Source organism: Pistacia vera, unplaced genomic scaffold (genome assembly GCF_008641045.1).
Source record: "Pistacia vera cultivar Batoury unplaced genomic scaffold, PisVer_v2 Contig204, whole genome shotgun sequence".
NCBI lineage: Eukaryota > Viridiplantae > Streptophyta > Magnoliopsida > Sapindales > Anacardiaceae > Pistacia > Pistacia vera.
In genome coordinates, this window is record NW_022196007.1 from 1,631,384 (window position 1) to 1,772,407 (window position 141,024).

The window sequence follows — 141,024 nt, forward strand, 5'->3', positions numbered from 1 at the left end:
AAGTAACATTACCACTGAAAGTTACATATTTGCACAAGTTTTCTGATTAGTGAAGTCGCTATCCTTCATTTGAGTAATCTTTAATTAATCTTGGATAGTTAAAATAATATTTAAGTGAATTAGAGAAGATGAAATGCATGATCCTTGATTGATGTGTGGAATAATCGAAGTTATAAGAGCACGTTTGTGATTATATACATATTGATCATGTGCATAATTAAAAGTCTTAAGTAAGATTAATTACCCTTTAATCCTTCAATAATTTTTGAAGTCATTTCGAGGTAAATAAGCCTACGTCAGTTGGAGAACGTCGCCTGACAGCTGGGCTTTAATTTTGTAATTAACTCATAACAGAAGTTATTCAAGTGTATATACATAAATGATAACCAGTTTTGATCCTTAAGCTTTGAGGTTCAGATCTTATCAACACTCTCAAAGATGGCGGAGGTTTGCAAACTAATCTCACCTTCCTTAACTCTCCTCTCTTGACATTTAATTTTCTTCTTAAGTACTTAAATTTTCTGATTAATAATCGCAGGCCACGATAATGGTGATCAAAGTTGATCTAAATTGCAGCAAATGCTACAAGAAAGTTAAGAAAATACTTTGTAAAATCCCCTGTGAGTCTGTCTGTGTGTTTATATTTGTGCATGAATATGTAAGCTATTGTTTTCCATTAATTCTCTTGAACTTTGATATATAGAAATACAAGATCAAGTTTACGATGAGAAGAAAAACACAGTTACGATTAAAGTGGTGTGTAGCTGCGGCCCTGAAAAAATAATGCAAAAGACCCGCTGCAACAGTTTTTGTTGGCTTTTGCGCGGAAATATTGTAAACCTAATATAGTGAATGGTGCAACATGTTATTGGTTTCTGCGTGGAAAATTGCAACCCTAATATAGTAAACTTTAATTTTTTCGTTGCTAAAGACCCTTTTCGTTGTTGTGTTTACTATTGGCTTTTGCGTGAATATATATATATATATATATATATATATAATATATAATATAATATATATATATTATATATATATCATAAGGTGCCATTTTTTATTGGCTTCCTTTTCTCATCATTGTCCTCCTTTTTCAATGCATGAAGACAGAGACTTCTCCTTTGCCTAATTACATTTAATGAGTAGCCTTACACTTACAAGTTACAAAGTCTTCTTACTGAGAGTAATACAAAATAATGTGATATTACTCTTTAAATGAGATAACAATAGTGTTTTGAAAACTGAACTAGACTAGTAAGTCGGATTAGGAAATGGTAGCCTCTCTGGTACGATTCAGGTTCTAGGGGGGGTTGTTATATTTTAGACCTATAGGGATAATTCATAATTTTTCAAGAGTGTTTGCAGTATTTAAAAAACCTTAGGAAATAATTATGATTTTTGGGCACTTTTTAAAATATTTTAAACTTTTAGGGATAATTTACAATTTTTAGAGGCATTTTGCAATATACTAAAATTTAAAGGACTTATTTATAATTTTTTTTTAAATTTGGTTGGTGATGTCATCGGTCCGACCGATCAAACCGTGAATTGGTCTCTTGATTGGGTCAAGGCCCGATCCAATCTTTAGAGCATTGCATAATAATTAATGAGTTGATTTAAATTTATAGACATTGTTAGTTAGAGGTTCACATTTGTAAAAAATACTAATTCATAATTCCACATTGTTATAAGAACTGGGATTGAAAATTTTGCAGTATCATATTGTAAACAGTAACAGTATATTAACATTGAATTCTTATTTAACCATATAAATATGCTACATTTTAGACTTAAAATGCAAGGAAAATGAATGTCGGTGAGAAAAATTTCAAAACTTCTCAAAGTGTTATAATCTCACTTCTTAGTTCTTAGTGGTGTAATTGTGATAAAATAAACTAACAGGGACTGAAATAGAAAAGTAGAATAAAGAGGGCAGAAAGGAGAACCTTTTATTAACTTTTTCTCATAATTGAGTTTAGAAACAAAATGAAGGAGATGAGCTCAATTTATAGTCTTTTCTCACCAATCCACCTCTTATAAGGCTAATTATCTAATAACAAATCATAATTCATCTGTCTTCGATTGGACTTGCATAGGCCATTTGCCAAATTGGTGAAAGTTTACCACTTACAACACTAAGAAACTTACATTCAACCAAGTTTAAATTATCTTATAGGCAATATTTAATTTTCTTTTTTTAACTGAAAGAAGAAAAACAGTTTGCTTGAACTCATTCCTCCTCTGTATCGATCCCTCATAAATGCATATTATATTAATCCATATATCACATGGACAAACTTAATTTGTCATCATATGATAATTACTTAATTAACATACTTAACCCACAAAATATGGGCTCTGCCTAAACTAAAAGTCAAGGGGTCTGGTACAAAATCTGTTGAATATTAATAATACTCCAAACAAAGGTGGGTAAGGGTAGCATTTTCCACATCAACCGACGAAACCTAACAAAAGCAAAACATTAATTCATGAAAATAACTTGGATTGGTGATTAGAAATATAGGTAAATATTGGAAAGTCACTAGTTCTCTTTGTTAATGAATTTGAAGTATGTGTGTAATTAATGTAGAAGGAATGTTTGATTTTTGTGAAAAAGATCAGAAATACAAGACCAGGTGTATGACGACAAGCAGAACACAGTGACGATCAAAGTGGTATGCTGTAGTCCTGAGAAGATCAAGCAAAATATTAACTGCAAAGGTGGTGATTCAATCAAGAGTACTGAAATTCTACCTCCACCCAAGCCTAAAGAACCCGCCTTGCCGGAAGAATCTGAAAAGCCTAAAGAACCCAAGAAACCAAAAGAACCTCCAAAGCCGAAAGAGAAACCACCCGCCGCCAAAACAAGACAAGCCAGTAAGGTTACTTTTGTTGACCACCGGCTTATCCGAACCCAACGTGTTGCAGGGAATGCTACGAGGAGCGTGAGGAGGGGGGGACCGTCAATATGTTATGACGGATATTACGGGAGGCCGGTTTACGATAGCTGGGGTGGGAGTGGCGGTGGCGGTTGTTACAGAGTTAATAGATGTGATTACTTTTGCGAAGAGAATCCTAATGCAGCTTGCAGAATCATGTAAAGCAAAGGTGGTGCATGCATCATTTGTCGTTGTCTCCCTGGACATATTCTATTTTGAAATCTTATCCATATGTGACACAAGANCTTACATTCAACCAAGTTTAAATTATCTTATAGGCAATATTTAATTTTCTTTTTTTAACTGAAAGAAGAAAAACAGTTTGCTTGAACTCATTCCTCCTCTGTATCGATCCCTCATAAATGCATATTATATTAATCCATATATCACATGGACAAACTTAATTTGTCATCATATGATAATTACTTAATTAACATACTTAACCCACAAAATATGGGCTCTGCCTAAACTAAAAGTCAAGGGGTCTGGTACAAAATCTGTTGAATATTAATAATACTCCAAACAAAGGTGGGTAAGGGTAGCATTTTCCACATCAACCGACGAAACCTAACAAAAGCAAAACATTAATTCATGAAAATAACTTGGATTGGTGATTAGAAATATAGGTAAATATTGGAAAGTCACTAGTTCTCTTTGTTAATGAATTTGAAGTATGTGTGTAATTAATGTAGAAGGAATGTTTGATTTTTGTGAAAAAGATCAGAAATACAAGACCAGGTGTATGACGAGAAGCAGAACACAGTGACGATCAAAGTGGTATGCTGTAGTCCTGAGAAGATCAAGCAAAAGATTAACTGCAAAGGTGGTGATTCAATCAAGAGTATTGAAATTCTACCTCCACCCAAGCCTAAAGAACCCGCCTTGCCGGAAGAATCTGAAAAGCCTAAAGAACCCAAGAAGCCAAAAGAACCTCCAAAGCGGAAAGAGAAACCACCCGCCGGCAAAACAAGACAAGCCAGTAAGGTTACTTTTGTTGACCACCGGCTTATTCGAACCCAACGTGTTGCAGGGAATGCTACGAGGAGCGTGAGGAGGGGGGGACCGTCAATATGTTATGACGGATATTACGGGAGGCCGGTTTACGATAGCTGGGGTGGGAGTGGCGGTGGCGGTTGTTACAGAGTTAATATATGTGATTACTTTTGCGAAGAGAATCCTAATGCAGCTTGCAGAATCATCTAAAGCAAAGGTGGTGCATGCATCATTTGTCGTTGTCTCCCTGGACATATTCTATTTTGAAATCTTATCCATATGTGACACAAGACAACATATTTTTAAAGGTGGGTGTCAAGTCTTTTCATCAGTATCTACTTTGTTAGAAGGGTTTCGACGCATCCTACGTTGAAATATTATCCATATTTTTATTGGTCGGTATGTATCTTTTCAATCAGTATCTACTTCGTTAGTTTCACAAAGGGTTTTTGGATTGTTAAAATATAAAAAAAAAAAATGACTATAACATTTCACTTCATAAATCATTTTTTAAATTTTAATTTGCGTCCAAAGGATATGGATTAAGATAGTCGGTACAACTTACTGTTCTCCATTAATACTTTTCCATAGTGCATTTCCTTTTCCTCCTCTTTCTAAATATTTTGATGTCTACTAATTCAAAGAGATATATCCTTTCTAGGTATAGGTAATAAAGATGTATCGAAAACAAATCATTGAGAAAACATGAAGAAGGAAGAAGGATTGAACCAGACACAATTCTCCTCTCACCATGCGGAAAAGGAAGATAGGGATCGATTATTTTGATTTGGTTGATTCATCAAATAACAGAAAGTGATGTGTTTGGTTGCTATCAGGATTGATTGGTAAAGGCTCAATGCACTACAATCAGCAAATATGTATCCGAATTTAAAAGAAAATAAATAAATAAATGTAACCCAATAATTTCCATACTAGCTATAAGTGTTATCTTCCCTTTCTTACCTAATTGACAATTTGACATAAATGTTAAAGTAATTGTATGGAGTTGGATGGATATAGACTTGGAGAATAAATAGACGGTGGGAAGAGGCCAGAGAGAAGCGAAGTCGATTGAAATGAATATTTTTTATATAATTTCTTGACGAAAATTTCAACAAGTTGACGCCATTAATAAAGTAACATTATCACAACCAGCAGCCTGACTGCAAAGTTATAATTCTTTTTTGCAGGTCCATCGACCATGTCCACTTCTGATTAGTGAAGTCGCTATCCTTCATTTGAATATCGGTTGACTGAGGTCATCGATTACATCTCTATGCTTCAATTTTGCCAATTTTTGGTTGAATTAGAGAAGATGATGGAGAAGAGTTGATGTGAAGAGTGAAGACTAACGGAGAAATTGAAATGCATGATGCTGATTGATGTGTGGAATAATCAAAGGTATGAGAGCAGGATTGTGAATATATATACATATAGGGTCAGTAAGCCTACGTCAGTTGGAGAACGTCACCAGACAGTCGGGCTTTAATTTTGTAATTAACTCTCCTTCAAATGCAATTTGGCTTAATTAATTATTACTTAAGACAACCTATTCAAGTCTATATATAACTAATAACCAGTCTTGCTCTTTATGCTTTGAGGTTCAGATCCTATCAACACTCTCAAATATGGCGGAGGTTACGACAATGGTGATCAAAGTTGACCTGAAATGCTGCAAGTGCTACAAGAAAGTCAAGAAAGTACTGTGTAAAATCCCACGTGAGTCTGTGTGTGTGTGTGTTTATATTTGTGCATGAATATGTAAGCTATTGGGTTTGATTAATTCTCTTTAACTTTGATATATAGAAATAAAAGATCAAGTTTACGACGAGAAGNTTATGATTAGTGAAGTCGCTATCCTTCATTTGAATATCGGTTGACTGAGGTCATCGATTACATCTCTATGCTTCAATTTTGCCAATTTTTAGTTGAATTAGAGAAGATGATGGAGAAGAGTTGATGGGAAGAGTGAAGACTAACGGAGAAATTGAAATGCATGATGCTGATTGACGTGTGGAATAATCAAAGGTATGAGAGCAGGATTGTGAATATATACATATAGGGTCAATAAGCCTACGTCAGTTGGAGAACGTCACCAGACAGTCGGGCTTTAATTTTGTAATTAACTGTCCTTCAAATGCAATTTGGCTTAATTAATTATTACTTAAGAGAACCTATTCAAGTCTATATATAACTAATAACCAGTCTTGATCCTTATGCTTTGAGGTTCAGATCCTATCAACACTCTCAAAGATGGCGGAGGTTACGACAATGGTGATCAAAGTTGACCTGAAATGCTGCAAGTGCTACAAGAAAGTCAAGAAAGTACTGTGTAAAATCCCACGTGAGTCTCTGTGTGTGTGTGTTTATATTTGTGCATGAATATGTAAGCTATTGGATTTGATTAATTCTCTTTAACTTTGATATATAGAAATAAAAGATCAAGTATACGATGAGAAGCAAAACACAGTTACTATAAAAGTGGCGTGTTGCTACAGCCCTGAAAAAATATTGCAAAAGATCCGCTGCAAGGGCGGTAAGTCAATCCTAAGTATAGAAATCAAACCGCCGCCTAAGAAGCCAGAAGAGCCTAAGAAGCCACAAGAGAAACCGAAGGAACCAACGAAACCACATCCGTGTGGGGGATCGTGTGAACAGATTGTTTGTGGGAGAACTCCATGTTCTGGAAGGCCAGTTTGTGATAGTTGGGTTAGTGGTTGTAATTGTGGTTGCAACAGGGGTTATTATTGCAGGAATCGTTGTGGTTATTACAATTATTGTGAAGAACCTTGCTCGATTATGTAATCACATTATGTTTGATCGATGCATATGGTTATCGATCAATATTCTAGTTTGATTTTCTTTCATGATGGTTTGTTAATTACGTGGAATATTCATAGATAAGTTTTTGTGGGTGTGGGCATGTGTCTTTCTCTTTTTTAATAAGTTTTTGTGGTTGTGGGTGTGAGCGTGTGTCTTTCTCTTCTTTGATAAGTTTTTGTGAGGGTGGAAATATTGTAATTCAATAATTTTGTAAAAGGTACCGTTTCTTGTTGGCTTCCTTTTTTTCTCCCTTATCTTCCTATAGGAAAATTGTGTTTTTCTACACAAGGAACGCGTGGGAAAATATCAGCACGATCGATGCAGGAACCGACTTTGCAAACTAGTGCATAAAGTTTGTGACTATAGGAGATAAAGATACTAACATGAATGTTTATTTCGATGTATAAAAAATCCTTGTTTTTGATGCAATATCTGAGCAGGCAGACAGGAACTTCTTCTTTGGCAGAACACATGATGAAAAAGGTCTGGTAAAGGCTGTACAAGGGAACAAGAAAGGGGTTTGATAAGAAAGAGTTTGGGAATGTCCCACTTAGTCAACGTTAACAAACATCGAGTTTAGAGTCGAGGTAGCATGGATACGAGACTATTGAAGTGAAGTTTGAAATCATTATGGTTTTCTATCTTCAAGGCCTTTCAGCGATTTGATGCTATATTTACATTTTAGAAAGAGTAACACTAATACAAAGTCTCTTATTAATATTTATAAATGAATACAAAGTGACGTGAAATTACTATTTAAATGAAATATCAATTAATGAATTGATATAAATATAGGTAAAGATACACGGTTTTTTTTTTTTTTTTTTTTTTTTATGCAAAAAAGGTAACATGTAATCAAGATTTGTCTAACTTTTCAAACTTATATCTACACAGTGTTAGAATCTAATTAAACTTTAATTGAATGAAGATTTTTAGAGTAATTTGGAGAGCCCAAATATGTCTACGTAATATGGGAGACCCTCACCTCACAAATGTACCTTGTTTATTCGTCAAGGTTTCTCCAATCATCATCAATCACCTACAAATTTGATCTGAATATTGTATTGTTTATTAAGAAATGATGTAGTGTTTTAACTTCTTCTTCTTAACAGGCAATTTGGCTTAATTAATTCATGTACAGAAGATTCTTGAACTCTCTCTCTTATCATTCCACTCCATAATAAATAATAATCTATCACTCTTCTTTGTGCTCCGAGGTTCAGATCTGAGCACTCACAGAAATGGCAGAGGTTTGTATTCTTCTTTCTTATATTTCTGATTAAGCATAGTTTATCATTCTTACACTGTCATCACCATTAAACTGTTTTCTTATCTGTACAAATGATACTACTTCGAATTTGGAACGAGCACCAAGGAATTAACGAAATCGGCAATCTTTGCAGGTTACGATAATGCTGCTGAAAGTTGACCTCCAGTGCTCAAAGTGTTACAAGAAAGTGAAGAAAGTGCTTTGTAAATTTCCAGGTAAGTTTCTCTCCTTTGTTTCTTTCTTTGTGTTTACTTGTGCGTTTGATTCTGAACTTTAGGGACGTGCTATTGGCAGAGATACGAGACCAAGTTTACGACGAGAAGCAAAACACGGTGACGATAAAAGTGGTTACCTGCTGTCCTGATAGATTGATGCAAAAGATATGCTGCAAAGGCGGTAAAGCAGTCAAGAGTATCGAAATCAAGCCACCTGCAAAGCCTAAAGAACCCGAGAAGAAGAAAGAACCAGAGAAGGAAAAGCCCAAGGAGCCCGAGAAGAAGAAAGAACCCGAAAAGGAAAAACCTAAAGAGCCCGAGAAGAAGAAAGAGGCAGAGAAGCCAGAAGATCCCAAACCAACAAAACCAAAAGTTGTTATTGTCGACCCACCACCGAAACAGAAGCCACAACCACCCAAGGCGTCTGATCCAGCACCAACTNAAATTTCAGAAATTGATTGTTTTTGAAATGTATGCTTTGTACTTGTTTGTATATTGTATGGTGCCCGGTACATGAGCCTTAGACCTAAGGGTGAATGTTTTAATTATTTTTGGGTATGTATGGTTGTATTTTATTAAATAGGGCCTGCGTGTCCTGCCTTTCTCCTCTTCTCGATGTACATTCTCTTCTCATCTAATTCCCCTCGAATGTAAATCGAGGCTAGATGCCTGGCTCTAGACGAAGCTGCGGGAGTTACCACCATATCCTCTCTCGATAGACTCGAAGCTCTTCATAGTCATGCGGGGTAGAAAATCTTCTTTCAAAAAGAGAGAGACCAGAGATGACAGAGGAAGGTATTCGATTCAAAAAATATACGGCAGTCAGAACTGCTTCAGCCAAAAATTGATTGGGGACAGAAGTTGAGAGCAAGAGAGAGCGAGCTGTCTCCAATATATGGCGTCCGCTCGACAACTCCATTTTGCTGAGGAGTGTAGAGGCAGGATCGTTGGGAAAGTGCTTTGTAAGTGAAGTGAGTTTAAGCAAGCAGAGTTCGGAAGGCAGCGAAGATATATTCACCTCAAGAATCAGAACGGAAAACCTTGATTTTAGTCAAATTTTTCATTGTTCTGTCAAAAATGACATATACGGATGATCTCCTTTTGATAACAGAGAGGCAGGATTGGCTTCGGACACAAGATCAAAAGGAGAAGTAGAAAGAGAGTTTTAAAAATAGGAAGGGTAGGGCCGACTTTTTTCCCAGCTTGCAACCCATATAAGTAGAAATCTCAATGTTAGGTACAGACCCCAACATTCCAGTAGAAATAAAATATCTAAGTCTTGGGCTGGAGACATGTCCTAATCTATGATGCCACAACAAAAAAATGGGAGTAGAGGAAACAACACCAGACACAGCAAAAAAGGCAAAAGACTGAGGTAAACGAAGTTTCTCCAAAAAAGAGAGCTTGCCAACTCTACGGTCCTTCCCAATCCCCTTATAAAAGACCTCTCGGATGATCCTCTATAAGACAGGAGGTAGGAGAGAATTGAATATAAGCATTTTTTTTTCAAGCCGGAAAGAAGATTCACGGAGAGCAGGAAGATGAAAAAGAGCAGAACATATTCGATGATAACGAGACAGAGTACCAAGACTTGTTAGAGGGAATTGTTCGGAGTTTGCAGTTTAAACAATAAGGAACTTAGATGGAGAACGAAGAGAAGAAAGAAGTGAAGAATCACCAGTCATCTTCTTCGATGCACCCGAAGAAAGTAAGCAGCCCCCTATGTTGTAAGTGTAAGGGGGAGCCAATACCTGTAGAAGGAAAAGATATGACAAGATGGATTTAACCTCTAAATCTGCTTCCGCTGTCATGGGGTCAAACTATCTGTGTCGGGCGTGGGAGTGCTCCTAAGATCATAGAAGTAATGCTTCAGAGGCCCTATGGAGTAACGGGATTGGTAAGTTTCTGATTCAGTAGGCATCTCCGGGGGAGTAGCAAGATGAGCTGTGTCTGACTGTCGACAAGAGTTTGCATTATGTCGCTTGCGAGAGTCTGCAATCATGTGACCTGGCTTCTTGCAATAGTAGCATCTTGGACATGTCTCGTTGGCCTAATGCACTAGCAAAGCTTCCAGATTGAAGATTCTGACCATAGGGTCGATGTCTCGAAGCATGTTCAGCTGAATCTATTTAGTTATTCAGGATCTGAATTCCCACTAGAGAAGACGGTCACTTTATAAGCAAACCTAGTTGTAGCTTTCTTTTCTGCCAAAGACTCAAGTAGAAGGATTGGTTGAAGCAAGGTGTGATGTGAACCGAGATCCAGTGGGAATTGCTTGAAATGCTCAAGTTCCCCTCTTTGTATGTCCTTTCCAACAGCTACCTGAGACTGAGGTCTGAGCTAGATCTAATGCTTTATTTTATGGCCTTTTTATGTCTCAGTCTGACTGACATTCTTCCTTCTGGGACATTAAGTACTTCTCTATCAACTTGATACCGAAATGCTTTTCCATTTCTGAGGGGAATGAATCACGATATTAATGAATGGCAGGAACGAGAGCTCTCTGTGCTTAACAAACATTCTGCCTGTCTCAAGATTTAGCCCTAGAGTCATGGAGAATAGAGGCTTATCGGATTGGAACAACCGTCACACTAGCGGTTCTATTCTTGCACCAAAATGCAATCTTTGACACTTTCGACATTCACTTCGGAAGAGCATTAGACTGCAGCTCTCATTACTCCTACATTCATTTCTTTCGTCAAAGCAACGGTGATTGTTTGATGCAAGGGAAATTGATTGATTGAAGAAAGAAAAGAGACTGGAGGCGAATTGGAAAGATATCTCTACGGCAAGTGCCATTGTCTGTTCTGCGAGTAGGGCGACGCGAGTAGCAGAAGTTTCGCTTTTGCTCGGCTACGATTGATTGCAGGCAGGAGGAAGATTACTCGAGGATATTACCTTGATCCCGCTCCCGCCTTCTGCTTAGTGGACCTGAGAACCTGAAGATCCATCATCCAAAGCAAAGATCATCCCGCTAAGTAGGTTTCCCTTAGGATGAGATTAAGGATCGAAGAGAATCTCTTATTGGCTATGGAAGAACTTAATTGCACATTCATATCTCTTCGGTATGCTCGTCCGATAGAAGAAGACTTGGAGAAAGAGACCTCCGAAGTAAGCAGAGAGCCTCTTTCTGTCCTAGACTCGTGGTAACGATCTAGGTGAGACCCGATATGGATCAACCCAATCATAATATCTTAGCTAACTAAGATATTATGATTGGGTTCCGAATTCTTAAGAACAAATGGTCATCCATCGATCCATTCTCATTCTTTTCTTCTCTTCTGAGAATAAGGGGGAATTAACACTTTCATCTGATTTAAGTCTTTGGAACAACTTCTTTCAAGAAGCTCCTATATGGAGCTATATTCCTATGGTTACGGGAAGATATTTCTTTACTTACATTCCTCTTCCTTTCCTCTACTGAACCATATCACTAATCAAAGCAAAGAATAAAGACTTTGTCCGAGCTAAAAGAATGTGCTAATTCGCCTAGCTTTCTGGTCCCACTTGACAATGATCTGGGCAATGTTCCTTCTTCAGCAACCTATCTACGATGCCGAATGACTAGTATAAGAGGTCAGACACCTGGCGTGAAGGTAGGAAAGAAGAGCGTGATACTAACACATTCCCAGAGGAAGGAGTTGCTCCTCCCCGGTGAACTGGCCAAAACCAACTTTTCGAAGAAGGAGCTCAAAAGATAGAAAATTCCATTTCTCGCTTACAGGACCACTAGCAAGGCTTTTAAGGCATCTTCTCCAGTTAGGGATCAAATCACACTCGCAGCTGGGTCCAAAGACGAATGCTTTCCACTGGGTTTAGACCAGCAAGGCGACGAGTTTCCTTTCATTTCAAAGCGACATGAAGGTATTCCATTAAGAATTCCATACCATTCATATCATAGAGCTTACGGGGAGAAAGAAGGGAATTGAGCTGCTTCTGGGCTTGCAGAGATAGTTCGAGCTACTTCTGAAGAAGAAAAAAAGAGGAAGAATGCCGCTAGAAGCAGCTTCGTTTACAATCACTTTGCCAGAAGATGTATTCGTTTAGCCAGCCCTTAATGCTACCTCGCTGTGCCGAGGAATGGGCAAGGTTCGTTCTTTGATCTTTGGCAGAAGATGAACAACTCGAAAGGCGACTCAAGAAACCCCTCGATCCTAGAACTGAGTCATTTCGTTATTAGTTCATTCCCTGGTCAACTGAAGGAACTGCCTTAGCGGAGGTGTTCATTCATTCGTTGACCAAGGACCAAGCTTTGGAATTGGAAGCCGGCCTTAATGCTCTACTGACAATGCCATTTTCTGTAACAAATCGTCTCATCTCTCTATGTGGTACAAGTCATTTAGTGAGAAGTACTACCTTTCGTACCTATTTAAGTGGTTGACCATTGGTCTGTCAGCAGGTACTAAGATGAAGACTTCACATGCTGGAAGACTTGATTGAAGGGAGATGTAACGCCCTACTTGAGATACGTAGCCATTGTTTATGGTATTGCATAAAGGGTTACTGAATTACCCCTAAATGAGGTTGTATATTGTTTATGTTTTGGGTTTGGTTGAGTGTTTACCTTGGAATTGATCAAGACTTAGCGGATTTTGGAGTTGCAGTCTTTGCCGAGGCGAGGGAGAAGCTTCACTGCGATGACGTTGGTTCTGTGTTGGCGGTGTCGGTTCTGGATTGTTTCGTCGGGGCGACAAAAAGTTCTTGAGGTTTCTAGAGAATTCTCCATAGGGGTAAAATGACCATTCTACCCCTAATTAGCAAGAAAAGTGGGGAGTAAAATGCAAGGAAATTTCATGGAGAATAGTGTAAAATGGGGGTGAGTTTGTAAAGAATCAAAGGATAAAGGTGGAAATTTCAAGAAAGAGTAAGGGTAAAATGGGAAAGAGTGTATATTATATGAGCTAATAAGGGTTGAGTTTTCTAAACCCATTCATTTCACCCATTTCCACCGCCTCTTTATCCCTCATTTTCTCTCAATTCCTCACTCAATCTTCCAAGGGATTTTTGAGAGTTTTGAGTTGGGATTTGACAAAGAGTTGATCCTTAGCAAGAAGAGGAAATAAGTGAAAGCTATGTTCCAACAAGAGTAGAGAGCTTTAGTGGAGACTACTCAAGTATGAGGTAAGTAAATCCAACTCAAGCTAAAGTTTAAGAAATTCTTAAGTAGAGATTTATTTATGCATGTATATATGATGCTTGTTGAGAAATTGAGTATAGATATATGTCTACTTGTTGAGAAATTGAGTAGAGATATATGTCTACTTGTTGAGAAATTGAGTTGAGAAGAGTAATTATGTTATGTTTGTTGGGTATTTCCTTTATGGGAAGTGTTTATGAGTAATAGTTTGAGATGAAGTTGAAGGAGATTGAGTAGATATTTTGGGAGTGTTCTTCTATCATAGGAACCATGCCCATAGAAGGGAGTTTCCTCCCATATTGGATGGTTAAAAAGAGAAGGAGAGTTGTAGTTAGAGAAGAGTTTTTGTATGCACCTGAGTTGCTTGATGAAATGCCTAAGTGAAAAAATGTTACCAAACTGCCCTGTCACAGCCGTGACTTTCTGAGTGGTGTTTGGGCATTTTTCGGATTTAACTGGGTTTAGACCAAAACATCAAAGTTGTAGCCCTGTCTCTAAGCTTTAAAACGAGACTGAAACCGTAGCAATCTGATATGTATAACGCAAGTTATGCCCTTTTTAGTATGACCTGTGCCGAATGACGATTTTGGAGTAACATTGCATTTGGCATTTCAAAAGTGCATTAATGAGTATGAACCATCCATATGCATTAATTGTGCATTGAGAAGTAGCTTGAGAAAGAATAGAGAATGTTAAGCATGAGCTACATTATGAGTACTAGCTTAAGAGTAGAGAATTTTGAGTATCAGCTATACTATGAGTAATAGTTTGAGTGAGAAAGAGTAGAGAATGTTGAGAATAGCAACTCTTAAGAGTAAAGAGAATGAGAACACTCTGATAGTAAAGAGAAAGAGATATTGAGCACTAGAAGTACCCTACAAATCGTCGAAGGAAGAAAAGGAGAAAGATGTAGTTGTAGACACAACGTTCCTAACGACGATGGTGTTCATAAGCGTAAGTTTCCGCCCTGTCCAACTAAACCGGTACCACCTTTTCCTCAAGCTTTGGCAGAATCTAGAAAAGATGAGCAGAACAGAGATATATATGAGACTTTTCGTAGATGCGAGGTAAATATTCCACTCTTAGATGCTATTAAACAAGTACCTCGCTATGCTAATTCTTGAAGGAATTGTGTACACTTAAGAGGAAAACAGAAACTTAAGGGGTGTGAAAAGGTGAGAGTGGGAAAAAATGTTTTTGCAGTGATTCAGAGAAAACTTCCAGCAAAGTGCAAGGATCCAGGTATGTTTACTATCCCTTGTACGATAGGTACCACTATGTTTGAGAAGGCCTGTTAGATTTAGGAGCTTCTATCAATGTCATGCCATATTGCATATATGCTTCTTTGAAACTTGGACCTTTGAATAAAACTGGTGTTGTGATTCAATTGCTGATGGTCTAATGCCTATCCTAAGGGTGTAGTTGAGGCTGTTTGGTACAAGTTATGACTTAGTTTTCCCCACTGATTTTTATGTGCTTGATATGGAAAATGGTGATCAAACTGCTCCTATTTTATTAGGAAGACCTTTCTTAAAAAACCAAGACTAAGATAGATGTTCATATTGACATCTTACCATGGAATTTGATGGTGAACTTGTCAAGTTTATATTTATGATGCCAATAATATCCTGATGATGATGTAGATCATGTTTATTCTATTGATGTGGTTGATTCTTTAGCACAAGAAGTTTTTGAACTCAATGAAAAGATGGATTGGGAGTTGCCATTAGTAAGCATCTTGAGGAAGAGAATGAGGAGTTAGCTTTTAGTACTGATTTGCAGGAAACGGTTGCAGCATGGAATGATTCTCCAAAGTTACAGTAGCAGTCGTAACGTTCCTTGTATTGCATTACCAATTTCTAACAGAGGCCTTTACCTTCTGTTTTGCAGGCCCCCATTCCAGATTTGAAGCCTCTCCCTAGTTACCTCAACGTGTTCCTGGGAGATGGTAGAAATGTTACTTAGTGCATCGCAAGAACAAAGCCTGTAGTCGAGCCAACGCAATAAACAAAGGCGCTCTTAGGAGGCAACCCAAGGGGAGTTTGTTTTCTTTTCTCGCGTTTTGAATTTTGGTTATTTTTTGCCTTTTCTTTGCATTTCATCTTACATTGGGGACAATGTAAGCTTTAAGTGTGGGGGAGGGGATTTAGGTTGATTTAGGTTGTGTTTTAAGTTTAGTGTTCCAAAAAAAAAAAAAAACAAAAGAATCTGCCTAGTTTAAGGGTAACTGGCTGGAAACTAGAACTCGCTTAAAAACTGCCTAGTAGTACTTGGCAACCTCTGGTATAACAACGCCACGTACACCTTAAACGAAATACCCCCGCATTTGTTTTTAGAAGGTTTATGCTTTAAGCATGTCTTTGAACGTCTAGTGATGCATGAAATAGAACTTGACTTTGTTGTTGAGCATATTCCTTGACTTAGGATGTTGCAATCTTTCATAAAATAAGTTAATCATATTTGAATCTTTGCAGTTTGAAATAATATGTCTTGAGAAGTTGTGTAGACTTGGTGACGAAGTATGATTGAGGAGTGTATAACACCCTTAAAAGAAAAAAAAAAAAAATTGTTTCTCTAAGCTAGTCCTAAATTTGGTTTAAGCAAATAGGAAAAAGAAAAGAAAGGTATGTGGTGAGTCGAGATGGAGGGTAAAACGCACTCACTCATAAACACAACCATGAAATGAGATGGAGCATAAAATGCACTCATTCTTTTCAAAACAGAAAAAAAAAGAGAAAAAAATGTATCCTTAGTTTGCTACCCAGTTTGTAGTAGTAAAGAAAACAGTTGAAGAAATTGAGAGGGGAGTTGTACATGAATTGGTTGTGATAAGTTCCCTTGTTTGCATTGACTGATTAAGAGTAATTGTGGAAGATGATAAAGAGAGATAGATGAATCTTAACTCTGTTTTATTTTATTTTGCTGCTTCCTAAGTTAGGTATGAATATGCATGGATTAAATATTGTTGCTTATCATCATGCTGATGTTCTTGAGATGACTTGAGATGATGGTTTTCCTGATATGCTTAAGTGTAGGGTTTGTTTGAATTAGTTTGCCCGAGGACTGCAAAAGCTAAGTGTGGGGGAATTTGATGGAATGCAAAATGTCATATTTAACCCCCTTAATGTTATTCTTTATACTGATTGTTTCCTAATTGTACTCATTATTACTTTTATTTGGTTTAGGAAGCAAATGGAGGTGTTAATTGAAAAATGGAATAATTAGGGGAATTCGGACAGTTTCGCCACTGCTTCGTATTCTGGGCATAATTCTCTCATCCGAGCTCCGATCGAGATGATTCAAAATGCTGTGGAACGATAAGAAGAGATCTACAACTTTTATGTTTTGAGTTTTTAGAGATACTGGCTTAATAAAGGTTGTAATCGAGCTTGAAGTTGACGCACCTGCATTGCCGACGTCCTGGAGCTTTCTGACTTGTTTGCAAGTCGTCTATTATTGCACGTTTGAAGACATACATGCTGCACGAAAATACAGCTGGAAACACCACTTTCCTATTTATTAGACTTTATTTTATTTTATTTCCATTAGAATTAATTAGGATTATTTTATTTTAGGATAGGAGAATATTTCTTTTAGGAGATTGAGTGGGATTCGAATCAAAATTAATTTTAAAGGGAGATTAGATTAGGTATTATGGACCATGCCTCTCTCTCTTTTTTTGTTCTCTGGAATTTTCTTCTTTTGAGTTTTTTTGTGTGATGGCCATGAGCGGCTAGAACTTTTGTAACTTGGTCAAAGGAAATGGAAACCTTGGAATCAAATAAACTGTGAGATTGATGGGAATGCAAAATGTCATATTTAACCCCCTTAATATTTAGTCTTTTATGTATTTGTTTCCTAATTGTACTCATTATTACTTTATTTTGGTTTAGGAAGCAAATGGAGGTGTTAATGAAAAACGGAATTAATTGGGGAATTCGGACAGTTTCGCCGCTGCTTCGTATTCTGGCATAATTCTCTCATCCGAGCTCCGATTGAGATGATTCAAATGCTGTGGAACGGTAAAAATAGATCTACAACTTTCATGTTTTGATTTTTTAGAGATACTTGCTGAATAAAGGTTTTAATCGAGCTTGAAGTTGACACACCTGCATTGTCGCCGTCCTGGAGCGTTCTACTTGTTATGCACAGTCTATTATTATTGCACATTTTGAAGACTACATGCTGCACGAAAATTACAGCTGGAAACACCACTTTCCTATTTATTAGAACTCTATTTTATTTTATTTCCAATTAGAATAAATTAGGATTAAGGTTATTTTAGGATAGGAGATATTTCTTTTAGGAGATTGAGTGGGATTCGAATTCTAGAAAATTGGATTTTAAAAGGGAGATCAGATTAGGTTTTAAGGACCACGCCTCTCTCTCTTTACTTCTCTGGAATTTTCTTTCTCTTGAGTTTTTTTTGTGATGGCCATGAGCGGCTAAACTTTTGTAACTTGGTCGTCAAAAACGGAGACCTCGAGAATCAATAAACTGTGAGATCTTTCTGTTTTTAGTGTTAAATTCATGTTTGAGTATTGAATGTTATTCTGTGCATATTTTCATGATTGATGCATTTAATTACTAGGAAGCCTACTAGTGTATTATTTGTTGAAATCTACAGCTAAGTTTGATATCAAATCTGTAATTGTTTGATCCCCCAACTTGTGAAGCAATTAGGGTTAGTAATTTGCTGCGTCAGAATTAGTAACCTTAAGAAGAACATTCAACTAATTAAATACACCCGCTTGTGTTTGTGTTGTTTACTTCATCGATTTCTCTAATTCTTAAGGCTGCCATTAGATTAAATCTTGAGCGCTTGTCTAGGGTTGTTTAGTGGTAAGATTAATTAGATCGCTTGTTTCCTAATTAATTACGATTAAGGAGAGATAGGAAAATAGTTCCAACGGTGAATATTCAAAGTAAGAATTGATTTACTTTGCATCATGATCAGTTGTAAGATTCCGATGGTCGATGTTGACGAAGACCAAGTTTCGTTATTTGATTGATTTTCGTTTTAAATTGCCTTTGTTTCCTGAGATTGTTTTATGTTTTTACTCAAAACCCCCAGCCTTGTCACATCATTGAAAATCGCTAACACTCTTCGTGGGATCGACCCTTGCTTGCCCTGTTTACAGTTCAGTAGTTAGGTTAGAAGGTTTTTAATCTTGGTTGCCTACGACAGTACACCAGATTTGGCGTCGTTGTCGGGGAGTGATTCTAGTTGATTTTTTTTTTTTTTTTTTTTTTTTTTGTGATTTTGTGATTTTATTGCGTTTGTGTTTTTTTTTTTTTTTTGCAGAAAAAAAAAAAGAACTGTGAACAGTAGCACTGTTTCGGGGTGAACAGTAGTACTATTCATAAGGAAATTTTGGTTGAGTTAGGAGTGCTGCGAGTACCCGTTTCGAAGAAAACGACGTTTCGACAAAACTGAAAAGTTTCTAGCCCCACCCTCTTGAGGCCAAATTCAATGTTTTGATAGGTTTTTGCCGTTTTAGTGTTTCTGGCAAATTTAATTTAATTTAATTTTTTTTTAAATTTTCTAGTTAGTTCAATTTTTGTCATTCATTCTATTCTTTTATTAGATTTTTTTGTTGTATGACCAGGTCCTCTAACCTTGGTGATTATCATTCGTCCAGAAATTGAAAGCACTTTGCGTAGGTTAAAGAAGAAGTTCGGAGAAATTCTGAGGAAAGCATTTGGCTTTTGATTCCCAATTTGTTAGAGTAGATACCCTAGAGCCAATCAATTATTGTAGAATTGACTCTTTGTAATAATGTTCATTAATCAATAAAAGGCATTTTATTCTATATCGCGTAAATCATTATTATTGCAATGTATTGATATATGTCCTTAGAATGGTAAAGCCATGACGAGGGTATCAAGTGTTTCAAATCTTGATAGTGAGAACCCTATAGCCCATATGGTGGCCATTCTAGAAACGTCCGTAGCCCCAGTATATCTGAACTAGGGCACAGATAATACGGTAAGGCTATCATAGTGTTGAACGACCCTGTCGAAAGCAGTGACTGATCTCACTTGTCAAGGTTGTTTGGTGACACCTGGTGCAACATATAGGTGTTTGTTGTAGGCGATTACACCACAGCAAGTTCACTGGACTGACCCACCAGAGGATTCCATATGGATGGTAACCCCAGTGTCTATGGAACAAATCCTCTAACGAATGGTGGTGCATGTGATCCTTAGACTTGAGACACCGGAGCGCCTTGTGCACCGATTGGTGTAGTTTGACACTAGCCTAACGCAGTTCTTTCAGAGCTGTCAATACGGTGGTGATTGGCTGCATCAAGGAGTGTATCAGACTATGGTGTTACAGAGGATTCATCACTCCCGGTACGGGAGAAGTTATCTCACGGCGTAATTCAGTATATGGTAATGACACTAAAACTGTGGCCACAGTGGGATTGAGTTGTTGCTCTATCCAGTTTATAATACGGTCATTGTCCAGAAACTGATAAATAATATCGAGAGTAACCGAAGTTGACACTATTTCTATGCCTTCGTCTCGTCGAGATAACTATGATGAAAGGATCGAATTGCACGGTAACCATATCGTGACAGGTAGCTACTTTGCTGATCCGAATCTATCGGGTGGCCATGATGCCTTGCTAGCCAATCTTGTCTGTGTTTAGTGAGACAATTAATTGGTGTTAATCGCAATACTATACACTGCCGATATGATGAGGAGCCTAAGGGTCCACACATAGAAGACAATTTAAGATGTAAGAAAGAAGAAGGGCGTTTTCGTCTTTTAAGGAGAAAGGGTATTTTGGTAATTTCACAGTGCAATTAAATTTGTTGAGGTCGTAGCCTTTATTAATTTGTTAGAAAAATTAAATAAGTGAAATTACGTTAAATATGTGTTCACACATATTTAATATATTATCATTATTGTTAAATGTTAATATATATATATATATATATATATATATATATATATATATATATTTAAATATATATATATTAATTGATTTTAATTGAGATAATGATGGAAATTAAAATAAATCAAATTGGGAGTGTTTGGCAACATGGGGCGTTTGGGTTGGAGCTCAAACCTATTCCGTATGGGATTAGGGCAAATTGTTTTTAATATAAAAGGAAAGTGTGTGTCATTTTAATTAATGATTTTCTTTGTAAAACCAAACACACAGCAGCTTTTTTTTTGCTTCTCCCACGGCAGTAACACTAAGTGCCTAAAATCAAATCAATTGATTTTGTTTTCTTCTTAACTTGAAGCCAAAGAGGATCTAGCAAATCCCCTTTGGTTTTTTGAGATTGTCTTCGTGTGGACTACCAGGTTCGATCCTACACTTGGATCGGTAGCAAAACGTTCGTCGACAAATTTGGAGGGCCTTCAACGTGCGTTTGTTTCTCTTAACTCATGTTGAATATTTATGCAGATTTTATTTATATAAATTGTAAAATCATACCCTTGATCTTGGCTCATGTAAACGATCCTGTTATATTATATTTTTCGTTTCCGCTGCGTATACGGGACCGTTTACTAACAGTGGTATCAGAGCCATGTACTGAATTTTACAATTTTTATGTGTATGGTGATAACATGTATTTGATGATAATATGTTGCCATATTGAATCTGTGTAAATCTGTCTGAAATATGTTTTTAAGAAACTGATTAATCGATTAATTTAATTTGTTGTGATCTGCTGTTTGTTTAATGCATGATGGTTTTGTTGAGATCAATGTGTTTGATTGATTGCAAAATCCGGTTAGAGTGTTTTTGGTTGCTGTATGAACAGATCCGGAGCTACAGATCTGTGTACGCTCGCCGCGGCGATATATCCATCATCGTCGCCGCGGCATATAACTCATCGCCGCGCGATCGTCCTTTGGACGAGCGCTATATGAAAACAGCGCTCGCCGCGGCATATAACCCATCGCCGCGGCGATCGTCCTTGGACGTATGCTGTACCAAAACCAATGCATGCCGCGAGATCTAACTCATCGCTGCAGCGAGCGCACTTCCAAGTGTGTAGGGGGTAAAATGCAAAGTTTCAAAACTTTTGGACCAAACAAAATCTACAATTATCAGGGGTAAATTGTAATTAACCCATAATTTTCAGAAATTGATTGTTTTTGAAATGTATGCTTTGTACTTGTTTGTATATTGTATGGTGCCCGGTACATGAGCCTTAGACCTAAGGTGAATGTTTTAATTATTTTTGGGTATGTATGGTTGTATTTTTATAAATAGGGCCTGCGTGTCCTGCCTTTCTCCTCTTCTCGATGTACATTCTCTTCTCATCTAATTCCCCTCGAATGTAAATCGAGGCTAGATGCCTGGCTCTAGACGAAGCTGCGGAGTTACCACCATATCCTCTCTCGATAGACTCGAAGCTCTTCATAGTCAAGCGGGGTAGAAAATCTTCTTTCAAAAAGAGAGAGACCAGAGATGACAGAGGAAGGTATTCGATTCAAAAAATATATGGAGTCAGAACTGCTTCAGCCAAAAATTGATTGGGGACAAAGTTGAGAGCAAAGAGAGACGAGCTGTCTCCAATATATGGCGTCCGCTCGACAACTCCATTTTGCTGAGGAGTGTAGAGGCAGGATCGTTGGGAAGTGCTTTGTAAGTGAAGTGAGTTAAAGCAAGCAGAGTTCGGAAGGCAGCGAAGATATATTCACCTCAAGAATCAGAACGAAAAACCTTGATTTAGTTCATTTTTCATTCTGTTCTGTCAAAAATGACATATACGGATGATCTCCTTTTGAACAGAGAGGCAGGATTGGCTTCGGACACAAGATCAAAGGAAGTAGAAAGAGAGTTTTAAAAATAGGAAGGGTAGGGCCGACTTTTTTCCCAGCTTGCAACCCATATAAGTAGAAATCTCAATGTTAGGTACAGACCCCAACATTCCAGTAGAAATAAAATATCTAAGTCTTGGGCTGGAGACATGTCCTAATCTAAGATGCCACAACAAAAAAAGGAGTAGAGGAAACAACACCAGACACAGCAAAAAAGGCAAAGACTGAGGTAAACGAAGTTTCTCTTAAAAAAAGAGCTTGCCAACTCTACGGTCCTTCCCATCCCCTTAAAGACCTCTCGGATGATCCTCTATAAGACAGGAGGTAGAGAGAAATGAATATACATTTTTTTTTCAAGCCGAAAGAAGATTCACGGAGAGCAGGAAGATGAAAAAGAGCAAACATATTCGATGATAACGAGACAGAGTACCAGACTTGTTAGAGGGAATGTTTGAAGTTTGCAGTTTAAACATTAAGGAACTTAGATGGAGAACGAAGAGAGAAAGAAGTGAAATCACCAGTCATCTTCTTCGGCACCCGAAGAAAGTAAGCAGCCCCCTATGTTGTAAGTGTAAGGGAGCCAATACCTGTAGAAGGAAAAGATAGACAAGATGGATTTAACCCTAAATCTGCTTCCGCTGTCATGGGGTCAAACTATCTGTGTCGGGCGTGGAGTGCTCCTAGATCATAGAGTAATGCTTCAGAGGCTATGGAGTAACGGGATTGTAAGTTTCTATTCAGTAGGCATCTCCGGGGGAGTAGCAAGATGAGCTGTGTCTGACTGTCGACAAGAGTTTGCATTATGTCGCTTGCGAGAGTCTGCAATCATGTGACCTAGTTGCTTGCAATAGTAGCATCTTGGACATGTCTCGTTGGCCTAATGCACTAGCAAACTTCCAGATTGAAGATTCTGACCATAGGGTCGATGTCTCGAAGCATGTTTCAGCTGAATCTATTTAGTATTCAGGATCTGAATTCCCACTAGAGAAGACGGTCACTTTATAAGCAAACCTAGTTGTAGCTTTCTTTTCTGCCAAAGACTCAGTAGAAGGATTGGTTGAAGCAAGGTGTGATGTGCCGAGATCCAGTGGGAATTGCTTGAAATGCTCAAGTTCCCCTCTTTGTAGGTCCTTTCCAACAGCTACTGAGACTGAGGTCTGAGCTAGATCTAATGCTTTATTTTATGGCCTTTTTATGTCTCAGTCTACTGACATTCTTCCTTCTGGGACATTAAGTCTTCTCATCAACTTGATACCGAAATGCTTTTCCATTTCTGAGGGGAATGAATCACGATATTAATGATGGCAGGAACGAGAGCTCTCTGTGCTTAACAAACATTCTGCCTGTCTCAAGATTTAGCCTCTGAGTCCATGGAGAATAGAGGCTTATCGGATTGGAACAACCACACACTAGCGGTTCTATTCTTGCACCAAAATGCAATCTTTGACACTTTCACATTCACTTCGGAAGAGCATTAGACTGCAGCTCTCATTACTCCTACATTCATTTCTTCGTCAAAGCAACGGGATTGGTTGATGCAAGGGAAATTGATTGATTGAAGAAAGAAAAGAGACTGGAGGCGAATTGGAAAGATATCTCTACGGCAAGTGCCATTGTCTTTTCTGCGAGTAGGGGCACGCGGTAGCAGAAGTTTCGCTTTTGCTCGGCTACGATTGATTGCAGGCAGGAGGAGATACTCGAGGATATTACCTTGATCCCGATCCCGCTCCCCCTTCTGCTTAGTGGACCTGAAACCTGAAGATCCATCATCCAAAGCAAAGATCATCCCGCTAAGTAGGTTTCCCTTAGAGAGATTAAGGATCGAAGAGAATCTCTTATTGGCTATGGAAGAACTTAATTGCACATTCATATCTCTTCGGTATGCTCGTCCGATAGAAGAAGACTTGGAGAAAGAGACCTCCGAAGTAAGCAGAGAGCCTCTTTCTGTCCTAGACTCGTGGTAACGATCTAGGTGAGACCCGATATGGACAACCCAATCATAATATCTTAGCTAACTAAGATATTATGTTGGTGTCCGAATTCTTAGAACAAATGGTCATCCATCGATCCATTCTCATTCTTTTCTTCTCTTCTGAGAATAAGGGGGAATTAACACTTTCATCTGATTTAAGTCTTTGGAACAACTTCTTTCAAGAAGCTCCTATATGGACTATATTCCTATGGTTACGGGAAGATATTTCTTTACTAACATTCCTCTTCCTTTCCTCTACTGAACCATATCCAAATCAAGCAAAGAAAAAGACTTTGTCCGAGCTAAAAGAATGTGCTAATTCGCCTAGCTTTCTGGTCCCACTTGCAATGCTTTGGCTTTTGATTCCCAATTTGCTAGCAACTCTGATATAGAAGAGGAGGACGTCATGGCTGGAAATTGGAATTTGAAAGAGCTTGCTGCCCCTGATTTGAATCAAGCACCTTTATGCATAATGTTTCCTGTTTTAGATGCTGTTGCTACTACTTTTGAGTTAAAATCTGGACTAATACATCTCTTGCCCACTTTTCATGGTCTTGCAGGTGAAGATCCTCATAAGCATTTAAAGGAGCTTCATGTGGTTTGCACAAGTATGAAACCTACGGGGGTGACCGAGGAGCAAATTAAATTAAGAGCTTTCCCATTTTCTTTGAAGGATGCAGCTAAGGATTGGCTATATTATCTACCCTCCGGAACTATAACCACATGGAACGAGATGAAAAGATTATTTTTGGAGAAATATTTCCCAGCTTCGAGGGTAGCCAACATTCGAAAAGAAATTTGTGGTGTAAGGCAGCACAACGGAGAGTCCCTACATGAATATTGGGAACGCTTTAAGAAATTATGTGCAAGCTGCCCCCATCATCAGATTAGTGAGCAGTTACTGATCTAGTACTTCTACAAGGGCCTTACATACACTGATAGGAGCATGATTGATGCTGCAAGTGATGGAGCTTTGGTGGATAAGACCCTTGAGGCCGCGAGGAACTTGATTGCAAATATGGCGGCCAATTCTCAACAGTTTGGCAGTAGGCTTGACCTTCCATCTAGGCGTGATAATGAGGTAAATATTTCTTCCCTAGAACAACAAATCTCTAGTCTAACTTCTCTTGTTCGTCAAATGGTTGTAGGTAATATGCAAATGGTGAAGGCTTGTGGAATTTGTTCGGTAGTAGGGCATCCAACTGATATATGCCCAACTCTTCAAGAGGAGCCCATTGAGGAAGTGAATGCAACAGGTGGTTTTCCTGGACAACCGCAAAGGAAGTATGATCCTTATTCAAGCACATATAACCTTGGATGGAGGGATCACCCTAATCTTGGCTATGGGAATCCACAAGTGAATCAGCCTCACCATCAAAATTGCTCAAATTACCAGTAGTACCAGCAGCCATACCCCCCTAGACAACAACCGAGCCAAACTTCTAATTCTGGTATGTCTTTAGAAGATATTGTTAAGTCTCTTGCAACTAATACTTTGTAATTTCAACAGGAGACGAGAGCTAGTGTTCAAAGTTTAGAGAATCAAATGGGGCAGATGGCAACCACAATCAGTAAGCTGGAGGCACAAAGTTCGGGGAAATTACCCTCTCAAACGGTGGTCAATCCAAGAGAGAATGTNGTTCATAATTCATCAGTTTACAACGGATCCAAAGTTTTTTCCAAAGGGTTTACTTCGCTTTGCTTTAAAGGATAGGGGGGAGAGAAGCGTACAAGAAAGCCCCTACTCCTAACAAGTTGCGGAGTTCTACCAATTGTTTATTCGCAATGGCTTGAACGAATCCGACGAGGAATCCCTTGCTTGATAGGGCGAATATAGCCCTTAGCAGCAATTGAACGACGATTGAACTCGACAAGGAGATATGAAACCGAAAGACTTTCTATCTCATATACCGAGGAAGTATTTACATTTATTAAAAAGGCTCAGTAAATGACAAAAATGGGACCAGGGTGAAACGAGCTTTAAGTTTAAAGATCCCACATAAGTCATATATAAATCCCACTAATTAATTAAACTGATTGCGAATATTGATAGTGTAATATGCCTCTGTTTTTAATGTCGAATATCGTTCTCAGAGAAAGGCGCTCCATTAAAATTCCATCACTTTCCCTACACATGATCTAAGATTAAAAAACACCACAAAATAACCACATCTTTTGAAGAAAACATTATTTACATCAAATTCCTTCGCATGTATAAATTTTGGAATACAAAGTACAAACAGAATTTTTAAGTACAAATTACTTTGAAAACCAACTACATCTCATGATTGACAACTATATCACAAATGAAACTAAGAAAATTAATTATGGCGGTCATTTTGGGGGTCTAAAAACTAAGCTGCTTCAGGCATGCGATTCTCTGATTCCTTGTTTCTGAATGGTTCCACAGAAGCTTGAATTGCTGATGCTGACGCTGACGCCCTAGTAGGACCATCCCCAAGCCCAAGACTTGAAAATGCAACACTCAATGATTCGGCAGATTCTGAAGATAATGTTTCTCTTTCTGCTTCATTAACCCCATTTTTAAGGATCATAACTTGAGAATTTTCACTTTCAACTTCCAACTCTAATTTCTTGAACTCCTCTTCAATGTCTTCATCGTCAATTCCTTTGTCCGATGAAGCTGATTCTGCAATAGCCAAAGATACTTGATTGAATCAACAAAATCATCTAAATCACAAAACCTTGGTCTAAATACAATTGCATTGGCCACAACTCACATAAACATAAACTAAAGGAAAAAACAAATACCTAGCACTTTCTCAACTTGCTTTTGCATATCAATGCTGTGCTCAAGTTCTTCTAAACAGATTTGAACTTCCTCCACATTGATCTTATTTTTCTTTATTGCTTGTGCTCCAATTTGGATTGCCTCAGAGACCTGCCATCAGGAGACAAGCAATCCGATATTTAGAGAATGTCTACACTGAAATACATTTTGTTAATAATCTATTGTGACTGATGAGACAAATTATTAGTGGCTCAAATAAGTTTTATTTACAATCAAGGAAACCTAGACATACAGCCAAAGCCAGCCAGAAAGATTTCTCCATGGCTAAAATACCTTTTTTGTAGATTCAGCATTTTCAATAACACTTAGCACTTCCTCCACTCTGTTCAAAAGTGACGTACATTTCTCTCTACTCTCTTTGGCCAACTTTAACTGCCTTGCATGTCTCAGGGCCACTGTCTTGTTTCCAGATTGCAATGAAGATAATGCTGATTTTCTAGACCTGCACAACAAAAGAAGTCTCTGCATCAGACTTTAGGCCAACCAAAAATCTTCCAAATATCCATACTTGAAAAAAGAAGCTGGTAACATTTTCTCAACCAGCTGGCATAGTGCTTGACATCCCATCAATCACTGACATAAGCAAGAGAAATTATACAATTTACCCATGACCTACAATTTAATGTCAGTAAAACTTTGCATAAGCATAGTCCTTCACATTATTTTGCACTATATTGAGAACCATAACCTACAACAAGGGATTCTACAATCCCTCTGATGATTAAGTTCGCTCTGATATAGGACCTAGTTAGAATCCACATGGGTTGCCTGTGGAACCCACAATCTAAAGGCAATAAGATTACCTAGAATGTCTAGAATAAGTCAAAGCTGTATGCTCTCCCACACGTCTTTATCTAAAATCAATCACAATCATGCTTACATGGGGCTGAGACCATCAACCAAAAAAAAAAAAAAAAAAAATCAGTATATTGAACAAGTATCAGGAGGACCAAATAATTACATCTCATAGTGTCTGTCAGTAACATCAAGCTGTTGCTGAAGCTTTTCCATTGTCCAAACCAGGTGCAAAACGTCACAATCTAAACTTGAGATACTGGAAACTGCTGCCAGTGAAAGGGAGACTTTTAGACCCTGTAACCATAATCCAATAACACACCTTGAAATAAGAATGCAACAAGGCACTTTAAGTACAACATGATAAGAGAGGTCAATTTTGGCATCTAGAAATGCATGTAACAACTCAAGGAAGAGACAGCTGGTTCTAAGCTCACTTGATTTCACCATTCAATTAAGTAATTTGGTACCTAAGACAATAGAATATGATTTATAAAAATAAAAGGATCAATATTCAGTACCTCTATAAAGTCTTTCTTACAGATTGACAAATACTGTGCTTTCCCACATCCTGACAAGTAACTCAAGACTGCAGATGCTTCATCTTTTCCTCCACACAAGTCCTGGAACTTCTTCATCGTAATAATGCACAAAGAAGTCCAATGACTTTCAGATAAACGTTTGATAACTTCAGCAGCTTTATCCTAATCATCCAGAAAATAAAATTTATCACAACTTAAAGAGACATTAACCATGCCATCTCACCTTTTCAAAACTATAGGCATACAAATGCAAGATCCAACTCAACTCAACTCAGCAGAGCATTTGTCCCAACAACTTGGGCCCTCAGTAAAAATAGAAATAAGCTCATGAAACAAAAAGATTAAACATTTCCAAAATATATACCTTCATAAGTGTGGCAAAAATAACATGATCTTTGAGCAAAACTTCTGGAGGAATCATTGTTCCAGCCATTAAACTTCTAACTTTCCTACACAGCTGGGAGAGTCGCCCACTAGTTGGATCCACAAGGTCCGCACTTCGAATAATATCACCTTCATTATACATTACAAACTGGAAAATGAAAAAACAAAATAAAATATACACAACCTAAAAAAGAGATGTCATTTGAGATGCAAACATCTGCTGCCAACAAACTCATAAAACGCTACCCTCAATACGGATAACAGAGCTTCCGTTTAAATATTAGCATCCAATGTTGAACTTAATAAGGTTTAAGAACCACTTTGGACGTGTCCAGCCACTTGGCATGACAAATTATGTAAAGAACCTACAACACTGAAAATTTTATTTGCTTCATATATTATTATTAATTAAGTTGATCATCAAAAGTAACCATTAAGTAGCAAGAAGCTCACCAGTACATGGTCAAGACATAAAGGTGTCAGCCCCCCTCGATTAAACCACTCGTGCTTTATCTTCAATTAAGCAAACAAACAACCGAGTCTTTCCATTAATTTCTAATCAGTAAATAATAGACAATCAAGAAATGAAAATCTTTAACACAAAAAATAAAGCAAAACCTTGGAAGGATGAATGATTAGAAGGTCGAAATGGCGAGCGATTTTGAGGATCAAATCTCTCCAAAAGTGGAATTTGGGTTCCCAATCAGATCTTTGTCCGCTAAACGCTTTGAATCTGGCAGAGGTTACTACGTCGTCGCTCCAATCAGGGACTTCATTCGTTATGAATTCTGTCACTGAACTGGAGCTCATTATTAAGATTTTAGGGCAAAGGATTTTGAAGTTCAGGGAAATTATTTGGCTTCTGATTTCTTATATGATGAGTTGGAATGAATGTTCAATGTTTTTGGATTCTCACGAACCAGGAAACGACGGGTCTGGATTTTGGAGTGGACCGGATAGTACATTACTTTAAAGTTTAAACAAACCCGTCAGCCCAAGTTATGCGACGTCGTATCATTCCAGCCAAGAAAAATTGATACATATAATAAGTGAATTCTCACTTTGAAGACTACAACAAATAATAATTAACTACAATTTTAAATTTAACCTTTAAAATTGATTCTGTAAATGACAACTACATTGCCATATTTTATACAATCTAATTGAGAAAATTGAGTTATAAATATATGTCATAGCACATGTTAAAAAAATATTAAAATGGAAAATAATATATTTATAACATTATTCATTATTTGGCATTTAAACTTTACATTAATGATATGTGAATAAAATGTTGTGCACATATTATTTATGTAATAACTCTTTCTTAAAATGGATATATATATTATGCCTAAAAAGCCAGGGCTGATATGGACCCTTGTCAGCAAGAGTCAATCAGAATTCAGGGACGCTTTGTGCCGTCTAGACGCTTCCACGTCGCACAATGACAAAAGAGGTATGGTTCTCGTCAGTGCAGTAGGTGAATGTCAGGCTTACGAGTGGTTAGGAATCGTCCATCTGCCCAAGCCCTACGAATTTAAGGATGTCTCTCATGCAAACAATCAATGAGAAGCGGGTTAGGAATTGTACCACACATGTTAGACTGTAGACTCATGATTATTACCTTGAATCCTCCCACTATAAATAGAGGGCTCATCTCTCATTTACGGGATTGACTTATCTTTAGTCTTAAACATCATACACACACACACACACACTCTCTCTCTCTCTAGATTGTAACTCAGCTCGCTGCATGTGACTTAACTGTAACCATCTATTAATACAACTACAGTTGACGTATGATTCGTTTTTTAACATCCGAACCACTTTAAAAACCGTTTTTTATTTATTCTCTTGCTACATATTTTCATATCACGTGTTAGCACTTTATATGTGTGAGTCGTTGGTGTCAAAATCAAGCATCAACGAGATATATGGTAATTAATTTTTTCATTAATTAGTATCTGCATGCTTATCCCAACCAACTTACTGTACAAAATCTGATCATTAATGACTTGCCATATGGTATGAGATTACAAGAAGAAGAGAAAGTAAATTGTAACGCCACAGTTCGATGAACTGGAGGCCAAACTTCCGTTCTTTTGCCTCAGCAATGACCTCATCCACGGGCATGCATGCATAAATACCCCCATCATATCTTCCTAATTTGTATAGCAAAGCTGCATACTTTCAGTTTCAGTTATAAACCCCAGAAACACAGCACAAGTAGAGATATATAAAATGGATTATCTTGGTATGATACTAGTCACTTTCATAGTTATTGTTATGACTAAAATTTTTCAAGCATGGACGATGATCGTCTGGAGGCCTTATTTGGTGACCAAAAGATTTCGACAACAAGGAGTTATGGGACCTCGTTATTCGCTTCTTTCAGGCTCTCTTGATGAAATCAAGAAGCTGAGAAAGGTTGCACTGGAAACAGTTTTAGATGTCAAATCACACGATATTACCGAGAGGATTGTCCCGCACTGTAACATTTGGTCGTCATCATATGGTCAGTTTCATAGTTTCAGCAACTTTCAATTTATCGATAGAATGAAAGGACTAATAATTATAAATTTTCTTGTTCATTATTATGTTGATGCTTTGGTTTGCTTTTTATGCCCCAGGAGAGACGTTTCTATATTGGTATGGAATCCAGCCAAGGCTTTTCATTTCAGACCCCAGAGTGGCCAAACATGTACTATCAGACAAGCTGGGTTTCTATGAGAAACCAAGAGCAAGGCCTTCCGCAGAAAAACTAGCCGGCCGGAGAGGACTGGCTTTAATCAATGGATTAGATTGGGTCAGGCACAGAAAGATAGTCAATCCTGCCTTCACCATTGACAAGCTCAAGGTCTCAAACTTCTTTTTAATTTGTTTATATTTTGTTAGTTATTCAAATATATATATATATATATATATAGCTGTTTAATATTTATGATACTATCAGTTTCAGACTCTCAGTTTTGGAAAAATAAAATAATAAATATTTTCACTTTATCAGCTCATGATAAAGGGAATGGCATCATGTACCATATCCATGCTTGACAATTGGAAAAATCAGACTACCAAAACTAGTCAAAAGATTGAGATATATGAGGAGCTCAAAAGGTTACTTGCTGATATAATTGCCCACACGGCCTTTGGAAGTAGCTTTGCGGAAGGGCAGGAGGCCTTCAAGGCTCAAATTGAGCTTCAACAGTTCTGTGCGGCTTCAAGTGCTGACATTTTCATTCCTGGCAGCCAGTAATTACTTCCATCTTAACTTGTAAAATTTTGTAGTTGTAGAATTTTTTACTTGGGAAGCCCCCTTAATTGGTTAACAAGAATTTTCTGTCCGTTTTAGATATCTGCCCACCCCGTTCAATATTCAGGTATGGAAGCTTGATAAGAAGGTGAAAAGCACACTAAGAAACATCATAGAGAGTAGATTGAATACTCCTAAAGATACCAAAACTTCAGGTGGATACGGAGATGATCTAATTGGTGTGATGATTGAAAACTCAGAAATGGTTGATCAAAGTGGATCTGGTCCCAAATTAAACATGGATGAGATTGTGGAGGAATGCAAAACATTCTTCTTCGCAGGCCACGAAACCACAGCCAATTGCTTAACTTGGACCGTCTTCTTGTTGAGTGTACATCAAGAATGGCAGACAAAACTCAGAGAAGAAATATTAAATGAATGCGGGATGGAGATCCCTGATGCGGATATGTTAGCCAAGTTAAAATTGGTAGGTTTTCTTTTTCGTTTCTCGTTCTGTTAGTTTAGTACTGCTTATTATTCTTCAATGGACTAAAGAGGACACTTGACTTGATAGGTGAACATGGTTTTGCTGGAGTCTTTGAGGCTTTATTGCCCAGTAATAAGGGTGTTCAGACAGGCAACAAAGGATACGAAGATTGGGAATTTAATGATTCCAAAAGATACATGTATTGAAATACCTATGGTGAAGATTCACAGGAGTAAAAAATATTGGGGAGAAGATGCAAATGAATTCAATCCACTCAGATTTATTAATGGGATCTCCAAAGCTACAGAATACCCAAATGCTATGCTTGCTTTTGGAATGGGTCCAAGAGTTTGTATTGGTCAGAACTTCGCAATGCTGGCAACGAAAACGGCAATTGCATTGATACTCCAAAAGTTTTCCTTTTCGCTCTCCCCAGAGTATAAACACACACCGATGGACGGCCTTATTCTTCAACCACAATATGGCCTACCCGTTATTGTAAAACCTTTGTGCTAATTGTATGTCACACACAAGATGCTTATGTTGTGGACACTCGGTTATTGGCTGGAGATAGCCAAATCTCTGCCGTTAGTTGTTGATTAAGAATTGCTCTGATTGTTAGTCTTGCTCTTACAATGGACTTTGCAATGTTGCTTATTATGTAAATAAAGGACAATTGTTGCTCTTATGGCAACAAGTAAATAAAACTGAAGGAACATTATTTGTTTTCTTATACAGAATATAATTTGGAACGAATATCTGTTCTAATAAATCTAGAATTCCCTATATAATATAACATGAGCAATTATTTTGCAAAACCAACTAATGAAACTTCTTCTTGGATCTCCATGGAATCTTATTACATGAAATTTGATGAAGCCCTGGCATTGGATCGTTATCAGAGAAGACAAACAACTTGTCAACCTTCTTGGACTTCTTGTTGGAGACATTCTTGATACTCAAGAAAGAAGCTTTTCGCTTCCGGGGTGCTGGAGGACACGTCACCACATCTGGAATTCTATGCTCTTTAGCAGTTGGAGTTGTACAGGTTTCCGCTTCTTCACCTACCGTCAAATTTACTTCTTCTTCAAACTTATCAACAAGTACTTTTCCCGATGGTGTAGATAAACCTGAAGTTTTATCTTCATGATCTTCTCGCTTGTAGAGAGTCACCATCCGCCTCCGCTTAATCAGAAACAAAATAAATCTTGAACAAATACTAAAATTATTCGTCAAAATTTAGATCTAACAAATCGGCAAGCCAGCCTGAGCTGAAGAGTGGAGAATTTGAATTTAGAAGAAGATAACTAGAATGGTTGATGAACTGGAATAAAATGTTAATGGGAAGAAAAGAGGAAGGAGTGGAGTGGGGTCAAGTCGGTGGGGGTGAGACTGACTGAGTGGAGAATTTGGCCCATTTCCATTTGAATTCAATTCATAGGCGGGCCGACGTGTAGAATGGGGTACCACTCGCCGGCCGCCTTTGCTACCGTAACCTCTCCTTTTATGTTTTTTAATTCTTATAACGGCAACTTGGACTTGGACGTTTTCGAAATTTTATTGACACCCCAGTTTAACAACAAACTACAACCCATAGATTTCTAAAGAAACACTTACACCCCTGTAATGATTTCAACTTTCAACCCCTGTAATGGTTGGATAAAAAGACCAAATAGCCACCCTCGATTTTGTTCTGAGCCAACCAAAATCCAATTCTTTAAAATAAAAATAAAAAAAAAAAAAAAAAAAAAATGATATGTAAAACCAACTATTACTCTAAATTTTAAAAAAGAAACACAAAAAATTGCATGATAAGGTTAAAATTTAAAATCATCTACGACATCTTTTCTGCCGAAAGTCGCAGTCAAACAATTATATAGAGTTCAACAGCGCTAAGTTCAGAGACATGTCAGCATCAAGCCAATTTTTTAAGACTTACCCTTGCAATTTCTAAGGTTTAAGGAGGAAGTGATTGATATTTTATCCTTTTCCTCCTTAGCAGTTTTGAGTTTCTATTGCACGCAAGTTGAATTCAATGTAATTGTGCAGTCTTCCCGGAAACTATATGATTTTTCGGTTGTAAGTCACTTTGCCTTATTGTCAGAATAAATTATTCTATTTAATACATTTAATTATTTATTATATTGCTACCTATCCAAATTACCTATAAAAATTGTATGACACAATGACTTTGAATGAGTGGAATTAATAATAAATTGAAACCATTACTTTGTAATATTACTTCAATTTGTATGAATAATTTCAATTTTTAAGTATATATTTAATAATTGTACGAGATTAAATGTAAAAACTAAATATACAAATAGATGACACATATTTCTTTGGTTAACATATCATTTATTGATTGATTTTTTATATATACTCATCCATTTATTTTGTATACCATGTTTATGTAAGTGTGTTGTATAAAATTAATTAATAATTTTGTATGCTTTATTGGGCCAATTTAGTTTAGATTTCAAGTTTTGATAGGTGATAGCTTTCTTTTAGGAGTGTTCGGCTCCGGGTACCTTGCATTTTTTTAAGGAACCGGAACCGGAACCGACGGTTCCTTGAAATTTGGAACCAGAACCGGAACCAACAGTTCCGGTTCCTAGGTACCCAAAACTAGAACTTGTAACAACGGTTTCGATTCCAGTTCTAGATACCCTGTAAAATTATTGACCCCCCCCCCCCCAAAAAAAAGTTTTGAAAATGGTAAAAAAACTCTTTAAAACTTACAAATACCCTCCCACCAGGCATTTGTTAACAAAAATAAAATTACAAATTACAAATTCAAAATTCAAAATTACAAACTCCATTACTTTGTAAAGGTAGATTCTTAAAAGTCAAACCAACTTACTTTAAATGTTATGAAATATAAATATAAATGTATTCACATTACTTTTTCTACAAAAGTTTTTATTTACCCCCCTAATCTTTAATTTGATTTTATATTAGTCTCGGTTCCTGGTTCTTAGTTCCGGTTCCAAAAATTTGGAATCGGAACCTACCCGTTGACGGTCGGTTCTGGATAGGAATCAGAACTAAACCCCAGGTATCCATCGGTTCTGGTTCTAACAGATTCTTTTGAACACCCCTAGTTTCTTTTATATTTTGTTGGGTTAAAACAAGAGGCCCAAAAAAGAACCCATTACATAATCGCTTGATAGGTCTATATAAATTGTTAACGATAGGCAAAGAATATACAAGTGGCTTATAACAATATACACTGGTTTGTTGTAAACAAGTTATCTTAGCTGTTTGCTCAAGTCTCAAATCCAATTTAAGTGCGCGTAAATTAGTGTTTCCTGAAGCTGGTCAATAATTCATTGTTGCTCTTAAAATTGAGCATGAATACCTAATAATAAGCACACTTTTTATTATAATAATATAGTGGTTACAATGGGTCTATATTTCTTGAGTAAACGACATATTCCCACCCAAGGTTTGGCGAAATCCCAAGTAAGTACCCTTAGTTACATTTATTCCAAATTCTCACCCTTAAAGTGACAGAAAAGTGTTAGATGTAATAGTAAATAGGTAAATTGATCATTTTGCATGGACGACACACGTTAGCAAATCGTCGCCTCTAATAGTACTCCGACGCGTTAGCAGATAGAGTCCCCAATTTTTTTGCCCTTTTTCCGACGATTCTTCCACCCAAAATCACCCTTGTCACCACCATTTGAACCCCCATCCTCCTCTCTACAAAACCTTATCCTTCACAACTCTTTATCACTCGCCGATCGTTGGCCACGATAGCCACGACATGAGACTAGTTTTTGCCGGTTTTCGGCCGTTTTAAACGGCGACAAGCCCAACCACCACCACCATTTGACTCCTCGCATCCTCCCCTACAAAATCCTTAACCTTCCGAGCCACGGCAGCGCACCATTTGTTGTCCACCACTTCACCAAAAACACTAATGCACACGAACTCTCGGCCCGCAAACGACGACTAAACGATTGCTGGGGACATTGAGGTTTTATAGAGTTGGAGATGTTGGTTGCAGTGGTGGTGTCCAATTGGATTTTCGCTGCCAGAATCCAGCGAAGAACAGGGAAACCCTAAGCCTAACGACACCAACAATTGGAGGGGCCAATGAGTCGGGAATCAAAGGGGTTTTAGACGAAAAACTACAAGGAAGGTGATGGACGTGACTAGGGGGTTCGACGTTGTCAGAAACAGCCCAAATAGAGCAAAAATCGAGAGGGTGTGCAGTGACCGAGGGTGTTATTGAGGTAATTTGAAAATAAAATAGTAAGTTATAATTCTACTAATTTAGGTGTTAAAACGTGATTTATTAATATAGGGTTAAGGCCATTATGATAATTGTATCCTCTAAACCCTAAAAATTGCTAACAATATTATTTTAAGAGTGAAAATCTGGAATAAATGTGATTTTATCAAACCTTGGGTGGGAATATGTCATATTTCTTAATCATGGCCCGCCCCGGCCACATCCTTGGCTGCCTCTTTCATCCAAACAAAACAAGCGGCAAAAAGCAATTGTGATTTGTCACATTCTTTGCTATAACCAAAATTTATGTTGTAATGATAAAAAGAAAATAAAACCAAAGTAACAATATATTTTATACAGAGTAATATTTGAATGAAAAATCAAATCCCTAATAAATTTAAAATTCCCCACCTAAAATTCTTATATCATCTAACAATTAATTTGCAAAATCAACCATGCACTACTGAAACTTCTTCTTGGATCTCCATGGAATCTTTTTACACGAAACCTGGTGAAGCCCCAGCATTGATTCAAATTCCGAAGAGACAAACAACTTGTCTACCTTCTTAGACTTCTTCTTTTTGGAGACATTCTTGATACTCAAGAAAGAAGCGTTACGCTTCCCCGGTGCCGGAGGACACGTTACCACTTCTGGAATCCTGTGCTCTTTAGTAGTTGGAGTTGTACAGGTTTCCGCTTCTTCGTCAACCGCAAGTACTTTTTCCAATCGTATGGACAAAGCTGAAGTTTTATCTTGATCTACTTTCTCGTAAAGAGTCACCATCTTGTTCACAAAGCCACCCAACGATCAATATCGGAAAATATGATAATTATTTGTCAAAATAAAGGTCTAGCGAATCAACAAGAGGATGGAGAAGCCAGCTGACCTCAAGAGCAGGGAAGATACGTAGAATGGTGGCTGAAGTGAGTGTGAACGAAAATAAGAAGGAAATTGGAAGGGGTGGGGTGGGGTGGGGTGGGGTGGGGTCGAGTCGGTGGGCGTGATAGTGAAGTGAGGTTGACCCTTGTGGATTTGAATTGAATTTATAGGCGGGCGGACGTGTAGAGTTGGCTATCAGTTGCCGGCCGCCTTTAGTACTATTGTAACTTTTGTTTTTAACTCCTAATAACAATTAACTTTTTGACTTTTGCTGTACTTTTAGCAACTCTAAAGGACTCCTACTCCTAGTCCACTTCCGAGTTAATTGGTAACTCATCTTAATTAGGATATTATATCCCTATAGAAAAAGAGATTGTTAGAAGGACAACTTAATTTATTAAATCATTATTCCATGAGAATAGCAGCGATACATTAATAAATTATTTCTTACATAAGTGTCGTTAGAAATTAGTTAAAGAAACCGTTAAAAAACATATATACCTGTAACATTGTTTAAACATTTCATTTGTTTCCTCTAAAACCGTTTATATGGTTGTTGAACAGCATTACCCTCAGTTCCGTTATAAATAAATAATAACGTTGAACTTGAAGCCCATTTCAACACTCTGCTAAAACAATTTAAAAAAATATCAAGAGTTCAAATTATATCCATTCCTCAAGCCCAAGGCTGGCTAGTATGTTTCAGCATCAACCCAATGTGTTTTAGTCCTAACCTTCACATAAAATGCAATTTCAAGTCTGATTAAGAAGGAACTAATGGATATCTTATTATTAAGAGTTTCCGAAATCATATTTTATTGGGTGAGGTAAAAAGGCCCAAATAGAGCCCGTTAACAATGGGTTTGATAAAGAAATAGCCTAAACTCTTGACGGTAATAGTAAGTGCAGTTTGACAAGGATATTAATGTCAGTTTGAACATAAGTTTTAATCGGTCCAAAAGGTGGTCAATAATTCATTACACAGATTGTTGTGCTATTAAAATGTGTTGCGACGTAGTGTAATTTTGTTAAGAAAGTTGTGGCAAAGTTATGTTCCAGATAGTTTTGTTAAGAAATATTTCAGAGATCAAATTATTGGATCATATATTCCCCAAACCTTACTTCAACTCCAACCTTGAGGGAGGAGATCCTTGTGAGCTTAGCAATGTCCCTTTCTATCTATGTTTTTGAACTTTATTGATCCCACTGAGAGTAAGTACGCCTTTCTTTTCTTTTTTTCTTTTTTTTAAATAATGGATAACCAAGCTGTCCCGATAGATTATTGTGACATCAGTTTCTGTTTTGAGAAATGATGGAGTTCATTGCCTTACTCAAGCTTACATTCCTGATTTCGCTGCGGAGATGTTACATGGAAAAAGACTCCCTCTCCCAAACTAGAAACACTCTTAATGGGATGTAGCAGAAATTATGAGTCCAAACCAAACGAACTAATTAGGTGTACACTTACAAGGATTATGCGAATCCATCAAACAGGAGGTATTGGGTAGGGACTCAAGGTTATTCGTCCACTGAATAATCTGTGTTCTGCAGATCCTTTACAATCATGTTAATATGACTTAATTATTGCCGGAATTGCAGGGAATTGTGATGGGAAAATCAAACAAACTGGTTATATTTAAACTTACTCCATTTGATTTTTTACTTGAGTGTATGATTACCACTCATCAATTACCTCATGTAAAACATGTTCTAGATTGATGTAATAATATACATAATTGAAAATTTCAAAGTCGTGAAAACAAGAGAGGTTCTGAAAATATTGAAGGATGAAAGAAAAGAAACTCCCTTCAATGAATTTGATCAGACAGCTTTAATCTTAACAAGATCTTGACAGACCAAGTATGATAGAATGATTGTTTGATAAGACTGATCAACTTGATTACTAGATGAAATCTGATATATAGTATAATTAAGGGAGCTAATTATCCCCCAAAAGTCGAGGTCAATGATTTAATGTGTGATGAAATTAAGTTGACTAATATCATCTTCCCACTATAACAAAAAGTTGATTCGTAATTATTCAAAGTTAAGCTAAGGGAGACAAAATCAAGCCTTGACAACTCTTTTAGCAACTTGATGTGGTTAATTATAGATAAAAATTAAAATAAACATTCATCATAATTTCGGTCTCCCTTTTTTTTTTTTTTTAAACGCAAAACTCTTTTCATAATTCCCTTTGGCGGCGTTTGGTTTAGGAATGTTAGATTACTGTGAATGTTGGATTACTGGAAAGATAGATTACCTTGGAAGATTACTGTGAATCTTTAAGAAAATGTGTTTGGTTAGTTGGTAGGTATGTTATATTAATATGTTTGGTTATAGGGAATAAATTGATGGACATGTTATTTAAATTACTAAATTGTCCCCTTTACAAAATTAATATATTTTTATTTTTATTATTAATTTTTGAATAATTTCTTTTAACCCCTAATATTTCAGATTTAGTTAAAACACCCTTGCTTATATAAAATTTTAATTTATTACGAAATCACCCCCACCTCCTGCCACCACCGCAGACCACCGTCGGAAGTCTCCGAAAGTCACCATCGATAACTCACCGTGACCAAGAGGCTTCGATATGGCCGTTTTCGGTCATATTGATGGCCGAAAACGGCTAAATCTGGTCATTTCCGGCCAGCGATGATAATTAAAATGACAAAATCATGTGGTTAAGATGACAATTAAGATGGCATAATTCCCTTTGGAGTATTAAATTGGGCAATTAAGATGACAAAAGCATGTGGTTAAGGGTCATATTGAATCGACTTATCTCTTAGTGTTAAGAGGAACGTGGTATGCTCCCTTAGAAATATAAAAAAGTGGGTCATGTTGTTGAGTGACAATATTGGATTTAGGGCGTTAACATCAAGTTCATTAGCAAGCAGGCTGAAAATGGATGGTAAGTTTGTCCAATAGCATAAAAGAAATTATTAGCGAATTTAATAACGACTACCACCATGTCTAATCCCATTATCCCCAATGGTGATGTATGGTTGATCTTTCTTGTCAAATTGGTTGTCATCCTTTTTTTCTAAAGTTAATCAACGCTTTACAATATTGTTCATTATTAGAATCTCCTTAAATCGTTATCTTTGTGAATTTTAGTTCACTAATTTCTCATCAACTTCCCAATTGCTTGGCCTTTTCATTTTTCCAAATTATTTTTATCATTTTGCTTTAAGAACAACCAACAGTGCATTATTGTTGAAAAAGACTGAAAATATACATATCAATATGTCCACTTAGAATTGTAATAGGACTTTAAGTGGTTGGTTAAGCGTCATTCTCGGGTTACTAATGTAGGTTGTCTTAGTTAATTAAATCAATATCAGTTTTAGTTATATACTACTTTTATTATAAATTTAATAAACTTAGTACTTAATACAAGCTCTACCTTAATATACAACAAACCAAATAGATTAACGACTACATGAATCATATATCCGCATATGCACATTAAACTTGCTTGATTATATTCTCTTCCTGTCTTTTTTACATTAATTATAGAATTAACACATCATATTCTTGACCAGGAAAAAAAAAATTCGGTGAATTTGGATTATTTTGGAAGATTATAAAATATAAAATTATATTTTTATAAATTTTCAATTAGAAAGTTTTTAAATTTCTCAATCGTAATCAAAGTCAAAGTATAATTCTAACCTTCAAATAGTGCCATGAAACAATCAACCAAACATAGATATGAAGATTCCCAAATCCTTTTATATATAAACAAATTTCATAGTTGAATTTTTATCAACTGAGAAGGAGTAGTTGAACGAAAAGAATTAAAAAATGATTTGGGAATAAAATTTTGTAGTAATATGACAATCCATTGAATGAGATATAATGGGGGAGGGCAGAGGCAGTCGTCTGGACAGCTATGCAACTGTGTATATATTTGAGTCTCATTAGAGAAGTGTGACATTTGGAACAATCATCTTTCTTTATACGTGGCTTGGTTTTGTATCATTCGTTTATTGCTCCATCAGGATATTTAAGGTCCCAATATGATACAGGTGTCAGTAATAAAGGACTGTACTTGAGCACTATATAATGAATTAGGCCCCATTCATTGGACTATATTTGCATACATCTAAACCATTCAACTATTTCTTTAAATGTTAAAATAGGTCCACTTCATTTAAAACAATTCAATTTAAAATAAGCATTTCATTTGCACCCAGTATTTTTCTCGGAAGAAAATGAGAGTGATTGAACGGAATATTATTAGTAGGCTGAGAAGCAGAGAAATTACCAATGACCAATAAGAGAGCGACAGCAATGGTTGATGTGGATGTACGGAGTAGATGTGACGTTGGATTTACAGTTGGCTGAGGTAGTTGATGGGTCCCATAAGGAAGACACGTGCTGAAGAATTGCAGCAGTATATATGTAGATTAGATACGGGTTCATTAGGCTTTAGGAGAGGTAAAAAACGTAGCTTCTTTGTGCAATCATGAAACCGTTACGACACAAATCTCGTAGGGAGGCGCTTCTTGGGCCCAGAACACAATTTTTTTTTTTTTAATAATATTAGGTATATTAACCAAAAATCATACAAGTATATAATACAAATACTAACTTACGGGTCAAACTTCTTTTATTGTCATGTTAGTTTCTACAAAAAAACAAAAAAAAAAAAATTTAAAATTCAAAATTCCAATTATTAGTATTTGGATTAATACAAATTGATTAGTGCACATAACATTATTTTTTTTTAATTTATTTAAAATTTACTAAATTTCAAGGCTTCATAACTCTTGTTTTGGCTCATTTTATCAAAAATCCTAAAGAACCCTTACATGTTAAGTAAGAAAATTACTGGAACTGATAGATTAAAATTGTAATGAGTTTTGAATTTGAAGCCAGCTGCAAGCCAAACAGAGACACTAACTAAAAGGTTAAAGCTAATAAGATTTGTCCACCCAGCAAAACAGTAACTTGGATTTGTCTATGCAACGGCGGACACATTTACCATATCTACACATTAAAATAATATCAAAAGTTAAGACTTTAAAGTTAAAACCGAAAAAGAGATGCTACTAATATTTTATTCTCAGTGAATTCTGCTTACTCATTATAATAATGGCAGACAAACTAGTTCAAATCCATCACTGAAGAATGTAAAATTAATGGTAATAGCCTAGTTAAAAAGGGCTTTGCCGACAATCACTGTTTAAAATGATGTCGTATTAATTATATATTACCAGCAATAAAATAATGTTAAATCTGTTCTTGAAATAACAGCATATTACTTGATGATGCATGGGGTGTAAACTGTAAGAAATAAAAAATGGAATCTCAGTCGTTTATAATCATGGGAATTTTAACTTGACATCAATACATTGCATGGTCATGATAATTAATCATTATTGTACGTCCTAGCGCGTAGCATCACGTCATCCGTCGTCTATTCATATGGGACCCGATTGATGGACGGCCAGATCAAAAGGGTCCACATTACAGCTTTCTTCAAATTGTGTGTGTTAAAGTTTTGGGACCCAGGAGGGTGTTCTATGGCCATGGGCTATACTTTTCTTCAATTCTTTCTTTCTCCAGTGAATGGTTTAGATGTTTTGGTACAGCTCTGCTATGCTTCAATATTTATTTCCCCACTTTTCCTTTTCATATGATGCCTTGGAGTCTTTTGGTGTACTTGACATTAAGAGTGTGACATATCCTTAGATGCAATAACGGTGAAATGGGTCACATTTTCACATTTCGGTCTTGCTTTTCGGACTTGATTGCTTCGGGTCCCTTACTCTAAATTATATCTATGGTTCATAGGATTTTGTACTGTTGTTCCAGCTCAGCCTCTCTAACAATGTATAAGCTCAGCCCAATCGCTTAATTGAACCACTCTGTTTGCCCAACTTTGTGACACATCTCATTTAAAAGAAATGCGAACGACGGAAGATTAATGGTTTCGACTCCTCTGCTCTGATGTACGTAGCGGTGTGTTTTTTGAAAACGAACTAAACAAATTTTGGTGCTTCTTCCCTTTTTGGCATTACTTTTGAACCTTAATAGGGCAAAATGATTAAAGGCAAGACCCGGTGGTGGGGTTTAATTGGACTAGGGTCATATATTTATATACCCCACCCGACACACAAAACCTTATCTATCTTCCCATTAAAATTTCTTTGCGAGGATAAACATAAACTGGGCAGTGTTTAATTGGCGCTACATATCAGGGCTTTCCCAGCTCAGCCACTTGAAGGGACATTTACGTACCAAGTACTTACAATTTGATTTGATTAAAACTTACTGGATCCGATCATTAGCGCACTCGTGCAAGCAATGAACCTAGACAACTGCAAGATCTTAAAAATCATCTTCGATATCCCACGTAGGCCATTGCCTGATCTTTAGTCATGAATCTTGGCTCAATTGACGCTTCAATATACGCGATTCTGCTCTTATCCAACTTGCTTTCTATGTTTCTTTAACGTTCAAACCATTAAAGAACAGTTCCTGCATGTATAGTACTATACTTTAATTATCTACTATATTATCAATTGTCAGACAGTCAGAGTATGTTCCGGACTGTGTTTGCATAAAAATAGCAATTTGTTATCATCAAATTCAGTCTTGGATTGAGACTTTGTTGCCGCAAAAATTTCCTATCATAAGCTTTAATGTTGCCCTATTTTCTATATTTAGAAATGTACTTGTGTGATGATAAGAATAATATTCGGTTTAAATTGATGATGAAGGTTGCCATTAATTAATTTCTCAATCATAATATCTTTTCAGAAACTCCAAATTTTGCCATCCACGACTTAAGTCTCGCGCTCGCCATCCTCGAGCCTAAGACAGCGCCTACCCTAACTTTTGTTTTTGGAAGCATTCGATAAATTACTCTAATTTTGTTTGCATTTATCTCCTGGTATAAATTCTCAAACGAATTGACATAAATAAAAAGGATTGTAGTCAATTTTTACGTTAGATCAACAACTGTATTATCAATGAGCCGACTGGCCATGACCACGAAAGCTCTAAATTAATGTATAATTAATTAACGTATTTGCATATATGTTTATCTATTATTGTGAAGAATATGGTTGACTAAACAAAAAAAACAGCTCATGTGCTTGCATATCATAAGCTCACGAGTGAATGATGAGGTATGGAGAGATTAGAAGTATCTTTTGAGTTTTAGTTAAATTATAATAATTTGATCTTGTTGGATGTGTGAATTGGGACATTGCTAAGGTCAAGAAGGCCTCATAATTGTGTTACATGAAGACAAACTATATAATAATAAGAAAAGGATGAAGACTTATATATACTTATTTATTCTTAGGATTTTAATTTCCATTATTAGGTTGGAGAGAAAAAGAGAGAGAAAGAGTTGAAGATGCTCTTTTGATGATGCTGTTGTCTGTATGTATATATATATAACATAATAACAAGCACACCTTGGTGGAATAGTTGCCTTCCAATGAAGTACTAAAAAACATTGTATTTTTCTGTTCTTTTTCAAATGATCGAATCCATTTTTATCCTATTTATAAACAACATATTGCAAAGAAAAAACAATGAATCTTTCCAAGTCCGCGGTTGTAATTTAATCAAACAAGTTAATTTGTATAATTCAATAGTATACTATATACAAAGCTACTACTTATTACTTAATGAAGCTGCATGTTGCATTGATTTAATTATAAAGGAATTTTGCGCATGTCAGTTTTCCAAAACGGCCGGCTTGGTCCAGGCTAGACTTCAACTTCAAGAGCTCGACTTCTGCTCTGTGGCGCCTCCATTGAACCAAACGTATTAGGTATTGGAGTATCTGAAGAAATGAACTATTTCAATGGCATTTATCGAAAGTATATAATTGTGATTTACAGCAAAACATGACAATCAAGATATATTATAAAGTAATATGTTGGTTCATTGGATATCTAATTAAAAGCAAAAGCTAATATATTTGTATCAAATAATTATAATGATTGGACAATAGTGTCACATTCGTTGGGTTGATATACATGTAGCATCACAATTATCAAGCGATTAACGCTTAAATCAATAATCTGTATATCCTAATTATTTTTAGGGTTTTCATCTTCTCTGTCGGTGCTCAAGTATAAAGACCATTTCATATTTGGTTTTGGTCCCCACATCAAAATGCGTATAAAATTCATATTGACATGTCGAAACAAAATAAAATTGCGTAGGCCTTTTAGAAATCCAAAGTCAAAAGAAGGACAAATTCCCTAGCCCAAAATTACATGAAAAAAGTAGGTCTAAAGTCAATTATATTATTAGTTTCAGACAATCTCTTTAATTTTTCAATTTAGATGACAACATACTATTAGTCAATGATATTTTAAATCAGGGAAAATAAGTTAATAATTTGATAAAAACAATGTACAACAGTGGCCTTTGAAGGGAGGATAAAATTATTTAATTTTGTGATTACAAGTTAATTAGAGGCCTAGTACATTGGTGAAATTGTACCATTACTAATATTATTGATAAAAACGGGCCTTTAATCACCTTTCATAATTTGAGACAATCGGGGACCCAGAAAGATGGCGTAGAGATCTGTTATCTGAACAGTGTAGCACATGCAAATGTTGTGTAGTGCTAGTGCCCAGTATCCAATGGGTCCACTCCTTTTACACCGTTTGATCTTCCTTTCCATCTTAGCAATCGTTGATTTTCATGCCCATACATGGGTAGGACCCAATTAATAATGGATCGAATCTTGGGTCCCATCCCCATCGGGTCATTTTTAAAAGAAAACAATTATTTTGTTGATGAAAAATTTCTGAATTTATTTAAAATGCGTAAATAACTTATCACTCACGTCAGTGTTAATAGGAAGATTTGTGTTTCTCTTTTCTTTTGTCAATGTGATTGATAATTAGTATTATAATTTATAATCACAACTTTGATTCTTCTAATCTTTTATGGAGATTCCTACGGGCCATAGCCTCGACAGCTAACTGTCATTTCCAATATTTTAATAAAATTATGTTGAATTAATAAATTATAATACTGTATAATTGAAGATGTCGGTTCTAGTTAATTTAATTTATTTTTAAAAAATAGTATATCCAGAAAATTTTCAAAAAACCTGCACGTATTTTAATTTTGAAAACTAATAAGTAATAAATGACCTTTTTAACGGTCCTGAAGAAAATAGCTTTATTAATATTTATAGAGTCGTCCTGTGTGATTGGACAAAAGAAGGCCTCAGAAAAAGGTTGAGACAGCCAGGATTAGGGTTTAAAAGGAGATTAATTAAAAAGATTAAGGAAAGGTGGTCCAGACGCACAAGAACTTGGTCCGCTTATTACTTTATTGCATACTTGTTTCATATTTTACTAGTAACTGAGTTTAATATTCAGTTTGTAGAGAATTATTCCATCTATCATATTTCATGCCGCTCTAATCATTGAAAATTAACAATTTATATTTATTATTCATTATAAGTTTAATTAAATGGCAGATATATGTTTTAGTCGTAATTTAGGATAAATAAACAGGTTGTGTTGTAAAATGGACATTTTCTCTTTATCATCAATTTGCGAAATTTAAAAAACTATAATGTTGGCTTTTAATTCTCCTACAACTATTATTGTCAAACATATTTGGTAGGTATTAAAAAGGGGAAGGTTGATTTATCTAAACATGGTTTTTCTTCAAAACAGAGAACAAATTTCTGTTTTAATTTGAAGTACGTAATTGGTGATAGGCGTGTAGATTAAGTAACACAAAACCAACTTGAATTTAACAAAGTACGAATGGTGTTGTGAAAGTGGGGCAATTTACAAGACTCAGTGCCAGTGGAATTCATCAAAAATAGGTATTAAATTTTCAGAAAAAAAAAATGACTAAAATAATTTCTTCTTTCCACGTAATGATGAAACTTTTCAAAGTGATCATGATTTAGAAGAATTGCCCAAAAAGCTAAAAAGGGTGAGGATCCTGTTAGTGTTTTCTTTGGGACACAAAAGTTGTTCTGCATAAACAATGGGTTCCTTTCCTTTCTACAAATTACAGAGAGGTTGCTGTTATATTTATATTAAAATATTTTGTTTTCTTTAATACATATATAAAATTAGTAAATTATTATCTGCATCAAATTTCACTGACTTAAGTTACAAGCATGGCATGGGTTACTATCAACTTCTATTTTCTGTCCAATGTATTCATCAGTGAAAAATAAATGCCCCACCATCCCTGCAAAAGAAAATTAATTCTCAGACCTTTGATGAGACACATGCAACTCAGACTACTAACACATTTCATATCCTTGCCAAACCATAAATTGGAAATTATAAAAAAATAAAGAAAAGGAAATTTATAAGAGAAAGAGGAAGAGAAAAGTAAGCCATAACAACACCTTGTGAGTTATGACTCTTGAGAGATCGCTCTTATATTAATTCAACTCCCTTTCTCAGTTGCTACTTCATTTTCTCAGCTTCTCTATCAAACTTATTACTCTCTCTCTCTCTCTCTCTGTTTACATCTATTCTACCAAAGCATCTATCTTCTACAAATCCATTCATAGTCATCACTGCTCATTGCTGACACTTTACCTAGGACAGCAAACTTACTGCTTTAGGAAAATTTCTTCCTCATTGTTGTTCAGTCTTTCTCCAAATGGGGAGGCACTCTTGCTGTTACAAGCAGAAGTTAAGGAAAGGTTTATGGTCACCTGAGGAGGATGAGAAGCTTTTAAGGCATATTACTAAGTATGGCCATGGATGTTGGAGCTCTGTCCCTAAGCAAGCTGGTAATCAATCACTTCCATCACTTTTCTTTTCTTTTCTTTCTTTCTTTCTTTATTCCAATACCCATACTGTGTTTCTTCATTGTTTAAATAATTATTTTAAAGAGAAAGATGATTATTTCATGTTTTTTTTTTTTTTTTTTTTTTTTTTTAACTCCTACATGTGATGAATTGGCAGGTCTACAGAGGTGTGGGAAGAGTTGCAGATTGAGATGGATTAATTACTTGAGGCCTGATTTGAAAAGAGGCACATTCTCACAAGAAGAAGAGAACCTTATTGTTGAACTTCATGCAGTTTTGGGGAATAGGTATTGTCTCATATCAGTTTGAATATGTTCTTTTTTTTTCTTAGGTTTTTCATTTGGCAACTCTGTCGTCAACATTGTTGGACTTGTGTGGCTTTCCAGGTGGTCTCAGATTGCAGCACAATTACCTGGAAGAACCGACAATGAAATTAAGAATTTATGGAACTCTTGCTTAAAGAAGAAGCTGAGGCAAAGGGGCATTGATCCTGTAACACACAAGCCACTTTCCGAAATAGAAAATGGAGAAGACAAGAATCAACCGACAAACAGCTTAGACAAATCCTCTGTGGTATCTAGTGAATTGAATCTCCTCAACACAGAAAATGCAAAGCCAAGTTCAACTTCACTTGCTGCACAAGCCTATCAGTTGGAAATAGAAGGCTCGAAAGCAATAGATGGCAACAACATGAACAATAATTTGATGACATCTGTATCCAGCAAAGATAATTTCTTCCCATATAGGTTTCCAAGTTCAAACCATGAAAGCACCATCGCCAACAGCCAGCCTTTAGATTCAGTGGGGCATTTCCCCCTTCAACAATTGAATTGTACATCTAATGCTAGGCTCTCAACAACTTCTAATCCCACTCTTTGGTTTATGCAAACCAGCAAATCTTTAGACATGAATTCTGAATTCTCTTCAAATGCTATTTCAACCATTCTCTCTCCTATTTCTACCTCATTCCTTTCAACGCCACCGATGAATTTCAAGACTACTTTAACTCTTCCCTCTGATACTCATTCAATGCCCTCTTTTAATGTCAATGGATCCCGCTTCTGGGAAACTGGTGCCCCCAGTAGTAACAGTAATAGCAGCAATCTAACTGTCAGCAGTAGCAGCACTGAGTTACAGAGCAGCAGTTCCTTCTTTGAGAACAGTATCTTCCCATGGGGATTGGCAGATTGTAGCTCATCAGAAAAAGAGGGTCAAATTAATCTTATGGAAAGCCAACCTGAAGACATTAAGTGGCCTGAATATTTCCAAAACCCATCATTACTAATGGCGGCTGCTTTACAAAATCAGACTCCACAATCTTTATACAATGAGATAAAATCAGAAACACATTTCCTGGCGGATACTTCAAGCGGTATTTGGCCTCATAACCAGCAGCAACAAGAAAATTTACAAAATTCTGATATATGTGTTAAGGAGATCCAGAGACTTACTGCCACCTACGGAAATATTTAGCCTGCATTCATGAGAAGCCTCTAATTGAAGCAAGAAGGAAGGGGCTTAAACAAATGTTGTTTTTTGTTTTTATTTTTATTTTTTTTACATCAAGTGAGTGCCAAAGATTTTTCTTTTGTATATAAGTCTGATACAAACATTTCTCACCCTCTGGTTTCAGAAAATTTACCCAAAAAAAAAAAAAAGTAATCTTGTTATTAGCTTTTTGTTGCTGCGTTGCGTGTGGGGTAGAGTTGCAGAATAAGGCTTGTTTATGTGTCTTTTATTCTACTTGGCCTTCTCATAGCATATGCATTGCTGTTGCTGCGATTCCATCTGTAAACAATCAAGAGAAGGTATTTGTTATTGATTCATGGAATATTTCTTCACTTTTTTTTACTTTTTCATCTTGACCCTTCTTTTTTTATTTAGAAACCAGTAAGATCAACAACTTTATATGCAATCTATATATTCAATTGCAACTCTGCTTTAAACTTTAGCCTCCTTTTATGACAAATGAAAAAACGTGATAGCCTTGTTAACTGAATGCTTTTCTCCAGNGATAGAGTTGCAGAATAAGGCTTGTTTATGTGTCTTTTATTCTACTTGGCCTTCTCATAGCATATGCATTGCTGTTGCTGCGATTCCATCTGTAAACAATCAAGAGAAGGTATTTGTTATTGATTCATGGAATATTTTTTTTTACTTTTTTTTCCTTTTTCATGTTGACCCTTCTTTTTTTATTTAGAAACCAGTAAGATCAACAACTTTATATGCAGTCTATATATTTCAATTGCAACTCTGCTTTAAACTTTAGCCTCCTTTTATGACAAATGAAAAAACGTGATAGCCTTGTTAACTGAATGCTTTTCTCCAGCTTAAGATTTAAATGGTTGTCTGTCATTTTCTCTCTATCACTTTAGATGATTTCGAGGAAATAATACAACCGGCAGCTTCCTTTAAATTTAAACAATCCTTGACAGAAACTCCAGGCTTCTTCTCTCACGCGTGCGAACAAGCGCAAATGCACACATGTGTGGCAAGTGCTTATGTGGTATATATTCTCATGTAAGAAACCCCACAAAATGAATTGAGCATTATTCAGTTTTCTGGTCCGTACAAAGAGAAAACGATTCCCAATCTAACAAGGACCATATATATATACACGTTTATGTCTTTTAGCTCCTTTATGACACTAACATTATCTCAACTTAAAACTTTATCAACTGACCAATACCAAGAAACTTCCATTTCAAGTCTACTGCAAAGTCAATTTGATGTTAACTGCATATAATTATGTTATGGCCACCCACTTGCCTTCATATTTATGTTATTGCCATATTCTTAATGTAACCAGTAAACGTTTATCTCTGCTCAACTGCAAATTCTAGAATTTAAAGAAATTACAGAAGGAGATTCCTTTAGAATGAAAACGGAAACTCTGTGTGAAGTAAAACAAACATCAATCTGTCAAGCATAGGTAACTTTCAAGTTGTTTTCTTTTTTTTCTAAATTCAATGTACTGAGTGAGGAAGTAAGAACGTAGAGGTAGAGGACCCACTGCATATAATTGTTGTTGGTTGGGTCATGTTCTGTATCTGTAATCGTCCATTGCCGCATCTTCTATTCATCACGCCCTCGTAACTCATATCACATTGTTTGGTGGAATATGCTCTACTCAGAATATAACGCAATTGCCTTTTACCAGTTGCTAGATTATAAAGGGAGAGATTTCACATAATGTGTAATGTCAACATCATATATAGATTTAGTATTAGATTTGAATTTGGATTGAGATGGGTTGGTCCACACGTTTCAGTGAAAGAGAGAAAAATAGGTGGTTACTTGCAAAAGCTGGTACATTCTAATCATTTGGATTCAAACAGATATTGCATTTTGCATGGCTTTCTCATCATTGTCAATCCATCTCAACGTATTTCAACAAAATTAAACTTGTAATTAATCATTAATTTCAGCTTAAGACATAATTAATTAGTTAGAATATAACCATCAATTAAACTTATTATTTTCATCTCACCCATCACATCATAATTCTAAAATGTCTACATTCCCACATTTCTTTGATGTTTGTTCTAGAACATGAAAACTAAACTTGGCAAACAAGAAAACATATCACAATAAATAACACGCATTTTTTATTATGGGCTTTCTCAGTATAAATAAATATGATCCAGATACATGAGCATACGAAAAAGAGCATGCTAGATAAGGCCTAGTTGTAGTTTATAATATTATAAATAAATAAATCTCAAAAAGCTCCCTGTTGATAAGTGAAATCCTGTTTATTCCACATTGAATAGGAGGGTGAGAGGAAAATTCATCATATTTTGTAAATGCAAATCTTTCCAGTCCTCAACAAGAAACCCAATTGTGATGGGTTGGCTTCAAATCTAAAATGAGCTGGCCCAATAACATGGGCAAGGTTTTAGTAAATAGAGAATGCTAATTGAACCCACTTATTTACTGAACAACCTTCTTCTTCTTTCAATTACAGTAAAACCTTTCTATGAACAACCTTCTTCTTCTTTCAATTACAGTAAAACCTTTTTATAGTCATAATGTTGTGATCAAATTAATTTATTACTATAAAGAGGTTATAACTTAATAGAGGTGCAGTTACAAAAAAACTATTTTGATTTTTTATTTTATAATTCATGTTTTAATAGTATATATTAGGACTTCAATTATGATTAGCCTGCTATAAATAGGGTTGTTATGTTTCATCTTATTCAATTAAGTTTTCAATAAAATCTTCCACCAAGTCAAGTGATACCTTTCTTCTTCCTCTAGCAAATCAATCATGCCACCCAAAGTTAATATATAAACTCAATTGACTGAAAGTATTCGTGTTGAATTGTGCAAAATGAAAGAATCAAACCCTAGTTGGAAGCAGAAAGATCTTGCGAAGTGGTTAGAAGATACTCATGGTCTTAAGGTATCACAAGCAGTAATATCTAAGACACTCAAACGATCAGCTAACCTCCTTCAAGAAGAGGGATTGTTGAACCCAAACACAAAACATTCAAAGATGGTAAAGTACCCAGCAATGGAGTTTGCCCTTTATGAATGGTTTGTATGCCATCAAGAGCATGTCAATATGAATGGTGAATTGTTAAAAGAGAAGGGAAATATTTTTCTAAGGAAACTCTATCCCGAAGCTACCTCGTTTGGATTTTCAAATGGATGGTTGTAAAAGTTCAAGCAACGACATACAATTCATTCCTTTCGTCGTTTTGGGGAAAGGGGTTATTATCGGCAACACTTTAATCGCTTACTTTTGAAACGGATAGAAGATCATGTATTGGAACTAGAGGTGGAAAATTAACCCGCCCGGCCCACGGCGGGTTACGCATTTTGGCGGGTCTGTCCTGACCCGCCCGCCAACAAAGGTAGGCCAGGTTAGGCCCGCCAATTTTGGGGGATTGGCTGGCCCAACCCTAACCCGCCGGGTTAGGCTGCGGGTCGGGCCGGGTTAACCCCCTTTTTGATTTTTTTTTTTTGATTTTGTTTTGTTTAAGTTTAAATGTTTAATTAACTTCTCAAATGAATAATTAACAATTTCTAAATGAATAAATGTAATTGTTTTTAGTTAACTTCTTTTCAAATATCAATAATTAAATTAAATTAATTTTTTTTTTGGTTAACATTTCAAATATTAATTTAATTTTAATACATTAAAATTGTAATATAAGAAAAATTAAATTTATTCATTTATCAAAAAATAAAATAAGAAATTATAATAATTATTGCCTCGTTAAAAACCTCACCAAGAAAAACCCAATGGACAAAAACTTGGTAAGGAAAAAAGAGTGCAATAATTGACAATTAATTTACAAGTTACAATTTACAAAACAACTAATTTTGGAGTTGACTAGGACCTCCCTCATCCGTATCATCTATATTACAAAATTGAAATGATTATATTAAAGTATCGTCGAGAACCTCGTATTAATCTTGATGGTACGACCGTTCCCAATCTCGAAGACATGTGAGGACTTCAATCATTTTTTGTGAAAGTTTAGTTCTCCTTTCATTTAAAATTCTTCCACTTGCACTAAATGTTTGCTCGGATGAGATGGTTGAGACTGGAACAGCAAAAATATCCAAGGCAAGTCTTGATAATACCGGAAAAATACATTTTCTGGTTTTCCAATATTCCAAGACATCAAAGTTGGCTCTTTATTGTGGATCTGTTGATAACATTTCAGGAGTTTCCAAATATTGTTGAAGCTCGTTACTCTTTGACTGCATGGCGGACAGTAGATTCGTTGTTGCTGTTGGTGCTTCTGAAGAGGAGGCTGCGCCTGTGCTTCAGGTTCGGTTCCTCTTCGGCCTATTAAATGCACTCTAGGTGTAGAAGTCTTCATGTGTTTCTTTTGATGCAACTTCCCTATATATTTCGTGTCTTTGCAGGTTCCCATACCTGTTTTCATATTAGAAATATACCTCAGCAAGATAATTTTTTACCTCTCCTATTTGATTAACAAATGCTAAGTTTTGTAAATTTTCAGTTAATGTCTCTAAACCATTTTCTAAACCTTCTTGTTTAATTCTAGGATAAAAAATGACACCTAAACAATAAAGAAAAGGAATAGGTTTAAAATATTTGAAAAAAAAAAAAATTTCATTGCCTTTATTGGTTCTTTAAAAATTTCATTGTTTTTGTTTTTTGTAAATAACTCTTGTTTTTTGTAAATAACTCTGAAATTTTTATAATTGTATGTATTACCAATGGACTAGTAGGATAATACATACTAGAAAGTTGTAAAGTGGATTGATAAAAAATTTTAAGAAAAGAATGAAATACTTTAGCTATTTGCCAATCATTTTCTACCAAATAATGCAGACCTCTATTATTTGCTACAAAATAACTAATTAAATTAGCATAAGGTAAACATGAATCAAGTATTAAATAAGTACTATTCCATCTAACAGGCATGTCTAATGCAAAAATTCTAGGAGACATATTTGATTTTATACAAACATCTTGAAATTCAGCATTTCTTTTGTTACTACCAGTAATCCAAGCTAAACAATCTCTAATTCTATCAATATTTTCTTTAATTGTTCTCATACCACTTTTCACAATTAAATTAATAACATGACATGCACAATGCTGGTGAAAAAACTTCAAATTGTTATATAAAGGATAATTACTTTGAAAATAATCGATAGCTCTACTATTAGAACTTGTATTATCTAAAGTTAAACTTATCACTTTAGTAACAATATCATAATCTTCTAAAATTTCAACAATTTTATTATAAATTTGTTGACCATTATGATCAACATCCATTAATCTAAATCCTAATAAAGATTTATTTAATTTACATTCATTATCAAAATAATGACTAGTCACACAAATATAATCTTGTTTAGCTCTACAACTCCAAATATCGGCAGTTAGAACCACACTAACATGACAAGTATGTATTTTATTTTTTAATTCTAATTTCATTTTCTTAAACAATTGTATTAAATCATTTCTAGTTGCAGTTTTAGAATAATTTTTAAATCCTGGAAAAAATGAATTTTTAATAAATCTTTCAAAATATTTATCTTCAGCCATATTAATAGGTTGATCAGTTGTAGCAATATATAAAGCTAATTGTTCTCTATATACATTAGAATTATAACGTCAACTAGTACCCATATTAGTTATTTGAGTTTGATTGGTTTCTCTATTTCCATGTTGAGCAATATGTTTATTAGCATGCCTTTTTAAAGTACTAGTATCATTACTTGAATCAGCTTTATAAACATTTCCACAATACTTGCATCTTGCTTTCTTCACTTGAACTCCATTTTCTACCTTGTAAAACTTATCGAAATGTGTTCAAATGTCTGATGTGTGTCTGTCGTCGCTTCCGACAGCAGTTGATGAACCCGCTTCAGCTTGAGATGAAGTTGGACGAGGACAACGATTACAAGGACGACTCTAGAACCACCGGGAGCTGTAGGTGTAGCAGCATGGGGAGGAATCGGGGGCATATTTTGAGGTGTATCGGATTCTAAGACTGGGAAAGCGGGACTATTTGAATCTTCTCCTGCATTCATGTTAGTAAATTCAGCAGGACTAGGACTATGATAGTAGTTTCCTTCCTCATTGAAATTGATAGAAGAGAAATATCTATCCATTGTAGTTGAAAAAAAAAAATTTGATGTAAAAGAAATAAAAAATTAAAGAAAGAGAATTGGATATTGGAATATGGAAAATTAGAAATATGAATTGAAAATTGCAAAAACTAATAAAAATTAAAATAAGAGCAAATTGATAAATGATAACAAAGAGATTAAGAGAATAATTGAGAGATTTCAATAAAGATTAGAGATTAGAGAGAATGAGAGAATTTGAGTTGTGAGAAAATATGAGAGTTTAGGGCCAATTTATAGAAAAAATTGGGGAAATAAAATGATGAAAATGATCCCTCCAACTGCTGTAAAACGGCTATATTTCAAGGATAAAAGGGGAATTCAAAAAAAAAAAATTATTTTTTTTTTAATTTTTTTTGGGTCAACCCGGCGGGTTGGCTGTTGTAACTCGCGGGTCAGCCCGGCGGGTTGACTGTTATTGCAACAGCCAACTCACCGAGTTGGCGGTTCTTTCTTAGAAAGGACAAAAGTGTAACTCGCGGGTCGCCGGGTTGCCATATAGCAACCCGACCTGCCCGGAGGTTGCACGCGGGTCAGGTTAGGGTTGACCCGCCTAACCCGGCCCATTTGTTCCACCTCTAATTGGAACCAGAAAATATAAGTATCCTTGATGGAATGGTAAATACAGTTGCTGCATGGTCAATTGATGTGAAGCCACAGACAATTATCAATTGTTTTAAGCATTGCAAAATTAGGACCTCTGATGTCGATGAATTGCAAGTTACAAACGAAGTGGATAAAGGGAATAGAAAAGTCATTGCAGAATTGAGTGATCAAATTTAACAACTTCACTACACTAATCGAATGGATATTAATGTCTTCCTCGATCATCCAAATGAGCAACAAGTCATATATGCTTTAACTGAAGAAGAAATAATTGATGCAATTAGACAGTAAGAGAAAGGAAATAATTCTGAGGATGATAGTACGGAAATGAAAAAAGTTTCGTGCCACTCTAAAGATGCTTGAGAAGCTAGAAATATTTTAGCTTCAACAAGAAGGTGTCCATGCTAGCGAGTTATTATATACCCGCAAGTTAGAAGATTTGATAACAATTCTAAAGCATAAATCATTGTCTCAAATAACTTTAGATAAATTTTTTATTTCATCATAAACCTTTAATGTAACATAACATATATTTTTTTTACAATATACAAATAATTATTACTATGTGGAGATAACTTTTCTTAAGACGGGAATTAAAAAATTTATAACTTATTACAATATAAAGTTTATTCTTATTTATAACTATCCCAAATTGAGAATTAAATTTTTTATGATTATATAGAATTTATTCCTATATAAAATATCACTATAAGGAGGTTTTACTTCATTATATTGTTAATAACTTTTATCAACTAATGCATGAGAAAAAAAAAAGAAAAGAAAATAAAAGATTAGAAGCTTCCATATCATTAATGTTAAAGAGTTATGTTATGGGCGAGAGAAGAGGACTACAATCCTATCTCATTAAGGTCAAACTAAAGGCCGAAAGCAATTAAAAGACTGAATTCCATCGATGCCTTTTGATTTCACTACTCTCTTTCTCAATAAAGCTTAGGTAAAAGCACCATCTTTTTTATTGGCTAAACTGTTTATGTATCCATATTTTAGGCCCATTTAAAACCATTCTTATGGATGGACCAAAAAGTTAAGGAATTGGGAGCTAAACTATTTTATACATATCTTATATTCAGTTATTAGTTTTTTAAATTTGTTGAATGAAAATATATCAAATATAATTTTATTTCCATCTTTCTCATATGTGATGTGTCACGTTCATTTCAATTAATTTGGTGATCAAGATGTTCAACCCCATTGGAAAAATGACCAAATGGACCCATTTACATTTAATTTGTAACAAAAAAATCCAATCCTACCAAACTCAAGTGTGAAACTATTTAAATAACTTTGTTACTATTGCTTTTGTCACCACACTAAGCAATTAATCTCATTTGCCAAATATATTAAATTACTTTGATGTGAAATTTTATTTTAATTTCTCTCACGCGGAGTTTTTCTTCCCAGTAAGGAACAGTTACAAACTGACAAGATGGTAATGTCATCTCATCTATGCCAACGCTTTAATCTTCTTGTTTACTAAAACCACTCTCAAGAAAATAATTAATACACTGCCCTCTTCCTTGGACTTTCTTTCTTTCTAACCAAACAATACTGAGTCCCAATCCCAAAGGCTCTGGAGCCCACTGCCTATCAATTTCTAACGCGTCGGCATATTCTTATTGGTATCAACTGTTTAAAAAATCGTGGCCGTGTAAGACTCAAATGCGATTTCTTTAACCTTTATTTATTTTAACGGAGCTTCGTGTTGGGTATTTGTTGATTACAATTTTTATTTTATTTTTTTATTTTAAAATATTCCTTTGAGTCCCAAATGTAGTTGGCCACTTGGCGTTTTTTCTAGAAATTCAAAGCTGAAGAAATATGTTTCATAGGGTTGTTTGAATGGGGTCAATGCAATGATTTTATTATTGAAGAATGTTAGTGGTTGGACAAAGATTTCAAGATTGTTAAATAAAGACACGATCATATTATTCTTTTAAAGATAATGTATGTAATAATAATCATTTTATTAAAATTAGAAAATGGTAAAGTGTATTAATGAAGCAATTATTTAGTATATAAGTATTTACACCAACCTTCTAATTGAATGAAAGAAGGGAAAGTTAATTAGTCAATCATGCTAACAGCGTTTCATTTCCTTTGATTTTAATTAATTAACATAATTACTTTTAAAAGGAGTTTAAATTTTGACTACCTCTTTTCTCGCAAACGTTAAAAAGATTTTGATCATGCCAAATAATCAAACCTTTCATGCCTCTGGTTTGACCATTTTCTAATGAGTAAACAGCATTTTCCCACCCAAGGTTTAGCGAGTCTTCATTTCCACCCATGGTTTCATAAATTACATACTCTCACCCTTAAATTAACACCATTACTTTCCTCTCAAAATAATAACCCCCATTTTTCAAAATTTTCTCAAATAACCCTTAAAGGAGATCTCGGCCAAGCCAAAAATCAGGCATGATTTCGACACCATTGGACCTCCTCGACACCACTGTTAACATCCCCTTATCCTCCTTATTAAAACCCATAACTTTTTCACCCGATTGCACCTTGACGAAGTGTTGGAATTTGCCTGGAAATGTGCGACAAAACACGAAAACCTAAGGGAGAGGCAGTAGTGATCAGCGGTTAATTGCAGTCTGCGATGTTAGGGGTTTTGATAGGGGGAAGTCGGTGATGCTATTAGTGGTGTTGGGGTGGTTTCTAGTACTAAGACCTGCAGGAATTTCAAATTTGGATGTAACGCTGATTGAAACTAAAAGCGAGGGTTAGCGATTGTAGGGTTCAATTAAGCGGGGAGGTTAAGGGTTTCGATGTGGGGGTTGAGGGGATTGTAATGGTGGTGTTAGGAGGGTTCGATTATGCCAGGAACATACAAGAATGACCTGAAATTGTCGATGGGGTGAATTTGAGAAGTCAGGGGTTTATTGAAATTTTCATATTTGAAATGACTAATTTCCTTTTTAATTATTAGATTAAACAGTTTTCTATTAATTTAAGGATGAGAACTGTAATTTATGAAACTATGGGTGGGAAAGTACATTCGCCAAACCTTGGGTGGGAAAATGTCGTTTACTCTTTTCTAATTAATTACATTATAATTATTATTATCATTCAACTAAATAGCAGTGTATCAAATCACCCGGAAGACTTGATCAATAGGGGACCACTCCACTCATCCTAATAATTATGGGGTCCATTCACTCAAGGACTAAATAAATCCTATCCACACAATCACATCACTTCACCTCTCTGTGGATCTCCTTATAAGATTTAATTTCTGTGATATTAAATATGCACACGTGTAAGCATCTTAATCATACATTGTGACGATGCAAGCCGTCTATTTCCATTGCCATCAACCAACCTGCCTGGACAAGCGACCGGTCAATAGATCAACGGTCGGTGAGCGGCTGATCTTACTAAACTTTAATTTGTAATAATAATTAATAAAAATTTAAGATAAAAAGGGTGGCTAAAGAAATCATAAAAAAATTGTAAAAAAAAGTAAAAGCACAGCTCCAACATTGTTGTACAATAGGGACCCACGTTTTTTTTAGTGAAGAAGAGAGGATAAGAAAGTAGTATATCGGGTGCAAGTAATGATGCCACGTGGTCCTAAGTTGATTGGGCTGAGTCGTGGTGGACCCAAAAGGGCCTGGAGGACGTGTCCTAAGAATGAAAACGCGGACAACTGTCCTTAAACGCGGTTGTATACATCATCCTCATCCGCTTAATCACAATCTGGTGGGCCTAATACTGCCAAACTCATAGCTACTATCCGTCTGTTCTTATCCACTTCCTAAATTACCCTTCATTAACCTTTGGATTTGTCGCCTTTATAAACCTATATTAACTCAACACTTGGAGGGCAATTTCGAACACCAATCAAATTTAAAACAGGTTTTTTACGTGTCATATTATATGCAATAAACGAGTTTGACACATGGGATTTCTCTTCCGGTTCCCAAAACGTGTCATATTACTGTACTATTTCCACTTTAATTCAACCAAAATATTTGGCCATACAGCTGAGATGGAAATAAAGTAAAGTAGGAAAAGCAGTGTAAAGTGAAAACAGGAATAATAAAAGAGCTTTTCTTGATTTGAGTAAATATTTTTGTTAAGAAAAGATAATGAACAGGCAGGGAAATGGGGGAAGGCCAATGAGTAAGTGAAAATGAGAGTAGTATAGGAAAGCGTGCAGGCAGGTGGGGTGAGTCATGAGTGTAGTCACCCTTATCTTTGTAGTACCCACGAGTTACAGTCTTGACCCCTTAACGAATTGATATGGGCCCAGTATCAACAATCATTGATGCTACGTGTCATTATCACAGTCCTGTGGGACACTGAACCACCACTATTACTCTCTGACTCTCTACGTTGTTTGTCTAAACGCTGCCGTGTGGATGGTTTAATTATTACTATGAAACTTCTAATTAGCTGCGACTGCATCCAGCAGTCTACTGTACTCTATACACTGCAATCAATGTGTCACACCATTTCATTTCGACTCAATTACTACTATACCCATTCTATTTTAATTAATCTGAACTCTGTTGAACACCTGGAAGCTCAAGTAGATAGATGACACACGGTGAGACTAATAAGGGCAAATTGGGGATGAAAAATGTATAGGTTGTTATAAATGAGTTGCTGGTTAGGAGATTGAGTTTACCACTTACATTGACCTTATCGAGAAATTTTATTAGTAACGGCTGATTCACAAAAGCTCAAGCGCTACACAGTATTACTAGGTGCTCGCACTCATCTATATTCTTCCTCTTACTTTCTTCTATATATTCTTCACTCTTTCTTTTTCCTTTGCTCTTAGCTCACAGTTTATATACAGAATAATTGATTTAGTAGCCATGGCATCAGATGAAAGTATGAATTTTGTTTCTTCTACGCAAGAAGATGAATATGATGATACTGACGATGGATTTTATCACCAACATCAAGTGCCCCACAACTTGTCTAGGCTGTCCATGTGTAAAAGCTCCATGTACATGAACGAAGATGAAGATGATGATAACGATGAACGCATGAGGATGTCTATGACAAGATTATCTATAGAAAGCTTTGATGGTGATGCTGATGAAGAATTCTCTGATGATAAAGATTTCAAAGGATTGGGTGAGCTGTCATCTGATTCAGAAAAAGAACCAGAGTGTTACTCGCTGCCAGCAACACCACCTCGCCGGAGAAATCGTAGTTCCATCGGTCAACAATTTATTTGTGTCAAAGATTATGCAAGTGAAAATGAAGTACAGAAGGGTGTGTTAAAACAAAAGATCAAGAGGAACTTGCGGAGGAGGAAGATCATAAGAGAAAGATGGGTGGATGTTAAGTTTAATAAGAGAGATGAAGAGGAGAACGTTATGAATAATTATGGGAATAATAGTTTGAGTGGGGAAAGTGAAGGAGGAGGGAGTGGTGGGGGTGGGGTGGTGGTAATAACTAGGTCAAAGGGAGGGAGAAGGTCGTTGTGTATGGATATGGAGGAAATGAAGGCTTGTAGAGATCTGGGGTTTGAGTTGGAACATGAAAGAATGTTGGAGATGCCTAATCGTGTTTCATTGTCTGGATCAACACTTGATACCAGCAGTGGAGGCAATTCTCCCATCGCCCAGTGGCGTATCTCTAGTCCTGGTATAGTTTTTCATTCTCTTTTCTCAGGCGCACACTTATCAGTAAAAGTTTTCTTCTTTAAAGTCCATCAGCATGTGAGTTGGAAATAAAGTTGAGACCCTATTGATAAAAAAGAAGTAAAGTGAAGAGAGTTGAGAATAATCATAGAAATTTTGTCTTTATTTTTTGGGTTAAAATATCATTACTTTTGCGATATTAGTGTTGTGGCATTGTCAAAAATCTAATATGATTGTAGAAAGATTATATTCCTGAGGTTCTGTGATCTGTGTTTGTGGGTGATTGATAGTATTGAATTTGTAATTAATTCAGGCGATGATCCGCGAGATGTGAAGGCTCGGCTGAAGGTATGGGCACAAGCAGTGGCGCTTGCATCTGCATCTCGACACAGCGCTTGACTATATATGTCTCTATTAATTGCCGGCTCCTAACTTCCTCTGTTTGTTTGTCGAAGAGTGTTACTTCTTTATTTTCCTTCCTACAAAAAGAGTTATTTTTGCAGGTCTTTCTCTTCATTTTTTCTTGCTTGGAAGACTAGCATTTGTTTTTGAGGGGTTTCCACTTCCTTTCTTCTTCTTCTTTTTTTTTTTTAAATTGCTCACTACAACCATACTATTACTCTGTAAATCTCTTCGCTTGTAAATATTACACGATCCCAACCAAGTTGGAGCCTTGAATCTTGATGATGGACTTGGAACATACTTATGGTGTACTCTTTTATTACCAAGTGTTTGTTGTTAGATTTTGATTAATTAGCACAGCTTACATAGGGATTGAGTTGTGTTAAGGATGTGTGTTGTTCATAGAAAGTGGGTGTCAATCGATTCAAAACTTAACATGATGTGATTGTTCATGTGGCATTTGTGAGCTCAACTTGAAGATCTGGGGTTTCAATGTTGGTCGAACCATACTATAAAACTACAGATTGTTTTGGTTTATCTTAAAATTATCCGAGCATCCTGCGTCACAGGCTATTTACTGATCTATATACAATAGATGTGCTNTCGTAAGAGAAAGATGGGTGGATGTTAAGTTTAATAAGAAAGATGAAGAGGAGAACGTTATGAGTAATTATGGGAATAATAGTTTGAGTGGGGAAAGTGAAGGAGGAGGGAGTGGTGGGGGAGGGGTGGTGGTAATAACAAGGCCAAAGGGAGGGAGAAGGTCGTTGTGTATGGATATGGAGGAAATGAAGGCTTGTAGAGATCTGGGGTTTGAGTTGGAACATGAAAGAATGTTGGAGATGCCTAATCGTGTTTCATTGTCTGGATCAACACTTGATACCAGCAGTGGCGGCAATTCTCCCATCGCCCAGTGGCGTATCTCTAGTCCTGGTATAGTTTTTCATTCTCTTTTCTCAGGCGCACACTTATCAGTAAAAGTTTTCTTCTTTAAAGTCCATCAGCATGTGAGTTGGAAATAAAGTTGAGACCCTATTGATAAAAAAGAAGTAAAGTGAAGAGAGTTGAGAATAATCATAGAAATTTTGTCTTTATTTTTTGGGTTAAAATATCATTACTTTTGCGATATTAGTGTTGTGGCATTGTCAAAAATCTAATATGATTGTAGAAAGATTATATTCCTGAGGTTCTGTGATCTGTGTTTGTGGGTGATTGATAGTATTGAATTTGTAATTAATTCAGGCGATGATCCGCGAGATGTGAAGGCTCGGCTGAAGGTATGGGCACAAGCAGTGGCGCTTGCATCTGCATCTCGACACAGCGCTTGACTATATATGTCTCTATTAATTGCCGGCTCCTAACTTCCTCTGTTTGTTTGTCGAAGAGTGTTACTTCTTTATTTTCCTTCCTACAAAAAGAGTTATTTTTGCAGGTCTTTCTCTTCATTTTTTCTTGCTTGGAAGACTAGCATTTGTTTTTGAGGGGTTTCCACTTCCTTTCTTCTTCTTCTTTTTTTTTTTTAAATTGCTCACTACAACCATACTATTACTCTGTAAATCTCTTCGCTTGTAAATATTACACGATCCCAACCAAGTTGGAGCCTTGAATCTTGATGATGGACTTGGAACATACTTATGGTGTACTCTTTTATTACCAAGTGTTTGTTGTTAGATTTTGATTAATTAGCACAGCTTACGTAGGGATTGAGTTGTGTTAAGGATGTGTGTTGTTCATAGAAAGTGGGTGTCAATCGATTCAAAACTTAACATGATGTGATTGTTCATGTGGCATTTGTGAGCTCAACTTGAAGATCTGGGGTTTCAATGTTGGTCGAACCATACTATAAAACTACAGATTGTTTTGGTTTATCTTAAAATTATCCGAGCATCCTGCGTCACAGGCTATTTACTGATCTATATACAATAGATGTGCTGCAGACCTTTGGAGATTTATCTATTCAAAACAAATTAAAAGAGATATTTGGTATTGCTGTCAGCCTAATTTTTCACGCTTTGGATCCTACCAACTCCAAGAATGTGTGAAGCAATTAAACATAATTCAGCCATTGAAAGTCAGCAAAAGAAAATTAAATACTAATACCAATACCAATACCTTGGTCCTTGACATTATTATTACCTATCCTTTCTTCTATAAATGAGTAGCTTGGTCCTGGACATTTACGATATTGTACCTACAATTATCAGCCATATTATTGTTACCCATAATTTCTTATGTAAAAGGTCTATTCATTTTTGGACAGGAATCATTATGAATGCATAATCGCATAATAGATGAAAATATGAAACGCTAATGAGATGTCAATAAATCACAACTGGGTAACAACCTCAAAAACCCCTCTCCTGATTCACTTTCTGGCAATACAACTCTAGTTATATGAAAATATTGAGACACTGAGAGAATACCAACTATGTAGGCAGCCGCAGAGAAAAACAAAAATAAGTGAAAAACATAAAAACATGTCTGTATTAATGCAGACTTGATAATACAATCATTAATCTCTGACTAAACTGAAACCCCATTGTGCATTTGGACATGTCAAGGATATCAAAGAGGCACTAAGCAGACTTAGGAAGGTAAAACTTAACCTTGTGGACTGGGAGATTGTTATGGTTGATTTAACATCACTGCAGAGGAAGACATTAGTTTCAGTCTAACACAGTTGAGATAAAGAGGAAGAGGAATTCAGTGAGGTGCAGCTAGTATGCAGAAAACTAGAAACTAGACAAAATTTAAGCTTCACTATTCTATTTAAAATCTTATATTATTTCAGATGAAATCATGTAACTATGCCATAATCAGACATATAATCTCTACTAATACATGTAGAGCAACGAGAAATTATTAAATTTTACTTTTATCATTACCCTTTTCTTATCAGTCAGCTCTCTCCTGTCATGTATAGTGCACTCGGATGGCTACAAACATGAGTTTACATTTCTCCAACTTAGAATTATACTATTGAATGATTTCACTAAAGATAACAATTATAAGTCTGACGTTAAAAAAAAAAAAAAAAAAGAAGAAAAAAACTTGCTCAATTTATGAAGGAAATTATAGGGGAATATGATACTGTTTTTCCATAATCATAATCATACATTGCAGAAGCTATGCAAGATTTTAGTGTTCTACAGATAATTTTGAGGCAGAGAAATAGAATTAACACGTAGGTAAGCCTGAGGAACCTCAATGTCCTATCAAGAAAACATAGACTTATAATCTGCTAGAACACAGAGGAAGAATGATTATAGCCACTGCTTCACATTCTTCAGCAATTAACAGCCTTATCATCAAGTTAATGAATGATACAAAGTCTACAAATGACATTTTGTTATAATGATTAAATGGCTTGGGCCCATGAATAATTTCTCACTCACTCACTTAGACACTAGATTGTGGCAGCTGTTGTCACAGGGGAACGGACAGTCAATAGCTTTGACAGCTACTCGATCAAAATACCAGTCTCCAACAGATTCTGCAACCCTCTGCATGTTGAAAATAAAATTAACACATTATATAATGATTTTCATGACACAACACGCATGTAATTAATTTCCTATTCCAATTATTCCTTTCATTGGATCATCGTTTATTCTCTAATGATTTTATACTATAAGGTAATTTTAACATGGTCCAGCAATCTCATTCCTAATTATCTGACTTATAATTGTAAATACATAAAAATATGTCTAATTCTCTTCCTTGCATAAGTTTATTCTGAGTAAAAAATGATGTATTATAAATTATATGCTTATCCACCCCCACTTCTTCTATCAAACCATCCCACTACAGTCAAAATGTAATGGAATCGAAGGTACTTCCAGCCATAATCGCATATTACTTAAGGTTTAAATATAAAAAGATTCACGTTCACAAAACTATGACTAGATTCATAAATATCCGTAGTATCATTCTATGACATTGCTGTTTGAAATAACATAAAAACTGGCAAACCTTTTTCTCAATAACAGGAGAATCATTAGCAAACCATGTATCCTGCCTCTCAGACTGGCAATGAGCAAAACAGGAATTTAAGAATAAGCCATTTTGGTTTGACTTCGAGAAGGTCTTTACGACATCGAGCATTTGATCCCTAAAGTCTGCTTCATACAAGGGTAAGAAGAAAAGAGAATATAGAAATTAATGCATGCCCATATTTAAATTTAGTTATTATCTGAAAATTGAAATTTTTGCACCACAGAAATAAATTAGAAGAGCGACCTTGGAAAAACTGGATCTGTGAAGAATTACAATGTGCAAAATTTAATCTGCATTCTTTCCAGTTGCCATCAAGATCAGCGGATGATGGAGCTAAACTAGCTTGGACCTGATGAACACAAATATACGTGAATCAATATAAGATTCAGCATTTGAGAGGCCATATGGTTCAGAAATACATGTGAGAATGTGATAATTAAATCAGTCTACATGCAAAGGGAGGGCACAAGCATTTCTCTGCTTGCTTAGAGGTCTTATGTAAGCTATGTCCTAAGTCTACTACTAATTGATTCTGAGTAGGCTTTTAGGTTTGATATTTCCAAGCAAAAAGGAAAGAAGCCAAGTCCAGTGAATGTGAATTAGGAATTACCTGCCATTCATCATATGCTGCATTGAGAAGAAACAAAGGGGTCTTGATGTTTGCGACTAAATTTTGAGGGAAGAAGCACTACAGAGAGAGTAAAGTGAGTCAGTAAACATATTTCACTGTTTGAAATCTAGACGTTAGTAAATTTCAATCAAGAAAAGCCAGATGCTTACCGAAGTTGGATCCAGCTGGCTGGTACAAGTACTTGGCAGATTCTTTTGTACTCCCTAATAATTCAGAAAAATGCTCAATAGTATAAAGCAGAAAAAGGGTTTTTAAAGGCTAGAAAGCACTAAGGACTTTTATGTTCAAACATCATCATTCTAACACACCACCTAATATTATTTCTATGATCAAACCCGTGATTAAAAAGCAAATGAGCAAAANGAGGTCTTATGTAAGCTATGTCCTAAGTCTACTACTAATTGATTCTGAGTAGGCTTTTAGGTTTGATATTTCCAAGCAAAAGGGAAAGAAGCCAAGTCCGCTGAATGTGAATTAGGAATTACCTGCCATTCATCATATGCTGCATTGAGAAGAAACAAAGGGGTCTTGATGTTTGCGACTAAATTTTGAGGGAAGAAGCACTACAGAGAGAGTAAAGTGAGTCAGTAAACATATTTCACTGTTTGAAATCTAGACGTTAGTAAATTTCAATCAAGAAAAGACAGATGCTTACCGAAGTTGGATCCAGCTGGCTGGTACAAGTACTTGGCAGATTCTTTTGTACTCCCTAATAATTCAGAAAAATGCTCAATAGTATAAAGCAGAAAAAGGGTTTTTAAAGGCTAGAAAGCACTAAGGACTTTTATGTTCAAACATCATCATTCTAACACACCACCTAATATTATTTCTATGATCAAACCCGTGATTAAAAAGCAAATGAGCAAAAAAACAAAAGATCAATAGAGAACTTCATGGCATATTTAAATTGAGTTTCCATCGCAGAAATTAAAAATTTTCTATGGTACCTGTAAGCTAACCACGCCTGCATACATATTCCTTAGGGTGCGCCCACCAGATATATCAACTCTACAGAATAAATGAAGATCGTCAGTGAAACGTGCTTACAGATTAAAAAAATGAATTTAAATGGATATCATAATTAAGATAATAAAGATTATAGACAATTACGCATCAAGGAACATTCCAGCATCACTTAGACATTTCACTTTAGTTGTTTTTGGAAATAAGTCCCGAAACTCATCACAATGAAGAATGGATGCTAGACCACCAGCAGAGCATCCAGAAAGAAGAGCCTGAGTAAATATATGCATAAAACAATGATAAAAATTCAAAAGTTAACTAAAATTAAATAGAAAATGAAAAAGAAAATAACATTTTAAATTCAAAACCTGTCCAGCATTTTTCATTCCCTTGGCCATTAAATCTTCCATTGCAGCTAACCAGATACGCTGTCCTCTAAAATTTAGTTGTGCTGCCTAAAACGAGAATCACTCAAAATAAGTATAATCAATAATGTCAGAGCCACAAAGGAACCCAAGACTTTACTTTAGCTGACTATAAAGAGATTCATTTAAAACAGGGGTGTTCGTAACGCCAACCCAAATGACTATGTTATACCAGTAAACTCATAAAACCGCTAAAGAAACATGCAGTTGAATAATTTCAAATTATAGCATATAGAAAATTACTTGTTGACATATTTCAAAAATATTAGCTACAATCTAACCACTAATTTGACGTGACTAGGCGATTTATGGAAAATTTTCTACGGTCTAAGTAAGTTAATGTATTTGGACAAACCTCATTTTGACTATCCCCACTGAAAGATGCTCCGTCACAGTAACGTAACCTAACTCTGTTCCAGTTGAAGAAATCTGAAAACATAACAAGGCCATCCAAAACGTAATGCGATCCATTAAGACGACGAGAAATGGATATCAATCTGACAAGTAAAAGCATGTGGATTTATAGAAACCAGGATTTTCTTCAGCTTTGTTGCTCAATATTCCCGTAAATGGTAATTGCTTCTCCATAAATTTTGACGAACCGCGACGAGTGGTTTTACGGAAGACACAACTTTTAATGGTATTACACCACCCACCTCCCTGCATCAATATAAACCACACAAATGAAAATAATTACCCTGAAAACAGAGTGCTAACATTAACTTTACCAAATTGAACTCAAAAGATTATATGATATGACTTATCACAAACCTCAAAGTGAATGAGCCAGTTGCTTGCACCTGATCCAGACCCCTGATGGAAATGATAACCAGGCAGCGTCCCGTCCAAACACACTGCCGCGTAATAAAACATAAAAAATAAAAATCTGAACTCAAATCAAAACAAATTGTAACTAAAAATCGAGAAGTAAAATATACCAGCTCCCTTAGAATCAGCTCCATGAATAAGAGTGAGAGGGACCATGAGAGGCTCGGAAGGAGAACCAGACGCCGCAGCATCGCTCTCTAAGTAAGAAAGCACACTTACTCCATCTCCGAAATCCGCAGATCGGCTCAAAACAAACCACAAACACAAAAAAATGCAAACAAAGAACGCACGCTCCATTCTGTTATTAATTTTCTTAGTTGAAGTAATGCTGAAGAATTATATAAATGGAGATGCAGCTATATATATGACCGTAGTTGTTACTCTGGTCTGGCGTGCCGTGTCAAATTCAACTAATTTTAGGACACTAAACAGTTGTTTTTTGTCATGGATGGAATCTCATTTATTTCTGGTTATTATTATTTTGGCAATGAAATAATAATGACAATTTGCTTTTGCTATTTGTCTATTGGGTAGTTTCCAGTTAGTCACTGACAACAGTTAAAAAAAAATCATTTAATAGTAAATTAAAAACACACAAACAAACCCATGTCAGGCGGTATATATTTCATGATGGGACTTGGGAGACCGTTGTAGTCTTATTTCGGCTTTTATTTATCGTGAAACCCGAAGCAACTACGGCAATATTATTTTTTATAGATATGTGCAGGGGTGAATAAGATGTCACATGGATAAGTTCAAACTACATGGGCTCATGAAATCATTTGTAGATTTGGATAGGAACAGCTATATAAAGTAATAAAATCCACCTTTTGATTTTTTTTAATTACAAATTAATTATTTTATGAATACCAATTGAAAAAAATTAAATTCTAAAAATTTAGTAAATCTAAAATCCCAATAAAAAGGAATAAAATTCATTCGGCTCAAAATTCGATAACATACACCCCCACTCCCAAACAAAAGTCTTCACTCTTCCCTAAATTCACGGCGACATTCACTTTTAATAATGGCAATTATCTGCAGCCTGCCCCATTCCCATACTCAGCAGTGGAGGAAATATGAAATACTTGCAAACCCAAGAAGATAAAAAGGGTTTATTGATACATTCTATTCCTTTACAACGGAACAAAAATTTGACTTCTAATAATAATTGCTGACTCACAGTTGATTCAAATATTGTGTATGCTAAACTCTAGATTAGTTTCATCCCAAATTATTAAACCTTGAATAATTAAACAATACCTATTAAAGTGAGCCGCTTGACAATTTCTCACCACTATTTTCTCCAAAATCATAATGATCGTACACTTGGAGTAGAAGTTCTCTACATGGAACAACAGCCCCCAGCTTAATACAAGCTAAGAAAGCACCTGAAAGCTTCCGATGAAGACTGTATGCCTCATCAGGGGGTGGTGTGAGCCTGTGTCTCAGCATTGTTGCCCCGAGGTTTGACATGCTTTGGGTAATGTTGGAGGCGCGGAAATCATAACCTCCAGGCTTTGAGAATGGCAATCCCACAACAAAACCTGCCTGCACATGAGTCTCTAACATTATCTCATTTTCCATTCCTGTTAGGAACCCAATTCTCCTTGACATCTCAATCACAGAATCTCTGTCACCATTTGCGCAGGCCAGAACCTAATCAAAGTACATGTGGAAACACATTGTGAGTTTAGCTCCAAACTGAGATATTTAAAACTACCAATTGAAATCCAAATTCCAACCATCTAGAATCAATTTAGAGACTAATGCGTAATCCACCAAGATAGGTTTATATTTCAACCTATCTCTCAGTCTGATGTCAATGCAGTATATGCTGATGCCACATCCCCACAGGACCAATTGGTAGCAGGAGCTTTTTGGCTAGACAGATCTATCATGAACCTAGATTGTTGGCCAATACTAATAAATGTGTACTATAGCTTATATCACTTGAACTCTGCAACACAGGAACTCAAGTGTTGAGGAAAGAGAATTTACCATTCTTAGATAACTATCAACAAAGCTTTTAGGATATTCTCGAGCTGCACCAAAGTCAATGAGATTGATCGTTTTTGTAGCCTCATCATATAAGAAATTACTCCAATTAGGGTCAGTCTAAATCAGCACATGCAAACAGAAACAAAGGAAAAATGAAATGGAACGTGAGTAATGGTAAAACTTTTTACTGGATAAGATCATACTGAAAACAGGCACAGTAATCATGACATCAACTTTAATTCCTGACACACCTCAACCACACAAGTACTTTATCCTCTGTTATTATGTGCCAAAATTTATCTAATTTTATAAAAGAAATAAGGGAGGAAAAATAGATAATAAGTTATTTGTTGATACAGTTTAAAGAAAACAGGGGCAGGAGGAGAAGAAAGCATGCCTGCATGAAGCGGTGGACAAACAGCTCTATTAAAGTGAGTTCCAGCAACTTTCTCCCAACATAATTACGAGTTTCCTGGTTTAGTTGTGCCACCTTGTCAATTGGAATACCTGTAGACAGTAAATAACACTTTTAACCATAAAGATAAATTAAAACATTTTCTAATTATATTAGGCTAATCTACTAAATATGAAAAATAGAAGGAAACACTATTTGAGGCGGTTCAATTGTGTCCATTACAGAAAAGAGCGATGTTAAAACTGACAATTAAATGCAAATCATACAAAATAAACAGTAAAGAAAAAAAAACACAAAAATTGTGAAATCAAGTGTTAATCCAGTTAGGCAACTTTAGGCCAACTCAAATTACATGCAATATGTGTAAGAATGTGGACTGCCAAACCTAGTACATATATACATAACATGTCGTCAGCATTCTGGTCTATACCTATCTTATGTATCCATGACTCCAGAGAGGAAAAGTGAGAAAGAGATTAGAAACAAAGCTGTGATTTGTAAATGAGAATTAGATTGAAACAATGATCTATCCTAAAAAGTTGAGTCTCCTATTTCAACACATATCACATTTATCGATCTCAATCCATTAGAAGTTCTCAATGGATCACAGATCAAAATAACTATTATACACAACTGCAAGAAACTGTCCTACATTTTGGATTACCAAAGATCAAAATACTACTGTTTTTGGTATCAGATAACACAGCCTCATAATTTAAGCAAAAGAGCAATATAAATGATATAGTATGACTACCAGAAACAAGTTCTGTAGTTAGAACTCTTTTGCTTGAAATATTCTCTACAACAATCGGAACATAAAACCCTTTCAAATTGGAAAGCATATCACGGAAACGTTTCTGATTGGCTGCCTCCAGTACATAGTCACATTCACGAGATAATTCTTCTCTAGCCACCTATGAACAAAAGCAAAAAATTTGAACATTTCAATAATAAATTTATCATATTCTAGAGCTTGAGTAAAAACCATCCGTAAATTTACATCATGTAACCTCCCATAATTGAGTATGCATCCTGTTCGTGAAACAGTACGTATATATATAAATCAGAAATCAATGTAGGAACAGACAAGAGACAAAGCTTCGTAAGCAAATCAAGCAATCTTAACAAGATTTGTGGACTACAGAAAATAACATGAGTTAATAAAAAATATAAATAAATCCTACCTAGCCGCTTCACATATGACATAATAACATTAACATATGACATAATAACATTAACATCTTACAACTATGCAAGCAGCACACGATAAATATGCAATTACGTACCTTCATAGCACTATCAAGATAAAGTCCCTTTGGAATTAGATTTGTATAGTCTAACAATATTTTTACATTCTGAATGTCACTTTCAATGCTATCTGCAACTCCAGGGTATTGAATTTTCATTGCAACCTGCATACCATCCTTTGTGACAGCTTTGTGGACCTACAATTGTTTCCACTACTGTGAGGTCAAGGTAAGTAATAGTGTTTCAAATATTGACAAATAATTTTTTTTTTTTTTTTTAAATGGATATCTAAAATTAAACCACCAACTACCATCAAAACTGAGAAAACAGCATCCTTTCTATGTTTTCGGACTCTAAAAACCTTAGAAGATAATTACATAGTTCAATGAAAACACGGATATGATGCATCACCTGGCCTATACTTGCAGCAGCCATTGGTTCATAATCAAAACTAGTCAACTTGGACTGCCAATCAGGACCTAATTCGGACTCCAAAACTTGATTCAGCTGCCACTTTGGCATTACATCAGCGCCTTGACGAACAATATCCAGTGCAGCTAAGATCTATAGAGAACAATGAAAGATGTCAGAACAATGGCAATAACTAGATGTTAATTGAAGTAGATAAAATAGAGATAACAAATTGATAGTAAAAATCAGAAAAACAGGATGAAAACAAAAATAGCTCACAGATCGTAAACCCAATATTATATATTTATATCGGAGCATTAAGCTGCTGTTGACATGCTTAAACTGCATCCTAAGATTTCAGCTCCATAGTTTATAGTTAGCATAAAGCTAGCGAAATGCAATTTTGAACTTCTTCAGCCATACATGCTGGTAGCTTATAGTTAAAGTTAAGATGTTAAAAAGAAGTATATAGTAGAATCTAAGAGAAATTCTAGACAACACTTAAAACCAATAAGATTCTTTTATAATAATATGTACTTCCATAATCAATTATACAGATAAACCAAGATATATATATTTAACCTACCGGAGCAGGAACAAGAGATTCATCCTGTATGCTCAACATCTGCCCTATCTTGAGCGCTGCTCCACGCATTCTACATAATGCCTGAGCTAAGCGTTCCGCATTTTTATCAGATAAAAACGGTGAAAGTGCTGATTGCTTGTCTTTTGAGCTTGGTGTACCATAGACAATCCTCTTGGTTGATTCCTGAATTGTTCCCCATGCAAGACCAGCTCCTAGACCAGCAAACCTTTAGAAGTTTTATAATGCTAATTAGGGATAATCTAAAGTTTATTTTCACATATAACAATATACAACAGCTTGAATAATGATTTCCCAACTGCCATAATTTAAAATGCCCTTTCTAAACCAATTATCCTCAAGCTTGAAAATAGAATTGATACCAAAGCCATTTCCCCAGAAACTAAAATTGATTTCTACTATATTTCATTCACTAACACAAATTAACCACGCAATGAGTTAATTACAACAATGATAATAACTACAAAAATTTAAAAACATTAATCATCAGAAACCAGTGGGAAAACTAACCCAATTAATCTAGAAAAAGGCGTGGAAGGAACTTTCCTTTCTCTCGGCCTTCGCCTCTTCTCTGGCGCCACCTGAACTTCTCCCCTAACATCAACATTGGTTTTAGGACCCATATTATTGGAATTACATTCTCTAACAGAATCTTCCTTCTCTACAGAATAATCAACAACCTCAGATTCCGATTTCTCCGAATCACAAGAAAGACCGCTAGTAGATGATACATATTCATCAACACCACATTCATTTTCATCACTCCGTAGTTGTTCCGGAGGAGCTGTCGTATCGGCCACGTCAGCATAATTATTAAAATAAACGACGGATTCTTTGGTCTTAGGGTTGGACACCTCGCGAACGGTTCCTTTCGTCAGACCCGATATGTCGGTGGCGGTAACTATGGCTTTTTTAAGTGATGAAGTAATTAGGGTTTCAAAATCTCCTGTTCTTGCACTCTCAATTGCTTGTGAACGATTGGCAATTTCTTTGGCCACTAATGAGACGCCGTTGACGAGCCTGCCGAGGTGGTTAACCCAACTCATTTGTGGCGCGCGCAAATTGTCTGCAATAACGTTTTGAAATTTGCTTGCTCTTTTTTTCGATTTTAAATTTAATCTACGGATTCTTGCAAGCGTTATATACGTGAAGTATAGAAAAATAAAAATAAAAACTAACGGAAACTTCGATGGTTGGGAACAGAGTGGAAGAAACTGGGCCAACGTGGAGCTTGTCCCATCCACGAAGTTACAAAGTAGTAGGCGGAGGAGTTGCGTCACAGTCCAACCTAATTGCCAAACTGCCCAATTCAAATTGAAATGTCAAGGCTTCTAAGCAAGCAGATAAGTTGGTTTAACTAATGGTAATGGGTCGAGTCATCAACCCAATACTATAGCTGGGCTCTGGAGGCCGAAAGCCTGTTTGATTATAGTAAATAAAAGAGTTTACTACTTTTTATTATTATTATTTTTTTTTAACAAAATACAATTTAATGAATTTTTTTACTCATAAACTTTTAAAATACTATTTTATTATTTAAATTTATATTCTAATAATAAACAGAGAGTAAACTCTAGACTATTGGAGTTTATGAAGAGAGGAAGTCGATGAGTCTTTTAGTGATGAAATATTGAATTTTAGTAGTTGAGATTGATTGAAATTAGATTTGAGAGGGAAGGTTACATAAACCCTAATCACTTGATTGTTGGTAATTAACGAGATCAGCTGGAGTAGGATTTGAGAGGTTTTGATAAGTGATAATTGAAAAAAAAAATAATGATAATAAAATAGTATTTTAAAAATATGTAGAAAAAAAAAAAAAGTCATTAAACTATCATTGAAGAGGAAAGGTCGTTTACTCTAAATAAAATATCCTCCCTAGTTGACAAAATACATTACCCAAATGCGGAAGTTGGAATAGTCCGCTTCTAGATCGTTACTAAGGTAAAAACTACAACTCTTATAAATCGAAATAAATAGAGCTTTAGCTTATTATCTTAAACATAATCGTCAAATACTAATTGCTTTTGTTTTTCCTTTTTCCCAAATAAAGAATGAAAGTCAAATGTCTCCGGGTCAGATGTTTTGAAATTTAAGGGTACGTTTGTTTTATTATTTTAGATATAATTTTAGGAATAATATTGGGTAGTTAAATAGGGGAGTACTACGAGGTAAAATTTAAAAATTTATAAAAAACCCCATAAGTATGTTAATTTAACTAAACACCTCAATATATAAAAATTTTGTAAAATGATAAAAACTCTCCCACCACCCACAATGCCAGATTCTAGCCACCACCGCCAGAATCTGGTCAGAAAATTGTGTTACACCACAGACCAGTGGGATCTGGGCGGTAGGGCGTTGATATGGCCTTTTCTGGCTAGATCTACGACGAATTTGGTAAAAAAAGCCTAGATCTACCGTCAGATCTGGCCGTTGACGACCGGAAAACTCTATCTTGGCCATCGTTGACTGTCAACGATTGCCATATCTTTGACCGTCGCTGATGGCCAAATCGATGAATTACCGGCCATTTCCAGTGGTGTTGTAGACCGTTGTGACAGATTTCAGCTACCACCGATGATGGTTGTCAGAATCTGGCAAGTATGGGTCGATGAGGGTGTTTTTATTAAATTTTAAACTTTGTCTGGGGGTATTTGATGAAATTAATAAACTGAAGCGGTCTAAAATAATTAAAAAAATAGACTAATATTTCTCAAATAATGTGCCAAACAATATTTGGAAAATAGGATTGAAAATATGGGTAGAAATAATAATACAAATCGGAGCCTAAAATACTAGCAAGAACATATGGTAATTACAAGAAAGGGTATTAAAATATAAACATGAAAAGCTTCTCCGTAACACGTACAACAGTTTGATTTCTTCAATACTAGGTCACTTAAACAAAAATCTGCAAATAGATGTAAGAAAGTTATTTAAAGAGTTATGAGAAAAGAATATTTGGCTGCATATCTGCTGACCAAGTCCATCATCAACGCATCGATTCGATGCATTGTCTGCAGATAAATATTTTTAATTTAGCAGAATCTGAAACAAATAAGCAATTTGCAGAAGGAATATTATATTCTGATATCAAGTTATACCAGTAATGGGCGTCGTGGTCTTATTCCATATACCTTTGATAAATAAGAATAAAACCCACTTATCCATAATCTCACCCATTACCCATTTCGCATGTATTCCCTGTCTTTTGACAACATTTGAAAACAAAGCATCATTCCTGTTAATTCAGAAATGATGATAAGAGGTGGACAACATGCATTGGATCACGTTGCATGATTTTTAAGTTGAAATTAAACAGCTTGACACTTGTAAATTAATGGGATGACAAAGTTTCCAAGTGCTCTTACGAACACAGAAAATGAGGGGTAACAGAAAGCAGAATTGAGTAATAGACAAGTCAGAATCATAATAAAGTGAGCCACTATGCTCTCCACATCAGAAGATGTTGATATCATTTCTCACATTTCTGAAATGGACGNTTTGCTTTATTTATCTCGAAATCGAATAATAGAATTGCATAATCGTCAAGTACTAATTGCTTTTGATTTTCCTTTTTCCCAAATAAAGAATGAAAGCCAAATGTCTCCGCGTCAGATGTTTTGAAATTTAAAATAGGCCGAACGTTATACCTACCCAAGGTTTGGCAAAACGATAGAGTAATATCTAAAAGGTTTAAAAAAGATAAATAGATACCTTTCATTAGTGAAAAGACTATAATGCCCTTAAAGAAATATTAGTTTATTTTTTTAATTACTTTTAAACCCCTTAAATTTATTAATTCCATCAAATACCCCAAGAAAAAAAGTTTAAAAATTAACAAAAACACCCCCACCCACCCATACTTGCCAGATTCCGACGGCCACCGCCAGTGGTAGCCAGAATCTGTCACAATGGTCTACGCCAGCACTGTAATGGATATGGCCGGAAAAGGCCAGATCTGACGTGAAAATGCCAGATCTGGTCGGAAAGTGACGGCTAAAGAAATGGCCGTCGTTGACTGTCAACGACGGCCACATCTTTGGCAGTCGTTGACGGCCAAAGATGGAGTGTTGCGGCCGTTGACGGCCAGATCTGGCCTTTTTCGACAATATCCGTGGTGGATCTGGCCAAAAAAGGCCAGATCGGTGAGTTACCGGCCATTTTCGGTGGTGGCGTAAACCGTTGTGACAGATTCCGGCTACCACTGGCGGTGGCCGCCGGAATCTGACAAGTACGGGTGGGTGGGGGTGTTTTTGTTAATTTTTAAACTTTTTGGGGGGTATTTGATGGAATTAATAAGCTTAAGGGGTCTAAAAGTAATTAAAAAAATAGGCTAATATTTCTCAAAGGGCATTATAGTATTTTCACTAACGGAAGATACCTGTTTGTCTTTTTGAAACCTTTTAGGTACCAATCTGTCGTTTCGCCCAAACCCCTTTAAAATACTAGCAAGAACAGATGGTAATTACAAGAAAGGGTATGAGAAAAGAATATTTGGCTGCATATCTGCTGACCAAGTCCATCATCAACGCATCGATTCGATGCATTGTCTGCAGATAAAGATTTTTAATTTAGCAGAATCTGAAACAAATAAGCAATTTGCAGAAGGAATATTATATTCTGATATCAAGTTCTACCAGTAATGGGCGTTGTGGTCTTATTCCATATACCTTTGATAAATAAGAATAAACCCACTCATCCATAATCTCATCCATTACCGATTTCGCATGTATTCCCTGTCTTTTGACAACATTTGAAAACAAAGCATCATTCCTGTTAATTCAGAAATGATGATAAGAGGTGGACAACATGCATTGGATCACGTTGCATGATTTTTAAGTTGAAATTAAACAGCTTGACACTTGTTAATTAATGGGATGACAAAGTTTCCAAGTGCTCTTACGAACACAGAAAATGAGGGGTAACAGAAAGCAGAATTGAGTAATAGACAAGTCAGAATCATAATAAAGTGAGCCACTATGCTCTCCACATCAGAAGATGTTGATATCATTTCTCACATTTCTGAAATGGACGGGTCACTCAATTCATATAAATTGGTTCTCAGAGCCACCATTGGTTGTTCATCAGAGCAGTTATAGTCATTCTACTAGTGAAGGTTATCGCACTACATTTTTTTTTTTATAAATTTTAGACTATATAATATATTCCGTTGCAGTGATTTTGAGATTATTTTATCATAGTTTTGTGGCTGATATAACCAGGCTTCATTGCTTTTATCAATCATCATTACATAATTGAAATCTGATGAATATGCTATCCTCTTAAAATTGAAGAAACAAGAGAGTTTTGTCTATAAATTGGAAGCTTTGAGTTTTTCTCTTATGATCTCCCATACATATGCCATAGAGGTCTTTCTTTCATTCTTTCGTTTCACAACGGGTTGATGGGTGGATTCATTAGTTTTTCATAAATCAAATATAACATACAAGACACTGAATTTAGCCCCAAAATTTCCTCTTACTCCGCACGGGGAAAGGAACTTGTTAAATCGAAATTTTAGTATATATTCTGTTCTAACCTTTCTTTCTTTCATTGTTGTGGAACCTTCTATACAGGTTTAGTCTTGACGATGGATGCTCTTGGGATGACCGCCACAGCTAATTATGACTGCTTGCTCTTTGGTACGTTATAATATGATTAAGAGCAGAATGAGTCATCGCTTTAATCTCAATTATCGTCAGTTTGAGCAGGCAATGGCAATAGCATAATGAGGCAATAATTTGTGAGGTTTAACATGTTCTGCAGATCTGGATGACACTTTATACCCGCTGAGTTCAGGCCTTAACTTGGCTTGCCGCAAAAACATAGAAGGTATAATGTAAACAAGAACTTGATGAGATGATGTTGACACTTCTTTGATTATGTAGCTAATAGAGTTGACGTATTTTGATTGTAGAGTTCATGCTGAAGCACTTGAATATCGATGAAAGAGATGTACCAAGGATGTGCTTGGAGTTGTACGGGGAACATGGAACAACAATGGCCGGTCTAAAGGTGATAGAGAATTTGTGCTAAATTCTTCTTTCTTTATTTTGTTCTCTATTTTAAGGATATTCTGTATTAATTTTCTATGGGTATGGGAATTCGCTTTCAGGCTCTTGGTTATGAATTTGACAACGATGAATTTCATGCTTACGTTCATGGAAAATTACCATATGAAAAACTGAAGCCCGATCCAGTGCTGAGGAACCTGCTACTCTCCGTGCCACAGCGTAAAATTGTATGTCTAGCTTTTCACCTGCTTCACTTAGACAGAAAATATGTTTTCGTCAAATACGGGCAATTCTGAAATATATATAGTTATTTTCAGATATTCACCAACGCTGATCAGGCGCATACAGTTCAAGTTCTCAGTAGGCTGGGGTTGGAAGATTGTTTTGAAGGCATCATTTGCTTTGAAACTCTGAACCCTCCTCCTCTTGAACCCGCTGATAACATCGATGCATTAAATGAAGATGCACTTCTTGCTGGAGATGAACAAGACCCCTATCTAACCACACACTATATCGAGGATAATAGTATCGGCTCCAAGGCAAGAATCCTCTGCAAACCCTCGCTGGAAGCTATGGAAGCTGCTATTCGGATTGCAAATGTTGACCCAAAGAAAACAGTAAATCTTTATATAACCTCAACTTCACTTGAAAACTTTTGGAAAATCATCAATAGAAATAACTTCATTTTCGCTCTTGCAGATTTTCTTTGATGACAGTGCTCGTAACATTGCAAGTGGAAAAGCAGCAGGTCTTCACACGGTTATTGTAAGCTCTGATTTTGTTCTGTAGCAGCAATTGCCTACTTGTATTCGTATATACCATTTAATTTTGCTCAGTAATTACTCTCATGGTTGATGAGTAACACGTGAGAACGCTTGTGCAGGTGGGGAGCTCAGTATTGGTGGCTGGAGCAGACCATGCCTTGAGCAGCATCCACAACTTCAGAGAAGCAATTCCTGAAATGTGGGAAGCCGAAGGAGGGCAGCTTCAACAGGTTATCCAGCCCACCTCAGTCGAAACCATAGTTCGTGCCTAGATGGTGGCTCATAAATTAAGTCACAGTCTAAGTTAATTCCGCTGTAAATTTCTACTTTTGTCACTCCAGAAAATCCAGAATTATTATTAAGTTGCTTTATATTAAGTATGCACTATGTATCCAAGCCAAAGTAACGGGACAAGGGCCACTAATAAATTATTAAAAAAAAAAAAGAGTTTAAAAATTAAAATTGCTACATTAGAGTTTCTATTAATTCGACGTGTCATACAATCGGAATTTGTGCACATGCGTTCAATCTAACAATAATAAATTCACCTCTACCATTAGCTCCTCAAGAGCATTGAAGGAGATACCCTCAACAAAAATAGGCCACTCTTCAGATGCATAATGCAATGCAAATCCATGCCCAGCAAAAAAAGTGTTATAATTTTTTCTTTTACAGAAAAAATTTTATTCGGTGGATGGGGGCCTGATAAAACAGGCAGATCAACCATCTATGGGTAGCTCGCCACAGTTAACAATTCTGCATGGCTTCCGAGGGTAATCTGACCTGCTGGTCTCTTGTGATTCGAGTTTACGAACAACATCTATTCCATCAATAACTTCTCCAAACACAACATGCCGGTTGTCCAACCATGGTGTCTGCAAAATGTAAATTAATAACATTATATTATACGCCAAAAACTATGGCCAGAAGTTAACCAAGTTTCGCTAAACCAATCACATTACATTAAGAACTACTTCAGCAAAAAATTAAAACAGACACATAACAGTAACCACAAGACTAGTGAAAATTTTTCGGATCAGTTATTAGCCCATTCATGTGTACAGACGAAGGACAATAAAAAACGGCTTTTAAAAGATTCTTCTAAAATGGCAGAACTAAAAAATTATACCTTTTTATTTTTTTGTTCCCCCTTTAACTTTACTTAAAACTCTTTAGAACTCTCTGCTAGGTTATTTAAATGCAAAAAAGAAAGGAAAATGGACTTTTCCAGCTCTTCAGCAACCAAAAAGAGATCTTTGGCTAGATGTCAAAAGATTAGAGCCCTGATCCATGTTCCTTTCTCTTTTACTACCTTTATTCTGTGTAACATGCCACCATCATAGCCACTTAGCACAATAATGTTGTATCATATCTCTCCATATGATAATTGAAGTGTGCCTGTATACTTATTATGAATACTATAATTAAGTAATCTTAATTAATTAGGAATAGCAAAAAAGAAAAAGAATCACAACATATCTTTTCAAGGGATGAATTTAGATATTTCAAAGGTTACTTGATGCGTTTGTGGAATTCGCATCATTACTAGATAACAAGATTTCGGATACCATGGTTTAGAAAGGATAACCAATTCGGCCTCAGTGTGGAAATAGTGAAACTAGAGATGTAGTAAAAAAAGGAACAAGGTAGCAGCTGCTATCTCACCTTCACAGTGCAAATGAAAAATTGGCTCCCATTAGTATTAGGACCTGCATTGGCCATACTCAACACTCCAGGCCCAATATGCTTCACTGCAAATAGTAACATTAATATATTAACTGTGAGGGTGGTTGAGGGAAGAAGCATTGGAGCACAATACTGAGAATCCCTACACACTTACAGGCAAAGCTTTCGTCTTCAAAACTAGAACCATAGATACTCATTCCTCCAGTTCCCTGAAGCCAGAGAAAAATAGCAAAATTTCTGCTAAGTGCTGTTGGTAAAGTACATATCTGTTAAGGCGACCACAAAAAGGGAGAGAGGGAGGTTCAAAGGACAAGAGCTTACATCTCCATCAGTGAAGTCTCCTCCCTGAATCATGAAATCTTTGATAATTCGGTGGAAGGAGCATCCTTTGTAACCATATCCTTTTTCTCCTGCATGAAGATTTTGTATAGATCTTTTAAATGCACAGCCATGCAAGAATTAAAGAATTACTCCAAATATGGGATAAATAGTGCAAGCAAAGCTTACCTGTGCACAAAGCACGGAAGTTCTCAACAGTTTTTGGAACAACATCTCCAAAAAGGCCCATTACAATTCTACCAGCAGGTTCACCTCCAATGTCTACATCAAAGAAGCACTTGGTTGTCACTTTCGCTTGCAGCTCTAGATCCTAAATCACATAATCATGTAAGTAATTTAGACCTAAGCACATAATCACCACATCATTAAAACAGGCTATAGGAATCCAACATTATTATATTTATTCTGTGAAACATTCAGATTAATTTCTTAAAAGAAGTGATAAAGCAATTATAAGTATCATTGAAATATTCTTTAAGCATTATGATTTAACAAAAGCACCAATAGCAAATAGAAAGAATCACACAATTCCCGTTCTTTAATCATGCCTATAAAAATTTGTCTAGTGTAAAAACTGAAATACACGCAAAATGGCAGTTACCTATATATGGTAACTTTAGATTGAGACATATTGCCTAGCATAAGAAGTCACTGGAAAAAGGTATTTTGTCTATCTTTCGTTCTTTTTAATTTATTGCCAAAACCTATAAAGATATTAGAATTTTTCTGTCAAAACTCTCTCTTCAATTGCTTTGGAAAGGCTCTGAAGATTTTCAGGACTGAATTACAAAAACAAGTAGATTGTTTGAATTACTAACTTTTGCAGTTGCATTGACACACATCATTCTCCAGCACTTCACACAAGGAGCTTTAGAAAGCTGCATTACAGGGAGGCTTGATGCATAGTGCAATCTTGATGTCAGTGTTCTTCCTGAAGAGCTCAAAGTCAAAGCTGGGGAGTAGCATGACTGTGAATTTGTAATGGTACACATCATATGTGGCACTCTCACATTTGAGACATCTTGTTTATAACTACCCTGCAGGTTGAAACCATTACACAAATTAAAAGAGCAATCCCCAACACAAATCAAGCATTAGTAGAGTAAATCTGAATATATAATGTTAGTTTATGCAAGGAACCTCACGTAGGACATCAAGTTTCATCATTTACTTCCACTTGACATCATTTGACCAAGGATTACAATACACATTGGCAAGATCCGTCTTAAAGCTAGGATAATTGTTTGCAACAACAAAATTCTTTTGTCATTAGCACTATGCAAGTGGGATGTGCCAGATGCATGAACCTTATCTCCATTCTAACTTCCTTCTTATATATTACACATTTAGATAGCACGTGAAAAATAACATAAAATAGATAAGTTCTTCAATGTTGACTTTTCTTTCTTGGAAAGTGATGGATCAGCTGGAATTTTTACAGAAACAACAGTATATTTAACTTTTATTTGTGCAAAAAACCAGTAAAAAAAAAAAAAAAAATGCTTGGCCCCAGAGATTATGCTACTTTAGTTGTAAACTAGCTTAAAAAGAACAGTTTACAGATAGCACAAAAAAAAAAAAAAAAAGAAAAAAAAAAATCAATTTGTAGGGACTACAATAATTAAATCCCATACATGTGCAAACTGTGAAGATAACTAAAATCAAACAATATCACCGCAAAGCATGGAATACAGAGAAAAAAGATGTATCTCCCAAGTAGGATAGCAATTAAATAATCGTTATCCTAATAGTAGTCCAGATATAATCACTAATCTAATCCTAGGACAGCTAGATTCATTTAATAAAAGAAATGGCTGTCCAAAATTCAGGATTGACTTGCATTAGATACTCTGAAAGATACTACAATAATGCAATTGAACTGATATATGTCATCTCAACATTGGCTTGCATTATTTGACCCAGGACTACAATACACATTGGCCAGATCTGTCTTAAAGCTAGGATAATTGTTAGCAACAACAAAATTCTTTCTTGGAAAGTGATGGATCAGTTGAAATTTTTACAGAAACAACAGTATATTTAACTTTCACTTGTTCAAATAACCAGTAAAAACAAAAAACAAAAAATAAAAAATGCTCGGCCTCAGAAATTATGATACTTGTGCTGTTAATTACGCTTGCAAAGGACACTTTACAGATAACACAATAATTGAATCCCATACATGTGCAAACTGAAGATAACTAAAATAAAACAATATCAGTGCAAAGCACGGAATACAGAAAAAATAAATTTATCTACTATCTACACGTAGGATAGCAATTAAATAATCGTAATCCTAATAATAATTCAGATATATTCACTAATTTAAAATAAACTTATCAATATTAACAAGCCAATAACAATGAACTGGTATAAACAAAACACCAGAGAGAGATTTCCATCTATTGGGTGCTCGTCAACAAGTCCATGAGTTTTCAAGGAGCTAGCATCACTGTGGCCCGAGGTATCTATCAATATATATAATAACTATTTCTTATTTCTTTCTGTCTATTTTGGGTTTCCAATGCTTCATTTTAGAATAATCCATGTAGAGTGAAGGGTGTGAGGATGGAGAACTAACCTGGAAAATGAGGGCAGGGTTCTGCAGCATTTGCATAGAGAATGTGGAAGCCATAACACACAGGTTTTGTCGTAAGATGAGAGTGTTCTAGGCGGTTTTGGTTGTGGATAAAAACTGAATAGTAAATCGAAAGTTGGGGTTTTGTGCTTTATATATTAAGTTGGATTGGCGTTGTGTTCTCCGATGAGGTCTTCAAAATAATGAAATATCCGCCATACCCGAGACCAGCCCGGTTACATGCTAAGCATCGTTCTTATATTTTCGGCCCATTTGTATGTATTTCAGGCCTAGTTAGGCCCGTTTCAGGGCCAGGGCGACCCGATCTTTAAATTTAAAATGTATATTCACTCGATTTCTGTTAAGTACTGTCTATTTGAAGCATATATATTTTCTTTAATTTTACAAGGAAAAAAAATTTGAAATTGTTGGTTACGTGTTCTATCTAAACTCGAGTTTTCAGAGGGTCCACGTTGACGGAAGTACAATTGTAGATACAACATCTGACACGTGGAAGGCCAGATGTCCATGACATTCCATTAACGACTCTGAAACATCTAAGCCTGTTTCTAAATCTAGCAACGAAATGTGGTTGCGGTGGACAAAATATGCGTGCCTATCCGCTCTCACTGCACTTCTCTTCTTATCCTCTCTCCTTCCACGCTACTGCTGCTTCAAATTTTTCTACAAAATTTTTCCTCACTTCTTCGATTCCCAAGACCTCTGTTTATTCCAATCTTCTTCTCTGCCAAGTCAAAGCGAAACCCAGTAATTGTTCTAACAATGATTACAGTTTATTAGATACCGATGATGATGATGATGATTATGTTTTGGTAGATGAGGGCTCAGAATCGCTATCTGGGGATGGTGTACATATCGAGATAAAGAAGCTTGGGAGAAATTCGCGGCGAATTCGGTCAAAAATTGAAATAGCTGCAAGTCTCGACACTGTGTGGAATATATTGACAGATTACGAGAAATTGGTTGACTTAATTCCTGGTCTTGCTGTCAGTGAATTGGTTGAAAAGAAAGACAACTTTGCTCGTCTTTATCAGGTTTCGTTTCTTTTCTTATATCTTTCTTATCCAGTTTTGTATATCATTTCTTATTGTTCAATTTTGTAATAATATCTTTTATTATTTGATTTCTTATTGTTTATTTTAAATTTGGTCAATGAAATTTTGAATGTTGAATTATGATTGTAACGATAATTCATGCAAGTTGAAATGGTTGTTGCTGTTGGGACTTTAGAGGAGTTTTATTGTATGAGTGACAGTGGAGTTCGATTTAGGAGTGTTTTGGTGTTGCTGTTGGTCTTTTACTCTTTTCTGGAGTTCATATGCGTCTTTTGTTTGCCAAGGACATGATAAGTTTCCTTGTATATTCTTTATTTTGTTCACTGTGTTAAATTGTTTACAAATTCAAAGAGGTTAGACATAGGAGAATGCATTAATTGGCAAAAGAATCCAATTATAGAAATCATTCATACCAATGTGGGAAGGAACACAAGCTCCTCTGACCAGACTTTGTAATCAACTTCATTAGGAAGTCAGGAAAGCCATTAAACAAAGAGGAATGCCATCAATGTTTCTTCTTTTCTAGAAATCCTACTGCTATGATTAACATGTATCTTTGTTAATTGTTGGAAAAGGGCTACATAGGTCAGGAATTATTTGAGAAACTTTTCTTTTTACAAGAGAGCATCAGAGTGTTATTTATAATGTTTTGAGACTGGGTTGTTAATTGCCTAGGGACATAGAGTCACTTTTCCTGAGAAACAGGTGTTCTTTAATAATTTAGTACTAGGAATATGCAAACATATGAATAAAACAACATATGTCTAAGAATATCATTCTTGAATACCCTGTTGCTGTTTAGGTCCATCTAAGTAACACGTCAACTTCTAGATCTAGTGTAACTTAGACATGGCTTCATCTCTCTGTCTCTCTAATTGTAGAGGTGTGTATGTCTGTGCTAAAACTGCTCACTTGTGTTTGTGGATGTAAATGCTCACACTTATAACTGGAATCTAATTGCTTTATGTGCATCATAGTAAGTATTGGTTTGTGACTGAGATTCTCTCCTAACTATTAATTACTTTTGTCCTTTATCTTGGAGTTTATCCTGATAGTACATTCTTTCAACAGATTGGACAGCAAAATTTGCCATTTGGGCTGAAATTCAATGCCAAAGGAGTTTTGGATTGCTATGAGAAGCATCTTGAGAATCTTCCCTCTGGGAAAAAACGTGACATTGAATTTAAGATGATTGAAGGTGACTTTCAATTTTTTGAAGGAAAGTGGTCTCTTGAGCAGGTAGGAAATTTTTTTCTACAGGTTGTCCAGAACAGTTTGAATTTAAATTTTGAATTCTGCAAGCCACGACTTTTATTTATATAATATGTGGTCTGGATCACACACAATCACTGTTTTTGTAAATGGCATAGCTGGTTCCAATCAGGAGAACCATTATTTAAGTGTGAATAAGGTGTAAAAATTATGGTTGGGCTACTGGGTGAAATGTTGCACGTTTTAATTGCAACTTTGTATGTAGTCAGCCAATGTGATAACTATGTAATATTTAAACAGAATATTTTATGCTTGACAGAGCTTACACTATTTATACTTGAATGAGATTTAGTGTCTTTTTAGCAGCTAATGGATTAAAAAATCTGATGGGTTGTGCAGTGCAGTGGAGGAAAAAGCAAAGAGAGTAGTTCCTCATCAGGTCAAGAACTTCAGACTACTCTCTCATATTTAGTTGATGTAAAGCCAAAGCTCTGGTTGCCTGTTCGCTTAGTCGAAGGCAGACTCTGCAATGAGATAAAAAGTAATCTTACATGCATCCGGGAAGCAGCACAGAAAGTGATTAACGAGGCTCTGAATGCTCATTAATCTTATTGGCTTATTGCCCAGATAACACTGACATCTTAGTTTAATAATGGAAACAATAATGTGATTTGATTGCTAGTCAAAGCTCTGCCTCGGGTATAATATATTCTGGATTCAGTTGTTTGAAAATTGAGAATGATAAGAAAGGGATTCTAGTGAGTCCTTTCTTTTTTCAAACAAAAAATAGTAATGTTTTTGGTTATCTTTGGACAAGCATATAGTTTTGTATGGTGTCAATTGATTACGGATGAAATACTTGAATTATATTATGGGGAATCATTAAAGATTCAAATTTCAAAGTAACTATGTACAGCAGTACAACTTTATCTAAAGTGGTGTCACGAAGCCCAATATCATGGGATGGGTTCCGCAATCTATGGTGTCATAGTGTTGGCACTGTTAACCCAAGAAAAAAAACTGAGGTGAACAAGAGAATGGACCAGTAGGGAGAGAATTTTTCTAGCATTTTATGGAACAATTGTAGGGATGAATTTGCAATTTGAAAATTGACAATTAATACAAATCCAACTTGTGTAATTTTATTCGTACAACAGGGAGATGCTCCTGTTTATCTGTTGGCAACTTTTCTACGTCTTCTTGTAGTCCCGGTTGCATTGACAATTTTGGCATCCTTCAATTGTCAAAAGCAGCACTGTCTCAATTGTTAGGATCAGCTTCAGCTTATCCACATTTGCATTTACTTGTTTTTCATTGAAATATTAGCAATGAGATAATGTAGGTGGTGAACAATCTTGTGGATTACAGTGAAGTTGAAGCACGCTCCTGACAATCAAGTGTAAAGATTTCCTATCTGTTTTTGAAGCCACTAAAAGTGAGAGCCACGCATTTGACTAAAATTGGGTTTTGTGGATTAGGTCTAGATTTCATCATTCATGGCTGCCCTATGAGTTGTCACGGAGCGGAGACTGCGGGAGTTGACAATAGTAAGAATGTGAAAACTGAGATCATAAATTTTGTTCTTTTCTACAGTTTGATAACACACATTATAAATCACAAACTCCTGTCTCTTCTTCAACTACTATATGTAAATTGTAATTGCTTTATTCTTTTTTATTCATAGAGTATAGTTACAAATCCACATGCAAAGAACAAAATCATGGGAATGAGATTTCCATTGTTTCTGGCTAAAGAAATGATTCATATGGGTTTTGATGATTACTCTTTTGGTGCCTAATGCTTCCGGTTTCATGATCATTTAATGTGATGATTTCGCATGTGTGATGTGATTGGAAAACTTTTCAGCAGTAGGGACTCCTCGGCTATAGAGCAAAACCCAAAACCCTCCAATTAAATATTTATTCACAATTATTAATCATGATCTATACCCACATAATTGTCAAAACCTATGACCTTTTGGCAAGTAATAATCAACTAACACAACATACATAAGTGGATTCGGAAAAGAGAACTGATTCACCTTACAAACCAAATAAAATAAGAAAATAAAAATTCTCCACTTTGATTTAATTACAATCAATTAAATATGTCATCTCAATTCATCAACTTACTGCCAAAACTTAATTTTTTTTTTTTAATTTAATTAATGTTATTTAGTTAGAGAGTGGTTTGGAAGGTTGTGAGAATCAAATTAGACTTTGTGAATAATTTAATGTTTTTTAATTACCATTCCTGACTTATGGTTTTGTTTGTTTTAGAAGGTTTGATAGATGAGGTCTTGGGTGCATCCCCTCAAATAATATTAAATAAATTTGTGGGCTTAGACTTTGGTTGGAGATGCCCACTTCACCCACTTTTTCTTAAGAAATGTCATTATTCTGTTGAAGATCTTGTTAATATTTAAATCCCCCTTTCACACAAATCTTGATAAATAATATTAATATTATTATTACACGTCTAAATTAATTTATTATTAGCGTTGAAAAACAAAACAAATGGGTGATGATGGTCAAGTGGATTTGGTTAGTCAACAATATCAAGGCAAACCCCCATGGTGCTCCTGCCATTCTCTCCCTTCCTTTCTTTCTGCATGTTAGCCACGACTATGCCCTGCCAAAATACAAAACAAAACCAATTTTTAAATTAAGTGCTGGCCATGTATGGCCATGACCCATACCCATGGCTTCATGTTGCATACCTGCAAATGCAAAACGAGAAACATACTTATAATAAGAAATGCATATAACAGTTAAAATTTAGTAAATATGATCCATTTATGAGGTGGGTCCTTCATGGATAAATTGAAAAAAAAAAAAAAATAATGGATGAAAGGTCCTACATTATATATTTGAGAAGATAGAACAACTAATCTCTAAGGATTTGTCTAACGGTCAAGAATATTTATTCCGTTTCTTGAGCCACCAACCACAATTATATTGTGATTTACCTGATTCTTTAGGTTTATAAGATATTCAATGGATCCGAAAACTAACTTGTAAAGTGTTTAATAGACTCGTGAACTAAATGAGGTGGGCACAAACCCAGACATCCCGGTTAAAAAAAAAAACGATAGAACAACTAAATGTGGCGTATATAATATGCTATGCATGCAACATCATGTCTAAGCTATTTATGGATACAATTGTTTTATTTATTCATCATTTTACACCAATTTTATATTAAAATTACAAGTTGTTGCATTAGTTTTCCAAACACATGACTTGTTTTTTTATTTCTGTATTTTGGTTAGTCAAAACACGTTCATATGATAATATCTAATAAACTATTCATTAATTAAATGTTAAAAAAAAAATTGTGAAATAGTGGCAGTGTCACAGCTTTCATAAATTTCAAGGAAACTTTGTATAAAAGTTTAACTTGAATCAATTAATAATCATAAAGTTATTGTGGACCAACGATGGGTTTAAAAATCATCAAGATATTAACAAGTTAATAGAATCCGTAGATATAGTTAAACAATAATATTGCTTAAAAATATATAATATAATAAACAAAAAAACATTTGTGTTTTTAAAAGATGAAAAGATTAAGGGATGAGTTTAAAATGAAGAAATCTAATAAAATAGATAGATTTGATTTTGTGGATTGATTACAGTGATTAAAGAAATAATGAAAGAATAATTTAGTAAAATAAAGGTCAAAATTAAGGAGATGCCCCACTCATCTAATTTGATTGATGAGCATGATGATGTGCAGTACCAAATTTATTGACTCCAACAGCACCAACATACCACCAATCATTTAAAAGAAAATTAGAAAGACAGAAAAATAAAATAAAAAAACAAATAAATACTATAAACAGTCTAAACATTTCAACGTAATTAAAAATTTTGTTTCTCTTTTTCTTTTATTAGTTTTTACCCTCCCAAACCATTTGAAAACCCCAAGAAAGAGACCCTCCTTGATGAACTCAACTTTGATTCTTCATCGTCATCATAAACCGAATCTCAATTTTTTGTTTTTTTTAAATAATTCAACGAATAACTACATTTTCTCTTCTCTTCTTCTATCTTTCTACTCTCACTACAGACTTCATTCTCGCTACTCATTTTGTTTCTCACTCGAAATCCCTTTTGGGTTTTCTTGCTTAATTTTTTCAACAGTCGTGTATGTGTGCATGATTCAGTAGCGAAAATGAATCGGTTGTTTGTATGGGTACTTTGTCAGATTCCATATAAAATCTAAATGGGTTATTTTTGTTGTGTGTTTGTTTTTATCTGATGTGTTCCATTCGTTCACTGTCTTTTATCGCTTCTTAGATCTGTTTACTGGGGTGCTCGATCCACTGCTTTATTCATGCTTAAACAGTCATTTCAAGGTCAGATCATTGCATTTCACTATTTGTATTCTTTGTTTTTGTTTTTGTTTTTATGTTCTATTTATCGGTTCAATTATGGGAAATTTTGGTTTGATTTGATCAGCTATAGTTTGGGGTTTACATTATTTTAGTTGATGATGTGCTGTTATTTGAGTATTCATAAGGTGGTTGAGGGGTTTATTGGGTTTTTGGGATTTTATTTGAGTTGTTTTTTGCTGTTTTTGCTTATGGTGGAAAGTCATAGAAACCCTCCACTTCAGAGGTTTGGTTTATAGGGGTTTATATTAGTAGAAAAATGGGTAACGGCACTTCTCGTGTTGTTGGTTGTTTTGTGCCATTTAATGGTAAAAGTGGTGTTGATTTGGATCTTTTAGAGCCTCTAGACGAGGGTTTAGGCCATTCATTTTGTTATGTTAGGCCATCTATTTTCGATTCCCCTGCCATTACCCCGTCCAATTCTGAGAGGTTTACAGTTGATTCGAGCACTCTTGATTCAGAAACTTTAAGTGGGTCGTTTAGGCATGATTCCATAGATGATCCTTCAGGTCTTCAGAAACCTATTAAGAGTTTTCCCGAGACTACATTTAAGACCATCTCGGGGGCTTCTGTTAGTGCAAATGTTTCTACAGCTAGGACTGGTAACCAGAGTGCGTTATTTGCTAGTGATGCCCAAGAACCTGCTGCATCATTTGAGAGCACTGCTTCATTTGCTGCAATCCCATTGCAGCCAGTGCCCCGTGGCTCTGGACCGTTGAATGGGTTTATGTCTGGACCTCTTGAGAGAGGTTTTGCTTCGGGTCCTTTGGATAGAGCAGGTGGTTTCATGTCTGGTCCAATTGAGAAGGGGGTAATGTCGGGTCCTCTCGATGCTAGTGACAAATCCAACTTTTCTGCCCCACTTGCACGAGGGCGTAGAAGACCTCGCTTCCAACGTTTTATGAGAAGTGTGAGTGGACCAATGAAAAGCACCCTTTCCCGTACCTTCTCAAAACATACAATGGGATCTGGTTGGATGCAACGGTTTTTTTTGCATCCAGTTACGCAATTAGCCTGGCATGTGAAGGAGGCTAAGTTTCGAGCAGAAGCCCAACGAAACTGTTTTGAAGGGGGGCCATCAGAAAGTGAGTATGGGAATAGTCGCAACTTGCAGTGGGCTCAGGGGAAGGCTGGTGAAGATAGGGTTCATGTTGTACTTTCTGAAGAACAAGGATGGTTGTTTATAGGGATATATGATGGTTTTAGTGGCCCAGATGCACCGGATTTCCTGATGAGCCATCTTTATCGTGCCATAGACAAGGAGCTGGAAGGATTGCTCTGGGATTATGAGGATAAACCTTTGAACGATCCTCCACAACCTGGACATCCTGAAAGTGGAAATGATGGGCCTTCTGAGTGCATTAAGAAGGAAGGATCAGACTCCTACTTAGATAATGTAATTTCTACTAGTCTAAATGAATCATGTAACAGTTCAGGAATTGCCCATGTTCAATCATCTTACTGTGAAATAGTTGAGGATAGTGGTGAAGTTACAGGTCATGTTCCAACAGCTAACTTAACTGGTCAAGGCAGAAAAAGCATGCGGCTTTATGAGCTACTTCAGATGGAATCATGGGAAAGAGAAGGTTCTGTTTTGGTTTGTGAGGTTGGTCATGAAAGAAAGGGTTTATCCGATTGTCACCCATGTTCTAATACTCTTGGTTCCAGGGACTCTTTGAACCTGAAAGGAGATGTTCCTGGCCATCATGATGAAGATCCCACTACATCAGGAGGAGACACTGGGGCTGGGTCTGAATCTAATCAAGGCTCCATGGATGGTCCTTCTGTTTCTGAGCAAAGGCAGAGTACGAGGAAGTCTTTAATCAGTACAAAGATAAGAAAAATGTGTCGGAAGCAGAAGTCCTTGCGAAAGAAGCTTTTTCCTTGGAGTTATGATTGGCACAGAGAAGAGCCTTGTGTCGATGAAAGAATGATGGAATCCTCTGGACCTATTAGGAGGTGTAAATCTGGAGCCATTGATCATGATGCTGTTTTAAGAGCAATGGCACGTGCACTTGAAAGTACTGAAGAAGGTTACATGGAAATGGTGGAAAATGCTTTTGACACAAATCCAGAGCTTGCTTTAATGGGATCATGTGTTCTTGTGATGTTAATGAAGGATCAAGACGTGTATGTCATGAACCTTGGGGATAGCCGTGTGATATTGGCACAAGAAAGACAGAATGACCGCCACCCTAACCCATGTTCTTTGAAGGAAGACATGAAACATAGAAACCGATCGAGAGAGTCATTAGTACGCATGGAGCTTGACAGAATATCTGAGGAGTCTCCAATGCATAATCAAAATTGTCAGGTTAATATGATGAACAAGAATAGAGACATTTCCATCTGCAGATTAAAAATGAGGGCAGTTCAGCTTTCAACTGACCACAGCACAAGTGTAGAAGAGGTTTGTTTCTCACTTTACTGAAATTTTCCAATCCTATTAGCACTGCATGATCTCTTTTTAGAATTTTTATTTTATATCGTCAACTGCAATTTTCTTTTACCTGATTTATCTTATTAATCAGTTAGCTGTGATTGCATTTCAGTCAGTTTTTTTATTTTTTTATTTTGATGAGATAATTGAATGCATTACAAGCATGATTTAACCAATTTTATGTTTTCATCAATTAGTATTGTTTGACAAATAAAGGGTTCTCTTGTAGTGGTTTGAGTTTTATTATGTTGCATAAATGTGTCAACAATTCAGAGCAAGTATTACTTTCAAATCACCTTGAAGTGTTTCGTATCATTACATAACATATGTACAAGGACTTCATGAGTTATGAGTTATAGACTCTGTGTTGATGCATGATAAGTGGTTAGCCATTTGTTAAACTGTGATTTATTTCCTTGTAGGGTTGTTGTCTAGATGAGTCACCATGGTACTGTTGAATACATTAGTGCTACTTGATGTCTGTGAATAAGCCAGTAGTTTTGCTGATCAGTTTTCTAGCATTTTTGTTGTCACTTGGGACAGTGAGATGTTTGTTCCTTTTATTTCCCTTTTATGTTTTATAAATAGTTTATGATTTCTTATTAATGTTTAGGTATATCTACCTTTTGCTAATTGTGTGTTAGGGATTCCTCAATTTAGTACTTCCTGTGTAATTTTTCACTCACTCATTTAAATGACATGATGTCTTATATAAGCTATCCTAATATAAGAATTTTGCAAAACTAAATGAAATTTCACTAGATATTTGATGTTTTAATGAAAAATAGTTGGAAAAGAGAAATCATAACAGAGTTTCTTATGCATATTCCATAATTTAGGATTGATCTTGCATCCTTTATTGATATGACAGGAAGTTCTTAGAGTAAGAGCAGAGCATCCTGATGACTGCCAAGCGATTTTGAATGATCGAGTTAAGGGGCAATTAAAAGTCACAAGGGCGTTTGGTGCTGGGTTCTTGAAGAAGGTTGGTTGATTTTGTAACTTGACAAATTTCCTATGAAACATGTAGCTTTTTATGTTTAATTTGTGTTCTCTATCTGATACTTTCCAAGGAATCTTTTTTTTGTTTGGGACGTATGCCTTCTAACGTCTTTTCCTTCTCTCTCAAGGTTTTGCTTCATATCTTTTGATCCCTTGCATGAGATTAGAAAGAATCAACTAATAGAGAACATAGAAGTTTTATCCAATTGGTCATATTTGATATTTGCATACAGTTACACATTTATGTATGTGACGACATATTGAAATTCTGTGTGTATCTCGAAATAGGAGGTAGTTGGGATATCTGATTACAAAAACTTAAGCAGTGATAAAAGCAGTTCTGTTTTTCCAAGTTGAGGAAGAATTATTGTTTGTGTTGTTTCTCTTCTCTCTCTTACTCTTTCTTATTGCTAGCAACCTCTGGTAGTATCACCAGTATTGTTTCAGCATTTAATTACTAAAAACAGAAACTCAATATTGGTTGTGCAATTAGATCTTTATGTGTAGTATTTCATTGTTGAAAATTCAGAGTAAGACATGTATGTTTGATGTTGTACATTTTATTGTCTGATTTAAGGCTCTGTTTATTCTTTAAGAATTAAATATGGCTAAGATTTTTCCTCAAATTACTTGTATTTTGGAGAATCTGGAGACATAAGATGAGACACTCAAACAATTGAGATTATGTATCACTAAGGGGTGTCTAGTGCATCCAGTATATCCCTTTGGTAACTTTGAGCTTCTATTTTCACGTGGATTATGTTAGTGGTACAACTTGTGTTCTTTATGTACTAGGTTTTTTTTATTTTATTTTTTTGCCATTCATGTAATTGATCAATCTATTGCTAATTTAATATCTTGGTTGCAGCCGAGTTGTAATGAAACTCTTCTGGAGATGTTTAGAGTAGACTATGTGGGAACAGCTCCATACCTTAGCTGCATCCCTTCCATTGTTCACCACCGGCTTTCCTCGAGTGACCGATTCCTAGTACTATCCTCTGATGGGCTTTACCAGTACTTCAGTAATGAAGAAGTAGTTGCTCATGTTACATGGTTCATGGAAAATGTCCCAGAAGGTGATCCTGCCCAGTATCTCATTGCCGAGCTTTTATTCCGTGCAGCAAAAAAGAATGGTTAGTTAAATTTTCTTCTTTCTTTTTTGATTTTAAATCTTTTGCTCCACAAAAATTGAAGGACGTATGCTCTTTTTNGGTTGCAGCCGAGTTGTAATGAAACTCTTCTGGAGATGTTTAGAGTAGACTATGTGGGAACAGCTCCATACCTCAGCTGCATCCCTTCCATTGTTCACCACCGGCTTTCCTCGAGTGACCGATTCCTAGTACTATCCTCTGATGGGCTTTACCAGTACTTCAGTAATGAAGAAGTAGTTGCTCATGTTACATGGTTCATGGAAAATGTCCCAGAAGGTGATCCTGCCCAGTATCTCATTGCCGAGCTTTTATTCCGTGCAGCAAAAAAGAATGGTTAGTTAAATTTTCTTCTTTCTTTTTTGATTTTAAATCTTTTGCTCCACAAAAATTGAAGGACGTATGCTCTTTTTTAATGGTTTTTGTTGTATGACTGCAGGAATGGATTTTCATGAATTGCTTGATATTCCTCATGGAGATCGACGTAAATATCATGATGATGTTTCTGTTATGGTGGTTTCATTGGAGGGAAGGATTTGGAGATCATCAGGATAACATTTTTTCACATATGCATATTTGCCTCAACAATGTAACCACTTCAAGCAAGGGGTACATGTATGCATTTTGGAAATGGGAATTTCAACATTGACATTCTTTTTTATCTCCCCTTAAATTTATTTTTTTATAAATAGAATTTTCTTTCCTTTACCCTCCCTTCGATTTTAGATTATTATGATTTTTTCTACATAAGGATGATTTAATCCATCCAGAAGATGGAAGGTCAGTGCCTTAAATCGATGCAAACCTAACATTTTAAGTTTGTTATGTAAAGCGTGTGCAAATGTGCATAATCAGGTATTAGTTAAAAGAATGTGTGAATTACTTCAAAAACTGTGCGCTTAGAGTTAGATATCACACCGAACTATCTCCCTTGTTTGGAGGCCTTTCTTTGCATACTATCAGTCTTCGCAGCGTTTTAAATGTTTGATTGGAACATTTTGATGTAAACATGGGTGAAAATTGTTAAAAAAAAAAATCTTAAATTTATTGTTAAAGTGATCATTATCTTCTTCAATTGACTTAAGGGATTTAACTTAATTTTGATGTCAAGCGCTGAAATGGATAAGGCAACGTAAAAGGCAAGAAAAACGAAGACCATGCTTGTGAAAATTCGGGAATGTTTTTGTCATTTCTTTTACTTACAGAAATTGGTGGAAATGGAGACTTTAAAAAAGATTTGTACAAGTCTGCAACTGTAACGAGAGTCGACTGTTCAACTACTTCAACTAAAAATGCTTGTAAAGCAAAACATATTACCATCTTTACGGTAATTATATTTTGTCGAAAGCTAATTTAACTGGATAAAAGCAAAAGTGTTTTGAGGCGGTAGCTGCACTGTCCCATCATCAAGGGCCCATTTTTGGTGGGTGATGCAAACTGGTCCTGGTCTCTTTTTGACTTTATAACAAATCAAATTCCATCTTCCTGTTTCCATCTCTCACCAAACCATGAATGCAACAACAATTTGTTAACATGTAACGTTACCTCTTTATCAACACGTTTGATCATTAATATGGCTGGCATATATGTCAAATNAGAACTTTAAAAAAGATTTGTACAAGTCTGCAACTGTAACGAGAGTCGACTGTTCAACTACTTCAACTAAAAATGCTTGTAAAGCAAAACACATTACCATCTTTACGGTAATTATATTTTGTCGAAAGCTAATTTAACTGGATAAAAGCAAAAGTGTTTTGAGGCGGTAGCAGCTCTGTCCCATCATCAAGGGCCCATTTTTGGTGGGTGATGCAAACTGGTCCTGGTCTCTTTTTGACTTTATAACAAATCAAATTCCATCTTCCTGTTTCCATCTCTCACCAAACCATGAATGCAACAATAATTTGTTAACATGTAACGTTACCTCTTTATCAACACGTTTGATCATTAATATGGCTGGCATATATGTCAAATTTCTACTTCTCATTAATTTATTTAGTATGCTTTGTGTTTAAGTTGAAGGTCTCTACTCTCGTCCATGCTTGATTATCACATCACTCAATCTCTCTGTGCCACTGTCAACCATTCTTTGTGTACATAAATAGGCTGTTCCCCCTTCTCTTTCTGCGCTCAAACCTAACCAAATCATCTTTTCCTTCTTGTCTTGTCTGCCAGCCAGCTAGCCATTTCTTTTCATCATTTCTAAATATGGCTGTTGATAGTATTTTCAAATATTTACTAATTTTTAATATCATAGCTGAAGTTGTTGCAAATGATGCCGACCTGCTTCAGGATATTTGTGTAGCGGATTCAACTTCAGGTATAGTAACACTTTAATAATAAATTTCTCTAGTTTTTTGAGGGCATGGTTTATTATTATACTTTGATGATCAATTTTCCCGCTACGTTTGTTATAGGAGTTAAGGTGAATGGATTTGCATGCAAAGACAGTGCAAATGTGACGGCAGATGATTTCTTCTTTGGAGGCCTAGCCAACCCTGGAGTGATCAACAATTCAGTCGGGTCAATTGTAACAGGTGCCAATGTTGAAAAAATTCCAGGGCTTAACACTTTAGGAGTGTCACTGTCGCGCATCGACTATGCACCCGGTGGCCTCAACCCACCTCACATCCACCCTCGTGCCACTGAAATGGTATTCGTGCTCGAAGGTCAATTAGATGTAGGATTTATTACTACTGCTAACAAGTTGTTCTCCAAAACTATCAAGAAAGGGGATATCTTTGTCTTCCCAAAAGCTCTAGTTCACTTTCAGAAGAATAATGGTGACACTGCAGCTTCAGTTATTGCAGCATTCAACAGCCAATTGCCTGGTACTCAATCCATTGCAGCCACATTGTTTACGGCTACGCCAGCTGTGCCAGACAATGTTTTGACTAAGGCCTTCCAAGTTGGAACCAAGGAGATTGACAAAATCAAGTCCAAGCTTGCACCCAAGAAAAGCTAAACAAGCCTCCCAGAATAAGCTTTAGATATATCACCTATATATTTTTTGTGGAAACCTTTGTCTCCATCAGATAAAATATATTACATCATGCGGGCTAATTGGGATATGTAATATAAATGAATATTTGCAATAATATTTTCATGTTTATATTTGATCCTTGAATAAACTTTCTGGCACGGTTATCCTTTCAGAATGATAATTTCAACTGAATACATATTTGTGCAAGAACATAACGGAGCTGTAATTCTTACGGACAGTTAGTCGACGGTACCAGCTCGATTTGGCCATAGCCGATAGCATAGAATTGGTCATTGAATGGAGTAATTGTTCTCAGACACAATGAAGAATTTAAAACAAAACTAGGGATAATAGCCTGATTTTTGCGTTTGACATTCTAACCATTATTAAAAGGGTTCTTTTACCTTAGACTTCACATTTTTACACAGAAAATAACAAAATTATATATGAGTAGAAACAGTAGTGGATCTAGGAATTTTTTTTAGGGTGGACCAAAATAAAAATTTATTATACATTACTATTTTTGTCCATTAATATTTTTATTAAGGTGTGTTAAAATATATAAATTATACATATTAATATTAAAAAAAAAAAAAATTGAGCATGTCATGGCCCACAAAAAAGGTGGCTGGATCCGCAGGTTGTTACCTCCTTGAGATTCAAACGACATGGAGATTAAGTTGGTAGAAATAGACTACATGTCGTCTTTACCAGTTGTTCGGAGGATCACTAACTGTGGTTGGGCTTGATTAGCCTAGCCCAAACGAAAGAGTCTTGGGCTGGGCATTACCGTTACTAAAAACGGTGCGTTTATCGTGGTACGGTATTATGTGGATCTTGAACTGAGTTGAAAAAATTAAATGGAGAATTCGAATTCGATGCAGCAGCAGCAGCAGGAGCAAAAGCAGAAGAAGAAGAATTTCCGGAAGAGGAATATCGAAGAAGTAGAAGATGAAGAAGCCAAGAGCAAGGTTTCAGATGACGAAGAAGAAAGGAGGTAGTTGAGTCTTTTTAACTAAAGTATTATTAATTAGGGTTTTCTTTGGTTAACCTAATGATGTTTTTTTATATTTTATTTTTAAATGATCAGGTTGGCATTGGAGGAAGTGAAGTTTCTTCAGAAACAAAGAGAAAGAAAATCAGGAATACCTGCAATAACTAGTGCATTGCAAAGTGGAACGGTTACAGGAAACGGTGGTGGCTTAACTAAAGTTGCCGAAAAGAATGAAGTAGATGGAGAAAAAGATGAGTTGGTTCTTCAAGATACATTCGCTCAAGAAACAGCCGTCATGGTTGAAGATCCCAACATGTAATTACTTTTTTTTTTTTTCTTTTGTTGTCACTCTTATTACTTGCTCTTTCGATTTATTTTATGCACTATGTTAGACATGGCTGATTGATACCGTTCTTGCGTAAAAGTAATGGATTACACGAAATTAATTGCAGTTTGTTAATGATTCTTACTTGTCCTAGACTATCCAAGTTTGTTGGTAAGAAAATTATATGTATGAAACAATCATGAAGACCCTTACTTTCTTAACCATGTTGACTCTGCGAAGGAGATTTTAAACAGTGTTTGTTAATAGATAAATCGTACTGTACTTTTTTTTTTTCCCTTCTTCCTTTTTGGGTTATCATCAGTATTCGCTCACTCTATCGGATCTTGTTGGTGTCTGAATTTATTAGTTTTCTTTCTAGGGAATTGCATGGCTATTGCTGGTTGTTTCTTACTTCTTTGTATGTTTTTTCCTTTATTTAACAGGGTGAATTACATTGAGCAAGAACTTGCAAAGAGAAGGGGCAAAAATGTTGATGTGACAGATCAAGTTGAGAACGATTTAAAACGTGCTGAAGATGAATTATACAAAGTTCCGGAGCATCTTAAAGTGAGTGGTCTGGTTGATGTACACACTCATTTTAGTTCTTCATTTCCTTTTCAATAGATACACCTATCTAAATCATTATGCTTGGATGGTGTTTCGTTGAGTGTAACAGTCTAACAAGAATTGGATTAATGGAAGTTTACATATTTCAAATCCTACCATTTTAGTATCTGATTCAACATAGACTGGGATTTTGTTTTAATTCTAGCTTCTAGTCACATTAGTTTAGATTCAACATATTCTATAGTAGTGTTTGCTTGCTTATTAAACACATTTTCATTTTGAAGTATTTGTTTAGTCATTAGCTTTCAACACAACATATGCTACGATTTTTTCTGAAGTATGGCTCTCGAAACTTTGTGTAATGGAATAGTGTTATCAGTGTCTGAGTGAAACTTTTTGTGGAAGTCCTTTCAAAGTTTAATTTCAAACTTCTTAATTGTTTCCTCTCAGGTGAAGAAACGAAACTCAGAGGAAAGCTCTACTCAGTGGACCACTGGGATAGCTGAGGTTCAGCTCCCCATTGAGTATGCCCCTTTCTTTTCCTTATTCTCTTTTTTGGTAGTAGAATTAATTGCACTTTGATTTAATCTTCTTTTATAACTATATGTGAAAGTTGCCACATCCATCAAGGAGAAAGCATTTAGCTTCTAGGCTTTTTCTTGGCTGGCTTGTTTGCATCACTGCGTTGATGACAGACCTAATGCTTATAATCTTATTAGAAATAAATTTGGGTGCACTGTTGATTGTTCCTGTGGTTGCAGATACAAGTTGAAGAATATTGAGGAAACTGAGGCTGCCAAGAAGCTTCTACAAGAAAAGAGGCTCATGGGCAGGACTAAATCGGAATTTAGCATTCCCTCAAGTTACAGTGCAGATTATTTCCAACGTGGCCGGGATTACGCTGAGAAACTTAGAAGAGGTTGCTGATTGTTATTCTTTGCTTTTAATCTTATAGTTAGATTCATTTATTCAGCTAAGCTCATCTTCTCACCAAAACTGGAGGTCAAGGGCCAAGTTACTTCAGACTTGAGATAAATTTAGTCATTTGATAGGACTGTTTATTGTATGTGCTTTCAATATGATTTTCCATTGACGTTTTTGCATTTCCATTGTTCATTGATTTTTGTGGTGTCTTTTGAGATATTATTTATTCTGAATTTCTTATTGTGTATGAAAAACTTGCAGAACACCCTGAGCTATACAAGGACAGAGGTTCACAGGATGATGGTGCTGGAGCCAGACCAACTGATAATGGCACTGATGCAGCAGGAAGTAGGCAAGCTGCGACAGATGAATTCATGTTAGAGCGCTTCCGCAAACGAGAACGCCACAGGGTGATGCGAAGATAACATGCACTTTATACTTGTAGAATCTCCAGCCGGACATGCGAAGATAACATGCACTTTATACTTGTAGAATCTCCAGCCGGACTAATATGTGAAACAGTATGTGCTGGTTTGTGTCTTATGATACGCTACCCCATGATTACTTGTGGCTCAATGTAGTTCTGTTAGCAACACAAAAGGCTTGTTGCTGCAAAAGCTGTTGCCGCTATTGACTGTTGTGATGTATCGTGTAAATAGATTTTAGAAGCCTGTCTAGCTATAAGGTCATGTAATGTCACTTAAAATTTTCTCAACGGGCTCTGAATCTATTGATTGTTTTTTTTTTTTTTTGGGGGTGAGGGCTATACATGGATGGTAGTAGTAAGTGGTGGAGCGTAGTTATGTTTTTCGATTTAACATTTCCTCTGTTTTGATTGGTTGAAATTGGAACCTTATAGTGTGTTTGATAGACGAAGAGAAACTGAATTCAAATTGGAACCATTGGGCACCAGTGTCACAGTGACTGGAGGAAGGAAATAATGGAAATGTTTTACTCCAGTTAGTCAGATCGGAGAAAGGCAACAATAAATGGTCCGATTCTGATGCTTGGAGAAAGAAATTGAAAGCAAAGAAGTTTAGATGGGCAATTATGCAATATATCATTTGACAATCTTTTGCGCAAATCTTTGCCATTGTAAACTTTCTACAAAAGAAAAAACAAAATTAAACTTGAAGCAGTATAAGATTCAATAAATGGTTACATTGGCATTGAGCTACATATAATCCAATCTCTTCGGTCATTATAAACTTACACGAACTTGGTGGGCTTCATCGAAAACTGCTGAAAGCCCAACCTAAACAACACTCGCATTTTAATATACAGCGGGGTTTAATAACTTTTAAAATGGGGAAATCCACTTAGAACTTAGAAGACTTGAAGAATTTAGTAGATATCCATAAATTTAGAATTGAACATTGCTTTTGAAGGATGGCCAAACTTCCAGTTGGAAGGTACAATGTTAAGAGCCGTGACGGTCTTTCTATTGCGAGTTGGATTTTGAAAGACAAACTCTGGCCATTGAGATAAGCATAAACTCTGCCAATTTGCACCCCAGTTCTTGACATGACTTGCCATTTACTCATTTTGGACCCTTTGACCCAAACATTAGAGATTTCTCCAGCTCCACCTACATTAGCACTAACTCAAAGTAATCCCTTCCACTGATGGTGATCTGATGCCTTCGCTTCTTTTGCATCCACTCTGATTAAACCCCAGAAGAAACCTTGTTATTCAGAGATTCTGTCTGAATAAAAAAAAAAAAAAAAAAAAAAAATTTAGAATGTGTAACTCAACCGACTTTTTGTAAAGAACAGGTACAATTCCAGCTCTATAAATGGCGATGGACTCAAATGCAGGCTGAGCCATGTCAAAATGAGGTCCCGGAGGATTGCACCAACCGCCATTGTCACTTGGGAGGTCATAGTTTGGAGGACAGAAGTTTGTAGCAGTAATAGTGATATATTTGCCTTTGCGGCACCATTGAGGCACCTGGGTGGCGTTGCAAACTATCTGATAGCATCCACCGCATGACTTGCCATCATTGAACAAAGCCGTACTCAACGCCGCAGTATTTGTACCATAACCATCTGTGTATAGATTTCCGTAACCACATGCACCACCTGATATATTGAAACCATAAGGGATAAGTGAATTGTAAGTTTGTAATTGAGTTTGACTAGTTAACTAGTAATCTGTAAGTGAGCTGAGCTCTGTAAAAGGAAAAACATGAAATAGCAACTTACCCATTGTTCTTGAAGCATCACTTCCACCATAGAAAGTTGCAGGGGCTTTCAACCAAGCAGCGGATGCTACATTAAATTTAATGGAAAATAGTATTGAAATGAATATAACACTACAGAATGCGAAGAGCCCTTCCATTCTCTATATCTTATTTTCCTTTTAAATGAAAAGAGCTAATAATAATGGGATGATGAATATGGCGGAGTGGGCGGCACCTATTTATAATAACTGCCATGGGTAAGCGTAGTTGTCTTATGATTTTCTGTAATCAATACATCATTTGCGTTACCAAACTATGATAAGTCGAATAAAACCAATCGTTAATCTTCAAATGATAGATATATCCATTCGCCCATTGTTTAAAAAAGATTCGCAGAATTGATGCATAAAATACGTAAGATAACTGGTCATTCAATTACTCTTAATTATTGAGTCTGGAATTGATTTGATGATAATATTGTTTATAAACATTCCAGGATAACCGATAAATACAATATTTTAAATAATGTAATTAGAATGTAGACAGTTGCATAATATGATCAGTTTTCTTAATATCTTCAATTTGATCCGTGGTACATTATGGTACAGTTGAGCTGCAAATAATAAACTAGAGCCATTAATTGCCATATCAGTAATGAAACTAAACTAACTACAATTATAAAGAAATGGATAGAGAATTCAACAACCAAAATCGAAGTCAGCCCACTTTAGTTGTAGTAACATGCAATAGCAATTCTTATGCAACTACCCTGTCTTGTTTATCAAATATAGAGTAACTGATAAGAAATAAATGATTTATATATAGAAGAATATTATGATAATTTAAGAATGAAGGCTTTGATTATAGTATATTCAAGAGTCGTATGCCATATATTTTGGCATGTCTTGTGGGACTTCCACGTATTTGGCACATGGGTGATGCCAAATAATTAACTATGAACTTCGATTCAAATGGTGTAATAAAATCTCAGTAACATTGATCTTATACCTCTACCAACCACGTTGATTTCCTAGTACGATAACATTATTTGTGTTTTAACTCACCAATTACCAACAAGTAGAAGAAAAAACTTGCAGCTTCTGATCTTATGACCAAGAAGAAAGGAGGTATATAATAATGTATTTGATTCAGATTGGAGAAGTTTAATCATCACAAACAGTAGTGGCTTAACTGAAATAATTGAAAACAATTAAGCAAGGAGATGGAGTTAAAGAAGAATTGGCATTCATGGTTGAAGATCTCAAACCCAAGCATTTACGCATCCTTGAAAAGTCTCAAGGTCACCAACATATTCGATTTTACAATCTCACACAAATATTATATTGTTCTTGTAAAAATTAACCTTACACAACTTGGTGGGCTTCATTGCAAACTGCTAAAAGCCACAACCTACAAGCAACACTCCGCATTTTAATATACAGCTGTGTTCAAAAAACAAAAACAAAAGTACAGAAAAACACAAGGTAAATTCACAAGTCCGCTAAGGAAACTGGACGAATTTCAACAATCCTGGATTTAGAATTGTACGTTGCTTTTAAAGGATTGGCCAAACTGCCAGTTGGAAGGTGCCACGTTAAGAGCTGTGCGGGTCTTTCCATTGCTTAGTTGGATTTTGAAAGACAAGCTCTGGCCATTGAGATAGCTTAAACTCTGCCAATTTGCACCCCAGTTTCTTGACATAGCTTGCCAATCACTCATTTTGGACCCTTTGATCCAAACATTAGATATATCTCCAGCTCCACCTACATTTGATATTAGCACTAGCTCAAAGTAATCCTTTCCATTGATGGTGAATCTAATTCCTCCACTTCTATTGCATCCAACTCTGATTAAACCGGAAGAAACCTTGTTATTCAAAGATAGAAATGAAACTGAAAGATATGAATAAGGCTAGCTACATTTATCTAATTGCAAATAAATTTAACGAGGAAGAGAATGTAAAATTTAACATACTTCCTGTAAAAAATAGGTACGATTCCAGCTTTATAAATGGCAATGGACTCAAATGCAGGCTGAGCCATGTCAAAGTGAGGCCGGGGAGGATTGCACCAACCGCCATTGTCACTTGGGAGATCATAGTTTGGAGGACAGAAGTTTGTAGCAGTAATTGTGATATATGTGCCTTTGCGGCACCATTGAGGCACTTGGGCGGCGTCGCACACTATCTGATAGCATCCACCGCATGACTTGCCATCATTGTACAAAGCCGTACTCAACGCTGCAGTATTTGTACCATAACCATCTGTGTATAGGTTTCCGTAACCACATGCACCACCTGTTGAAGCCATCAGAGATGAGCGAACTGAAATAGTAAATTGTAAGTGAGCTCTATAAAAGGAAAAGCATGAAATAGAAAATTACCCATTGTTCCTGAAGCATCACTTTCACCATAAAAAGTTGCATTGGCTTTCAGCCAAGCAGCGGATGCTACATTAATTTTGATGGAAAATATGACTGAAATTAGAATAGCACAAATGAAAGCGAAGCGCCCTTCCATTCTCTCTATGTTTTTTAATTACCTTGTCCTTGTAAATCAAAGGAGATTAGTAGTTTGATGATGTAGGGCTCACCTATTTATAGTAACACTACGGCCTGGTACGCGTAGCTCTTACTATTGGTCTTATGATAATTAATTAATTAATTAATAATAATGTATTTGCGTTGCAAAAGTATGCAAATTGAATGGTAAGTTGACTGCAACCAAACCATTCCTTAATCTTCAAATGACAGATATATCCCATTTGCCCATTGTTTTAAAAAGATTCGCCTAATCGATGCATAACACAACTGCTCATCCAATTACGCTTAATTATTCCATGTTCGTTACTTTCGCGATTGATATGATAATAAAATATTTAAGAATATATTTATGTGTTCCAAATATAAAATGCCATTTTTGGATATTATAGAAATGAACGAAAATCTTAAATTAGTATCTGGAAATAAATAATTGCGATCAATTTTTGCCAACAAAATATCTCTAATGGCCCTGATTACGTTCTTCATTATCGGTAGTGGAAAATGGGGTGCCGTCGAATAATATTAGAGAATATAAGATAGAGAAGCACAAAGCTTTCACACCACATCTAACTATTAGAGAATATAAGATAGAGAAGCACAAAGCTTTCACACCACATCTAACTATATAATATTTTAATTCAAGTACTTAGAATGTAGACTGTTGGTGGTGTGTTTTCTCCGTAAAATATTAACGTGACATAAGTTTACTTTCCTTCCAGTTATAGGATCCGTGGTACGTTATAGTACAGTTTAACTGCAAATTGCCAACTTTACAATAAACTAATGCTAACTCAACTAATAAGAGGATTCAGCAACTGAAATCCAAAGTCAAAACTTTATAATAATTTTGTAGTCACAATAGCAATTCAAATACAACTACCATGTCTTGTTTATTAAGAAAAGTGAATATTTTATAACGAGTCAGCTTTGACATGAGTAGTATTTTACTTTTTTTAAAGAGTATTCTGCCATATATTTTGGCATGTCTTGTGGGACTTCCATGTAATCGCCACATGGGTGATGCTATCTCTCATGAACTCCCACCCAATCAATTATTTTCACATGGGATCACATTGTTGAATTCAATTGCAATTGCACTATTGTTGAATATTTTTTTTAGAAAAAAATAAAATTAATTTGCTTTCTTATTGGCCTGCCGCAAAATTACCAACTTTCGTCAATCTCCGTAACAGTGATCTTATACCTTCCACCGGCATTGGTAAATAAAACTTAAAATCTTTGATCAACCAGATGTTTGGCATTTGCACGCCATATAAAAGCCCTCCCATGAGAAAAACTAGAGAGTGATAAAATACCAAAATAATTATCTAAAATGTTTATTTGCCCTCTTCTATGATACATGAATGCTGGAGTTGTTATTTCGTATCTAGTACAAAAAGCAAATGCAGGTAGGTAGAAGAGACATATATTCATTGACAACTGACAAGATAAAATTGATCAAGATCCAGAATCTAATTTGCATCACAAGTACCTACACTTCGGTAAATATATTATAAGAGTAACCTAAAGTTCACAGCAAAAATTTTCAACAACAGCAGCAAGACATCTTGTGTATAATGTGGGAAACAATCAATTCATTGTATTATTACACTTGAACAAAATCAAATGTTTCTATCTATTGTTAATGACAAAACATGGGCAAAGAAAGACAGCATGAATCAGCCAGTTCAGTTACCTGTTGCAGAATCTGCTGCCAGAAACCATATGCCAAGCAGAAGCCAAGTGCCCAACTATAAACCTACTCCTTCCAGTTTGATATTTGGTTAAGCTATTCAGTTAGAAGTATACACAATTTGGTTATAAATTGAGCAGTTTATGCGGAGCTAAAGAGACATGGAGTTGCAACTTCTGCGGTTTCACCATCAGCAAACAAACAAATCTGACTCTTGATGTAACCATGATATCAGATTCTTGGAAATTCTTGATTTTTACAGGAAAAAGAAAGCCACATGACAATCATTCAGTGCACGAGATACACCTGCAGGAATTTTCAGGTTAGATAAAGCAGAGGTAGACATAGGGTATTGTAGGAAAGGTTCTTGCATTGTGGCTCAGTATGCCAACAAAACCACACATACTTTGGAGTTATGGTTGCTGGGCGCAAATTGGCCTTAAAGTAAGTAGAAAACCCAGAATTAGAAACATCTGCTTAGACTATATCTCTCATGTAATTGTTGCAAAAAGTACCATCAAAACCTATATCTACTTGTCTGCTTTTATATCACAGCTAAACCAGCAGTCATTTACATTCTGCTAACAAAACTAATTCGAGTAATTTCATTCTTTATCTCTGGGTCAATTAAGTCGCTCATGAGTTCTTTCCAGTCAGTTATGTATCAATTCAATCTTCCTTTTTGCGCTTGAAACATCCAACATTGTAAAAGCAGGCCCTGTTCCCATTTGATAACAAGGGAATGTTAGTCATTTGGTTCTTGATGCACAATCTAGGATAACATGCATATTAGTATCTAGCTGTCAGTTTCTCATAATTTTAAATTGCAGCAATCTTGAAATGATACGTTAGGATTGATGTTACAAGTATATGGTTAAAACAAATGCTACTGGAAAATATTAAGATTCTCAAGGCTAGCATCAACTTGGCTTGTTTAGCGAGAGATTGAATAATTTTATAAGCCAGGCAAGTCAAACTGAGGCGCAAGTTTAGAGCTCAATTACAAAATGAGCTGAGCTCAACTCAGAAAGGCTTTCGAACACTAAATTTACATTCCTAATTATAAGTCCTTCAAACCAGCCAACCTTAGAAATACTACCATAATTTCACTCAAGAGTCGACTTAGAAAAACTGACATCATTTAGAGGTTTACCTTCAAGAATCAGTGTGAGGATTCTGAAGTAGAAAACGAGCATTATGTAGGATAGCACTTGCCTCCTCATTTGAGGCATCAAGCAACCGCAATTCTTTGATCTCCTCTTGCCATTTCTCCATTTGTTCCTTGTGTATCCTGCAAATATGAGTTAGTTATGTAAATGACCTCAGCTATAAAGGTAGAAAAATCCGGTAAAGTTTATTACTAACATAATCATCTTCTCTTCAAAATCATTACTGAGTTCCTTGAACATTGTCTTCCCTGATTCTAGTACCTCAGATACCTACATAAAATTGTGAAAACTTATAAGGACTTGCTGAGAAAGAAAAAATTGTAAAGGGATAATAATATTCACGGAGAAACCATTGCCAGATATGAACTATGTCAACTAGTCCATTGGTGTTGGAAATATTCAGTTCATACTGATTGCACACATATGGTTCACATAGCAAACTGCAAATGACTCATCAGACCGAATGATCTGCTGAGCACAAATCAAAAACAATTTGAGGCAAATTATTTAACAAAGCTATACCATCTCGGTGAAGCGATCAATCTTTTCAAGAATGTTACTGATATTGAGTTCCATCTCTTCAGATCCCACAACGTTTGTCTCAGTTTCTTCTTTCTCTACAGTCTCCAAACCTAATTCACCTCCTGCCTCCACTTCCTTCTCTTCCATCTAAAATGCCAGATATTAAGACATTGTCATTGCATAAATCACAAGAAAAGTATTTCTAAAATTGTTAATCTTTTGAAGATTTAATGAAGAACGAAATCAGACGTACGGTTGATTTCATGCGTTTCCTCTTAACTTCCGTCTCCATTTTTATAACGGTTATTGAAGACTGCCATGGATAACATCAGTACGTACAGTTGTAATAAACATATGAAGGCCAAACGTTATCTTTTTCAATAAGGAATCGATTTGAATTACTCTTTCTCTGATTAGAACCTAGTGCTATATTATTGAAAATGTTAATTGCCAATATATAAATTAATTTGAATAATTCTTAATTAGTACCATCCAATTACCAATAACTTTCTAAAAGAACAAATTAATACGTTTTTAATCTCCAGATACCCAAAACTATTGTAAAATAATTCCAAAATATATAGAGAAACATGGTTCATCAAATTAAGTAAATTTTGAGTCAATCATTTGTCGACCACGACAACTGATGTTGAAATTTATATGGGAGATCGAAATGCAACAGCGTCATTGTTTGAAGCAATCCATAGATTCTACAACTTAAAAATTCGATGACTAGTAAAACACCATATAATCAAGTTCAATTGAAATTATAATTGAAGAGAGCATAAACGATTTAATCTAGAAAAGAGAATCACCAATATTGGCCAAATGAGGCCTTGAAATTCTTACTAAAGTTGAATCACCTTTCAGATCTGCGATTAACTTTTTTCGTCTCTGGTTGCGAGAAAGACTTGTGTAGATCGTGCCTGAAGTTTTAATTTGAAATTTTCGAATTCTGGAATGCGCGCGAATTTTATTGGATTCTTGGCGCTCTGGTTAGCTTCGTACATGCATATCACTATATTGTAAATTGTAATGGCTATGGTCAGATTGGGCTAGAGATGGTCGTAATCCCTCTTTGTTCAATTAACGGGTAATTTTTCGGCCCACTTTATTTGTAGTACTGAAGTTTGCGTCTTCATTTATATGGTTTAACTTTTTAATGCTGTATAAATCATTTATTAAGCTGTTTTAATTTAATTTTTTTATTTAATTGAATGAATAATATTATATATACAAATTCATGTATATAAACTGGAGTGTTTTAATGTGATAGGGTAATTTTAATTTGAGATAAACTTAACAATTAAAATAAATGATATGTTAAATATGTTTGATTTAATCTTTAGAAAAATAATTTATACAAACTAATTTGTATATGTAACAATATTCTAATTGTTTTTAGTTTTTACATTCCATCCGTGTAGATATAAGATAAAAAGTAAATTTTGATAATATCAATTTTAAGAATTCTTTAAATAATGGATGAAACATTTGAATTTATCTATCATCCTTATTTAGTTATTTATTAGCTCAAATTTTTATCCATTCTTTATTCATTTTGGTTCACATTTAAAATTATGACAAAAAAAATTGCCCATCTAATATTATTCATGTTTTATATCGTTGATGCTTGTTTTTTATACCAATGACTTCATACGTGTAAAGTACTAAGAAGTTACACGTGAACAGATTATAGAAAGTGGGTGAAGTACTATTATGTCAATTGCATTTAAGTACGTAAAATAAATAATAAGAGAGTTTTTATAATGGTTCGGGTGCTTATAAGCGACTCTTACATCCATTGTGATTTGTATTTATAAGTGCTCTTTTCCTGATCGTTATACAAGTTTACNTAAGTCGCAAGGTGATTTTAAGCGTAGGCCCAATCGAGATTGGGTTGAGGCCTTAGGTCGTGACATGTTTATTTCGTTATTGGGCCTCGTCAAGCCCAAGACGATTTTTGGCCCTAACAAGAGTCTATTTGCTACAGACGGGCATCCTCATTTAACGGATGCACGTCCATAAGTAAAATAGATTAATTTTTTTTTATAAAAATTTAGGACGACCGTTCATAGGTTATGGACGACTGTCCCTAAATATTGGACAAGCGTTTATATTTTAATGGACGCCCGTCCATTAACAATTCTTTTTAAAAAAATTAAAAAACATTTACGGACGGCCGTCTATTCGTTTTGGACGGGCGCTCGCAAATAAAGGACGCCCGTCCTTAACCAAAATATGAAAATTAAAAAAAAAAAAAACATTGGGGACACCCATCCACGAATTGTGGACGGCTGTCCCTTAATTTTGGACGGGCGTCCGTAGGAAATGGACGCCCGTCCATTATTTTGGTTTTTAAAAACTAAAGAAAAAATTTGGACGACCGTCCATAAATTGTGGATGGCCGTCCTTTAACTATGGACGGGCGTTCGTAATTAATGGATGCCCATCCATTATTTTGTTGTTTCAAATATAAAATAAAAACTATGGACGGGCGTCCGGAAGTAATGGACACCTGTCCATTCTTTTGCTTTTAAAAAATAAAATTAAAACAATGGACGACCGTCCATAAATGGTGGACGACCGTCCCTTAAGTGTGGACTGACATCCATAAGTAATGGATGCCCGTCCATTATTTATGGATGGTCGTCCGTAAGGGTTGGACAGCTGTCCCTTATGTAAAGGACGACCGTCCAACCCTTATGAACGCCCGTCCACACTTTAATGTAATGTTTTTTAAATAAATTTTTTTTTTATTTGCGAAATAACACTAGCTTCTCCAATACGCTTCTCCACAAACCAGTGCCAAAATTCTTCGCCGCCTTCTGCTTCATCGTTACCGTCTGCTCTTGGCGTCTGCATTTCTCAGCCATTTCTTCTTGAACATCCATTTTTTCCTCATTTTCCAGCTACCGTGACAAGAACGAAAGTATAAACTTTTCATCAAACATTTTTTTATAGTGGAAAGGGAGATAAGAAGATCAAAATTTGTCCATATTAGAAAGATTTGTTGAGGTTGTTTACCGATTTTTATTTAACTTATGTATTTATTTAGTTTTGTATTATATTTTGGATTGAATATATGTTACAATAGAAAAAACTGATAGAGAATATTTGTTGGTGATTGTTATGAATCAGATTCGTGAACACGAACAATAGTATTGATTTTGCATTAAATTACAGAATATGGAAGAGTCCAGTTTGCCTCATTTCAATGATATTGAGGTAAATTATGCTCGAAACCTTAACTTTTTCGTTAACATGATTTTAAATTTATTGTATCGTATTGTTTCTTTTGATGTGTTGTATCAGTACATTCTAATTTTGTCTATTATAAAACTATTAAATGATCAGGAAAATGAACGTGATGAATTAGAAGGTATGGGATGTGCAGATGAAGAAGTAGAGCCTCATATTGAAATGGTGTTTGATTCTGTTGATAGTCTGGTGAAGTATTAAAAATGGTATGGTAACAAAATGGGATTTGAAACAATGATACGTACGTCAAAGAAAGGTGAAGATGGAGATATGAGATATGTGACAGTGGCATGTTCTTGTTCTGAGAAGGAGAGATGAGATATGTGACAGTGGCATGTTCTTGTTCTGGGAATGAGAGATGTAAGTCCAGAAATACCTTGAAAAAACAACCTGTTGCCAAAACAGATTGTAAGAGTCGGATTAGTGTAGCTTTGAATGGTGAATGCAAATGAGAAATTAAATCAGTTGTACTTGAACATACACCATGATCTTACAAGTCCGACAAAAAGAAGATATTTAACCGAACATAAACAACTTATGTGAAAAGGCGACTTGAAGTTAATGATTGGGTGGGATTAGACCGTGTAAAAATTTTCAATCATGTTCAGTTGGAGCAGGATGTGTAGAGAATTTGACGTTTCTACAAAAAGATTGTAGGAACTACATTGAAAAAGTGTGGAAAGTTACGACTTGGAGTTGAGATGCTTCGGCAGTAGAGTATTTTAGGAAATGCAAAAGGAGAATTCAAATTTTTGGTACATGATTGATGTAGATGAAGAGAGTCGATTATAAATGTGCTATGGGTTGATGCTAGATGTAGGGTTGCATATAAAGAATTCGGTGATGTTATCACCTTCGACACAACGTATCTGACGAACAAGTATGACATGTCATTTGCTGCTTTGTGGGGGGTTGATCATCATGGACATTCGACGTTGTTAGGTTGGGGTTAATTCTCATGAGGACACTAAACTTTGTATGGCTATTTCGTTCCTGGCTTGAATGCATGGATGTTGCTCCTAATGGAATAATCATTGATCAGATAAGGCCATGCAAATGTAATGAGATTGTTTTCCCCGGTACAAGACATAGGTGGTGTTTGTGGCATATAACGAAGAAACTGCCTGAAAAGTAAGAGAGTATAAGGAATATGAAACTATAAAGTTCAGTTGCAAAATGTTGTGTATGATTCCTTTACGCGTGAAGAGTTCGAAGAGCGGTGGAACCAATTGTTGATGTGCACAACCTTCACGAGATGCATGGTTTGTGGATTGTACAAAGAAAGAGTAGATAGGTGCCTACATTTCTTAAAGATACTTTCTGGGCAGGTATGTCTACTACCCAACGTAGTGAAAGTATGCATGCATTTTTTGTGGGTATGGAAATTCCAAAACCACTTTGAAACATTTGGGAACACTATGATAATGCATGCGAGCTAAAGGGAAAAAGAAAGGGAGGCTGATTTTAGATCTTTCAAATCTTGGATACCATGCATAAATAATTACCCCATCGAGAAACAATTTCAAAGTGCATACACAGCTGCAAAGTTTAAGAGTTTCGAAGAGATTGGGGGAAGATTATTGTGAGTTATCTTTTCTGAACAAATGTGATTCATACAAGGAGTATCAGTTTTGGAAGATGTTTGGTTTGGAGAATAGTCGCCGTGTTCTGTATGCGGTTATACTTTGAAGAAAGTTCGTGTGATATTCGTTGTACTTGCCATTTGTTTGAGTTCAGGGGGATTTTATGTAGACATGCCCTATGATGTGATTCATAAAAGGGTTTCACACGTTCTGGAAAAGTACATTTTACGGCGTTGGAGGAAAAATGTAAATAGATGTCAACGAAAATTAAGGTCAGTTATAATAGGTGGAGCACCAACATTGAAGGACAACGTTTTGATAAGTTGTCTATTAATGCTGACAGTAGCGGATATCACATCAAACAATGAGGAAGATTATAATATGAGACGAAGTTATGATTGAGATGAGGAAAAAGTTTGAGCAAAAGGAAAGTGAGGGAGGGCTTGGTACAAAAGTGAACTCTCTTCCACAACCGTGTTGACTAGTCAAGATGAGGACGTCCTCCGAAAGAGGAGACAGTCTAATTATTAGTCCACAGACAGCTCGTAGCAAAGGTCGTCCTCCATGTAGAAGAAAGCAATCGAAGATTGAAGAAATTGTCGTAGGGTTAAAAGAAAAAAAAATTAAAAACAAAGAATTGGTATGATTAACATTATTTGAGTTTTTTTTTGAAACGTTATTTACTTTTTGAAGTTTAGAATAAATCGACTTGATCATTACTTGTGTTATGATACTTTTAGGAAAAGGATCATCGGTACAGTGACAACAGGAACAATTTCTTTCATGTACTTCCGTGGCTGATGCGCAAGTGTTGTCGAACGATGTTGTTACTACCCAGTATGGTGATGTATCTTGTATAATTGTAATTGCCTTAAGTTCATAACGTGTGCTAATTGTGGTTGTTAAATAATGACAGTGTCACTGGTCTAGTTCCAAATCTCGCAGGACAAAGTAATTTCTATATTGGACAGGATTGTAAATGATAACATATCCGTTGGAGATGTTTGATATTTTGCAGGTTGAAGCATATAGAATTGTTTTGGTAGAAATTTCTCAGCTTGGTTAATTTCTACCGAATGCCAGTTGAGTTGTATATGCGTATCAGTTGTTTTATTTTTAGTATTTTCGTCATTGGTTGTGTAGGGTAGTGAATTCATGATAATGACGTTAATGTAACTTATTATAAATGTTTTCAGTATATATTATCGTCACATTGCAGACTTCGGTTGTACATGGCATTTTGGATATGCATTTCATTTGAGATTTGAATTTTTATGTCTTTCGGTATGTCTAGTATTACATATACATATACATTGAAAAGAGTTGTTGGCATTTGTATAAACAAAAGACAAATCTATTTATAAACAAAAGACAAATTTATTTATAAACAAAATACAATCTTTATTAACAACATCCGCTCAAATCAATATATTTATAAACAAAAGGCAAAAATTCTTCATCATGGTGTAGGGGGTGGAGGTTGATTGGAGGATGAGGAGGTTGTTGAGAAGTTCTTCATCATGCTGAAAATCTCTGTCATGCGTTCCCCAATGATGTCAACTTTTTCTTCAATTCTTGATGCAAACGTGTTGAAATCACTTTGCAATTGATTATGTTGTTTTTGCATTTGCCTCTTAATATGTGAAAAATGCTCCTCTTGAAACTTTTCCATCCGCTCAAATCTGCTTTCTATTTCCTGTAAAGTATGAGAAGACATATCTTCTACATTTTCAGATGATCCAGGTTCAGTACTCGTTCTTCTTCTTTTGCGCACATAAACTTGTCATTCATTAACCCCTTCTGAAATACTGACACCTTCCTGAACCGTTGCATCTCCCTCTATTTCATCCCTAACACTAACATTGTCCTGCCATATTCTTTTTAATCAAACCCATTTTATTCAATGTCACACCCCACAACACATTATTTGTAGAAAACGTAATCTTATTTGTTGCTTCATCAGGGGTGATCTCAATATTCAACTTTTCACATATTAACGTAACAAGCATCCCCCAATATATTTCTCATTTTTCTGCTTGAATCTCTCCCAACTTCTTAATCAATAACTTCACTGAATTAACTTGCCTCCCTGCTACTGCAGCTTCCATGAACATTAAATCCTTAATCGTCACATTTCCATTTGTCTCTTTCCTACTATTAAATGTGAAAGTCAGGTATCCGTGAAATACTCTCATAGCAGGATTCTTTAACTTTGTAGATTTACACCTATGTGGATGGTAAGTCCCTATCCCAGAAACATCAATCCAAGCTTGTTTGGAATCCCAGGTCCTAGATACGTTTTCCAAACCTTCACAATCAAATCCTATCCAGGTTGCTAAATCTTGTGGTGCACTACAAAGTTCTGATTCTTTAATCTAAAGAACATTGTATACGCCTGAAACTCATCATTACCTGTCTCTGCAACTTCCAAATTACCAAAAAACTCATATATCAAATGCTTATATCCATCATATCTCATACTGACCAAACGGTCCCATTTCAAATTATTAATCCAACCATTGATTTCATCACCTAAACCTAAACTTGTTAGAAGTCCTAAATCCAAACTTCTTCCAAGGCAAATATCTCTTTTCGACACGTCCTCGTATTGTTTTTTATGTTGCAAGTCTCGAAATTGAATTGCAGATGAGGATGTGCCTTCCTGAGGAATGGTTGTATTTTTTGCCCTCACCATTTTCTGCTTTCTTCTAAAACCTGTATACATAAAAAAGTCGTCATCATAATCTGCCAAACCAGAAAAAACATACAAATATCGGCTTGTTCGGAGATTTTTCATAAACATATAAAGTCTCATTCGTTTTTCAGACAAATCAAAGACACACAAACACAAATCGTATAATGAACCGACCAAAAAAAGATAACCATTTTTCTAAGAAAGTTGAAGCTACGACCTTACTATGGCTATTGGTTCTCTGGCTTTTTGTGAGGTGTGAGAAGGTGACTAAACCCTACTATTTTATTGGATCCAAGATATTACATTATCTATACTAAAAATCAACATGTCTGGTGGCTTGTAAATTAATGTATAGTTGATGTGTATATATTAGCATAGACTCTAAATAGCAGCACAAAACAGCTAGATGCTTGGATTTTTCAGGTTCAGAATCCAGATGTAAGACAGAAAGAGTCTCAAGGATTTAAAATGATCCCATTCTTAGATGGATGACCATAGAGATCCTGCTTTGACACACTTATTTCTGATGAACAATATTCAATATATGGTCAGATCTGTCCGCAGGTTTGTCATGTTCATTTTTCTCTACTTTTATTAAGCTTTAAAATGTTTGTCTTGCATGAGTACTGTAGCTTAATGTGTGAACATTCTATTTTAAGGTCTGAAGCCAAGGATCTGTTGGGTGATGATTGGGTGCAAAGACACAGGAGGATTGTGCAGCAGCATGCAAATCAATACAAAAGAAATGCTTGGCAAAAGGTAATTTATTGACCCAATTGAATGACACCTCCTGTAGAGAATCCTAGAAAATCTTATTTTGTTACTTTGGGTAGTTGAATGGGTTAGTTTCGTGCTGTCTTACGAGATTCTTTCTTGAGTTGCATGATCAATTTTATATGAAAGGACTTGCACTCTGCATTTACTTGTGCAAACATGCATTAAGTGGAAGTTTTGGTGTGATAATCAGAAGAGGATATGCATTAAAATTAATTTTTTTTGTTGGAAAGTCTTGAGCAAATATTATTGGTGGTCAAGGATATTATTAGCAGAATTTATAGATGTAAGTTTTTATTTGTGATTCATTTTGTTAACCCAGCTAGATGGTAACTAAAAACCAGGAAAAGATTGGTACACTTGAGGAAAAGAAAATCTGAACAATATTCACTCAACAGATCCTTGGCTTCAGACAGAAAGACTGTCTGAGGTTTGTTATCTTAAACATTATAACTTCATTAATGAAAATTTCTGAAACTCCATTATTTTCTTTCAATGAAAATGCAGTTTTTCTTTCAAGGAGACAACACCTTCATTAACTACAACACATTTTCTATTGTAATGAAGGGTTTAAATGATTCTAGAAGGTAACTGAGAAACAAACTTCCCAAGAAAATTATGTCAGCATACAAACAATATTAACGAATCCAAAAACGGAGACAAATGAATATGTCTAAGCCTAGTTTCAGAAATTGAAGAATTAAATCAAATTCACAAGTGATCCATTCTACCACATACAGTTTGTTTCTTCCTCCATTCATTGGTTTGTTTACAAAGACAACCTATGGGATCTCCATCTAATGCTGCATGATTCCTAAAATATGCCTAAAATCAATTTTCCTTTAATTGTAATTCTTAAATTCACAGCATTTAAAATAAACTACATTTCTCTTTATCAATGGTAGAACACTTCTATTTATCAATCACACCAACCAGTCCCACCAAATTGACTGGATTTCTCTTCATCAACTCAACTCCATTCAAAAAAAAAAAAAAATTGAAAAAGAAAGTGTCTAATTACCGATGGCAGATGAGGAAGACGAAGAACAAGCGCAGAACAAGAATCCAGAAGAACAAGAGTGCGAAGACAAAGAATACGCAATAACGCAGATGGAAGACGAAGAAGATGATAATGGCTGTGAGTTTTAGTTTTAGAAACTTCCCCAAAATGTTTATCCTAATACGTGAGTTTTTTTTTTTTTTTTTTTTTTTTTAATTTTAATTACATTAAAGGACGGTCGTCCTTAAGTAATGGACACCCGTCCATTATGTATGGACGGGCATCCATAAGGGTTGGACGGCCGTCCATAAATAATGGACGGGTGTCCATTACTTATGGACGCCAGTCCACACTTAAGGGACGGTCGTCCACCATTTATGGACGGCCGTCCATTGTTTTAATTTTATTTTTTAAAAGCAAAAGAATGGACGGGCGTCCATTACTTACGGACGCCCGTCCACACTTAAAAGACTCCATAGTTTTTATTTTATATTTGAAACAACAAAATAATAGACGGACGTCCATTAATTACGGACGCCTGTCCATAGTTAAAGGACAGCCATCCACAATTTATGGACGGCCGTCCAAATTTTTTCTTTAGTTTTTAAAAACCAAAATAATGGACGGGCGTCCATTTCTTATGGACGCCCGTCCAAAATTAAGGGACGGCGGTCCACAATTCGTGGACGAGTGTCCCCAAAGTTTTTTTTTTAAATTTTCATATTTTGGTTAAGGACGGGCGTCCTTTGTTTGCGGGCGCTCGTCCAAAATGAATGGACTGCCGTCCATAACGGATGAACGACCGTCCGTAAATTTTTTTAAAAAGAATTGTTAATGGACGAGCGTCCATTAAAATATGAACGCCCGTCCAATATTTAGGGACAACCGTCCATAACCTATGAACGACTGTCCCAAATTTTTATAAATTTTTTTTAATCAATTTTACTTATGGATGGGCGTCCTTTAAATGGGGACGCCCTTCCATAGCAAATGGACCCCCGTCCATATAATATGGACGGGAGTCCATGTAAGTGAACGGCCGTCCATATTTGATGGACGGCCGTTCACTAAAAAAATATTTATTGTTTAATAATGTGTCTGGATTGCTGGCAACAACTGGTTTGAGTTAGGTGTGAGTCAGGGATACACGTAGGCCGGTACACATTTTCGGTGCAAAAATGTCAGTGTCCGTAGCTTTGTTGTTTACTTTTAGGGTGCGTTTAGTAAGAAGTAATGTTAAATTACTGAAGTAATCCATCTTATATTACTTGATTATTACGTGTAATTGTTAAGTAATATAAAATTTTGTTAATCTTATAAAACTAATAGTACTTACTATTGGTAATATTAGAGGTAATCAAATTATCTCTATTTTCTTAGGTATTTTAATATTACTTAATAATATGATTTTTGTTACAATTTTATCCCTTAGGGGCCGTTTGAATGGGGTTAATATTAGAAAATTGGGGTAATATTTTTTAAATTGAGTAGATGACAATATTTGGTTGGTTTGTAAAAAAATATTCCTAGAATATTTTATGAAAGCAGTAGCATTTGGTCTAAATTAACCTTATATTTGTTAACATTTACAAAACACTCAATTTGCTCATACAGACACTTTTGTCCTCGCTTTTTAAATTTTGTGGACGATATTGCCCTTGTTATTTTCATTATTTACAGAAATGTCCTTATACCTAGAACTAGCCACCACTGCTGGAGGCTACCAAAAGTCACCATAATGGCGTACGACTGGTCGTATATGGCCAGTCGTGCGCCGATGAGGCTTTTTCCGACTATGGATCATAGATCCATGGTCAGAAAAAGCTAGATCTAGCTCTATCACAAGCAGATCTATGGTCGTGTTTCACAGCCAAAGACCTAGCCATTTGATGGACAGATTTGTGGCCGTGAAATGGCCATAGGTCACGGCCAGATTTGTGGCACTGCCGGCATCACAGCCAGATCTATGGCACTGCCAGTGTCACGGCCAAATCTGTGGCACTGCTAGTGGCCGCTAGCAGTGGTGGCTGGCTGCTGACAGTGACTTAGGGTGGGTAGGGGTGTTTTTGTTAAGTTTAAAATATTTTGGGTTTCTAGGGTGTTTTTGCTAAATCTGAAAAGTAGGGGGTTAAAAAAATTATTCAAAAAATAATAATAAAAAATACTATTATATTAATATATAAAAAAGAGGGCAATTTAATAATCTATATAATATATTATTCATCAATTTATTCGAACCAATCAAACACATTTTCTAAATATTCCTAGTAATCTTCAAAGTGATCTTTTATTCCGTTAATATAATATCCTTTTATAATAAAATATTATATGACCCAAACATCCACTTATTACTAAAATTTTAGGACAACAATGCCCTTGTTTCTAAATTAATTTACATGAATCTAGCTATTACATTTTTACCCCAATTAATTAACTTTTTGGACAAAATTACCTTTAAATTCAAAAGAAATTGTAGCCTATCCAAGCCACCACCCTCACCCAGTTACCGCGGTCAGCCACCGTCGCCGCTGCCAGAATAGCTCACGGTCGGTCGAAAATGCCACTGTGTGCCAATATAGCTAGAAAATAGCTAAATCTAATCTGGTCATTTCCGGCCAGATCTGTCACGATCTGGCTATTTCCAATCATAGATCTTGCCAGAAATGGCCATATCGACACATGGAGACCATTTCCGGCCAACCGTGTGCCGTTGGGTTGTCGATTGCCGGTGACCGGTAGTGGCTGGGTTGGTGGGGGTGTATTCGTTGATTTTCCAAACTTTTATTATGGGGTTGTTTTTGCTAAGTTTTTAAATGTAGCGGGTTATATGTTAATCTAAATAATAATATTTAATAAAAGGGCAATTCAGTAATCAAAATAGCATACCCACTAATCTATTCATCTCAATCAAATATATTAATATAAGATACCCACCAATTTTTTCCAACCAACTAAACACATTTCCTTAAATATTTACAGTAATCTTCAAGGTAATCTATCTTTTCATTAATATCACATTCTCAATAATACAATATTTCCTAAACCAAATACACCCTTACTCTAATGTTAATAATAACATTACTCTACCGATTCTTGAGACAATTACAATTTGTTCTTGGTTTTCATCTTAATTAAATTCCTTATATAACTTTTTTGATTAAAACTACCAAAAAGAAAATGTGAAAATGTTTAACTTGTACGTGAAACATTATTATTATTTTTTTTTTTAATAACTAGGAATATCTAAACCAGTTTACACATATCTCAATTAATCTCTCGACATTCTAAAACTATTGACCAGATAAGAACTCTAATGGTCACCCTATACCCCAATTAATCTCTCAAGACCCTAAAACTACCGATTGGATAAAAAATTAAATGACTATCCCTACTAGCAACCGAGGTAAATTAAACTCAAAGGTCATAACCTCTTAAATAATACATACAAAAGTTCTAGTTGACTAATCGGTTATATATTAACAAGAAGAAATGTTTTTAAAAATTATCATGGCTTCTTAAAATAAAAGAAAAAAGCAGGGATACTGTCAGCCCTTCAGAGACACCCACGACTTTTTTAAAAGTACTTTATAGCCCTTCAACTTTATCATTTACCCCTCCGAAGCCGAACCCTAATAGGAGATCTATAATACTTTTTAAACATCATGGGTGCATTGGATATTTGGCTTTCTATCAGGGAGTTGGATAGAGTAAACCCGAAAAGAGAAAGCAAGCAAAATGAATGTTAATCACAAATGTAGAAGAAATTTCTGGAAAAGGTCAGAAGCTAAAGTTTATGACTTTGTATTTGAATGAACAAAACAAAATTAAATTGTCATTCTTCACATGTCACAAACGTAACCTATAACAAAATAAGAACATATATTTTCATTCTGATACCAAGTAAAACCAAAAAAATAATGATAATAATCCAAGTACCAATGGAAAGAATCAGGATATCGACTCCAGAAAGAAAGCTCTAATTAATCCGCTTTTGGAACATCGCAACGAGGGAGGGCTCTTAAATGAAGATGGCATAGCCCACTGCATTGCATGCCAAAATCCAATCTCTACCTACATCCATCACGCCAATGCATTTGCAATTCTGTCCGACCAGTGCGCCTAACCTACATACAAGGCATAGACCTTGCCAAGGTGGCATCTTGCCTTAATATCAAATAATGGTCCAGTTCTCGGACAGCAAAATCTTTTGACTTCACTACTCACAATAGAAACAAAAAAATGTGGTTCGTCTAAACTTTTTGTTTCAATGCTATCATCTAATATGAAAAAAATTGCCAAAGGTGGGTGACTGTACAAATACTACCCCTATGCAGAACTTGGCCAAGTCAATGAAATAGACCTCCAAACAATATATGGAGAGTGTAAACCAAGCTAATCTTTTGGTAGATGATCTAGTCAAATTCTCAGCTGCTTGTCTAATGCATTCTCCTCCTGCAAGCACTCAAATCTGGTCAGACGCAACAAACTCAATGATGAAGCAGATAAGGAAATTAAAATGAGTGAAACAATCAGAGCTCAAATATGAAAGCAATATCAGACACACAATAGTATATACATCTGCTTGTCTCCCCTTTTTTTATACATCTTCACCGTTCCCGAAAGCTATTTGATGAAAATGAATCCCATGAGTGATCTATAACCACACATCATAACTTTTACATGTAAGAGTGGTAAAATACGAAGTGGAGAGAAAAAAAACAGCAACAGTGTGTGAACTCATAGTAGCAACAAGGAGAAAATGTGCACATTGTGGCTGCAAAAACTAGTATATAGAACTCAGCTATTTTCATGCAAAAACGTATTAGTATGTGATAAAAGCTTGCAATTTATAACAATATACTGTGCATTGGCTTCTCTTTTCCCTCTTGTTTTCAATCTTTTCACTGCAGTAGATATAACCGAAGTACGTAAAAGTATGACAGTCATACGATTTAGAAATGATTTCCACTAATCAAGCCATAATGCAAAGGATGTCTCCACAATATATAATAATCCCCACTAGAAGATTGCATGTTAATTTCTAATCAACAAGCTCATGGTACCTGTTTAAAAGTCCATTGTGCCGAGCTTGATGCAAAAGAAAATCTTTCTTTTTCCTTATTATATTAGCAGTTCACAGTCATGCGATTTACAATGATTTTCACAAATCAAGCCATAATGCACAGGATGTCTCCACAGTAAATATATATATGATCCCCACTAGAAGATTGCGTGTTAATTTGTAATCAGCAAGATCATGCTACCTAATTAAAAATTCATTGGGAAGAGTTTGATGCAAAAAGAAAATCTTTCTTTTTCCTTATTACATTAGGAGTTCATGACTCTAATATAAGTAGGCATTTCGCATACAATTCTGGCTGAAAGTTAAACAATAAAGGTTCTAAGGTTTCATACCCTTCTCACTCTCTTTCCTCCTCTTTTTCATGTTTGCACACTGGCTTTAATTACAGCAGATTCTGTACTGATATTCTGATACAACAAACTCAATAAAAACCACCCCCATCCACCAATATTATTTCCACTAATATATTGATAGCCATATGTACAGTTCCCAGTACCATCCAGGGGCACTATTCATTGACCAAACCAGTCTACTTTTTCATCTCAATACTCTGGTCCACCAACTATACTTAAATGATAACCTTTATATTGTTAACCCACTATCAATATTAGATCCAAATTCTTGATTTGTATTATTACCTCTAATGAAACTGTCAACTTAAATATGATGGAAGAAGTTTCAACTATGAGAAGGCCATACCATGAGATAGGAGAAGATAGAAAGATTTGATGAGATTATTATAGAAAACTATTAAGGGAATTGACCAATGGACGAGAAATGCAAAAGTTATCATAGTGGCAATCAATTGGCCACAACAAACTATGTGAGGCACATCATAATGCCAACGATATGACAAAGAAACTGTGCCTTAAAGTTGATTGCTTTCTTAAAAATAAAATTAAAAAGCCTCATTCATTGGCTTGTGGTGAACAAGGATCAATTAAGTTCGTATCAAATAGCAAAAACTATATAATTTTGATTTCTTAAGATAAAACTAAACTTTGTGGAGGAAATACTTTATAGAACTGGCCAACTTCTTATACTGACATGATCACATGAAGTGAAATGAAGCAAATACAGAAAGAAGAATCAATTTCTTTTTTTAAAAACAGTCCACCTTCAAGATGAAGAGATTCACAATTCCAATCTTCTAAAGAGTCAATACCTCACTAGCTGGATAACCCTAATAATCAAATTCAAGGTTGTCCTACGCCATAGCTTTTGACACAACATTTGGATGGGTGCAGAAAATTAAATTCCACATGTAGATAAAAACACACTCTACAAAGTGATGTCGCTAATGAATCCATAATAAGAGAGAAACAACATATTACATGTGTACTTACATCTATAGACTGAAAAGATCTTCCCGTGGATCCCTTAGTTTGAGAGGCTTCAGTACCAGAACTAGATTCATGATCACCAATACCATCATTGTTACCCTACAAACAAGTAAGAAGAGTGGAAAAAATTGATACATCATTGATTTTATATAACATACGAAGAAATATGAACAATTGAACATACAGAACAAGCTTTAGGAATGAGTAAAGGTTGGATAACATGTCTATAAGAGAACATACTCTCACAAAGAAGTGAAAAATGTTAACTCTAAACATCCGATTGATGGCAACACATTTTATAAGCCATTGACAAACAAGCCCAAACACAAACACAATCCATGCCTTAAAGATAGATGCTCATAAATTTATTTTCTAACTTTTGTTCCAAAACCAAAGTTTATACTTTGAAAATGGAAATGACTCAGTGGATCTGCCAAACTCGAAAAATCTGCAGCCTACTGATTTCAGAAAATTCTTTTGCTCATCAATGTAAAAAAATTGTATCCATCTCCATCCCGAAGCAATCAAACAACTTCAAGCCTAGAATTTCAGGGGAAATGGAGAATACTAAGGCCATAAGAAGCAGTTACAAGACTTTATAAAAATCAACCTAAATTAGTATAATCAACTTAATCCACAAAGAAATGGCCAGCAAGCAATCAAACAACTTTAATCCGTTATTTCAATGGTAATGGACAACAATAATGCCCTAGATAGCAGTATATAATATTGTACAGCAGTATACTCCAAATACTCCTGAATCACAGCATTGTTTGACTGATTTATTTAGAGCTTCCAATTAACTTGTGTACAATTAGCAACATGAGTTATAGGATCAACATCAATTCCTCTAGCAGTAAGTTTATCATTGTTAGAAATTAATGACAAGCTTGTAAGGACAAGACTGCATTCTCAATTCAGTTAATCAGATGCAATTAAAATTCACTAAGACCTTTTCATCATCGTCAAGCTTTTACAATCATTCTACTCCTGTTTTCACGTTCATGCCTATCTTCCTTCAAAAGTATACTAAATCATATAACAATCACCCACATAGCGGATTGCCAAGCAACTTGATAATCCTAAATTCAAATACCAATCAGTTTCCTATCTAGTTAACTAAAACATTTGTTTCATAAAAACAATAACAATATATTGATGAAGGGCTAGATAACATACCACAAATGAATATTTGTTCTGCTGAGAATCTTCAAAGAGAGAAGAAAAATAAGCAGGGTCATAAATGGATCCTCCCAAAACATCATCACTCACAGAACGCTCTCTATTCCCAGCAGCAACAGCAGCAGGCGTAACCGGACTCAAAAAACTACTCCTCAAATCAAAATCAGGCTCTCTCGCACCACCACCACCCCCTTCCACATACGAAACCCCCAACCTGTACATCTGAATCCACAACAATGACGACGATAACCTCACCGAAAAACCAACAATTTGCATCGCCAAAGCCAGTTTAACCGAAAATATGAAATAAACTCCATAACTATCGGATGAAATATTCCAAATATCGTGCGAAAAAAGAATGAACCAAAAAGTATCAAGCAAAATGGCACAGAACAAAAGCACGGCGTAAGTCCTCCCAAGACTCTGACTGCTACTCTCAATTGCCACAAGCGCGAACAACGCTATCGCTAAATTTATTAACAAAACTCCGTTGTATAATGCGCTTAGCGATCCGATCAGCGCGCAACCTATCTAATTAATTAATAAATAAAAAACAAAAATCAAACAAGAAATTAAAAGAGTAAACCATGTAAAAATGAAAAAAGAAAGAGAGAGTACTTGAATGTAGATGAGAATGACGGCGATGTATTGGAGGCGATCGTAGTCGCGGAGGAAGCAGCTGAGTTCATCGCGGAGGCGGAGAGTGAGTGAGGAGCAGGAACAGGAACAGCAGCAACTACAGCAATTGCACATCATCTGTGGATCATTTGATTGGATTTAAATCGAATATGTTCATTTGTCTGTTTAAGTTGTTTTTGAATCCTGAGATTTTAATTTGAAGAGGAAGAAGAGATGAGACGAAACGGAAAGTTTTAATTAGTTTATGTTTATCAAAGAAAACCGTCTGCTTTCGCACGTGCATGGAGTATGATTGATTGCGTGGTGTGGTGACTATTAGGTGTGAAAGTGAATTGTCATTCTTTGGAGTTGGATCAAACCAAAGAATATACTACTGTTTAAATTCAATGTGAAATTAATTAATTAACTTATTTATAAATAAAAATAACAATAAAGTACATTATGAAATAGGAAATTGTATTTTTTTTTTTTTAATAAGGATTACTAAAAATAATTCATTTTATGTATAATTAAGAACACAAATCTCGTTAATATTTTAGTGTTAAAATAAAGATACATGAGCAATTATGTAAATATTCATTAACTTATCATATTATAAATTTTATTATTTTTGAAATCTTAAAGAAACATTTATTATTTGATTAAACATAGATCAAAACCCTATTATATAATTTAAAATATTTAGTATTTCTATTTATTATAAATATAACACGTGTTAAGATAATTTGGTGATAAAGAATAATTATTCTTTGCTTAAATTAAGTCAAAAGAATAATTGGGAGATGGGTTTATGTTGTATGTATTTTTATTATATAGATAAATAATTTTTTTTTTTTTTTTGTTAATAAATTAGTTTTAACTCCTTTAGAAAATAAATAACGTTGTAAATGGTGGACATCCACAAAAAATTGCCACGTGTCTTAGACTATGACACGTGAGGCTTGTTATTCTTCTCAAATGACACATGCATTTAAGTATGTCAATGTTTTATTTGTTCATGTAGAAGGCTGACTACTATAAATAACCCCCACTTTTCTGGTAAACATATACAACTCAATTGAGTCAATGTTTTATTTGTTCAAGTAGGCGGGCTGACTACTATTAAAAAAAAAAAAAAAAAAAAACCCCACTTTTCTTTAAACGTATACAACTTAATTCAGAGAAAGAGTTAAGAGTTTGGTTAAGCTTCCGAAAATTAGCTTATAAGTAGTTAATTTTTATGAACTAATTTGAGTTTATAAGCATTTGAAATTTAAGTAGTTACGTGTTTGGTTAAAATACTTATTTTATTATTAAAATGATTAAAAAGGTTACTATATTATTTTATCAAATAATAAATTATATTAACTCAATTTTTTATTATAATATTATTAAAATATATTTCGATCATATTATAATTTAATTTAATTTTAGAATTAAATAAACAAATACTTTATATACAAATGTTTTATTAAAAATTTATACGAATAGTTTTTACATTCTTTATACAAAATAAACTAATGAACAAATATAATGAATTATAATTATATTCAAAAAAATAAAATTTCAATCAAAATATTCAATTCATGTCTCAATTGAATCATATTAATCCATTCAATTTGCATATGAGAATAACTACATGGTACAAATTTCAATTGCAATCAAATCGCGCATAGCCATCCAATAAACAGTATTTTCACCATGTGCATTGCAATAATTATCATTGGTAAAAATAGTATCTCCATCTGATGAGATTGCTCCATCTCCATCTAATGAAGGCGTATATGTTTTTTTCTTAGCTACTTGAAAAGCCATATCTAATGTATTCTTTTTTCTAATGTAGTTATGGATTGTCATAGTGGCAGCACAATATCTTGTTGTGTGTCAATATGGAAGTTAGGCATATCTCTCAAAATAGAGCAACATGCTTTCCACACACCAAAAGTTCATTCAACAATATTTCTGCATGACGAATGCAGATAATTGAATTTTTCTTTCTTTCCTGTTGGTGCACGTAATCACCTTGTTCGAGCACGCCAAAAATCTTCCAAGTGATATCTTACATTTTCTCCTTTGTATGGACTCTATATCCCTACGTATGGCGATATCCAACATCTACCAAATAATATTTGTTGCCCATTAGACGGCAAAATCCTAACTCTTCTCTGCGGAGTGCCTCAGGAAATATGCAACTATCATGTGCAGCACATTCCCATCCAGCCCATGCAAATGTAAAGCACATATTAAAATCTACTACTGCAAGAATATTTTGAGTAGGATACCTTTTACGTCTAATGTAAGGTATTTCTTCCCCCAGGCAAATTTAGCTTTCATATGTGTGCCATCTAATGCTCCAATACAATCCTATTAACATGACAAAATATAAAAATTACTACTTCATACAATTATAATCATGAATCAAATTAATAATAATAGTTTGTAAAAATATATATTGTGTAACAATCGTTACTTACATCAAAAGGTAGGTATTTTGGATTTTGTGGTTTGTGAAATCCCTTTCCTCGATTGTATTGTGGATGTAGTCTAATAATATATTTAGCTAAAATAAGTAAAGCAATCAACACCCTATGGAAATGGTTATGAATGGTTTCACCAGAATGATTAAATATTTCTTGAATCAATCTATTCCCACAATTGTGAGCACAAATCATCAAGAATATGCCTACTTCCTCATATACCGACATCCCTCATGTAGGCTTCATACCATATTTATTGGTTAAATCATGACATGAATCAAGGAAGACAGATTTTGTCAAGCGAAAATCTTGATAACAACAATTTTAATTCCCCTCCAATATTTCTTGAATCAACATGTGACCAGTTCTTATAGAAGTACGACATGGGATTTTATCAATGTAATTCATATAGTATAAAATAATGCACTTAACTATTATCTCACAAATAGTCATCCAACTACGATTTTGTTCTTCCTATTGACTCACCAAAGCTTGTAATGCATCCTCTTTATAGCCATGCTCATCAACCACAAAATTGTAATCAGTAGAAACCAAATTTGAAATATCCCATAAACTAAAAAATGAAAAAATAATAGTCAAATATATGTCTTCAATAATGAAAAAAATAACAAATATCTTGATCACAATGGTCACTCATCACAATTATCCAAACAAATTTATCTTTCAACAAACAAGTTACTTTGTTTGAAACACAATAACATTAATAAAAATAAAATAAAATGACCAAAGAATCCTAAGGATAAGACATAAAAGAAATAAAAGAAATGACTATGGACTCTTTCCCTCTGACTTCATGTAGTTATACTTCAGCCAATTCAAACGAACTTCATTATCATCATGACAAAAAAATAGTTCTCTCATATCTTTCTTGGTAAAGAGGTTAGAGGCATAAAAATAAAGAGAACTCGATATCTCAATTCCAGGCATCTTTTTTAGCATATCCATACATTCTTTTATTGTTTGTTCATGTTGCAACGAACTAGAAGATTCGACAGTACTCTTATCACTAAGCATAGCCATTCGAGAATCTGTATTCTCTTTCAATGATGATGCAACCGAGCATTTCCCTTTCTTCATATTGTTATTAGTTCCTCCAATTTTTCTTTTGTTCAGAGATGAAGATAGGAATTTGATGGGGACATGTTCAAGTTCTTCTATATTTCTTCCTACAATATCATTGTTATCATCTCTTACAAAATCAACATCGATTCCTTCATCGCTATTTTCACTCATCCTTAATAATTTACCTGCAAATTCATTTTCAATGTTGAGGGCATCAATTTGGCTAGGTGCCCATGCTCAATCACTAGTGGCAGTAATATCAGAAAACAGAGCATCATAACGATACCATATTAATGACAAATCCTTGTTTTTAAATTCCTTATATTCTTTATTCACCTGCAGTGTTTTTAATTTAGAAAATTAGTGACATTTCAAACAATTAATATCAATTAAAAGAAAACATACATAAAAAAAAAAAGAGTTGTAACTACCTTTATTTTATCATTCCACCATTTGTCATTAGCAATGGTTGTTTTTCTCAAATCATCCCAACCTAAACCTGTCTCCCCTCACATCAATTGCTTGAAAAGAGTCCAATCTTTTTTCATGGCATCCCAATGATTTCTCATCTGCTTTCTATTATAATTAATACCAGTCATCTCATTGAATGCCTTGACCAAATTGTTTCATCCAACATAAGATAAATGACAATTTGGTTGATTTCCTTTTCTAATTTCTTCATCGCATAGTTCAATAAAATTAAGGTGGAGCATATCATCCCATTTTGCTGATACCTGAGATTGTGTTACTTTTGTCGTACTTTTATCCATCTAGAATTTTAGATTGAAAGATGGGAAAACCATACAAAGTAATTCACAAGAAATGGATCATAACTGCAAAACAAATTATCTAGTGAAGTGCAAACCAATCTACTGAGGGAATATTGAATCAAATATTAAGATGGGAAAAGCAATCTACTGAAATGCAAACATGATAATATTGAATCAAATATCTCATACAAAGTCATTTACAAGAAATGGATTAGAACTGTAAAACAAATTATCTCAGCTTCACAATTCTCCCAAAGAATAAGCAAAAAAGTTGCAAAAGTTTTTACAACACTAAAAACTTTCTACTTCATTTTCCTCTATGACCACAAAATTCTAGATATACATCAATAGAAAAAAAATGGTCCTAGTTGGACTATTTCTGATGGACATGCCCACACTTGATCATAAAACTATATCAATCCATGTTCAACAACCTAACAGAAAATGATAAATCAAATTCATCTCAAATTCAAAACTTTGAAGAATAAATAACAACAAAACCACAAATTTCAACTCAATTAAACTCTAAAACCTTGATTTCAACGTGTAAGTCAAAATCAAGTAGATGGGTCATATCAAATTCACTAAAAAAATCACACAAGGGAACTCAGAAACAACAATATATCATAAATGGGTCATCTCAAATTCCACCATTAAACTACAAAATTACAAGAACAAAATCTCAAATTAAAAAAAAAAAACGAACCATTAACTAGCTCAATTAAGGTAATTCATCAGATTTACACAGACCCAAATGAAAAAAATTGAATCGAAAAACAAAGCTTAAAATGGGGATATTTAAATGTAATCTAAAGTGGGTTTTACAGAAATAATTGCGAAAGAGCATTACTGAAGAGAGTCCGATGGGTATTTACTGTTGGAGTAGGTGCTCTAGAGCCAATCAATTATTGTGGAATTGACTCTTTATAATAATGTTTATTAATCAATAAAAAACATTATCCACTATATCACGTAAATCATATTATATGTATTGATATATGTTTTTAGGATGGTAGAACCGTGACGAGGGTATCAAGTGTTTCAAATCTTGATAGTGAGAACCATATGATCACATATGGTGGCCATTCTAGAAATGTCTGTAGCCCCAGTATTATTCTGACCAAGAACACATATAATACAGTAAGGCTATCATAGTGTTGAACAACCCTGTCGAAAGGCAATGACTGATCTCACTTGTTAAGGTTGTTTGTCGACAACCTGGTGCGACACATAGGTGCTTGTTATAGGCAAGTTCACTAGACAGACCCACCAGAGGGTTCCATGTGGATGGTAACCCTAGTGTCTATGGAATAAATCCTCTAACGGATGGTGGTGCATGTGATCCTTAGACTTGAGATCATAAGGGCGCCTTATGCACCAATTGGTGTAGTTTGACACTAGCCCAACGTAGTTCTATTCAGAGCTATCAACACGATAGTGATTGGCTACATTGAGAAGTGTATTGAGACTATGGTAGATCGACAAATGATTCATCACTCCTGGGTATAGGAAAAGTTATCTCATGGCGCAATTTAGTGAATGACAACGACACTAAAGCTGTGGCCACAGTGGGATTGAGTTGTTGTTCAATCCAATTTAATATTCCTGTAATTGTTCTAATAACTGAATACAACCATATCGAAAATATCTGAGGTTGACACTATTTCTGTACCTCAGCCTCGATGAGATAACGAATGATGAAGGGATTTGATTGCACGGTAACCATACCATTGTCAGGCTACGGTTTCCCTGAATTTAAATATATCGGGTGGCCATGATGCCTTGATAGGGGCCAATCTTGGTCTGTATGTAGTGAGACGATTAATTGGTGTTAATCGCGATACTACACACTACCGATATGATGAGAAGCCTACGGATCACACACTTAGAAGATAATTTAAGAATCAATTTGTGAGAAGGGTATTTTCGTCTTTCAGGATGAAATGGTATTTTGGAAATCTCATAGTGCAATTAAATTTGTTGAGGTTGTTGCCTGTATTTAATTTTAATATTAAAATTAAATTAGTAAGATTATATTTAAATATATCTATGTATATATTTAAATGAATTATTATTATTAATTAAAGTTAATATATTATTATATATTAATTGATTTGAATTATAATAATAATTAATTAATTAAAATACCATAAAGGGTGTGTTTGGTTGCAAGGGTGAACTAGGGTTAGAAACCATGGCTATTCCTAAGTGGAATAGGATTTTAATTGTTGCACTATATAAGTGCAACTTAAAATTAAAACAAGATGATATATTAATTCAATAAAAAACCCTAGCCACCCTCTCTCTCTCTCTCTCTCACGTTTTCTTGTTCAAGTGAAGAATAATTTTTTTCAATTTTGATTGTTCTTAATTCTTGATACCGGCAATTGTTCTAGCAAAACAATTATCGGTTCTTCGGATTATCTTCATGTGGACTTCCGTGAGTGCGATCCTACATTGGATCGATTAGTGAAAAATCATGTGAACAGTAGATGGTGAACAGTATGCGGTGAACAGTAATCGATGAACAGTGTTCGTGTCCGAAATCAGAGATATTCGAAGGAGCCTCCAAACGTACATAAGTATTCTAATCCTTGAATGGATTTATTTTATACAGATTTTGTTTATAAACATATAAATGGTATAATCTATACTCGGATCTTGGCAAAAAGGTAATTGATTTACCAATTGAATTTTTTGTTTTTCCGCTGCGTTTGCCAGATCAATTACTTACAATGGTATCAGAGCCTCGGGTATTAGATTATATTGTTCAATTGATGTTTGATAACATGTATATTTCTTTGATAACATGTTATTGCATGATTTGAAGTGTTTTTAAATCTGGAAAAATTTATGTATGTTGAATGTTTTACTTAATCAATTAATTAAATAATGTGTTGATTAAATGTGTATTGGTTGGTTGGTGTCCTGGTCGAATGTTTAAGCATTCAATTTGATTGGACCCGTGTCGTTATGTGAAAAATTGCAAAAGACGTTATTGTGTGTGCTTCACTGTTTTGCGACATTAGCTGCGGCGAGATGCAAAAAGTTAATCTGGCCGTGGCAAAGTAAACCTTCACCGCGGAGAAATGCCAGAAAGTAGATCTAGCCACGGCAAAATAAAACTTCGCCGCAACATGAATCTCTCTAGAACGTTTTGTGTTTTCTGGAAGTTTACGGTAGCCGCGGCGAAATAAAACTTCGCCGCAGCGACCATGTGTATGAACTTTGCCGGGGCGAATAATTTATTCATCATGGCAAGAAACCTACTGTTCTGTTTTTGCTTTTCGTTTTTCGCATAGGGGCTAAATTATAGTTTTTGAACCTTTAAAGCCAATATTCATTCTACACATTTAAAAGGGGTAATTTAATAATTCCACCCACCCAAATTCAAAATGTTAATTTCGGATGTATGCAATGTTCTTGTTTGAAATTGCATGGTGCTCGGTACATGAGCCTTTGACCTTTGGTATGTTTTTGTAATTTTGGGTTTGTTTGTAATTTTATAAAGAAATAGGATATGCGTCTTGCCTCTCTCTCTTATATCTCCATGTATTTCTTCTTCTCATCTTACTCCCCTCATATATAACGCGAGGTTTCTATTTTATCAATGTAAATTAGAATAGGGTTTTTATTATAAAATACTTTATAATGATCGTGAAGAAGAAATGAAAGAGCTATGAAGAAGAATAACATGAAGACCCAAGATTTACTTTTAAACCCCAAGGTTGACCCACCGATTCCTCTAGGCTCGAGGAAATTGGTTTTAGTGGGCCATGTACCGGCACGTTTTATTTTGTTTAGAATGCATGCTAAGGTTGAATGTTTAATAACATGTCAAAAAATGACATTTTAACAAAGATAATAATCTGGTGAGGCATTAAATAAAAACCCTCAACTTAAGTATATTAAGTCACGTATGCCTTCCATCACCATGGTTTTAATCAAACCACTGTTCGTAAGAACCTTGATCGCCTAAACGAAGGGTACACTTCTACCAGTGGGAGGTTAAAATTCATTGGAGTTTTCCTTAATGGTGATGGGTCAACTTAAAATGATAGTTTTGCTTGTTCGCCAAAGCGAAGGTTGATAAACACGTGATAGACATAGTAGGAAGTACACTCGTTGTGTGTATGTGGCAACATGTAGTGTCCACTCTACTGATACTGAGAATCACACTTGAGGACAATGGCTTCGGTCATCGTATTGTGTGATTGGCTTGTTGGCTTACTCCACATTTGAGGTTAGTAGTGGGAGCTATCAATTGGTGTGGATTAAGTTTGTTAGCCTACCTAATCAACCGATTTTGGCTTGTTCGCCAAAGCAAAGGTTTGAAATGGGCTAGATGGGATCTCAATCCACTAGGAAAGCCAACGGGCTTTCCCAAGTTAATAGTGAGAGCTATTGGCTTGAGAAAAATAGTGGGAGCAATTTTTTAATATAAGGCCTTATTAAATAAATAAAACATGATAATAATTTTTCTTTATTCTGCACTTATAGTTTCACTTAATTGAGCAAAATGATCCCAACATCACTGTGACAAATCATCGAATTGGGAGAGAAATGGAATGGTGATAATTTTGTTGACTGGTATAGAAGTATAAACGATGTACTTCAATCAAGCGATAGATTATACACCATTGAGCATGCTTTGTCACCAGAGTCTGCTGATAGTTCTATCCATGAGACTGGGTATGTATATATGAAGCATACACATGATGCGAAAGCAGAAATGATTAGATACATTGTACTTGCATCAATGACACCATTACTGTGACAACAATGCTAGAGAATGGACTTGACTTCTATTCTTCATTTTCTTCAAAGAAATGAGAAACATATGGTGTCTTAGTCATTATTCAGATGTAGGATGGAAGAGGGTAACAAAATTGGTGATCATATACTCAAGTTGATCGAGTATATGAACATGCTTGAGATTTTGGGATGCAAACTTAATGAAGGTTTAGGAATAGACCTAATATTACAGTCTTTGCCAGATTCTTACCTAATATTACAGTCTTTGCCAGATTCTTACTCTCAATTTGTCTATGACTTCATTGAGGATGATAAGAAGCATACCCTTTCCAAGCTTTTGGATATGTTGAATGCTACTGAGTTAGGCATGAGAATGTCAGAAACATTAACGTTGGTTGAAGACAACTCAAGTGAGAAGGTAAGGGCTCAGAAGTCGTTGGAAGGAACTGCTATAGATAGAAAGGGCGTTTGTCCTCACTGTGGGAATCCGGCCACTGGAGGAAACATTGCAAGACCTTTCTAGCAAAAAGGAAGAAGAATGTTACTTCTTCGTTAGGTATGTTCTTGATTGAGATTAACTTCTCTCGTCAACATCTTGGGTCATTGACACATGATGTGGTACTCACATTTGTTCTAATGTGCAGGGACTACATCATAGTAGATTGCTCGCCAAGGGAGAGGTAGCCCTACTAGTTGGAGATAGAGCACATGATGTTGCATTAGCTGTAGGATCTTAATGTCTAATTTTGCCTACGGGCTTGTTACTTGGAACTTGTGGATTGTTATGATATTCGTTCAGTTTCTAGAAATAATTTTTCAGTGTCCACTTTGGACAAGTAAGAATATTGCTTTACTAATGGATTGTTGTCTTTTAGTATAAATAATAGTATGTGGAAATGTTTCATAATAATATGTTTTAAAAAATGGACAATAATAATATGTTCAAAGTCACATCTACGCTGGATGTGGCAAGTTGAGTTAAACATACCTGAAGGAATGTGGGAGTTAGGTCCATGATGAGGTTTTTGTGATCTACCCACATAATTCTGGGGTTATGCCCTAGAGACTATGACTCACACACTAGATCGTGTACCGCCAAGGTCTGTAGATAAGACTCCGTATGAATAATGGAGTGGGTGAAAACCCAACTTGTCTTATCTAAGGATTTGGGGTTGCGAAGCTTATGTCAAGAAATTGACTTCGAACAAGTTGGGCTCAAAATCCTGCAAAAGTGTATTTGTGGGGTATCCTAAGGAGACCAAAAGATACTATTTCTACCATCTAGAAGAGCACAAAACCTTTTGTTGCTTATACTGGTGTCTTCCTAGAAAAGGAATTTTTTTCCTAAGAAGTACTAGTGGGAGAAAAGTAGAACTCGATGAAGTTCTAGTACCACAAGATACATTAGACGAAGGACAGGATGATGTGCCATAAGAAGTGGTTGAACATCAGGAGGAGGTTATTCCACAACTTGTGGATCAAAGTGAACCACCTCAGGTAGCATAGGAGCTACGTAGATCTGGGAGAGTACGTTGTGAACTCGAGAGATATGGTTTTCTTGTGACTCAACATGGTAACGTACTGGTTTACCAAGACAATGAACCTAGAACTTACGATGAATCTGTATCAGATCCAAATTTTGTTAAATGGCTTAAAGCCATCAAATCTGAGATGGACTCCATGTATCAGAACCAGTCATGGTTTCCAGTGAATTTACCTGAAGGGGTGAAACCCATAGGGTGTAAATGAGTCTACAAGAGGAAGACTGACATGGATGGCAAGATGCATACTTATAAGGCATGACTGGTTGCAGAAGGTTTCAAATAAATTCATGGTATTGACTATGAAGAAACCTTTTGCCGGTTGCCATGATTAAATCCATCCGGATTATGCTTACGATTGTTGCATATCATGATTATGAGATTTGGCGAATGGATGTCAATGATGCTTTCCTGAATGGAAACCTTGAAGAGGATATGTATATGGCACATCCCGATGGTTTTGTTCTTGATGGACAAGCTAAAAGGATATGCAAGTTGTAAAGGTCCATTTATGGACTCAAGTAAGCTTCAAGGAGCTGGAACATTTGTTTTGATGAAGCCATAAAATATTTTGGTTTCATCAAGAACAAAGATGAGACCTGTGTTTACAAAATGGTGAGTGGGAGTGTAGTGGCATTCCTAATGTTGTATGTCAATGACATACTTCTGATCGGGAATGATACACCAAACTTGCAGTTGGTAAACACTTGGTTATCCAAGTGATTCTCCATAAAGGACTTGGGAGAAGCAGCTTACATTCTTGGAATGAAGATCTATCGTAATAGATCAAGAAGTTTGCTTAGCCCAAGTTGGAGTACATAGACAAGGTATTGAAGGGATTCAGTGTGGAAGAATCAAAGAAGGAATCTCTTCCGGTGGCACATAATGTCTATCTCTCTAAGGATATGTGTCCTAAACCACACATTGAGGGAGATAGAATGAAGAGGATCTACATGCTTCAGCAAGTGGATCAATCTTATATGCTCAGATTAATGTCTCATGTGCATCAAGCACTTGTAAGGGATATTAATCGGATCCAAGAGAGTGATGTTGTGATTGCATGCTTGGACTAATATCTTATATGCATTAAGCACTTGCAGAAGATATCAATAGGATCTTAGTGAGCAATGTGTTATGTACTCAGATTAATGTCTTATATGCATTCAACACTTGTAAAAGATATCAATTAGATCCAAATGAGTGACACTGGATAAGTGTCAATGGACATTCTTAAATACCCAAAAAGGGGCTAAGGATATGATCTTGGATTATAGAGGGGAAGATGAGCCCACTGTAAGAAGATACAGTGATGTTAATCTCCAAACAGATAAAGATGATTTTTGCTTTCAATCCGGGTTTATATTTTGTCTTAATAGAGCTGCAATGAGCTATAAGAGCTTGAAGTTAAGTACTATTACGGATTCTACGATTGATGCTAAGTATAACACATTGTTTAATGCAGCCGTATAGACAGTTTGGATCAAGAAGTTCATTATTGAACCTGATGTGGTTCTAAGCATTGTTGATCCAGTAAAGTTCTACTACGATAACAATGGAGTCATTGTTGTGGCCGAAGAATCACGGTCTCACCAGTAATCCAAACACTTATTTAGTTGATTCAATATGATCTGAGTAGTCAATTAGAAAGAGAATGTGCAGATTTGCAGACTACCTACTAATCCATTGTTGAAATTTATGTTGGATTAGAAGCATGATAGGCACTTAGGTCATTCAATGTTAAATACATGAATGATTGATCATAGTGCAAGTGGGAGATTGTTGGAGTAGGTGCCCTAGAGCCAATCAATTATTGTAGAATTGACTCTTTGTAATAATGTTTATTAATCAATAAAAGACATTATCCATTATATCACGTAAATCATATTATATGTATTGATATATGTCCTTAGGATGGTAGAACCATGATGAAGGTATCAAGTGTTTCAAATCTTGATAGTGAGAACCATATGATCACATATGGTGGCCATTCTAGAAATGTCTGTAGCCCCAGTATTATTCTAACCAAGGACACATATAATACAGTAAGGCTATCATAGTGTTGAATGACCCTGTCGAAAGGCAGTGACTGATCTCACTTGTTAAGGTTGTTTGTCGACAACCTGGTGCGACACATAGATGCTTGTTATAGGCAAGTTCACTAGACAGACCCACTAGAGGGTTCCATGTGGATGGTAA

The 141,024-nt window shown here is 35.5% G+C and overlaps 17 protein-coding genes, 1 non-coding gene and 1 pseudogene across 20 annotated transcripts; 10 read left to right on the top strand and 9 right to left on the bottom strand.

The window, feature by feature from the left end:
- The first annotated feature begins 6,159 nt into the window (after window positions 1-6,159).
- On the top strand, window positions 6,160-6,735 carry LOC116128864 (protein PYRICULARIA ORYZAE RESISTANCE 21-like). The gene is made up of 2 exons (XM_031414636.1): window positions 6,160-6,270; window positions 6,358-6,735. Exons 1-2 carry the CDS (start codon window positions 6,180-6,182, stop codon window positions 6,729-6,731), a joined length of 465 nt encoding a protein of 154 aa, XP_031270496.1. The 5' UTR covers window positions 6,160-6,179; the 3' UTR covers window positions 6,732-6,735.
- Window positions 6,736-7,895: 1,160 nt separating this feature from the next.
- LOC116128755 (protein PYRICULARIA ORYZAE RESISTANCE 21-like) lies at window positions 7,896-8,702 on the top strand. The gene is made up of 3 exons (XM_031414501.1): window positions 7,896-7,999; window positions 8,153-8,234; window positions 8,314-8,702. Exons 1-3 carry the CDS (start codon window positions 7,991-7,993, stop codon window positions 8,700-8,702), a joined length of 480 nt encoding a protein of 159 aa, XP_031270361.1. The 5' UTR covers window positions 7,896-7,990.
- Window positions 8,703-24,915: 16,213 nt separating this feature from the next.
- LOC116128903 lies at window positions 24,916-25,022 on the bottom strand. The gene has a single exon (XR_004127826.1). It is a non-coding gene; the product is annotated as a small nucleolar RNA R71 (small nucleolar RNA).
- Window positions 25,023-26,323: 1,301 nt separating this feature from the next.
- On the bottom strand, window positions 26,324-29,588 carry LOC116128818 (charged multivesicular body protein 7-like). Its single transcript, XM_031414581.1, has 8 exons — window positions 29,286-29,588; window positions 29,121-29,180; window positions 28,648-28,815; window positions 28,263-28,445; window positions 27,908-28,038; window positions 27,220-27,388; window positions 26,907-27,036; window positions 26,324-26,784 (listed from the first exon to the last, which is right to left on the bottom strand). Exons 1-8 carry the CDS (start codon window positions 29,475-29,477, stop codon window positions 26,489-26,491), a joined length of 1,329 nt encoding a protein of 442 aa, XP_031270441.1. The 5' UTR covers window positions 29,478-29,588; the 3' UTR covers window positions 26,324-26,488.
- Window positions 29,589-30,791: 1,203 nt separating this feature from the next.
- Window positions 30,792-33,111, top strand: LOC116128819 (cytochrome P450 709B2-like). Its single transcript, XM_031414582.1, has 5 exons — window positions 30,792-31,182; window positions 31,298-31,524; window positions 31,675-31,916; window positions 32,017-32,404; window positions 32,492-33,111. Exons 1-5 carry the CDS (start codon window positions 30,909-30,911, stop codon window positions 32,918-32,920), a joined length of 1,560 nt encoding a protein of 519 aa, XP_031270442.1. The 5' UTR covers window positions 30,792-30,908; the 3' UTR covers window positions 32,921-33,111.
- A 14,773-nt stretch (window positions 33,112-47,884) lies between these two features.
- LOC116128840 (transcription factor MYB61) lies at window positions 47,885-49,977 on the top strand. Its single transcript, XM_031414606.1, has 3 exons — window positions 47,885-48,301; window positions 48,477-48,606; window positions 48,706-49,977. Exons 1-3 carry the CDS (start codon window positions 48,169-48,171, stop codon window positions 49,790-49,792), a joined length of 1,350 nt encoding a protein of 449 aa, XP_031270466.1. The 5' UTR covers window positions 47,885-48,168; the 3' UTR covers window positions 49,793-49,977.
- Window positions 49,978-61,188: 11,211 nt separating this feature from the next.
- LOC116128756 lies at window positions 61,189-64,214 on the top strand. The gene is made up of 4 exons (XM_031414503.1): window positions 61,189-62,185; window positions 62,685-62,736; window positions 63,179-63,516; window positions 63,826-64,214. The coding sequence occupies exons 1-4, from the start codon at window positions 61,405-61,407 to the stop codon at window positions 63,909-63,911; spliced, it is 1,257 nt and encodes a 418-aa protein (XP_031270363.1). The 5' UTR covers window positions 61,189-61,404; the 3' UTR covers window positions 63,912-64,214.
- Window positions 64,215-65,621: 1,407 nt separating this feature from the next.
- LOC116128786 (pectin acetylesterase 3) lies at window positions 65,622-69,839 on the bottom strand. Its single transcript, XM_031414542.1, has 12 exons — window positions 69,537-69,839; window positions 69,370-69,452; window positions 69,129-69,258; window positions 68,954-69,027; window positions 68,542-68,628; window positions 68,321-68,445; window positions 68,158-68,218; window positions 67,866-67,919; window positions 67,696-67,773; window positions 66,823-66,928; window positions 66,556-66,701; window positions 65,622-66,086 (listed from the first exon to the last, which is right to left on the bottom strand). The coding sequence occupies exons 1-12, from the start codon at window positions 69,721-69,723 to the stop codon at window positions 65,979-65,981; spliced, it is 1,239 nt and encodes a 412-aa protein (XP_031270402.1). The 5' UTR covers window positions 69,724-69,839; the 3' UTR covers window positions 65,622-65,978.
- A 771-nt stretch (window positions 69,840-70,610) lies between these two features.
- LOC116128785 (protein ABC transporter 1, mitochondrial) lies at window positions 70,611-75,218 on the bottom strand. Its single transcript, XM_031414541.1, has 8 exons — window positions 74,616-75,218; window positions 74,088-74,313; window positions 73,502-73,654; window positions 73,129-73,287; window positions 72,597-72,756; window positions 71,825-71,934; window positions 71,428-71,544; window positions 70,611-71,085 (listed from the first exon to the last, which is right to left on the bottom strand). The coding sequence occupies exons 1-8, from the start codon at window positions 75,149-75,151 to the stop codon at window positions 70,693-70,695; spliced, it is 1,854 nt and encodes a 617-aa protein (XP_031270401.1). The 5' UTR covers window positions 75,152-75,218; the 3' UTR covers window positions 70,611-70,692.
- Window positions 75,219-79,186: 3,968 nt separating this feature from the next.
- On the top strand, window positions 79,187-81,329 carry LOC116128766 (uncharacterized protein C24B11.05). Of its 2 annotated transcripts, none has more exons than XM_031414516.1 (8): window positions 79,187-79,227; window positions 79,688-79,753; window positions 79,878-79,943; window positions 80,029-80,126; window positions 80,227-80,352; window positions 80,443-80,742; window positions 80,825-80,890; window positions 81,009-81,329. In XM_031414516.1, exons 2-8 carry the CDS (start codon window positions 79,702-79,704, stop codon window positions 81,159-81,161), a joined length of 861 nt encoding a protein of 286 aa, XP_031270376.1. In that variant the 5' UTR covers window positions 79,187-79,227; window positions 79,688-79,701; the 3' UTR covers window positions 81,162-81,329. The 2 variants fall into 2 exon arrangements, with proteins under 2 accessions (XP_031270376.1, XP_031270377.1); XM_031414517.1 differs by lacking the exon at window positions 79,187-79,227 and adding an exon at window positions 79,257-79,480.
- Window positions 81,330-81,337: 8 nt separating this feature from the next.
- Window positions 81,338-85,653, bottom strand: LOC116128768 (peptidyl-prolyl cis-trans isomerase). Its single transcript, XM_031414519.1, has 7 exons — window positions 85,496-85,653; window positions 83,733-83,951; window positions 83,083-83,224; window positions 82,897-82,985; window positions 82,730-82,784; window positions 82,555-82,640; window positions 81,338-81,764 (listed from the first exon to the last, which is right to left on the bottom strand). Exons 1-7 carry the CDS (start codon window positions 85,547-85,549, stop codon window positions 81,609-81,611), a joined length of 801 nt encoding a protein of 266 aa, XP_031270379.1. The 5' UTR covers window positions 85,550-85,653; the 3' UTR covers window positions 81,338-81,608.
- A 383-nt stretch (window positions 85,654-86,036) lies between these two features.
- LOC116128767 lies at window positions 86,037-88,686 on the top strand. The gene is made up of 3 exons (XM_031414518.1): window positions 86,037-86,547; window positions 87,640-87,807; window positions 88,180-88,686. Exons 1-3 carry the CDS (start codon window positions 86,101-86,103, stop codon window positions 88,384-88,386), a joined length of 822 nt encoding a protein of 273 aa, XP_031270378.1. The 5' UTR covers window positions 86,037-86,100; the 3' UTR covers window positions 88,387-88,686.
- Window positions 88,687-91,652: 2,966 nt separating this feature from the next.
- LOC116128774 (protein phosphatase 2C 32) lies at window positions 91,653-97,474 on the top strand. Its single transcript, XM_031414526.1, has 4 exons — window positions 91,653-94,586; window positions 95,488-95,601; window positions 96,487-96,751; window positions 97,206-97,474. The coding sequence occupies exons 1-4, from the start codon at window positions 92,436-92,438 to the stop codon at window positions 97,319-97,321; spliced, it is 2,646 nt and encodes an 881-aa protein (XP_031270386.1). The 5' UTR covers window positions 91,653-92,435; the 3' UTR covers window positions 97,322-97,474.
- Window positions 97,475-98,832: 1,358 nt separating this feature from the next.
- Window positions 98,833-99,918, top strand: LOC116128775 (germin-like protein subfamily 2 member 4). Its single transcript, XM_031414527.1, has 2 exons — window positions 98,833-99,083; window positions 99,181-99,918. Exons 1-2 carry the CDS (start codon window positions 98,972-98,974, stop codon window positions 99,726-99,728), a joined length of 660 nt encoding a protein of 219 aa, XP_031270387.1. The 5' UTR covers window positions 98,833-98,971; the 3' UTR covers window positions 99,729-99,918.
- A 673-nt stretch (window positions 99,919-100,591) lies between these two features.
- On the top strand, window positions 100,592-103,308 carry LOC116128839 (protein COP1 SUPPRESSOR 2). Its single transcript, XM_031414605.1, has 6 exons — window positions 100,592-100,743; window positions 100,837-101,055; window positions 101,509-101,632; window positions 102,083-102,156; window positions 102,394-102,551; window positions 102,818-103,308. The coding sequence occupies exons 1-6, from the start codon at window positions 100,607-100,609 to the stop codon at window positions 102,979-102,981; spliced, it is 876 nt and encodes a 291-aa protein (XP_031270465.1). The 5' UTR covers window positions 100,592-100,606; the 3' UTR covers window positions 102,982-103,308.
- Window positions 103,309-103,919: 611 nt separating this feature from the next.
- On the bottom strand, window positions 103,920-104,896 carry LOC116128794 (annotated as a pseudogene).
- Window positions 104,897-105,990: 1,094 nt separating this feature from the next.
- LOC116128792 (putative expansin-A17) lies at window positions 105,991-107,286 on the bottom strand. The gene is made up of 3 exons (XM_031414548.1): window positions 107,121-107,286; window positions 106,713-107,034; window positions 105,991-106,584 (listed from the first exon to the last, which is right to left on the bottom strand). The coding sequence occupies exons 1-3, from the start codon at window positions 107,254-107,256 to the stop codon at window positions 106,275-106,277; spliced, it is 768 nt and encodes a 255-aa protein (XP_031270408.1). The 5' UTR covers window positions 107,257-107,286; the 3' UTR covers window positions 105,991-106,274.
- Window positions 107,287-110,127: 2,841 nt separating this feature from the next.
- On the bottom strand, window positions 110,128-110,955 carry LOC116128757. Its single transcript, XM_031414504.1, has 4 exons — window positions 110,917-110,955; window positions 110,664-110,810; window positions 110,338-110,411; window positions 110,128-110,263 (listed from the first exon to the last, which is right to left on the bottom strand). The coding sequence occupies exons 1-4, from the start codon at window positions 110,953-110,955 to the stop codon at window positions 110,128-110,130; spliced, it is 396 nt and encodes a 131-aa protein (XP_031270364.1).
- Window positions 110,956-123,919: 12,964 nt separating this feature from the next.
- On the bottom strand, window positions 123,920-128,435 carry LOC116128821. Of its 2 annotated transcripts, none has more exons than XM_031414585.1 (4): window positions 128,203-128,435; window positions 127,582-128,115; window positions 126,406-126,501; window positions 123,920-124,444 (listed from the first exon to the last, which is right to left on the bottom strand). In XM_031414585.1, the coding sequence occupies exons 1-4, from the start codon at window positions 128,338-128,340 to the stop codon at window positions 124,439-124,441; spliced, it is 774 nt and encodes a 257-aa protein (XP_031270445.1). In that variant the 5' UTR covers window positions 128,341-128,435; the 3' UTR covers window positions 123,920-124,438. The 2 variants fall into 2 exon arrangements, with proteins under 2 accessions (XP_031270445.1, XP_031270444.1); XM_031414584.1 differs by having other exon boundaries at window positions 124,380-124,428.
- Window positions 128,436-141,024: the final 12,589 nt, after the last annotated feature.

Bases quoted from the DNA above. Each gene is read 5' to 3' on its own strand.
- LOC116128766 (XM_031414516.1), top strand. From the start codon at position 79,702: ATGGATGCTCTTGGGATGACCGCCACAGCTAATTATGACTGCTTGCTC. The intron at 80,127-80,226 runs GTGATAGAGAAT...ATTCGCTTTCAG, and splicing joins CAACAATGGCCGGTCTAAAG to GCTCTTGGTTATGAATTTGA. The intron at 80,353-80,442 runs GTATGTCTAGCT...AGTTATTTTCAG, and splicing joins CCGTGCCACAGCGTAAAATT to ATATTCACCAACGCTGATCA.
- LOC116128767 (XM_031414518.1), top strand. From the start codon at position 86,101: ATGCGTGCCTATCCGCTCTCACTGCACTTCTCTTCTTATCCTCTCTCC. The intron at 86,548-87,639 runs GTTTCGTTTCTT...TTCTTTCAACAG, and splicing joins ACTTTGCTCGTCTTTATCAG to ATTGGACAGCAAAATTTGCC. The intron at 87,808-88,179 runs GTAGGAAATTTT...TGGGTTGTGCAG, and splicing joins GAAAGTGGTCTCTTGAGCAG to TGCAGTGGAGGAAAAAGCAA.
- LOC116128792 (XM_031414548.1), bottom strand. From the start codon at position 107,256: ATGGAAGGGCGCTTCGCTTTCATTTGTGCTATTCTAATTTCAGTCATA. The intron at 107,035-107,120 runs GTAATTTTCTAT...TGGCTTCAACAG, and splicing joins TGATGCTTCAGGAACAATGG to GTGGTGCATGTGGTTACGGA. The intron at 106,585-106,712 runs GTATGTTAAATT...CGGTTTAATCAG, and splicing joins GTACCTATTTTTTACAGGAA to AGTTGGATGCAATAGAAGTG.
- LOC116128821 (XM_031414584.1), bottom strand. From the start codon at position 128,340: ATGATGTGCAATTGCTGTAGTTGCTGCTGTTCCTGTTCCTGCTCCTCA. The intron at 128,116-128,202 runs GTACTCTCTCTT...TTAATTAATTAG, and splicing joins TCATTCTCATCTACATTCAA to ATAGGTTGCGCGCTGATCGG. The intron at 124,429-126,405 runs GTAAGTACACAT...GAGTGCTTGCAG, and splicing joins GATCTTTTCAGTCTATAGAT to GAGGAGAATGCATTAGACAA.
- LOC116128775 (XM_031414527.1), top strand. From the start codon at position 98,972: ATGGCTGTTGATAGTATTTTCAAATATTTACTAATTTTTAATATCATA. The intron at 99,084-99,180 runs GTATAGTAACAC...CGTTTGTTATAG, and splicing joins TGTAGCGGATTCAACTTCAG to GAGTTAAGGTGAATGGATTT.
- LOC116128819 (XM_031414582.1), top strand. From the start codon at position 30,909: ATGGATTATCTTGGTATGATACTAGTCACTTTCATAGTTATTGTTATG. The intron at 31,917-32,016 runs GTAATTACTTCC...TGTCCGTTTTAG, and splicing joins ATTTTCATTCCTGGCAGCCA to ATATCTGCCCACCCCGTTCA. The intron at 32,405-32,491 runs GTAGGTTTTCTT...TTGACTTGATAG, and splicing joins TGTTAGCCAAGTTAAAATTG to GTGAACATGGTTTTGCTGGA.
- LOC116128774 (XM_031414526.1), top strand. From the start codon at position 92,436: ATGGGTAACGGCACTTCTCGTGTTGTTGGTTGTTTTGTGCCATTTAAT. The intron at 94,587-95,487 runs GTTTGTTTCTCA...TTGATATGACAG, and splicing joins ACAGCACAAGTGTAGAAGAG to GAAGTTCTTAGAGTAAGAGC. The intron at 96,752-97,205 runs GTTAGTTAAATT...GTATGACTGCAG, and splicing joins CCGTGCAGCAAAAAAGAATG to GAATGGATTTTCATGAATTG.
- LOC116128757 (XM_031414504.1), bottom strand. From the start codon at position 110,955: ATGGAGACGGAAGTTAAGAGGAAACGCATGAAATCAACC. The intron at 110,811-110,916 runs GTACGTCTGATT...CTGGCATTTTAG, and splicing joins GGAAACGCATGAAATCAACC to ATGGAAGAGAAGGAAGTGGA. The intron at 110,264-110,337 runs GTTAGTAATAAA...TCATATTTGCAG, and splicing joins TTTGAAGAGAAGATGATTAT to GATACACAAGGAACAAATGG.
- LOC116128785 (XM_031414541.1), bottom strand. From the start codon at position 75,151: ATGAGTTGGGTTAACCACCTCGGCAGGCTCGTCAACGGCGTCTCATTA. The intron at 72,757-73,128 runs GTACGTAATTGC...TTTTGTTCATAG, and splicing joins ATCTTGATAGTGCTATGAAG to GTGGCTAGAGAAGAATTATC. The intron at 71,545-71,824 runs GCATGCTTTCTT...GTGCTGATTTAG, and splicing joins TTGTCCACCGCTTCATGCAG to ACTGACCCTAATTGGAGTAA.
- LOC116128786 (XM_031414542.1), bottom strand. From the start codon at position 69,723: ATGGAGCGTGCGTTCTTTGTTTGCATTTTTTTGTGTTTGTGGTTTGTT. The intron at 69,453-69,536 runs GTATATTTTACT...ATTACGCGGCAG, and splicing joins AGCTGATTCTAAGGGAGCTG to TGTGTTTGGACGGGACGCTG. The intron at 66,702-66,822 runs GTCGCTCTTCTA...TGTATGAAGCAG, and splicing joins ACAGATCCAGTTTTTCCAAG to ACTTTAGGGATCAAATGCTC.
- LOC116128840 (XM_031414606.1), top strand. From the start codon at position 48,169: ATGGGGAGGCACTCTTGCTGTTACAAGCAGAAGTTAAGGAAAGGTTTA. The intron at 48,302-48,476 runs GTAATCAATCAC...ATGAATTGGCAG, and splicing joins CTCTGTCCCTAAGCAAGCTG to GTCTACAGAGGTGTGGGAAG. The intron at 48,607-48,705 runs GTATTGTCTCAT...GTGGCTTTCCAG, and splicing joins CATGCAGTTTTGGGGAATAG to GTGGTCTCAGATTGCAGCAC.
- LOC116128839 (XM_031414605.1), top strand. From the start codon at position 100,607: ATGGAGAATTCGAATTCGATGCAGCAGCAGCAGCAGGAGCAAAAGCAG. The intron at 101,056-101,508 runs GTAATTACTTTT...TTTATTTAACAG, and splicing joins ATGGTTGAAGATCCCAACAT to GGTGAATTACATTGAGCAAG. The intron at 101,633-102,082 runs GTGAGTGGTCTG...GTTTCCTCTCAG, and splicing joins AAGTTCCGGAGCATCTTAAA to GTGAAGAAACGAAACTCAGA.
- LOC116128818 (XM_031414581.1), bottom strand. From the start codon at position 29,477: ATGAGCTCCAGTTCAGTGACAGAATTCATAACGAATGAAGTCCCTGAT. The intron at 29,181-29,285 runs GTTTTGCTTTAT...GCTTAATTGAAG, and splicing joins TAATCATTCATCCTTCCAAG to ATAAAGCACGAGTGGTTTAA. The intron at 26,785-26,906 runs GTATTTGTTTTT...TGGCTATTGCAG, and splicing joins GCAAGTTGAGAAAGTGCTAG to AATCAGCTTCATCGGACAAA.
- LOC116128864 (XM_031414636.1), top strand. From the start codon at position 6,180: ATGGCGGAGGTTACGACAATGGTGATCAAAGTTGACCTGAAATGCTGC. The intron at 6,271-6,357 runs GTGAGTCTCTGT...TTTGATATATAG, and splicing joins AGTACTGTGTAAAATCCCAC to AAATAAAAGATCAAGTATAC.
- LOC116128768 (XM_031414519.1), bottom strand. From the start codon at position 85,549: ATGGCTTCCACATTCTCTATGCAAATGCTGCAGAACCCTGCCCTCATT. The intron at 83,225-83,732 runs GTTAGTAATTCA...TATGTGATTTAG, and splicing joins GTGTCAATGCAACTGCAAAA to GATCTAGAGCTGCAAGCGAA. The intron at 82,785-82,896 runs GTAAGCTCTTGT...CTCTGGCTTCAG, and splicing joins GAGACTTCACTGATGGAGAT to GGAACTGGAGGAATGAGTAT.